Here is a 122,474-nt window from a genome sequence, read left to right as displayed (position 1 = left end):
AATGTTCCTGGATGACAGCAGACATTTCCAAATCCAATCCACCGACCAGAACTTAATCACATTGGTACAGATAGCTGCAAAGGAATCCAAGAAAAATAGTAAGAAGTTTTTGTTCTTCATGACCATGTGCCCAGCTAACGATCCTTCTACCATGGAAGGTGAGAATGGATAATGGACAACAAGCAGTGATCTCTGCCGCTGCAGGAGGTACCTCGATCATCCTGGACAGTAGCCGTTGTGGATATGGGGTTCATCCGTCCCCTTGAAAAACTTAACTCTGTCCAAGAGATGACTTAATTGGTTCACCCTTACTCCCTTCCCCAGGCACTGAAAATGAGGAAATGTTCAAAATGTCTCCATTACACACACCAAAATCCTTTAAAGCAAAAACATGTGTGGACATGTCCACACTGGGTCCCCAACGTGGGGCCCTTCTGGGAGTGGAATCCTAGGGGACCTACAGGTCACGGGCCCAGGTGGCCCGCCCTGTATTTAGCCTAGCAAAAGAAAGGAGCTGTGAGTATCCTGAGACACCGCAAACAAGTAGCCGTGGGTTTTCTGATTGCTGCAGCTTTTAGTAGAGACTTTTTTTTGCCCTTATGTGTCATGGCTCAGACAAACTTAGAAGTGGTCTTGGGGATCAAAGAGTTGGATTGCCTCATTTTACAGAGGACCAGAGCTTGGCCACTGCTCTCTAATCGTCCCTCTCCACGGATTCCTCCAAGCTGGGGGTCTGTATCCCTTTGCGTTGTTGTATCCCTTTGAGGTGTTGGGGTGGATGGAGAGTTTACGGGCCGATTCCCAGTTGGACCCCTAGCCCGCCTGCCAGCTATCAAGGGCTCACCCAGTCACCCCCATGGAGGTTGGAACTGGAGGCGGTCAGCGGGGTTTTGCATGGAGCAGCAGCCACAGCAGTCGCAAGGACAGATGAACGTGGCACAGGGAGCCAGGGCAGACGGGCGAGGTGTCAGATGGACTCGCTTTCCTCCAGGGGAAGGAAGGCTGTGTGAGAGGTGGAGAGGGGAATGACGCGCAAGCATCCCATCCCTGGGCAGTCGTGTGCGCCCACGGGCTCTCCTGGGTGTGGGCTCCATGTCGGGCTGCACAGCTGGCCCTGTGAGGGGTGCCAGGGTCCCTGCAGGACCTCAGGGTGCGGGGAGGGGGAGCCAGGATTGCAATGGCCACCTGCTCCTGGCTCCGCTCCAGATTCCGCTGGTCTCTCCGCCTCCTGTCTTCTTAGCAGGCCCTCCGCGGCCCCCTGACTCCCTCCTCCCTCCATATCCTCAGGCTCTTGCCCCTCCCATTCTGTCCCCCTCTCCCCACTCGCCCTCCATCCCCCCACCCCTCCCCGCGCTGAAGAATTCTGATTTCTAAAGAGCTTGTCACTGGGAGGGAGGTGACAAGCAGCCAGGACACAGGGCTCCCTTCCCTCCCTGGCCTGTGTCACCACTCTCGCCTTACACAGAGGTCCCTGTGGGGGCCGCAGTGTGGGGAACACAGCCACGGGCTCGAGTGCCACCCAGGGAAGCGGGAAAGGCGCCCTTCTCCAGCTCCCAGGGAAGGCTCCAGAGGCAGCCTTGGCCGCCACCAACGCGCCGCCATCTCGGCCTCTCTGATGACTTCCCGAAGAGAACATCGTTTTCTGGTCGCGCAGGGAGTGTGGTGAGCCAAGGAAACCCAACGTCCTTCATGCCCTGCCCCGGGCTCCAGGGCTGCGAGGACTGCCAAGCCGCCGGGTGCCACGTCCCGCGGGATTCCCACGCCCTTCTCGGGGCTGACCGCCCCTGTCCTCCTCCCCGCGTGGAGCGCCCTGGGCGCCCTCCACCAAGAGCGCTGACCTTCAGCCTCGCCACCCACAGACACGGGAGAGCGGGACGCCGGGGACCGAGGGAGAGGGCAGCGAGTGGGGCAGAGAGAGCCCCCAGGGAGGTGAGCTGTTGGGAACTCGCCCAGGCCGCAGCAGCACCTCTCCCGGGGCCTGCGAGGGGCCTCCATGCTGAACTGCGCGCTCAGAGGGTGTTGCTGGGACCGGGCGGGAGCAGGAGGAAGGAAAAAACAAACAGCTTCTACTTGCTGGTCCCGTGGCTACTCAAGCACCAGCTCTGTTGACTTTTCCGAGCTACTCTTTGGATCTGGGAGGCTACTCAGGATGCCAAGCGCCACTAGCTCTTAGCCTTTCCACAGCTATGCCAACGGCCCCGAGAACACAGTTGTTCCCGCCCTGTGGTCATTTATGTTCGCCCTCTCCTGCCAGAAGCTTCTCTGCCCTAGTTGGGCCGGGGGAGGGGGGCAGGTAGGGGAGAGCGCACCAGCGAATCTGGACCTTGGCCACCCCAAGAGAGGAAAGAGCCAGTCCAGGCTTGCCCTGGCTCAGGCCGCCTGCCCGACTGCCATACGAGGCCTAAGTAGGACTCTGACTACCAACATTCAGTGTCAATGAGTGAATTTGTTGAACACTTAATACGCTTTGACTTCGACCACTTTCCTTCCCTGAATCCATTTTCTCCATCTGCAAAATGAGATAAATCTCAATGTGGAGGGAAGCTGATGTGGCTCAGGCAATTGTCTCCCGTCTACCATATGGGGGTTCTTGGGTTCGGTTCCTGGGGCCTCCTGGTGAAGGTGAACTGGCCCATGCCGCGTGCTGATGCAACAAAAAAGAGACACAGAGGAAAGACAGTGAGAGACACAACAAACCAGGGAGCTGAGGTGGCCGGCTCAAGCCATTGAGAGCCAGAGAGGCAGTCCACATGGGAGGTCCCAGGATCAAGGGAAGACAAGCAGACACAAAAGAACGTGCAGCGAATGGACACAGAGAGCAGACAGCGAGCGCATGCAGCAAGGGAGGGGGGAGAATAAATAAAATAAATCTTTAAAAAAATAATAAAAGTCTCAATGTTGGTGTGGGAGAAGTGGGAGGTGGGGGTGGGATATGTGGGAACCTCTTGCATTTTTTAATGTAACATTTTTGTGATCTAAGTATCTGCAAAAAGATACAATAAAAAAATTAAATGCTCAAAAAAAAAGCAATTTTAAAAAAATCTCAATGTGAAGGTGAGAGGCCTGTGAACAGCAGAGCTGGTGAAGGAACGATATAGCCAGGGACCTTCCTCTTTCTACACAGCTACGGGCAGCACGAGGCCAGCTTGCAACCATCGTCCTGAGCCCTGGCCTACTCACTGAGGGCCAAACTAGCTGGGCCTTGAGCCATGGATTATACAAGCCTGCAAGTGGACTTTGGCCCAGGCCAAGGGGCTCCTGGAATATTGGGGTCTGTATGTGGTGTGTCGTGTGTTTGTGGGAGGGGTGTGCGGTATGTGTGTGTTGTGTGTGTGTGGTGTGGGGGGTTGTGTGAGTGGTGTGCATATGTTTGGTGCTGGGTTGACAATGGAGAAGCTGAAAATCCCCTCATTTCACTTTTTTTTAAAAAAGATTTATTTATTTATTTAATTCCCCCCCCCCCCATTGTCTGTTCTCTGTGTCTATTTGCTGCGTCTTGTTTCTTTGTCCGCTTCTGTTGTCGTCAGCGGCACGGGAAGTGTGGGCAGCGCCATTCCTGGGCAGGCTGCTCTTTCTTTAGCGCTGGGCGGCTCTCCTTACGGGTGCACTCCTTGCGCGTGGGGCTCCCCTACGTGGGGGACACCCCTGCATGGCAGGGCACTCCTTGCGCGCATCAGCACTGCGCATGGGCCAGCTCCACACGGGTCAAGGAGGCCTGGGGTTTGAACCGCGGACTTCTCATGTGGTAGACGGACGCCCTAACCACTGGGCCAAGTCCGTTGCCCTCATTTCACTTTCTTGAGGTTGCTATCAAGAGTCCTAAAACAGTGATGCTCAAAGTATGACTTGCAGACCGACTTACAACAGAACCATCTTGTTTAAAACACACCCCATGCCAAGGAACAGAGAATGTCTGCAATGGCAAGCAAGACAGTTCCATCCATCTGCCCCATGGGATCTAAGCCCCCTCCCACTTAGAAGCAGAGTGGACATCACCATCTCCAAATCCTCAAGACTGGGGAATGAGCAATGGATTAAAGTAGACTTATTATTATTCTATTACAGTCTTATCACTATTCTAGCAATGGAAAAAAATTTATCATAGATATAAAGGCAGTGGCCACCAGAGGTTCTGAGGGGAGGGAGAGGGAAGAATAGGTGTTACATTGGGGCATTTGGGGGACATTGGAATTGTCCTACATGACATCGTAGTGATGGATACAGGCCACCACGCATCTTGTCAAAACCTATAAAATTATGCAGGTCAGAGTGTAAACTATAATGTAAATTACAGTCCACAGTTAGTGGCAGTGCTTCAATATGTGTTCATCAATTGTAAGAAATGTACCGCACTAATGAAGGATGTTGTTAATGTGGGAAAGTGTGCAAGGGGGAAAGGGTGTGGCATATGGGAATCCCCTATATTTTTTATGTAACATTTATGTAATCTAAAGCTTCTTTAAAAAGAAAAAAAAAAAAAGGCTGATTTGGAACTTGTTTAAAATGCTGATTTGGGGCCACCCACCCTGATTCACTTAATCAAAAGCTCTAGGATTGGGGCCCCCAAATCTGCTTTTTTTAACAAGATCCTCAGATACTTAAGCACACTCAAATCTAGAGCCATTATTCTAGTCAAGTGGGCTACCAGAAACTGGCCCCCTGTGGGGGCACCATAGGCTGTCTTCCTTGACACTTCCCCATGCACGCTTTCAGCGTGGGACCCTTTTTTCTGCTTGGCAGCAAAAATCTCCCTAGGTCACAGTCATCTTTTGCATGTTCTTGAACTTTGAATGGTACACTGTGCCATTTTAAACACTCACGGTTTATACCACAAATGGTTTTTTTTTTAATATTTATTTTTTATTTATTTCTCTCCCCTTCCCTGCCACCTCCCCCCGACCCAGTTTTCTGCTCTCTGTGTCCGTTTGCTGTGTGTTCTTCTGTGACTGCTTCTATCCTTATCAGCAACACCAGGACTCTGTGTCTCTTTTTGTTGTGTCATCTTGCTACGTCAGCTCTCTGCAAGTGCGACACCACTCCTGAGCAGGCTGTGCTTTTTCGGGCTGGGTGGCTCTCCTTACAGGGCGCACTCCTTGAGTATCGGGCTTCCCTGTGTGGCATGGCACTCCTCGTGTGCATCAGCACTGCGCATGGGCCAGCTCCACACGGGTCAGGAGGCCCGGGGTTTGAACCTTGGACCTCCCATGTGGTAGGCAGATGCCCTATCCATTGGGCCAAGTCTACTTCCCTATACCACAAAATATTAACAGCCACTGCTGCTGGGCTTGTTTAGTTCTCAGGTCATTTTGTGAGTAGATTTGTGTTTTCCAATTATTTTTAAATATCCTTGAGACCAGACACACATTTCCTTTTTCTTTTTGTTTCCTTTTTGGTCCTAAACAAAATAAAATGGCGACCACTTATTAGAGAAGGCCCCAGAGACTCTAAGAGACTCTAAGGAGCCCAGTGGGAGTTACTGGAGCTGTTTATGTGGGTTGGGGGGTGGTCCTCTCTGCAATGATCTGTGTACCTGAGGTGCCTTTTCAGCACCCACACATAGCTGGGGCAACCCACCAGCCCGCACGCCGCCACGGCCTGGCCAGCCAGCCCTCCTCCCCTCTGTTAGGTGAATGTGAGGCTGGGAGCCAGGATCCTCCTGGCAGACCAGAGCAGATGTGGACACAGCCAAGGCAGCACGGCAGGTGGCCGACTTGGGCAGGGCTGCCCGTGCCAGCCTCTGCTTGGTGGAGAGCTAGGTTGGGTGGGCATGTGCCCATGACCCGGGTCACCTCACCCATCTCTGTGCCAAGCCCTTTCCTGGCCCCATCCTCACCACTTCCTCTTCTGTCCCGGCAGACTGAGTGCCCCCACTGCCCTGGGTGCTGGCAGCGCTTCTGCAGGGAGCAGGCCTTGAAGCTGCACCTCATCGCCATGCCCCAGGCAGCACATCTTCAATGCCCCTCTCCGCGCTCATAAGGCAAGCAGCGCCCCCCACGGGTGAGGAGGATTTCTGGGTCTTCTCAGGCCTCTTAGACCCCCCTCTCCCTCCCCACACAAACTGAGTCGAATTTTAATTGGAGCCTGTGAAGCATGAAGTCTTACAGGAACGATATACAGAGTCTTCTGGAAAATAGGGACTGACAACACTTGCTGCAGGAAGGAGGTTGAAAATAATCCAAGTGCTCTGGGAAATGTGTTCCCAGGGCCCCCAGGAGACGGCTTCACCGTCTCACTCCTCCTTGAGTCCTCTCCCAATGCTGAGCTCATTAAAAGAAAACAGAAAGGGCTGTGTTATTGGGCTCCCATCTGGCCTCGGTGGAACATTAAAAAATTAAGGAACTTTAACAATAACGAGGAAGCTGCAGCTGGCCTCCCCCGTCACCGGGCCTGAGTGGACGGGAAGTGGAGCGTACCGTCCAAGCAGGACTTCCCTCCCAGGGAAGGGTGAGTGATTACACCACATTCAGGATCCAACTTGACAAAAAGCATGCTTCCCAAATCAAGAAACGTTGTGCCCCTAAAAAGCATCTATCTAAAAGGTCACTGGCTTCCTGTGTCCTGCTGCTTCCACCCCCAACCCCTCCCTTTGCTGGTCCCTATTCCAGGTCAAAAAAAAAAAAACCCTACAATATGGCGTCTTTGGAAAGGGTTGACAGTCCAAGACACCACAGAAAGTCCCCTGTGGGAAAAAAGTGTGGAAATGTCTAAAAGCAAGAGATAAATACATTATATTGGTGAAAAAAAGACAAGAAATTTCATTTCTAATTCTTCCCACAAACCCAAGTCTTGGATTTACTAGTCCTTTTTCTGGAGTGGGGGAGAACCTGAACATAAATCTGTGAAGGAAAGACAGTGGACAGAGAAACAGCCCAGCAGGCAACAGTTGAGGAGAGTGGGGAGCACAGTGTGGTGATTCATGGTGGTCTTCCCTGTTTCGAGGAGCCGCTGACAAGAAGCCTACTTTCTAGGCCTGGGAGGGTAGCCCCTAAATCTCAGACTCCCACACATCCTCCTGTGGCAACGGCAAACTCTCCTCTGGCCCCATCGCCTTGTGTGCAACCGAGGAGCTGAGGAGAAAGGCCAAGGGATGTGGGAAGGTTTGGCTTGGAGGCAGGATTGAAACTGGAGCTGGGCCTCAGGACACTGCTCTTGGAAGTGCTGTGAGGAAGGGCCTGGAACTCTTCTTCCCCAAGAGGGATGTTGAGGAAGGGGCAATTGGAGGTAAATCTCTCCACCGAAGAATACACTTGCAGCCCTTGAGGCACTTGGCTCTCACATCACTGCCACTCTGCAGTCTCCTCTTCTGAAAGGGGTGCATGTGGAAGCCGTACTGTGTGGGCACCACAAACAGGCCATGGATGTCATCCACGCTTTGGCCACTGGTGCCCTTTCTGAAGAACTGGATGTCATCCTCCCAGGGAGCGCTCCAGGCTAGAAAGGTTGGGGAGGCCACACTGTGGGGGCTAGAAGTGGTGGTGAGAGAAGAGCCCATTCTCCCTGACGCATGGGAAGCAGACCCTGGGAAGAGGCCCACCTAATCTCAGCAAGGGCTTGAGGTGGGAAGAAGGCTGATGGGTGGCGCCTGGCTGGGTGGCCAGATATGGTGCCTTCTGGGTCACCCATTTTTGTTCTTGATCCTCACAACATTTTCTTTTTTAATTTATTATTTTTATTGTGATACTAGATATGAAATTTGTCACTTGAACCATTTTTAAATACGTAATTCAGTGGCATTAATTTCATTTACAACATGCTACCATCAACATCATCCATTATTAAACTATTTCATCACCCCAGACAGAAACCCTGCTTACCCATTAAGCAGTAACTCCCATTTCCCCTCCTTCCAGCCCCTGACAACCTCTAGTCTACTTTCTGTCTCTACAATTTGCGCATTCTAGATATTTCATACAAGTAGAGTCGCACAATATCTGTCCTTTTGTGTCTGGCTTATTTCACTTAGCATAGTATTTTCAAAGTTCATCCATGTTGTCATTCTTCTTTATGGATGAATGCTATTTTGTTTACCAGTTCATCTGTAGATGGACACTCGGTTTTTATTCACCTTTTGGCTATTGTGAACAATGCTGCTATGAACACTGGTGTACACGTATCTGAGTCCCTGCTTCCCATTCTCTGGGGTGGAATTGTCAGGTCATAGGGCAATTCTATTTTTAACTTCTGGGGGAAGCACACAACTTTTTGAGGGTGAATTTTTTTTTCATTTTAGAGATGAAGAAGGCAGGGCCTGGCAGATCATATTTTACCTAAATAGAAGAACTGAGACCCAAAGCCATGCATTGCTTTTCCATTCTTCAAAGTCCAGGAGGGAATGGATGCAGTGGCTCCTGCAACCGTGACCTCCAGTTCAGTGGATGCGGCGGGCACACGGCAGCAGGCCCACCCCCAGCCTCGGCTTGTCCGCTGCAGGGCAGGCTTTCCCCAGGCCTCAGACGCTCTCGGGTTGGCAACCCCCGTAGAAAGAACCCGAGTCTCGTTTCTTTCAGTTCTTCAAGAGGAAGAATAGAGAATAACAGAGAAGACTACTCACATGCCTGCTACCCAGGTTAGTCAGAGCTCTCATTCTGCTCAGAGCCTGTGTTTTAAAAAAAATTTATTTTTATTTTTTAAAAAAATTTTTAGGGAGTGATAGATTCTGGGATCATTTTATGTTAATAGACTATTTAGGCTATGGTGATCTTGAAATGACACGTCTTCATAGAGTGGAGTGATGGAAAGGGGAGGCAGACAGGGACTTTTCTAAGAACCTCTATAACACGGTTATTAATTTCATTATTTTCTTTTTTTAAAATCAATTTTATTGGTACATATTAACAAAGCCTACAATTCATCCAAAGTGTACAATCAATGGGAAAAAAATGGTTTTAATAAAAAAAAGTGCAGGAACCTCAAGACCACCACCACCCCCCAAAGCTGGGCCGTATCCCAGTGCCCCACTGAGGACACAGTCTTGCCCGGACATGTGGACAGACGGACTCGGTGCCGGAGTAAGATCTGGGAGGCTGTGCTTGTAACTAGCCTAGACCGCTTGGATTTTGTTCCATCTCGGGGCACACGGCACACGCAGGTCATTTCACAAGCAGGCTGCAGCTCACACCGGCAACTGCAGTCAGAGCACCTGTCGGCTTGGTGAGACTGTTTCCCAGGTGTCGCAGGACAATTCAACACCTGGCAGGGTAGCCCCCCACCCGGTCAGCCTCCACTCGCCTCAGCAGGCAGAGACAAGCCTCAGTCAGAGACAGAGACTCTGCAAGACTCGGGAGCTCAAAGATCTTCTCCCTTTCTTATTTTGTCTCTGTGCCACTGAACCTACGCCAGACATTCCACTGGAGTAATTCCAACTAGAATTCTCTCAAGATCTATTGCCCAAAACATACTTACTGTCTGACACAGCCATTTTTATACCTCTTAGAGCCCCTTTTTGCATCGCTAATTCCAAGCAAGCTAATTAATTGCTTTAGACACCACGATTAAATTGACATAGTGATTAATCTGATAATTCTTTTCATGAAATTACCTCTGAAATGCTAACTTTTCATCTTTCAAAACTCACTGTGTAAATTACTCTGAAGACTGCATTGTACCAGCGCTGGGCTCTGTAAATCTTAATGGCACTTTTTTGCCAAAAGCAATAAAAGCTGTCCTGAATTTATCAGGTCAATCAGGAAAGAGGCAGGCAGGCAGGAAATTGAAGGTGACTCACACTGCCAGTGGGTGTTTTGACTGACGTGGAATTGTTAGAACCTGTTGTTGCCTGGTTAGAAACTGGGGACTTGGCTCCAATGACAGAAACAGTACCCTGGGGGAAGGAGATGGGCTCACGGAGCTGGTTCTGGTCCCTTCACAAGCATTATTCTGTGTGTGTGTATGGAGGGGGGGGGCGGACAGGGAATAAAAGAGGTAAGGGGAGCAGGTGGGGGTAGAGTTAGGGAACAGAAGCACAGGAAGGGACTAGATGATGTGGAGACTGCCATCAGCATGGCATGGGCACCTCCTGCCTCCAGATTCTGTTCACACTGCTCTTGGGCTGGGCTGGGCAGTGGGACAAAATAAATGCACCTGCAGGTCACTAGATTGGCATGTTCATGGCAGGGAAGGTGGAGGGCAATCCTGAGGTTGCAAGCTGCCTGGATGCCTCCTGACGCCCTGGTCCTGTCCTTCTAAAGGCACGTGACATTGAGCATGCATGGTGACACATATCACGGTGTGACTCTTGGCTGACCCTGAACAGACCGGGAAGCTCCGCTTATTCCAGATTCCACGCTACTGCTCTCTGACCCACTCTTTATTCTTGGCAGTGGGCCCGGGGCCACGTTTCCTTTGTTCCCAGCCTGTTGCTCAAATGCCATGCTTGACTCTGCCGTGGAGATGACTCTCTAGCAGTGGTTGCCGCCCTGGCTGCACCTGGTGAGCATCTAAAGTAAAATGCCAGGGCCCCATTCCAGAACAATTAAATCTGACTCTCTGGAGGGGTGGCCCAGGCATCTGTAATGAGCAGCCAGAGTTGAGAATCAGAGATCTATAGCATCTATGGCAGCGGCTTCTCAAACTTTACTACTCACACAAATCATCTGGGGTTCTTGGTAAAATGTGGATTCAGATTCAGTCCTAACAAGCTGCCGGGTGAGGGGTTGAAGAGCTGGGCCCCTGCTGGCCTCTTCCTCCTCCTCCCCCGAGAGACTCAGTCTGCAGCCGCCTTGGAATTGGGCGAGCGTTGTAAAGCTGGGCTGGGGGAGGTCGAGGTTGGGGTTTGCAACTCCTGATCGGCACTGGTGTCCCTGCATCCTCGGACAGGCCCCTAGTTGCAGGTGTCAGGGTTACCTGTCTGAAAGGAGAGCCCGAGTTGTTCTAAAATGTGGTCTCTGCCCACTTCCCTCACCCCTGCATCTCCTTCCAAAGTGCTGGGCTGTCTCTTGGAGGCAGAGGTCGGCTAGCATATCCCATTTAGGCTCAGAGCCCACAAAGAGCTGCCTCTACTGCCAGCCTCCGAACCATCCCACAAAGCCTGGGGTACAGGCAGGGAGTATGCCTTGCCCAGCACCTGCTTTACCAGTGGGCAGGCTCCACTCCAGTCATGCTATAAACACAGTGTCGAGGGACTCTGAAAGCTTGCTGGAGCCATTAGGCCTGGGAGAAGCACCAGTGTCCATCTCCCTTCCTTTTCTCAGCTAGCTGTTTTTTTTACTAGTCATCCCTGCACATTCCAGTGCATGGCTTATCAGGATGACGTTCCACTGCCAGCCTCTGCAAAGGCCGTAGCACACCTCTCACTTGTTCTGAGAACAGGTGGAAGACAACTTACTGGAATCCCATTTTTTCCATCCATCCACCCATCTGCTCATCCATCCACCCATCAAGTATCTACTGAGCACGTACTATGTGCCATGCCCTGCTTTGGGCTCTGGAGTACAGACATAACAAGACAGAGAAGATACCTGCCCTCATGGCACTTCCACCTAATGAAAGAGTCAGACAATAAACAACATAAATACTATGTAAGATAGTGTTACCCTCTTTGGAAAGAGGAGAAGGAGTGCTGGGGTGGGGGAGTTGTGCAATTTTAAATAGCCCAGCTATGGAAGGCCTCATTGCCTCACTCTCCTCACCCTGGTCCTGGCTCTGCGTCACTGAGAAGATGACATTTGAATAAATTACTAAAGGAGGTCAGGAATTGAGCCCTGTGGATCCTGGTGGAGGGAACAGCCGGTGCAAAGGCCCTGAGGTGGGAGCATGTCTGGATGTTCAAAGGACAGCAAGGAGACCACTGTGGCTGGAAAAGAGTGAGCAAATGGACAGCGGTAAGAGTTAAGGTCAGAGAAGAACGGAAGCCTGGTAAGCCAATGAAAGTAAACTTGGCATTTCTTGGGGTTTTGCAAAGGAAGAGCGGGTCTGTTTGCCTCGTTCCTGTCCTCCCTGGCTTTCCCCACCCCACCCCACCGGTTCCCAGGCAGACCGCAAGCATCTGGGCCCGCACGGAGACTAGAAGGGTGTGAGCTGGGGTGCATCTAGGTTCCCCGGGCCCCTGCAGCCCCAGTGCAGACTATTCAGGCTGGGGAACACAGAGGTAGAGGGCACCTCAGTCCAGCCTCCCCGGGGCCTCCCTGCCCCTGCTTCTCTGGGCTGCCCAGGACAAGAGCCGTACAGATTCCCTCTGCTTTGTCAGAGCAGGATCAGGAAATTTACCCAGCTGCCATCTCTCTCTGTCCCAGGTTTTCTCCCACCCTGTAGGCCGACTGCTAAACAGTGAATAAAGGCCCCTCCCAGGGGTTGCCTGGCTGATTCCTGTGGTGGAACCGAGTTCCTGATAATCCAAGATGAAGTCTTGAAACCTGAAGAGGTTTCTGATCACCTCACGTTGCTTCTGAGAGGAGACCCCAGTCTGTGGCAGGGCTTTGGTCAGGGAGGACTTTGGTGGGTGACATAGTGAAAAATGGGCAGGAGGGGTGCGGTGTAGGGGGCGCCCTCCGGGACCCCCACACCCTCGATCCTGTGCAGGAAATATTCTGTTTTTCCATGACACACACAGAAACACACTTTTAGCGAAAGGATGACTTGTCAGCCGTCATGATCCCACGTCACGGTGCCAGCCTTCCAGGGGAGTAGGACGGAAGGAAGAACAGCCCACAAAGCTTCTGAGGGGAGATCCCAGGCAGAGCGACGTCCTCCCAGCTCGCCACTGTTTCCCTGCCCTGCAGGTGGGGACCAGGGGCCCTCTCTGTTTCAGATGAAACCTCCCTGTGGGGTCTGGTTCCAGGGCTCTGGGCCTAACCTCTCTGGCTGCTCCTTCGGCTGAGCTGCCCCACAGAGGAGTTTCTGGAAAGGGCCAGTCAGGGGCGGGGTGGGGGGCACTGAGCCCTGGCGGCTCTGTTGTCTGCACCCTGGGTATGAGGAGTGACGAGCGGTCAGGTGGAGAGTTGTCACCACAGCATGTGAAGTTGCACTGTGAGTGTGGCCCTGGCCCCGGGGTCCCTCCTTGTCCCCAGCCCTCCAGCTTATCTACCACTCCATGAGGGCACCCAACTCCTCTCCTCCCCTCACCACCCCCCCATCCAGGCCCACATTATGTCCCAGAATAACCCCCCCACCGTGCAGTGTGGAATAGGGTCCTTCCTCCCAGTTGCTTTTCTAGGGAGGTTTTTTTCACCCCTGAAGTCACACTCACACATCCATCGAGACAGCCACGTCGACTGCCCTTGGGGTTGCCATGGAAACAGAGCATTTAGTTCCTTCTCTCTCCTCACTGTTTACCTCTGTCAGGAACTGCGGCAAAAACCAGCCTGTCGCTGTCGGAGAGGGAGAGAAGGGGGAGGGAGGAAGGAAAGCCAGCCCGCTTTAAGCCAGATCAATCCGGTTCAGAGTGGCTCCCCCTCCACTCCTGTGAGCCCTTCAAGCCAGCCATTGTGGGCTGTACAGGGAGGCCCTGGGCAACTTCAGTGGAGGACTGAAGAGCCTGGCTAGCATCTCCCCCCTCCACATTCCACATCCGCCGCCCCCCCAGGCCCCGTCTCCCTCCCCGCCAGACAGTGTAGCCCTGGGTGGTTGCTGGGCTGCTGCTCAGTTGTACAGGGTGGTCACTACACAAGGGTGCCGTGTTAAGTGCAGGAGTGACAGGGACCAAAATCCAGCCCCTGCTCTGCTCACCAACCTGGTGCCCTGACGTACATTGTACCAGCTAAGAGGAAAGGCCGTTTTCCTTAGTCTGATTATCACGAGGACAATGGAGGGTAATGGTGCCCGGGTGCTGCCTAATCCTCTAACCTATGGGACACCCGAGCCTTGTGACGAAGCCTCTCCTCCCCCCATGCTTAGAAGCACCAGTCCCTTCCTCCTTCCTGTGCTGAGAAAGGGAGAGCCCTGGCAGGCAAGGGAGGGACCTGTGAGTTCTCACCCTCCTTAGCCCACCGGGACCTCCTTGGCAAGTCATGTCCCCTTCCCGGTTCCTTATCTTCATCTAAAAATAGGGGACACATGCCACCTACCTCACATCACCTAGGACGGCTGGAAAGGAGGCAGGAAGCAAGGAGGGGTGTGACCTGAAAGTTAAAACCCCTGTGCCTCTCAAGCCCTTGGGGATGTGGACATTGCTTCTCCCCTCACCCTTCCAGCTATGCTCAGCCTGACCTGGAGCTGTGCCTTTGCTCCCTGGGTCCTTGAGCTGCTCTAGTGCCATTTTGTTTTCTGCCCCTGGCCCGCGTGGAGCAGCCCAAGCTGCACTGGCTCAGCTGGGTTCTCCACTGAGCTGCTCCCCCCACCCCACCAGTGCCACTGGACCCCATCTCAGCTGCCGCAGGAGCTCTCCCACATGGGCACTGGCGCCTGAGCTCCTCACACCCCACCCATTCGCAAGTCCTGCCGGCTGTCAAAAAGGAAACAAGAATGGATTCTCCATTCTCCTGGCCCTGAGCACTGCCTGGGCCACTGTCATGTCCTGTCCTCAGAGCTTCCTGCTCCTCTAGAGCTCTCCATGCAGCAGGCAGATTGATCCTTTTGAGTTGCTCTCTACCTCAGAGCTTCTGGCTGCTCTTAGAATAGAAGCTATCATAGAGTCCCAGCTCTCCATGGTGTGTCCTGCCTAATTCTCCTTCCTTGCCTCCCTGGCCTGTTCCCCAGAGTCCCTCTTACTCCAGCCACACTAGATTCCGGTTTGTGTCCCTCCCTGAAATGCTCTGGTCACTGATGTAGCATTTTTTCCTCATGCACTTTTCAGCTCCTTATGCACATTCATTCAGTCCTCAGCAAAGCCTTCCCTAACTTTTCTGTCTAAAACAGCTCCTAGTGACTTTCACGTCAGCATCTTTTGTTCCCTCCTAGTTTCCCTTCTTGTTTAATGTGTATTCTCCATCATCTCCTCACGAGAATGGAAGCTCCCTGAAAGCAAGGGCCGTATTCCCTGTTTCATCTCCAATACCCGGTACAGTGTTCGGCGAGTAATAGATGCTCAATTAGCAACTGTCCCGTAGAAGAAAGGACCAACGGCCCTCCGGGGCTGCGCGCTAGCTTTCCCCAGGGGTCCCGGATGTGGGGTGGGCGGTGGGGTGCCGAGCCGAGCAGTCCCACCCGTTCTCTCCGCCCCACCCGTCCCCAGTTCTTCCGCAGGGCCAGGCGCAGTCCCGCGGCGCGCGCAGGGTCGCGGGCGGCGCGGGAACCGGGCTGCTGTTGCCACCTCCCGGCAGAGCTGCGCCGAGCTCCCGCTCCCCGCTAGGTGGAGGCAGAGAAGCCACCTGCCACGGCTTGTACGTGACACCGTAATGCAGCCTCGAGGACATTTTGCCGCAGCCCGAAAAGCACGATTCTTGTACCCCCAGCGACGTGGGCAGCGCGCAGCCTGACGCCGGGGCGGGGGCGCGAGGGGCAGGGGCGGCGTGAGCAGTAAGGGCCCCCGACCGAGGTGGCCCGGCCAGGCCGTGGGCTCGGCGAGCCTGGGGCGGCGTTTCGAGGCCAGCGCTGCTGGATTGGGGGGTGGGCGGGCGGTCGCTTGGGAAAGTGCTGCGTCCCAGCGGGCGCCCGCCGCGCACCCCACGCCGCACCCGCCGCGGTCGAGCCAGCCTTCTCCAGCAGGGCCCTCCGCTGTCCCGCGCAGGGGCTGCATCCCCGGAATCCCGCCCCCCAGCCCCCGGGAAGCCCCTCGGGAAGGGTCTTCTGGTGAACTACTGCCCCGCTGCCCGCAGCCAGGCCCGGGTGGGAGTGGGGTAGGCTCTCCGTGCCTCCCTTCGCAAACAGGGCCTTGGGGAAGAGGCGAGGAAGACAAAAAGTTCTTAGGCACGAAACCTCCCCGAATTGCAGGCATAGGCACCCTCGGTCTTTGCTTTCAGGGCTAAGCCCCCTCTTTGCCCGGCTGTTACCCTCAGCAAATCACTTCGCCTGGCTTCGTCTTGGGTTCCCGTCCTGTGAAATGGGGTCCTTTCTCTAGGCATAGGAGAAAAGGAACCGTGCCAGTGCTTGGCTGACACTGCAGGCAGGCAGGAGGCTGGGCTCTCAGGTTGTGGTGGGGTCCAGATAAGGTGACTACACAGACCTAGCTCCCAGGGTCCCACAAAGCAGGGCTGGATGGATCCAGGACTGAGGACCAGCCCCGTTTTGTGGGGTGCTCCACGTTCATCCTTTGTGTGGATCACATATTTGGAGTCTGGGTAGTACAGAGTGAACAAGAGGCAGGTGCTGACATCCTGAGCCAGGATCGTGGCTGTTTGGGTTCACACTACACCTTTCCCTTTGGTGTGAGGTTTAGCTAGTAAATAAAACCCCATTAGGAGCAGATCCCCGGACGGCTGGGCTTGTATTCTTTGTGGCTGGCACAGCAAATGAGTTTGCTTCCTTACAGTGGGGTGGGGGACATTTTGAAAAACATCCTTGGCAATCACAGTGAGAGCCTCCTCAGTTCCAATAGCCAGGGAGCTTTAGGTGGAAGGCTCGAGAGGATGAACTGACCAGGGTAAGGTGACAGAGAATACATGACAGTTGCTTTCCCGTCTCTTCACAGTTGCCACTTGCAGCACTGCTCTCAATCTCTTGACCTGGTGGCCAGAGCTCCCACCTATCTCTGTCCTCCTCTCTTCCTTCTCTTATAGCGGGCTTGCCCAGTGCTTTGCACCTCCCTTCCTTTTTGGGCCCCTGAGGCCCTCCTGTTGAGCTGAGTGCTGGAAAGGAGGCAGGATACATTTTCACATTTGAGAATCTGAGAAAAGTGCCTCATTTTTGCCCCTGAGACTGGCCAGACCCGGAGGCCTGAGCAGGATGGGTAGATCATTGGGTCTGCTTTGTTGTAGTCACTCAAAAACCCTACACCTCTTCTCACCTTGCTGTGGAGTATGTGAAAGAAAAAGCTTCTGCCCTAGAACAGTGTTTGTGCTTGATTTTATGAATGGCCATGAATGGTGAATAGTCTTTTGGTCAACAGGATGATAAAACCACACTTATACCTTGAGAGATTGTGTCTGTATTTTAAAAATTCCCTTCTTCCAACCTTTCTGCTTTTTCCTTCCACTAACCAGGATTGGCTTTTTTTTAAAGCACTCAATGATTGAGCTACACCGGATCCCCCCAGGATTGGCTTTTAAATCAGATTCCCAAAATACCAGGCAGATTGCATCTGAATCAATGAGGAACTTTAAAAAATACTAATCCTTCAGCCCTACTTTTTGAATTGCCCAGTTATTTATAATCTGATTTAATCAGAGGAGACCCAGATTCACAGTATTCTGAAGAAGGGCTACATTAGAGGAGCTGTGAAGGGTTTTGCTTTATAATGGGAAAAAAAAGAAAAAAAACATGAACACATTTAAAAAATAGCAGTCCCTGCTGCAGCCCAATCTTACTACTCTTAGCTCTTTGGACTGGTGTTTTTTTGTTTGCTTTTTTTGGATACCCACCTTGCCATCTCTAATTAATTTACTTATCTGCTTATTGCTTCAATTTGAAACATTCGATATGACCTTTCTGCCATGGAAGATAAGGATGTAGTTCACTTACATCAGCCCACCTCCCCTCCCCCACACTTAAGTTTCTTTACTCGTTACCTTTTGTAATTTTTAGTAACATACTTCCCTTTATTTCTTGTTCCAACAACTACAAAGAGCAATAATAGCAAACATCTACATAATGCTCATTATGGACAAGGCAACATTCTAAGCACTTTATTCCTTTAAGCCATACAATAATCTCAGGAGATGGGATACCATGATTAGCTCCATTTTAGGAAAAAGGAAACTGAAGCAGTCATACTATTATTTTAGTGGTTCTTCGAGAGAGAGGAGACAAGCTTGTGTGTCAGTCTGCCATCTTTACAATCATTCTAAAGGGCAGGAATGGAAAATGTTCATTCTGGCTTTTGCTCTTGTTTCCTGTTGGACCATTAGGTATGACAGTGCCTAGTAAAACAGGAGGGTGCTCTTAGCCAGTCCTGGCCAGTTAGTTCAGCTGTGGGATGGGAATTCCCAAATGCCTTAAGCCAGCTGAATTAGAATCAATTGAGGAGCTTGTTAAAATAATACACCTTCTTTATTAGTCTGCCAAAGGTGTGCTGATGCAAAGTACCATAAATCTATTGGCTTTTATAAAGGATATTTATTTGGGTAAAAGCTTACAGGTTACAGTGCCTTCAGCAGTCCAACTCAAGGTTGCTTTCTCACCAAAGTCAGTTGCTACATGTTGAAGCAAGACAGTTGCTGATCTCTCCCCTCTGGGCTTCCTCTCTCTCAGCTGTAGGCTGGCACAGAGCTTCTCTCTCAGGACTTCCTCTCTCTCGGCATAGGGCTCATTTCTTTCCCGGCTTTCTTTATCAGTTTCGGCTCTCTTCCCAAGGTCAGCTGTAAGCTATCAGGCAAATGGCTCAAATCTCCCCAGGACCTTGGCTGTTTGAGCCTTTTCCTTTCTGTCACATGGCAGGATCAGGATGACAAAGTTCTCTCCTCTTCTCATGTGTCTTGAGTGTCCATTTATATGGGCCCACAAAGGGGGCAGGGACTCAACCTGAGTTACAGAGCCCTAAATTGATTTTATCAAGTAAACTTAAACAGAGGCCCTTCACTGAATTTAACACAATCAAAGGGTAGCACACCCAGAGGAAGAGATTAGTTTACAAACATAATCTATCCTTTTGGGGATTCACAAAAATAATCTCAAACTGTCACACCTACTAAAACTGAATCTTTGGGATCTGGGCCAAGGAATATGTATTTTTAACATCCATGCATCAGGGTTTGGAAGCATTTGGGTCATAGGTGGGGCTGGCAACTGGCTTTGTTCTGTTCCATACTCCACTTACAGCACTCTTATTGTGAGCCTACACTACACAAGTGGGTGTCCATTACCATGGCACTTACTAAGGAACTATTTGGCCTTTGCAGTATATTTCCCATCAAGGTAGGATCAACCATCTAAGTGAAGCATTAAGTCCCATCCAAGCGTTGCCCATGTATGATGATCACCATTATGCTCCAGGCCTTTTGCCAAGTATCATAATCACAGAATGTTAGTTAGAGCTGGAAGGGACCTCAGAGGTTATCTAGCCAATCTCCTCATTTGACATATAAATAAACCAAGGCCCAAAGAAAATAGGATGTCTACAGAACTATTATGGACTGAGCCAAGAGCTAAGAGCAAAGCTGTGGTTTTCCAATTCTCCATGTCATCTTTTTCCAGACTTGCCAAGAGGTAGCTGCTAGCCATATGTGGCTATTTACAGTTAAATAAATGAAAATGAAGTCAATTTTTAAATTCAGCTCCTCAGTCACACTAGCCACATTTCAAGTGCTCACACGCACATGTGGCTAGTGGCTACAATGTTGGACAGTGCAGATAGAGAACATTTCCATCATCACAGAAAGTTCTATTGGTTACCACCTGTCTAGAACCTGAGCCTTTCATTAGAAGGTAGTATGGATACTGGATATTTTAATCAATGTCCTCTCCCCTCAAGCAATTACTGCAGAAGATACACTGCAAAAAAATGTGGTGGTACCATCCAATTATAATATTTAGTAACAGCATTTGACCAAATAGAATTTTATACATATAAGTGAAAAGAAAAACCACCCAAACCAACCAAGCCACTAAACCCCTCCCCCTTAGGCCAAGATGGGGCTAGAAAACTAATCTAAGAATTAAATCAGATGCAAACAAAAGTTAATATTTCATAGCTCTGGCTGGTCTGAAGTACAAGAAGTATAGGGTCCATTTCTTATTCCTGGTAGGTCTGAGGGGAGTACACTTTAGAAGAGGTAGGAGAAATAAACCAAAGAAAAGAAGACTGCTCTGCATAATAAATGTAAAGTATTAACTATAAAGTGGGCTAGAAAGCCTTACAAATTATGAAGGGGTAGAAAATGTTTATCGTATAGATGTCTATAAATAATATAGAATATTAGTTGTCCTTGGAAGGTGTACTTGTTTGATCCATTAATTAGCTAATAGAAACACAGAAAATAAGAGGCATATGGAAATTCACAGTAGAAGGGAGACCTTAAAAGTGACCAGATTTGGAATACCTATGCCTACTCTGGACTTAACAGAGGCAGGGAAACATACTACTGGGAGAAGGGATCCTTCAGAGGGTAAGGCATCACAAAACAGAAGTTTTGGAGAAGGAAGTATCCAGAAGACCAAGGGCAGAGCTAGGAATTGTGGTTTCATCCCCAAAGGACCTGTAAAGGGCTTAACTCCTCCTGGCACTTTTCCCTTGGATCATAAAGACAGTCATATGACTGTATGTAGAGGTTTACATTTTCCCTCTGAATTCTCTTTGGCTCCTCCGTCCCTTTAGAAAAGTCTTGATACATCCATACAATCTTACCTAGTGCTGGCTGGGAGATAGAGGGATGGGCAGTAAAGGGCAGGGTGACCAGCCCCACATTCACTCCTGTTAGTGTCCTTGAGGGTGGAGCATTGTCTACTGAGGATACTATTGTGTGTCCAGGAGTTCCAGATGGTGAGCAGATAGGAGATGACAGGGGATGGGGTATGGAGGGTGGATGATTACAGATATTACAGAGAAAAGTCGACCCTGGAGTGTGTGTGTGTGTGTGTGTGTGTAGGTGGGTAGGACTGATGCCTTGGTGATATAGGTGAGTTCACATACACAAAAATTACAGTCAGACAATCCAGGCGGCCTTGAACCAAATTGATTTGGAGAAGATTTATTGATCAGATTGTTTTAGAAAACCAACAGCAAAACACTGACAAGGTACATAAATACAGATTGAACATTTTAGGTGAAATCCACTATATTTCCTACTTGCTTGTAGGAAAACAGGTAAGATGGAAAAGCTGTCCTGATCATACGGCATGCACACCAGACTGCAAAAGGACTTCCACACTATTTAACAGGACTGTGGCAATAGCTTTGAAGTAAGGCAAGCATTGTGTGTGGCCTAAGCATACCCTGTTCTGAAGAGCAGAGCCTAGGCTCACCCCTCAGAGACTGCATGGGAGAGAGAGGTTTCCCTTTCTTGCCTAGGTTCTTCTAGTAAAATCTTCATTGGCAGGTGCCCTTACAAGGAGATGCCTGGCATGCTCTCCCTGCTCAAACTGTGTACAAGGAAGTGGTTTTAGAGAAAGTCAGTGTGTTTTCTAATGCCTCTTTTGTATTCTAAATGTACAAATAGTAAAACATTCAGTTACTACAGCTTGTTGAAGATGTTTTTTTCTCTGAAAACCGCATCTGACTCACCCTGTACACTGACTAAGCAGGGTTTTTTAAAAAAAGTTCAAAAAAAGTTCAAAAAAAATTTTTTTAATGCAAAATTATACTAAAAAGATGGTACCATTTTTGAAGCACAACTCAGAACTTCTTTTTGTAAAACCAGATTAGGGAAGAGGTTGTTTTCCACCGAATCTAACAACTTTTGATGGGCAGCGCCATGCTGGGCATGATCACAGTGGCGACACATATAGAGGTTACTGAGCCCTATTGGCCCTAACAAGGTTCCCAGTGTTCCCAGGCATTTGGGGAAACACCATAATGGTTTCCTGTTTCTGGAGCTTATGATCATACATCATAACCTTCAACTACCCTAGAACTCAATGCCAGAATAATGAAGAATAAGGAAAATGGCTTTCTGGGTTAAATCAGAGTGCTGACAGGTAGACAATTCAGTAACCTGTGCTACTTTCTAAACATCTGTAAGAAAGCCTGCATAAAAGCATATTGGTTTTATAGAATTAAGACCAACATAGTCTTAGAGGATAATTCAACCTTTCCTTTATGCCAAACTTTCCTATATGTGACTGGAAAAGGTATTTCCAAATGGAAAAAAAAAAGGCTTCTGTAAGATTAGAGGAAAAGCAAGTATTTGTTAAGAGCTAAAGAAATATGTTAAAATGGTAGGATTTCCCCTGCATCAAACATAACTTTTCTTCCTGTAGGTGCTAATCTTCCTGTAGGTGCTAAGAGTTCTTTGGTGGTTGTAGAAGAGTCAGCCTAGAACTCAGGGCAGGAAATTATGCTGAAGCAGAGGCGTGAAGATTAACATCTAAACTCAGGATGACCACTCATGGTTCCTATTTCAGCCTTTCAACAGTTGTCAGATTAACCAATTACAGTTAATCAGAACTGCTTATTCTTGCTGGTTTTCTAGCCCCTACATGATTCTTCCTTTTCTACTTCTAACTACTCATTAGTCCCACTCCACTGAAAAAGAGGGGTTTGTGGGAAAGGTTTAGGGAGGAGGAAGAATTGTAAATGAATCAACTGTTTGATAAGAAAGTTGAAATACTGATATCTATGGATTTCAATTTTCTGTGCTTTACTCTGGATAAGCAAAGGTCATTTGCTTAGAAATGTTAATATCTTTATTATATTTTAAATCTAGTTCTGTAATGGACATGAATAAGTTTAGAGAAGATTTTCGCATCATGTCATTAGGACCCTGAAAAAAATAAAACATTCTGCTAGTGGAGAGGGTTTCAATTTGGCCCCTGAACAATAGTTCCAATCGATTCCATATGAGTTTAGTTTTCCCAGAATCTGGAAAATACTAAGTGAAGAAAGCACCATTTTCTTCACTTAATAAAGTATTAACAGATAAATGAGTATATACATGGGAGAACTGACAGTATCAAACCTTAGGTATTCATTCTCCATTTAGGAAACTCTTTACAGGTGTCTTCCTTGTTCCGGGACAAAGAAATGTAGGAGGACATGCACACACGAAATAATACAAAGATGACTGGGGAAAAAATATCAACTGTAACAAAACCAAGGAATAATAAGTATCTAAGAACTAGAGTAAGAAAACAGGGACTTGAAAATCTAGCTTTACCAAGAGTTGGCTGAAGCCAGCTGATCACATCTAAAATTCTTGGCATGATTTAACTCTAAAGTAATGAACTGGCTTCCTGAAAACAGATACAAAAAGTAGTCTAGCTGCTTTATAGTCACACTCTATATATAATCTGTATATACCCATATGTGTTTCTATATATTGCACTTAAATTTACAGGACTGCAGTCAGATGACTGGGAGTACCTCAAAGAGGCAGAGAGAGGCAGCAGGTATAAATGCTCCTATATCAAGTAACAGTATCAGGAATTCAGAGTGCTTGATGCACACAGACACACACACACAAATGCCTGGTGACCTCTTACATAAATCCCATTTATGTACGTTAAGTCATCACACATACAGTCTCATTTGGCATCCAGAATATGTGCATATGTGTGGTTCTACAGCACTCACAGAGCTGGTCATACTACATCATTTTCACTAGTGTTATAATAAAAGAAGACACTTTCGACCAAGGATACATACTTTCATGGAAGTGTCACATACAAGGTCTTCAATATCAGGCCTCTGAAGTCTACCTCAAAAAGAAGTGCCCTCGGAAGGCTTAAAAAAAGGATGCTAGCAAATGTGAATTGAACCAGACCTCATCTGCTATCTGGTGTAGCAGAACTAGAGGCCTGCTTATATCCCAAAGACCAAAGAAGTATAAGCACAGAGGCTGAGCACTTAGTCTTTGGTCCCTGTAGAATTCCATGACAAAATTCCTTCCCCTACCCTACACAGCTTTACTTATTTAATTTGGGATATATTTCCACCAAATACGCAGAAACCAAGGTGGAATCATGCAGCAAAGCTCTGTTTTGAACTAATGGAGCTGCTCAGACTGTTGTGCTCTGGAGAAAGCTCCTCAGAGGAGCAAACCCAGCAGTGGGTGGTAAGAGGTTAAATGCCAAATGGACTGGCCATGGCAAAATGTGGGGGGGATGAGACCTCTACAGGAGTTGCACCTTTTCCTGCTTCTCCCCCACACCTCTCACACCCCTAAAAGGATCCCAACTCAACAGAGAGGGGTTATTACAAGCCTTTGCAGAATACTAGCTCCATTAAGTCAATCCCAAATGGATGGGAGTTCACAATAAGGCCTGGAAGTTAGTCCAAGTCTACAGGTCACAGTTTTCTCTTCCCTAGTCATGAACACAGGTTGGTAATTTATTAGCCATAACTGAAAGGTGATTTGAGATCCACACATAAGCTAAAGAGGTCCCTTCTGAGATAAAGGAAAAAGAAGAAAAAATTTAAAAGCTAGGTGAAAAAGAGGCACTTAAAGGAAAACTATGTCCTAAATCTCCCATCTGGGTCTCCTGTTGGGAGATACCCCGTGGAATGATCCGCACTGTGCCTACTTGTATGACTTAAGCACCTTTGTTAACACATGTGAACTTCTAAACGCTCATGTCTCGGTGACCTGCTCAACTACTCTAGCAGCCAAGTGAAAATTTAGGTCATTTTTCATTTTTTAATTAAAAAACAAACAAAAAAACTCAGAACTAAAAATTTCACACCAAAAAAGTGAATGATATTCAGTTTCATTCTTCCCTCATGCTAGTGTTTAAAATGATAAATGGTTCTTCAGGAAGGATGACTTGTGATTTCCCCCCCTAAGACCTGCTATCCAATTACTGCACAATTACTCACAGCACCATATACATTAAAGCAGACAGAAAAGGAGGCAACAAGCTAAGAGAAAATCAAGGGCCAACTGGCTTTCTAGAAATAAAATATGTTGCCTGAGAAAATGACAGGAGCATGGCCCAGATATTAGAAAAAACAAGTTCTGGAAAGAAAATGGCCATCATCTTGCATCTGACAGTCAAAGCTCACAGCCCAGAGCAGAAGTCAAGTTAACATGTCCTGAAAGGGTGCAAGCCCTCTCTGCTTTGCTTTTCTGTGGCCTACCACAAGCTGGTGTGTGTCCCATGGCATTTACACCACATATTTAGGTCTATGTGTTCCCACGAAGAAGTCAGAGATACTTGAAACTATTAATAAGCCTAGCAGGACTTCAAAATGGCTCAGAATGAAGAACTTAGACAACCATAGTTTTTTGGTTTGAAATGTTCTTGGTGCCATACTCTCTAAGAGTCACAACAAACAGCACAACCACAGCACATATGTAAATCTTTAGACAAGCAAACTCTGACCATTGCTGGCACCGGAAGGATAAGAAAAGAAATCACTAACTAAGAGCTGCTGAGATGCTTAACTTTCCTCCCAAACAGAAACAGGTTTGGGTATCAGTGCAGCAAGATGTCAACTACTGCTGCCATTAGACCCAGCTACTCAGTTAGGTACATTTTCGAACAGTTTCAGACAGTAAGGTTTAAGTATAACCTACCCTACAAGATTCTCATTTTTCTTGTTCTAGCCCCAAACTTATAACTGCTGTTGTTGTTAATGGATTTTTTTTTTCTGTTTCTTTTAGTTTTGTTTTTGCTGATAATGATGCTTTAATGTGTAGAGCATTCATTGACTAACATGGTCATATGTTCAGAGTTCCTTTTTAAAAATTTCTGTATCTTATCTTGATTTATATCTTTAAGGTCCTTTCAGACTTACCCTCAACTCAATCAAGGAAGAGGGAGTGTGTATGTATGTGTGTGTGTACTGGGGTTGGGGAGAAAAGGGGAGAGAAAAGCAAAGAAGGAAGCACAAGGGAAAGTCAGATTTCCATAAACTTAAAAACCAATTTACAGAAAGGCATCTGATGTATTTTCTGAATAAGGCCTTGATCAGGGTAACCAATCCTCTTTGTAGCACATTCTACACTGCCCATAAATAAAGGAGTCTCTTTAAATTAACATTTCCAGTATGAATGAACAGTCCATAAATCCTCATTTCAAGCGCTCGATGAGTCCCTGTGTGAGTCCAAGGTGCAGTAGCTGTGTTCGGGAGAGGTTTGCTAGGTTAGGGAAGGCCGCAAGCAGCTTCTCCCATGCCAGTTCCAGCAGGCTAGGTACCACCAGCCAGATCTTAAACAATGACCCAGTCCGTTTGTTTTCGTGGATGTTCACCACTCCTCCATGAATGTACATGCAACCAGCCTATGAACAAATAGCAGTCAGAAGAGGACAAATTCAAATAGGAGAGAAACAGATACTAAGGATGAAGATTCAGCAAAACAAACAAACAAAAACCACAGAAGGCTCAACCAAGATCAGATGAAACAAATAGAATTTCCCACTGATCTCCAAACAGTGCAGAGATCAAGAAGTGTTTAAATAATGAATAAGTTACTAAGGGAAAAATTAAAGATTTTTAAACTTCAACAAATATTAAACTAAGACTATCTTAGGTATCCACTGTGTTAAGTACTGGGAATTACAAAGATCAAAATAAAGGTCTTTACCTTTGAGAAACTAATGGGACCTTCGGTAACATGGCATCATAGGGGCAAAACTATCTGCCCTCCCAGAAAACCTGTTGGTACTGCTGACAGACCTTGAATGCCACATGTAGCATTTCTTTTACATTTTGACTGCTCTTTAAACTTGTGTATGATTCCCACCCTCTCCCCCTGCCCTTTTCTCAGAGGATTGCCTAGCTTTAGAAGGAAGTTTTAAAACATATTATCAAAAAAACAACAACACATTATCACCAAGGTTTGCCAAATCAGGACCTTTTTTTCTTATAATAACGCTTTAGCGCTTCTTATCATCTACAACTACATAAGGAAAATATGAAAATAAAAACTTACTGGTGTAACAGCTGCACAGTGAAAATAAACTGGCTCAGGCATGGTAGCTGGGAGCTTTACCCACTGAAAAGTCTGCAGATTTAACTTCCAGATATCTCCCAGGATCACTTCTCCATTATATCCCCCACAAATAAATACATCTATCAAAAAAAGAGAAAGCCCAGATCACACAAAGGAAAAGAGCCAAAGCTACAGCATGTTTTATAGTAGAACACATGGCTAACTGACACGAGGCCCATGAAGTTAGTCTGCCCCATACCAAAGAGAATTTCAATTGTGTGGTCTCCTCAGTTTGGACACTTTGTAAGGGTCTTTACTGGGACTATGGATGCAAGCTATAAGGGGGCTTTATATCAGGGTCCACAAATTCAAAGAGCTACAGATGCCAGGCATAGAAAGTTAATGAGCAAGGAGATCCAGGAAAGACAAACAAATAGGGGTGCACATGCTCTAATGGGGTGTTAGCTATACAGCTCCAGCTGACTGATACCTTCCAGTACTTTAGGTCTGCAGTTGCCAACTCTCCCAATATTTCAAGAGAAGTTACGAATTAGGATTTTTTTTGGAAAGTAAAACATTTTTAAGTGTTAGCCACTAATTTTAAAAAAATTAATGCAAATATGGGCTAAACAAAACACATCTGCAGGTCACCAGGAAAACAACTCTTGCAAACACCTCTTTAAATAAATATCTTCTATGTAGACATTTAACTGAGGAGTGACATTCACTGCAATATTTACTTTGAGGGCATAGAGACGTTCTTCCAAGTGTTCTACAATTCGGAGAGGACAGTTTGAAGTCCCATTTGGTCTGTATAGTTATGTCAGGAACAAAAACTTCCCAAAATGAAAATATTTTTTTTCCGTAAGGTCAGTTATTTATAAGTAATTAGACAACTTGTAACAAAGACTATGTGAACCTTCAAGCTTTAATGATCAGAACTAAGGCTGACTTCCTTTAGTTGGGTGACTGGCCTCAAAGAATCAAATTAGTAAAGTCTTTTTTTTTTTCTGGGACTGGAGGTTGAACCCAGGACCTCATATGTGGGGAGCCAGTGTCTCAACTACAGAGCCACATCAGCTCCCCTAAGTTGTTTTTTTCATTTGTTTGCATGTTGTTTTGTTTTTGTTTTTAGGAAGCACTGGGAACTGAACCCAGGATCTCCCATGTGAGAAGGAGTCACTGAACTGCCTGAGCCACAATTGTTCCTGAAAGTAGTAAAGTCTTAGTTCAGGTGTAAATCAAATTTAAGCCAATATTTAGTTAAATTATAAAATATACTGAAACTTTTTTGGCTAGGTTTCAAGACAAACTTTAAAGTACAATATCCATTCTCAGAGAGGTAAAGCTGAACAATACCCCTACCTATAAATCTTATCCAAAAAGCAGATGTAAAATAAAAAGAACCTCTGTGCTAGACATAGTTGCATAATCCTAGTTAAGTCTGAGCTAAGCTATTGAAAGTATACAGGCTATCAGACTCATTTAGACATACCTTCCTCCCAAGAAAATTTAAGGAGGTATATTAAACTATGAAATAAGATGTAAATTAAAAGACAGGAAGGTTATCCAAAGAGAAGTCATTTATCACACTTAGATAAAGTAGCTGCTTTCTGAAGACATACAATGCCTCTGTTGTTATATGGCCAAAGAATGAGCTAAGAGTTCTATTTGAATCAGACAGAGAACAGAATAAACTTTATAAAATGACATTCTGAAGGAGTCATTACAATTTAATACAGTGTCCACTGAGGTCTCTACTGTATAAGCAGTCAAGATTAGCAGTATTACCATAGTATTACCATAACTACAGCCATCTAATGAGGTGGGGAGCTGAAAGAACAGGTGAAATAATAACAAAGCTTCTTTATCCCTGATTTTTGAGTCCTCTGATAACTGATGGAACTCAAATACCACACTGGTTTATATTATGAAAAATTGGCAAGAAAGGCATAACTTTATGGATTCCCTTTAAGTTTAAACTACAAGAAAAAGGCTGTGCACCTATTCTGAGGAGCTGTCTTTATAGAATAAGACATCCCTGCAGATACCTAAAGTAATTATAGAAATGGAATTGGAATGTTATTTAGAATCCTTACCATTTTTTATTTGAACACAGCTATGACATCTTCGGGCTGCAGGGAAACCTGCCAAACACATAAACACAGAAATTCCATTAGTCACAGGAAGACTGGGAATAATATTGACATAACATAGCAAAAGATATATTATAAGTAATTCACTTAAAACAATCCCTTTGTTTCATTAAGCAAACACTGACTAGTCCTTCCAATTCTTCCTTATTTCACAATGAAAGATCTCAGCCACCAGATTATAAGGGTACAATGTTGGGAAACGGACTTTGGCCCAGTGGTTAGGGCCTCCGTCTACCACATGGGAGGTCCGCGGTTCAAGCCCCGGGCCTCCTTGACCCGTGTGGAGCTGGCCCATGCACAGTGCTGATGCGCGCAAGGAGTGCCCCCCTACACAGGGGTGTCCCCCGCGTAGGGGAGCCCCACGCGCAAGGAGTGCACCCATAAGGAGAGCTGCCCAGCGCGAAGGAGGGAGCAGCCTGCTGAGGAATGGCGCCGCCCACACTTCCCGTGCTGCTGACGACAACAGAAGCGGACAAAGAAACAAGACGCAGCAAAAAGACACAGAAAACAGACAACCCGGGGAAAGGAGGGGAATTAAATAAATAAAATAAATCTTTAAAAAAAAAAAAAAAAAAGGGTACAATGTTAAGGTGCCAGGGAGACAAGGTGGCATGGAAGGGGTCAGGGTTTACTAGTGCCTTTAGCCACAAGAAGATAGGGTGATCTTGATTTAAACTCCTATTTCTTATCTAACCCATATTTCCTCACCTCTGCTATAGAATTTTCTAATTGCCACCAAAGGTCTCTTTGCTCAATTGCTAAGGAAGAATAAAAACTGAGCTAAGGAATACATGTAATTTCTATTATCAGTTCAACAGATAATTTAGCTGATACTTCACTCAATAAAATTACTTTTTCCATTCCAAAACAAGTAAAAGTATAAAGTACATTTGTTAAAGATAAGTGAATCATTACTTTAAATTTACCTATTTTTTCATGGGGTTTTGTTGCGATTTCCTCCCATGCATTTGTTTCAAGGTTGTATGCATGGATCTTAGAGAGAAAAAAAAAGGAACATAAATACACATACATAAATAACTTTAGTTTTAGCTAGCCTGAAGGATGAATTTTTAACACCAGCCTTACAAATATAGATTCCTGGTTGAAAGGCCTTCTTTCCTTTGGTATTCATCTGATCTTTCCTAATTTTAATATAAGGCAAAACATTAAATGAGGCAAGTGAAAATTAAGCAATTTATGAATTTCTATTTTTTAAAATCCAGGAAAAAAATGGAGAAAAAAGGTTGGAGTGAGCAAATAAAACATGCAGGTGATTCTTATTTCCTTCTGTGTGCTGTTTTACCACTTCCACATTTTCTACAATGAAGATGTATCATTTTTATAAGACAAAAAACAATTTTTAAAAAAATTACACAATGGGGAAAACAGTATGATTGTTTCTTAGTGAGGCGTATGGTAAGGAATCATAGGAATGCAGTATTGACAAAACCTACAGCCTTAAACATGCCTGTTTTTTTCAGATACACAGCATGGACAATGAGAAGCATGTGACATTCCTAGAATACTGGTTCCAATTCTAATTAATTGGCTCCAAATCTCATGTATGCTACTATACCTTCCTTTTAGTTACTTTCCTCCCTCATCCAGCATAAGGAGATAATTTTCATAAAACATTTTCAGTGTGATAAATGCAACTGTCAACTGGAAAGCATAAAGGGACACTGAGTTTGAACTTATAAAGAGCATCTAACACAAAATAGGTGTTGATGAAGAACAGGGAAAATTAAAATCCCTAGTTAACAGAATTATCTTGCTTGGTATGACATGTCTCTACTCTCCTGACTGCCCCCCCCCCCTTTTTTTTTTACCTTGTTTAAGGAATAAGCTGTCCAGGAAGTACCACCTCCCAAGATGTAAATCCTTTGCCCATCATGAGCAATTTCATGTCTGTATCTGAAAATGTATAATGAAATACATTTATAATTAAGTAAAAAGTGATCTACCTAAGATTGATCCATAAGATTTTTATTGCATCATTATTTATAATAATAATATAATGGAAATAACCTAAGTGTTTACTAAAAGAAAAATGGCTAAATAAATTAAATACCTAAAATGGATTAGTATGCAACAAATACGAATGTGGCATAGAGAATGGTTAATACACTAAGAACTTCTTTTTGTGTCAATTAGGAGGGAAAAAAGTTTCGAAAAATTTATAGACACACAAATATGCAGAGAAAATTACTACAAGGATATAATCCATAATGTTAACCTTATCTCTGATTTTAGATTGGTTTTTCATTTTCTTCATTTTGCTTATTTATATTTTCTAGATTTTCTGTAGTCTTTTTGTGATGTTTGTATAAGGGGAAAAAATATTACAGAGTTTTTAAAAATTAAAGTAATCTCCCTACATTTAATTAGAGACCTTAGACTATGGGTTTTCAAATTAAGATACTTATTTAGCAGATACAAAGATATCTGATAAGTTATGCTACATAAAACTGAATATAACGTGTAACACCTACCAGAACTTTTATCCAGGCAGTCTAGCTAGAAGCTGAAACAATTTATAATATGTCCATAAAATGATTCAAAGAAGGCAACCATGTGAAATGCTTTGAAAACTTAATCTATCTCCTTCTTTCCCTGAAGGCCCTGGTGCTGATAAAATAAATTACATCAAAATTATTCCAATAACAGGCCATTTCCTAAATCTTCTCATGCTAATTCTGTGATAATCAGCCAACTAATACACTACAACAAAGCTAAACTCTTCATTAACACTTATATGCCACTTTGTTAAAAGCAACAAAGAAATAGTAAATTAGCCTAAACAGAGTGAATTTCAAAATTGTTGTCTTTGCCTTTGAACTGAAAAAAGTTCTTCAAGCTTTTCAGTGAGTTTAATTCTAAAAGGAGGCAACTGCTATTAAGAAAGAAACATGCAAGATCTAGGACTGCAGCTAGAAAGCATTTAGAGATAATCACGTGGTATTTGAAAGTTTACCAAGCACTTAAAATGACCTTTTCATTCACTCATCCACCCAATCAACATTCATTGAGCCCCACTTTGGGCATGATACTGTATCCTGTACTGGGGATACAAATGTGAGTAAATGAAACCTAACATGTGAGTGACAAAGGCCAAAAAAGTAACTGGAAAGTAACTGTTTTGCCTGTATGTAAAGGAAATATGATTACAATTGCTCCCATTGGTTTCTTCTTCAAAGTATTAGTATCTTCCTAATGAAAAAGTCGGAACTGTAAGAGGAACTACAGGAAAAGCTACAGTTCAGAAGAAAATACCATTCCCTCTCCAGAAGATCCTTCTTTACTACTGAACTGGGATCTAACAGCTAATTAACTATTTTAACCAAAGGGTTTTCTTCAAACCATATTATTAATATTCTGAAAGAAGTCAAATCTTAGCAAGAAAGAATATATATGCTTTAATCCTAGAACCTCACCTCTCTTCTGGCAGATCACAGGATAGGTTGTTTGGTTTCAGTTGTGTCCACTCTCTGGTATTGAGATCTAATTTGTGCAGATCTGTGCTGTAAATATAGCCAGTTGTCCCTCCAAAGACATAAAGGGAGCCATTGATGATAGCCATGGCCTGTATAATGAAGAAAGGTGAACAAGACTGGCTTGTTAATACTTGGTTAAAGAATGTTAAACTTTCTAATAGTTCAAAATCAGGTTTTATAAAATTCTTTTGTACTTCTAAAATAACAGACCCTGAAGATTTTAGAGATCATGGAGATTATTTGCTTAACTGGAATGCAAATTCTACCTACAGACAGGCAAGTGGGTTAGATGATCTCAGAGGTCCTAGCCAACCAAAAATTTATAGATCATAGACACGAACATTTCCACTGAAAGCTGCTTTTCTTTCTAAGCAGTCTGAAGAAAAACACTTTTCAGAAAGCAGATATGAAAATAAGCTTCTAGAATCCTTAAGTAGGAAGGTTTAGAAGTGGTAGTCCTAACAACCTGATGTTTGACATTTTCCACCAGACTCTTGTACAGTGTAAGTTCAGCTATTGTTATGGATACTTCTTAAGAGTTAAATACTTCCTGTGATGGGAATCCAGAGCTATATAGTATGTGTCCCTTCAAAGATAAAGTTCAGAAGCTGTTTATCAGTACTAATACCAGGTAATTCAAAAAACAGCAGACGCTTGGTCCTTCAAGCTTAGCTCATTACTCTGAAAAGTATTTCTGACATATAGTTCCTTATCTTTTTCTATATAACTTTCCACATACAAGGTTTGAAACTTTGGAACCTAAATTAATCCTGACTATGTTTTAGCTCAGATCTGAGTAAAAGTCTCTTAACCAAGTGCAGGATTATTCACTCTATTAGTTAAGTCAGAAAGCACTCGAAGAATCACATCACTCTAAAGATGACAGGACCTAGACCATACGATAGCCCAATCTCTCATGGGGAAGGACTCCACATTCAAAGAAACTTCCATACCGGTCTAAACTGGACTGGAAACAAAAGGTGAGGGAAACAAAAGGAAGGGGAAGATAAGCAACCAAATTTACAAGTTATAATTTCACAGCAGAACTGAAAAATAAAATACTAATCACGCTGAATTCCTTCTCTATTAGCAAATTTTAGTAGCAATATAAATATTCTGACATTGTCCCTGGAACTAAAAAAGTATGAACAAATATATCCACTATGACTGGCCACGGATTGGTACCTGTCCATATATACGACTGGGTTTCTTCCCCCGACAGCTGAGTAAAGCCCATCTCTTATACTTCACATTACACACATGGACATCATTGCCGTTGCTCTCACCAAATGGGATGCCCGTACCTCCAAACACTAACAGGTTGTTTCCATGTAGCACAACTGGGGAAGGAGAAGCACAAATTCCATTTACATACTGGGTACATGCAATGCGTGCCAATATAAACCTGGAAAAACTAAAAAAAGTATGCTTCAAAGCTCTTAGAAGATAGCTCAAACCAGTGTTATGTAACTACTACAAAATTCTACAGAAAAAGTTCTAATTCACACTACATGAATTCTATATCATTATAAAGTATGTACCATTTATTCAATACATATTTGTAGAATTCATTAAATACTGTGTATAACAATACTGAATTGTATGTACATCAGTATACTACTGCTACTAAAGACAGAATCTACTACAAAATAGAGGGAAATGAAATATCATCTTTGCCTCAGGAAAGACCCAGTGAAGCCCAGGGTGAGGGACAGAAGGATGGTTCTTTTTCTTTTGCCAGTGGGTGACCTCTACACTTTGAATTATGGTTTCTGTCATTCTGTCATCTTAATCCTCTACCAGGTAAAAAGAAACACTGATATCCTACTAGTAACCGGTGTTCTCTCCCTCTGAATCCCTTTTGTTCCTGACACAACACACACATACACACACATACTTTCTCTAGTCACAAATAGTCTCAAAATAGTGCTATTCTTTCAATGGCTTTTTTTTCTTTAACCAATTCAACTGAAACGTTGTAGTAATCAACACCGTGGGCACTGGAGGCAGTGAGACCTAGGTTTAAAGTCCAGTGTGGCAGCAGAATTAATCTCCACAACAACCCTATATGGTAGGAACTACTATTATCTTCCCCATTGTTATGGATGATGAAACAGAGCTAGAGTGTGTGTGATGGTTTGAAGCTGGATGGACCCCAGAAAATCATGTTCTTAAAGCTAATCCAGGGAAGTGGATGTGGCTCAAGCGACTGGGCTCCCATCTACCACATAGGAGGTCCAGGGTTCAATTCTCCGGGCCTCCTGGTGAAGGCAAGCTGGCCTGCGCAGTAAACTGGCCTGAGTAAAGAGCTGGCCCATGCAGGAGTGCTGGCCCACGTGGAGTGCTGACCTGTGTGGCATGCTGGCCCACACAGGAGTGCTGGCCCACGCAGGAGTGCTGGCCCACGTGGAGTGCTGGCGCAGCTAGATGATGTAACAAAAAGATACACAGAGAAGAGACAATAAGAGACACAGCAGACCAGGGAGTTGAGGCGGTACAAGAGATTAAGCGTCTCTCTCCCACTCTGGAAGGTCCCAGGATTGATTCCCAGTGCCGCCTAAAGAGAAGACAAGCAGACACAGAAGAACACACAGCGAATGGACACAAAGAACAGACAGCAAGTGCAAAAACAACAGAGGGCGGAGAGAGAAATAAATAAATCTTTAAAAAAAAAAGCTAATCCATTCCTGTGGGTATAAACCTACTATAGATAATTAGATTGCTTCAGCAGGCACAACCCAAAGTGGATCTTAATCTTTTTACTGGAGTCCTTTATAAAAGTGGTGAATACAGAGAGAGAGAAAAAGAGAGAAAGGGGGAGAGGGAGAAAGGGCAGGAGGGAGGGGGAGAAAGAGAGAGAGAACCACTGAAGCCAGAAGCTGAAAGCAATGAAACCAGGAAGGGAAGGGAGAGACCAGCTGATGCTGCCATGTGCCTTGCCATGTGGCAGAGTCCAGGATCTTTGGCAGCTGGTCTTCAGGGAGAAAGCATCGTCTGATGATGCCTTGATTTGGACATTTTCACGGCCTCAGAACTGTAAGATTTTAAGTTATTAAGTCTCCATTGTAAAAGTCAACACATTTTTGGTATACTGCATTTCAGCAACCTACCAAACTAAAACAAGAGTAGTTTAAATAATTTGTTGAAGGTTTCCTAAAAAGAGCCATCACCCTTAGGGCCTCTCTAAAGTGTCCTCTTTTATACAATGACACCAGGTTCCACCTGGATCATAGAGATGTTGTGAGGATTAAATGGATAATGTGTGTGAAGTACTCCGCACAATAGTTATCATTGTTATAAAAAACCTCATTTGCTGATCTCCAACTACATTTGGCCTACCATATATATGATGCTTTATACTCAATCCTCTGAGATACTATTTTTTCTAAAGATTTATTTTATTTAATTTCTTTCTCTCCCCTTACCCCCTACCCGTTGTCTGCTCTCTTGTGTCCATTCGCTGTGTGTTCTTCTGCATCCGCTTGCATTCTCAGTGGCACCGGGAATCTGTGTTTCTTTTTGTTGAGTCATCTTGCTGCGTCAGCTATCCGTGTGTGCAGTGCCATTCCTGGGCAGGCTGCACTTTTTTCGTGTGGGGTGGCTCTCCCTGCAGGGCGCACTCCTTGTGCGTGGGGCTCCCCCACACTGGGAACACCCCTGCATGGCATGGCACTCTTGCGTGCAGCAGCACTGCGCATGGGCCAGCTCACCACAATGGCCAGGAGACCCTGGGCATCGAACCTTGGACCTCCTATACGGTAGGCGGATGCTCTATCAGTGGAGCCACATCTGCTTCCCCCTGAGATACTATTAACCCCATTTTACAAGTAAGGAAATCGGGCCTAAAAATCATCTGGCAAGTAAGTGGTATATAGCTGGGTTCAACCTTAGGGTTATCCACCTCCCAACGATTATAAATCTCCATGCTATATTATAACCATAGTAAAAGCCAATCCACTGACAACTTTTAACCTCATTTCATCATTATAAATAATTAGGATGGAACACGTAACACTGAATCTAGTCTCCTAAATAGTTCATAAAGTCAAAGGTTCAGAACTGCTTGCACTCACGTGACATAGATGCCAGTTCTCGGGGCATGTAGCCATCTGTACCCATCTGGTGCCATACTCCTGTGGCAAAATGATACCTCCAAAGCTCCCTGAAGAGCGGATAGTCTTCATTATCTGGCCCTCCTGATTCATCATAATCTGGGTTATAACCTCCAAACACATACAGATTGGTATTATCTGCCACACACCGATGTCCACTTCGTGCTGGTGGAGGTCTGTGGCCTAGGAGAGAAGAGGAAAGTTTTCCACAAGTGGTTCAGCAGATTAAAAGCCCAAATGAAATTAGGTAACAACCTATATTAGCTTTAAAAAGGAATCAGGGAGGATTTATAACATGATTGTAGTTTTTATTTGCTTAGGTCATTTTATACATAACATTCACACACACGCTGCTTAAGATTCTAAGTAGTCTTCATTCCTAGTTCATATGACTATTTTCAGAATTTGATAACTATAAAAAGATTTTTCCCAGGTGAAGCAAAATAGTATTATAAACTCTTCCAAGATGACTGACAACTTGGAATTTTTAAGAAAAGTAGAAGGGGTTTAATAATCCAAAAGGACAAGTTTTCTTATTTCCTGAGAAGAGAAAAAATAAAAATAAAAACAAGCCAACTAAATTAGACTGTGGATATTAGAGAAATACATCACAAATGTGAATGAGTCATGTATAAATAAAAATACACATACATAAAACTTATGATTTTTCCCACAATATATAATTATATACTTAAAAAGAAATGGAGAGTTATAGCAAAATGTAGAATTTAAATACCATTACAGAGATTATAGCAGTTAAGAAAGAACAGCCTTACACTGACGTAAAAGAATACTGTTCATCCTTTTAAGAATTTTACTAAGGAAAGCTATTTCTACAATTTATATTTGAAAATTTTCTCAAGTTTAAATTATATCAACTAGTTCACTAAAAATTATGTCAGATTATTTTAGAGGAAAAAAAAACCCCAATACTTTATATTATTTGTACTCTCCTTAAAATTTTTAAAATACCAGTCTACACAAACCCTTACATAGCTATAGAAGCAAAGATGCTTAAATATATAATGGATGGAGTAAGAAGTTACTATAGTTGTGTTACCCTAAAGATACCTACTTTCAAATGCTAGTAATAGAGACTAGTATAATGTTAGTTAATATTTAGGCCAATGCTGGAAACCTCATAAACACCTGTTACACAAATCAATATTACTATCCTAACATAGGCTTTTATTTTTTTAAATCAAAATCCCACTTTCTTGTGTGTGCTTTAAGGAAGAAATTCTGCCACTCATCTTGAGCAGTGAGGAAAAAAAAAAAAAAAGAGGTAACAGTCAATCACTGAGTCACTCATGTCTAACCTGTCAATCCTGTTTGAGACTTTAATGGTTCCTTACTGCCCAAGTATGAAGTTCTCTGCCCAGCATTTCATCTTTCACAATATCTTGACCTAGTTTATTTCTCACACTCACTCCTGCCTGCTTAATTAAGCTCTTTGCATGAAAAGCTCAGGATATTTCCCTTCTACCTTAGTCTATCTACCCTTCAATTTCCAGTTATGGAAACACCTCTATACAGGTCATACAGCTCTTTCTCTCTGATAAAACCCTAGAGCCTTCTTGTTCAGATCATTATCACTAAAATATATGTACAATGAAAGTGCAATACCATACCTATGTAAACACATGAATAAACATAGAAGTAGGCAAATTATAGTAAGTGAGCAAATTTACTGTGCTGTGATTTACCTTAACTCAATTTCTCTACTCTTTCTAGGAATCTTAAAACACAGAGGGAAACGGACTTTGGCCCAGTGGTTAGGGCGTCCGTCTACCATATGGGAGGTCCGCGGTTCAAACCCCGGACCTCCTTGACCCGTGTGGAGCTGGCCCATGCGCAGTGCTGATGCGCGCAAGGAGTGCCATGCCACGCAAGGGTGTCCCCCGCGTGGGGGAGCCCCACGCGCAAGGAGTGTGCCCGTGAGGAAAGCCGCCCAGCGAGAAAAGAAAGAGCAGCCTGCCCAGGAATGGCGCCGCCCACACTTCCCGTGCCGCTGACGACAACAGAAGCAGACAAAGAAACAAGATGCAGCAAATAGACACCAAGAACAGACAACCAGGAGAGGGGGGGAAATTAAATAAATAAATCTTTAAAAAAAAAAAAATGTTAAAAAAAAAAAAAACACAGAAAGTCTGGTGTGGAAGAAAGAGCAAGGGCTCCTATAAATATCTAGGTTTGAATCCAGGTTCTTCCTGCTATCTTGATAAAGTCACTGACCATTTCTGAGCCTCAGTTTTCTCATCTGTATATGGGGAAAGTATTACCATACCTCATAGATTACCCTTGTTATTATGTAAAATATGCTTATTGTTTTATATGTTTGATTTATTGATTATAACATATTAATTATATATGTATATTGGTTTATATATTTCTATCTTTCCAGGAATCTGTGAGCTGTTTGAGGGTAGAGGAATGTATTCGTATTTATCTTTCTATCAGCAAGGTTGTGACTGACACATAGAAGGCACTCAACAAAGCTAGAAATCAATGAGTTTGGCATTTAATTTTTCTCTACTCATTTTATTTTTTTTTAAGATTTTTATTTATTCCCTCCCCCAACCCTCATTGTTTGTGCTCACTGTCTGCTCTCTGCTCTCTGTGTCCAATTCTTGTACGCTCTCTGTGTCTGCTCGTCTTCTCTTTGGGAGGCACCAGGAACTAAACCTGGGACCTCCCATGTGGGAGAGAGGCACCCAATCACTTGAGCCACCTCTGCTCCGTTTTGTTGTAGCTCTCATCGTGTTTCCTCTTTGTGCCATATTGTTGTGTCAGCTCATCATGCCAGCTTACTGTCTTGCTCATCTTCACTAGGAGGCACCAAGAACCGAAATCAGGACCTCCTGTGTGATAGACAAGTGCCCAAAAGCTTGAGCCACATCTGCTTTCCTCTCTACTCATTTTATCAGTTTATTTTTCTTCTCCAAATGGATAAGCTCCTCAAGGGCAAAGATCATACATAAGAACTATCTAGTATCTCCCACAACATGTACTAGAGTTAGAGATATGTAATGGATCCTAAAAGTTTTGCTGATTTTGACTTCCGGTCAAAATAAATAGTGATAAGGATGATCAAATCAGTATACAACTTTAAGTGGACTCTGATATTATCATGTTTATGAGATATATGATTTAGGGGTTGATTAGGCAATGACCTTTTCCCCAAGACACAAGTGTTTTTTCCTAAGAATCAGCGAAATTTTAAAGAAAAACAAAACTAAGTGTTGTTATGGTCAAGAGATAGGAACTCTAAGGACCTCTATAGTGTCATTTGCTTTTTTACCTGGAGCCAATGGATAATTTTAAAAATATATTTGAGCAAATATGAAAACAAATACAGCATATTCTAGGATTTTCTCAAAATGGCTGTACTGCAAAGTAGGCATACTGTTAGAAATTTATTGCCTACTATTTTTGTGAACAAATATAACTCACATAGATTATATGCTGAGTCATCAGTGAAAAGCTGGTTTTATATTTATTCGCTCATTCATTAAGTCATAAAATATTATTGGACACTTGCTATGTACCCATCACTGTGCTAGGTGCTGGGAATACAATGACTAGTCAAGTGCTACTTCTGTTCTCTGAAGCGTACAGTCGAGCCCTGCACTGTCCAATATGGTAGCCTCTAGCACACATGGCTACTGAACAGTTCAAATGTGACTGTTCCCAAATGAGACATGCTTTAAATATGCAATACCTTATGGACTTCAAAGACTTAATATGACAAAAGGAATGTAGAATTTAATCACTTTTAAAATTGATTCTTTGTGGAAGTGTTTTTTATATAATGGGTTAAATATAAACATTATTAAAATTAATATGTTCTTTATGTTTTTAAAATGTGGCTATTAGAAAATTTAAAATTTTGTGGCTCACATAATATTTTGCTAATCTAGCCCAATTGCTGACTTTTGTTAATTTCATGATCTATGCAAAATAAACTGCTAGGTAAAGATCAGTGTTCAGTAAATATTAAACATCCTGTCAAGGAATCTTACAGCTGGGAGTAAAGAAGTTCCTCTCTTTCTAGGTGCTATCTACAGATTTCTTTGTATATGCATTAACATCGAAATATTTATATCCAGAGAGAGGATTATATGAGAAAGTCATCTTATTTTGAATAATTCATGGGTATTTCTCAGGGTTAATATCATGGAGACCAAGAATTAATTTTCATTATTTAGAATAGAGCATAGATACATCACCCTTGACAGAAATGAAATTGGGTTTTAGAGTCTAAAGTACCTCTATTGAATCCCACCCCCAAATTTTCCATGTACAAATTCCACTTTCTGAAAAAGTACTTGCTACTAATAAAATCAAACACAGAATTGGACTGCCAGGTTTAGGAACTCCCATTAGTAAATGTAAAAGTCAAAAATTAAAACTGAACCTGTATGCAAAGGTGAACTTTTAATATCTAGCAGGGAACTCCAGCTACAAATTGTGTGCCAGTGTGATGTCTGAACAATCTTTTCTCTTCCATGTGCTCACCATGTCACAAACACTTGCTCTTTGCCCCATGGAGTAACCAGGGACTTGCAGTCATCAAGGAGGTGGGTTTTAGTTCTAGCCCAAAGGCAGTAACCAGGTCTCTGAGAAAAGGTGACAAGTGATTAGGTTATTGCCAGTTTTTTTTCATATTACAAACAGTATTATAACTATGATTTCTCTCTATATATACACAAGCATATATCTACATATTTCTGGAAATAGAATTTAGGGATCAAAAGAATATGCATTTTAAAATTTTATTGATACAATACTGTTAAGAGCCGTATTGCTCTACAAAAAGACTGGACTAATTTATATTTCCAGCAATTGTGTATGGAAGAACCCATCTCTTTATATCCTTTTCAATCTTTTTAATTTGTGCCAATCTGATGCATACAAATTGGTGTCAGGTTTATTTGCATTTCCCTGATGTTACTAGTTAACATGTTTATTGGCCCACTTATATTTCTGCTTTTGGGAACTGCCTCATCATATCCTTTGCCCATCTGTCCTGTTTGTCTTCTCAAATATTTGTAAAGTAAAGAAATTCTTTACTTATATTTCTTTCTTCTTTCCTGCTACTTTTAATTTTGTTTATGGTATATTTTATAGATAGAAGTTGGGTGTGACCGAATCTTTCAATCTTTTCTTTTATGACTCCTTTGCTTTGTATCTAATTTAGGATAGTCTATTCTACTGCATCATTTAAAAAATATTCTCACTTTCTAGTAATATTACAGTTTTCATTTTTATATTAAGAATTTGAATACCTCCAGAAATTCTTGTGTACTATTTGGGTTGGGCTCTAATTTTCCCCCAAAATGGATGTTCCCTCATCATTTATAGAAAAGCCATCCCTGCTATACTACCATCTTTATAATATACTACATAGAGAAGTTCTATTACAGAATTAGGAAGTTTCAATATTCAAGTTTAATCACCGTGGACACAAACCTATTCTTTTTAAGAGTGTACACAATCAATACAAAGCAACATCACAGAATCTTCAATGTAAAGGCTTGTGAATAAAGTAGCATATAACATCTACTGTTTAACAAGCCTATTATTTAAAAGATGTAACGAAATTCAGATGTACTATAGAACATTTTCTGCTGAGTCCAGGTTTTTAAAAAGTAAAAATCTTTATTGCTACAAGTATTTAGTTATAAATATCAAATAACCTAAAGGACGAATTTAGTTTAAGCGGTCGCCTTTTTCCAAATATATAGCCAACTATTACCTCTACTTAAGGAAACAGGTCACCTGTTGTATACCTGGAATCCTGATCAAAAAAGTCAAGGAACATTGATCCAACTGATTCCCACCCCCAACCAGCAGACAGAACTATTTTCCTGGTCCTTGAGTACAACTTGGTGAAGCAGAAGCCATCCATTCACTCCCACATGCAATGTTACTTCTTGGTTATGTATGTAAATGTCTCCTACTGCAGGGACTCCATACAATGTCTAATATATAAATATATGCAATAATTAATTTGGTTTCTTTAAGGAAAGCAATCTTAGGGTCGAGAGTAGCAGCAATAAAAGAAACTTGCTTTGACCAACCCAAGTGTTACCATGAGTTTGTTCCAAGTGCTGGGCAAAACAAACGAAATAATCTTCAAACACTACATAGTGGTGTATCCTTACTATACATATTTATGAGTTTCTGGGCTCCATTCAGTTCAACTATTTATCTATTCTTATACCATTACCACACTTGTAACTAATAGCTTTAAAGAGTCTCGATATCTAGCAGGACAACTTCCCCTTCATGTAATTCTTTCTCAAAAACTTCTTAACTGGGAAATGGATGTGGCTCAAGCGATTGGTCCCTGGTGCCTCCTGGAGAAGATGAGCAAGGCACAGAGCTGGCGCAGCGAGCTGATGCAACAAGGTGACACAACAAGGAGATACAAAGAGGAAAAACAATGACAGAGATAACAAAGCAGGGAGCAGAGGTGGCTCAAGCGATTAAGTGCCACTCTCCCATATGGGAGGTCCCAGGTTCAGTTTCCAGTGCCTCCTAAAGAAAAGACGAGCAGCCACAGACAGCACACAATGAGCACAAACAACAGGGGTGGAGGGGTAGGTAATAAATAAATAAATCTTAAAAAAAAATAACTTAACTATTCTTCTCCATTTATTCTTAGAATGAATTTTACAATCAGTTTTGTTAATCTATACAAAGTCTCTTAGGCAGACAAGGTTTTATCCAAGTGATCAAAATTAACATCACCAGTAAGGAATAAACAAACATCATGGGCTTACTGGTATGATAAAATGAGAACAACACATTACTTCAGTGGTATTCCTACCCAAAATAATGATTGTAATAATGAGGGAAAACATGAGACAAACTCAAACTAAGGGACATTCTACAATATAACTAGTCTGTACACTTCTATTAGGTTGGTACAAAAGTAACTGTGGTTTTGCACTGTTGAAATTTGTCGTTTGATACTGGCATCCATTCTTAAATAAATGTGGTTATGTTATACATCATTTTAATGTGCATTTCTTGCTTTATGTTTTTTTGCTAATGATTACCTGTTTATTTTATATTTATTTTAGACTATGGAAATGATGTTAGACAAAAAGCAAATCTGAGTGATTTTCTTATTCGAGTTCAAAATGGGTCGTAAAGCAGCGGAGACAACTTGCAACATCAGCATCGCATTTGGCCCAGGAACTGCTAATGAATATACAGTGCAGCAGTGGTTCAAGAAGTTTTGCAAAGATGAGAGCCTTGAAGATGAGGAGCGTAGTGGCCAGCCATTGGAAATTGACAACGACCAACTGAGAACAATCACTGAAGTTGATCCTCTTAAATTACACAAGAAGGTGAACAAGAACTGACTGTTGACCATTCTACAGTCTTCTGGCATTTGAAGCAAATTGGAAAGGTGAAAAAACTCAATAAGTGGGTGTCTCAGGAACTAACCAAAAATTTAAAAAACAGTCATTTTGAAATGTCGTCTTCTCTTATTCTAAGCAAACAACAAGGATAGGTGCTGTGTGACCCAAAGTGTATTATATATGACAACTGGCAACAACCAGCTCAGGGTTGGGACTGAGAAGCTCCAAACCACTTCCCAAAGCCAAACTTGCACCCAAAAAAGATAACTGTCACTGTTTGATGGTCTGCTGCAGGTCTGATCCACTACAGCTTTCTGAATCCCGGCAAAACCATTATACCTGAGAAGTATACCTCATCAGCAAATCGATCAGATGCACCAAAAACTGCAACACCTGCAGCCAATATTGGTTAACAGAAAGGGACCAATTCTTCTCCACGACAACCAACGTTTCAAAAGTTGAACAAATTAGGCTACGAAGTTTTGCCTCATCTGTCATATTCACCTGACCTCTCACCAATTGACTACTACTTCTTTAAGCATCTCGACAACTTTTTGCAGGGACAACACTTCCGCAACCAGCAGGATGTAGAAAACGCTTTCTAAGCGTTAGTTGAATCCCAAAGCATGGATTTTTATGCTACAGAAATACACAAACTTATTTCTCATTGGCAAAAATGTGTTGATTATAATGGTTCCTATTTTTTTTAAGTTTTTTTTAATTTCTCTCCCCTTCTCCACACCCCGCCCCTCAGTTGTCTGCTCTCTGTGTCCATTCACTGTGTGTTCTGTGTCCGCTTATATTCTTGTCAGCAGCACCAGCAATCTGTGTCTCTTTTTGTTGCGTCATCTTGCTGCATCAGCTCTCCGCGTGTGTGGTGCCACCCTGAGCAGGCTGCACTTTTTTTCGCGTTGGGCGGCTCTCCTTATGGGATGCAATCTTTGCGCGTGGGGTTCCCCTCTGCAGGGTACACCCCTGCATGGCACGGCACTCTTTGTGCGCATCAGCACTGCACGTAGGCCAGCTCACCACACGGGTCAGGAGGCCCTGGGTTTGAACCCTGGACTTCCCATGTGGTAGGCGGATGCTCTATCCATTGAGCCAAATCCGCTTCCCAATGGTTCCTATTTTGATTAATAAAGATGTGTCTGAGCCTAGTTATAATGATTTAAAATTCACAGTCTGAAATCACATTTCCTTTTGCAACAACCTAATGAATATCAATGTTAAAAAGACTAAGGCTGAGAAATTGTTCAAGATTGAGGTAGGCTAAAGATACACGACAACTAAATGAAATACATGATCCAGGATTTTCTTTTGCTTTATAAAGAACATTACTGGGAAGTGGATGTGGCTCAACTATCTGGGTATCTGGGCACCTGCCTACTACATGCAAGTTCCCAGGTTTGGGTCCTGGTGCCTCCTAAAAAAAAAAAAAGATGAACCTCTTATGGTTTTTTAATGTAACATTCTTTGTGATCTACTAACTTTAAAAAAAGTGTTTAAAAAAAATGGGCAGATGCCACCCTCTGCAGCAACGAGCTAGACACTGCCCTCGGCCACAACAAACAGATGCCACAAGCCAGCAGGCACCGCAGCCCGCAGAGAGTGGAAGTGGCTCAGGCCATCAGGCACTCGCCTGTCATGTGGGAGGTCCCAGGTTAGGTTCCTGAAACCTCCTGGAGAAGGCAAGCAAACAATGAACAGACACAAGAGAGAACCATCTGGAAGAAGGAGGGAATAAAGAAAATAAATAAAGGACATTATTGGGATAACTGGCAAATTTGAAGTAAGTTCTGTAAACTAGATGCTAGTGTTAATTTTATCCCTTACTTGGGATAATAGTGTTAGCTTCCTGATTTTGATACTTGTTCTGCAGTTATAAGAGAATGTCCTTGTTTTTCAGGAACAGACCCTGAAATATTTAGGAGCAAATAGGAATTAATACTGCAACTTACTCTCGAATGTTTCAAAAAGGAAACCATTATGTATTTGTATACATGTATTATGTAGAGAGTGGAGAAAGGGAAGAAAAGAGAATGAAGAAATGGATAAAACAAATGTGATAAAATTTTAACTTTTGGGGGAATCTGGGAGAAGACCATAAAATAAATATTTACCATTCCTGCAACTTTTCTGTAACTCTGAAATTATGTCAAAGTGAAAGTTAATTTTTTCAAAAAGTACCTCAGAGATTTTATTTAGGATTACTTGGGAAAATTCAATTTTACAACATTGAGCCTATCAATAAAGGAACATAATCTTGAGCCATTTGTTCTGGTCTTCTTTGGTATCTTTCTATAGTTACATTGTTTTCTTCTTGTTTTTAATAAAATAAGTCTAAGTATTTTATAATTTTCAATGTAATTATGAATAGATATCTCATTTTATTTTCTAATTAGTTGTTCTTATATAGGAAAAAAGATTAATCTTCTAAGTTAAATTTTATCCAGCTATCTTATTGAACTCTAGTATTAGTTATCTTTAGCTCATTATCTTGAATTTTATAGGTAAACAATCATGTTACCTGCTATTTATGACAACTTTCAGCTGTTTCTTTTCAACTTATGTACCTCTTTTTTTTTTCCTGGTCTTCTATTGTATTGGGTGAAACCTCCATAACAAGGCTAAATAGTGGAGGTGATAGTGGCAATCTGTCTTGTTTTTTACTTTAATGAAGATACTGCTAATATTTCACCATTAAATATGATGTTTGCTAATCAGTTTCTAATAGATATTCTATCAAAAAAATAAAATTTCCTTTATTTCTGAATATCAAAGAATTTTTTTCTTTATCAGGAATAAAGTAAATTTTATAAATTGAATTTTTAAAAAATAAAATTTTCATTGAAATAAAAAGTATATACATCATAAGGGGTGAACTAAAGAACTTTAACAAAGTGAACATACTGAGTATCAAATTTTATTAAAGTTTCTTTTTTATCTATTAGGAAAATCACGTTTTCCTTTAACCCAATTAAAGTACTAAACTAAATACATTCTACAGATAAACTCTATTTGTCTTGATTTCTTTCCTTTTTATTTAGATTTACTCCTGCCATCTTAAATATTTTAAGTTTATTATTCTTCCTTATTGTTCTTTTTTTTTCCCCTCCACTTTTCTGATTTTGCAAAAATAAGTTTTCTTCTCTTTTTTTTCCTAGGAAGATTTATATCCTCTTATCCTAATATTTTAACAAACATACTTTTATTTTTCTAACAATATATGGAAGAAATCAAATCTTTAAAGAAACTTGACAAGTAATAGTGATTACCTCTGGAAAGGGGAATAAGGTGAGGAGTGAAGATGTGAAGGAGCATCTTTGCTTTTTTCATTTAACCCTTTTATTGTGAAATATAACACACATATAGCAATGTACATAGATATAAATGTACAGTTTGACAAATTATTAAAAGGGAACACCATCCAGGTCAAGAAATAAGGTCAAGAAACAGAAAACTGCCAGCAGTCAGAAACTCCCTTAACTGCTCCTTCTCAGCACAACTCCCTACAAGCCATTTCCTTCCCTTTGGAGACAACCTAGTTCCTGATTTTGAGGATAATGATAAAACTTGCTTTCTTTTTATAGCTTTATCATATCTAGGTATAATCCCTAAACAAAATATTGTTTATTTTGGTGTGTATTTGAATAGAATGTTAGTGTGTATTCTCTCTAAGCTTTTACTCACAATTATGGTTGTGAGATCCATCCATGTTTTAAGTGATAGAGGTGATCTATTCATTTTCATTGCCAAAAAGTATTTGTATCTATGACCATATACAATTTATTTATAGTTTATGTTGTGTAAATGGACATTTGGGTAGTTTCAAATGTGTGGCTCTTAATGCTACTATAAACATTTCTGTATATGTTTTCAAGTACACAGGGGTCCACATTTCTGTTAGCTATAGATGTCTAAAAATAGAATTTTTGAAGTCCTAAGGTATAGAAATCTTTAACTTTACCAGATAAGGCCAAACTGTTTTTCAAAATGGTTGTGCCAATTTATACAATTGGTTGTGCCAATTTATACAACACCAGCAGCATGTGAGATTTCCTATGCTCCACATTCTTAGCACTGTCAGTCTTTTTAATTTAGAAATTTCTATGGATTTGTAGACCTATCACACTGTGCTTTATAGTAGGCATTTGTCTCATTACTAATGAGGTTGGACACCTTTTCATATGTTTATTGGCCATCTGGATTTGTCCTTCAGGGAAGTGCCTGCTCAATACATTCTTCTATTGAGGTGTATGTCGTTTTCTTACTGCTTTGTACAAATTCTTTATATATGTTTAAGATAATAAGCACTTTTCACCCTATGTATTTCCATTTTATTTGAATTTTTCTTTTAATAAATAAATATTATGCCTGGAAATTTTAAAACAAAAAGGAATCAATACACAGATTTGGCACCCTACCCTGCAAAATGATAAGATCTTCAGAAATTTTTTCCTTTCATATTTTTATTAGAAAAGTTGGGGATTTAAGAAAATGCATGCATAAAATACAGGGTTCCCATATTCTACCCTATGATTAACACCTTGCATTAGTGTGGTATATTTACTACAATTGATGAAAAACTATTTGTATAGTTGTACACGTACTATAGTTCATGATTTATTTACTCCAAGGGTTCATTCTTTGTGTTGTACAGTCCTATGGATATATTTAAATTTTTTTACTCTAGTAACATATACACAACCTAAAATTTCACCTTTTAGCCACCTTCAAATACATATTTCAGTGCTATTAATTACATTCACAATGTTGTGCTACCAACACCACTATCCATTACCAAAACGTCATCATTCCAAACAGCAATTCTGTACAATTTAAGCATAAAATCCCCCATTTCCTAACGCCACTTTTGCCCCGAGTAACCTATATTCTAATTTCTGACTCTATGAATTTGCTTTTTCTAATTATTATGAAATCATACAATTTTTGTCCTTTTATGCCTGGCTTATTTCACTCAACATGATGTCTTCAAGGTTCAACCATATTGTCACATGTATCAAGACTACTCCCTTTTATGGCTAAAACTATTCTATTGTATGTATATAGCACATTTTGTTTATCCATTCATCAGCTGATAGACACACGGGTTGCTTCCACCTTCTGGCAATTGTGACTACTACTATGACCATCGGTGTGCAACCATCTGTTTCAGTTCTGCTTTCAATTCTTTCAAGTATATACCTACAATCACAATAAATCTGCTTTAGTCCATGATTACACTCTCCCCTTATTTTTGTTCATTCCTCAATCTTGAGGGATCTGGGACAACATCCACTCTGACTACTTCAGGCTGAGAAGGGACAAAGACATCATGGCTTTTGCCCATTTTTAAATTGGGTTGTGTGTATTTTGTTGTGGAGCTATAGGGCTTCTTTATATATTCTGGATAAAAACCCTTATCAGATATGTGGTTTCCAAATATTTTCTTCCATTGTAATTTCACTTTCATGATGAAGTACTTTGATGTGCAAAAGTTTTAATTTTGGTGAAGTCTATCTATTTTTTCCTTTTGTTGCTTGTTTTTGGGTGTAAAGTCTAAGAAACCATTGCCTAACACAAGGTCCTAAAGATGCTTCCTTGTGTTTCCTTCTAGGAGTTTTTTGTTTTTGGTTCTTCTTTTTTGGTCTTTAATCCATTTTTAGTTGATTTTTGTATATATGGTATAAGGTAAGGATCCACCTTCATTCTTTTGCAAATGGAGACCCAATTGAATGGACTATTATTTCCCAACTGAACAGACTTAGCACCCTCATCAAAAATCAGTTGTCTATAAATGTGAAGGTTGATTTCTGAACACTTCTTTTGATTCCATTAGTCCACATGTCTGTCCTTATGCCGGTACCATGCTGTTTGATTACTGCGGCTTTGTAACAAGTTCAAGATGGGAAGTATGAGTCCTCCAACTATGTTCCTTTTCAAGATGGTTTTGGCTAGTCAAGGATCCTACCTCTTTCCTATAAATTTAACGACTGCCATTTCTGAAAAGAAGGCATTTGGAATTTTTACTCAAATTGCATTGAATCTATAAATTGCTTTGGGTAGAATAGACATTTTAATATTTAGTCTTCCAACCCATGAACATAGAATATCCTTCTGTCTATTTAAGTCTTCTTTGATTTCTTTGACTAAAGTTTTGTACTTTTCTGTGTACAAGTCCTTTACATCCTTTGTTAGATTTATCCCTTGATATTATTTTAGTTGCTATTGTAAATGAAATTTTTGTTTCTTGATATTTTTCTTCAGATTGTTCATTACTAGGGTATAGACACTATTGATTTTGGGGTATTGATCTTTTTTTTTTTTTTAAGATTTATTTTTAATTTATTTCTCTCCCCTTACCCGCCGCCCCAGTTGTCTGCTCTCTGTGTCCATTTGCTGTGTGTTCTTCTGTGACTGCTTCTATCCTCATCAGCGGCACTGGGAATCTGTGTATCTTTTTGTTGCGTCATCTTGTTGTGTCAGCTCTCCCCGTGTGCAGCACCATTCTTGGACAGGCTGCACTTTCTTTTGTGCTGGGCAGCTCTCCTTATGGGGCACACTCCTTGCGCATGGGGCTCCCCTATGCATGGGACACCCCTGCATGGCACGACACTCCTTGCGCGCATCAGCACTGCGCATGGGCCAGCTCCACACAGGTCAAGGAGGCCCAGGGTTTGAACTACCATGTGGTAGGCCAAGTCCATTGGGCCAAGTCCGTTTCCCTGGGTTATTGATCTTGTACCCACCACTTTGCTTAATTTGGTTATTAGCTCTAAGAGCTTTGTTGTAGACTTTTCAGGATTTTCTATATATAGGATCATGCCACCTGCAAATAAGCAAAGTTTTCCTTCTTCCTTTCCAAAATGGATGCCTTTTATTTCTTTTTCTTGCCTAACTGCTCTGGCAAGAATTTGTAGTATAATGATGATAGTACAGTGGTGATAGTGGGCATCCCTGTCTTGTTCCTAATCTTACGAAGAAAACTTTCAGTCTTTCACCATTTTTAGTATTATGTTAGTTGTGGGTTCATCATATATGTGTCCTTTATCATGCTGAGATTTAATACTTTTTTTTTAAAGATTTATTTATTTATTTCTCTCCCCTCCCCCCCACCCCCGTTGTCTGTTTTCTGTCTCTATTTGTTGCATCTTCTTTGTCTGCTTCTGTTGTCATCAGCAGCACAGGAATCTGTGTTTCTTTTCCTTGCGTCATCTTGCTGTGTCAGCTCTCTGTGTGTGCGGCACCATTCCTGGGCAGGCTGCACTTTCTTTCACGCTGGGCGGCTCTCCTTACGGGGCGCACTCCTTGCACGTGGGGCTTCCCTATGCGGGGGACACCCCTGCGTGGCACAGCACTCCTTGCGCGCATCAGCACTGCACACGGGCCAGCTCCACATGGGTCAAGGAGGCCCGGGGTTTGAACTGCGGACCTCCCATTAACACATTTTTAACCATCTGAAATTTTAGTTCTAGAATTTATATTTTATGTATATATAAAATATATTGACTATGAAGCTTAATGTAATTGCTAAGAAAAGATTATATTAAGCTTCATAGTCACTTTATTTTGACACAAGTAAATTTCACTGGTCTCTTTGCATGCCACTATTTCTTATATTCTATATCATCCTCTTTCTTGGAATTGTTTTTCATTTTGCTGGGAGTATTTCTTCAAGTAATTTTCAAAAAAAGTATATGTGGGTAGTAAACTTTCAGAGTTCTTATTTATTTCACCCCCATTGTTTTAGTTTCCAATGGGTTGGCTTAAACAACAGGAATTTATTGGCTTATGGGGGGGCTAGGAGAAGTCCAAATCACGACATAATCAAAGCAATGATTTCTTATTAAAGACTGGCATTCCAGGACTGGCTGCCAGTGACCCTTGGTCCTTGGTTTCTCTATCATATAACAATGTACATGGTGGCCTCTCCTGGCATCTCCCTCCTCTTCTCAGTTCCTTTGATCTTCAGCTCCTTGTTTCCTGTGGCTTTTCTTTTTATCTTGAAGAAGTAGTCCACACTTTAACTGAAGTAATGTCATCAAAAGGTCCTTCTTACAATTGATTCAACTCACAAGAAAGGATTAAGTATAAGAATATGGTTTTTTTTTCTGGGTTACATAGGTCCAAGTCCAAACCACCACACCCACTTCAAATTAGTGAGGCTAGATATGGAATTCTGCATTCAAAATAATTTTCCTCAGAACACTGAAGGCACTGATCTTCTAGAATACCATGCTTCAGATTGAGAAATCCAGTGCCAATCTGATTCTTGTTTTCGAGTTTTTCTAAGTAATCTGTTTTCTATTCTTGGAATCATAAGTTTGATAATATTTAGGCTGGTACTTTTTGTTTGTATTTTCATTAATCCTGCTTGGTATTCGGTGGGCCCTTTACACTTGAAAACTCAGTCTTTCTTCAGTGTATGAAAATATTCTTTATTTCTTTATTTTCTCCCCTCCATTGTCTGATCTCTCCTTCTGTAACTCATATTAAAAGGATACTGGATCCCTTAGATCCATCCACATGGTATGAATTTTTCTCACACTTTCTTTTGGCCTTCTTGCTTTATGATCTGGAAATGTTTTCTACTTTATTTTCATGAAAGTAATTGGTCTTCAGCTTATCTATTACTTAGTACTTCTGAGTTTTTATTTCAGCAATCAATTCTTCAAAATAGAACTAATTAATTCTTTAATTATTCTTTTTCTCCATGACAGTTGGTTTTGTTTGGGGTTTTTTGTTTTTTGTTTTTTTGGGGGGTACCAGGGGCTGGGGATTGAACCCAGGACTTCATATGTGGGAAGCCAGTGCTCAACCACTGAGCCACATCAGTTTTCCTGAGTTGGTTTTTTTATTTGTTTTGCTTGTTGTTTTTGTTTTTTTCAGGAGGTACTAGGAACCAAACCCGGTACCTCCCATGTAGAAGATGTGCACTCAACCACATGAGCCATATCCACTCCTGGTAGGTGGTTTTTGATTTATGGATCCAACTTATAAATGGGATCCATAAACTCTTGACTCTGAAGATGACTCTTGTAATTACAACTTCCTAAAGTTCCATTCAGTTTCCTATAGTACCTCTGTTTCCTAGTCAGGCAGCTAGTTTATCCATCTTAATCATCTCCTTTCAAGTCTAGTTTCCCTCAAATGTATGTAGAATCTTTATTACTTGTTCATATTAATAAATGAAGGACTAAATTATTTAGTAATCATAAGTGATCTGGGTTTCCTCAACAGCTGTATTAAGTTGTTGCCATAACCTCCAGGTAGGATATTTGTCTAACAATGGGATTCTGCAGGTAAATAGCTCACTGATAGACAGGCTTCCCTTTAAAAGTGGGGAAAAAGAAAACAGTTTTGCCTGACTATCGTCAAAATAAGGAAGACTGTATTCTGGTAGTATAGTCATTTAATATTGATCAATCTTTCAGGTAGCTCCCTTTCTTTTCCTCTTCCCATTTCACCTTCCTCACCTAATCTATTGTGGAGGTCCATTACCTAAGGCTCTGCTTTACTCTCTCTCTCTCTCCAATTTAGTCCACGCTGGCAGTGCCTGCCCAACCCTCCCTAAAAGCAAATATCTTGCTTTGCTTAAAAAGCTGTTTTCATGGCTTTATCCTGGGAACTAATGCCATTGCCAGAGTTTTTTATACAAAGGGAGGGAGGAAAGGAGTAGGAGAAATAAATGTTTTGGAGATAGCCATTTAATTATGTGCCCTGATGCTCCACCTTCCCCCACCTTGCTCCCTCTTCTTTTTTTTTTCTCCCTGCTCCCTCTTCTACCAGCTCACTCTAAGCTCAGAGTTTCAGGGAAGGGGTATTAGAACATTCTTGGCTTCCATTATGCAGCAGGAACACCTATTTTGGGTTGAATTTTACACTCTTTTGGCTTCTCAATCAGTCTAATTCTGTTTTCTATTACATTGAAATTTCTCAGAATTTCTGCTATTATAACATTAATGATAATAGCAGGTAATGTTAATTCAACATTTGTTAAATACAGCAGACTCCTCTAAGTGCTTTGCATATATTATTTCTATTGAGCCTCATAACAACCCTAGGATGTAAATGCTATTACCATAACCCTAATTTTGCAGGTGAGGAAATAAAGCAAAAAAAAAAGGATATGCAATTTGCCTCAAGACATACAGTTGGTGGGGGAGTGGATGTGGCTCGAGCAGTTGACTGCCTGCCTCCCACTTGGGAGGTCCCAGGTTCGGTTCTGGTGCATCCTAAAGAAAAAAACAAAAAACAACGAGCAGACAATGAGCAAAAACAAATGAGCAAGGAGCAGAGGTGGCTCAAGCAGTTGAGTGCCCGCCTCCCACATGGAAGGTCCTGAGTTCAGTTCCTGGTGCCTCCTAAAGAAAACAAAACAGACAACAAGCAAACAACAAGCAGACAATGAGCAAACAACAAGCAAACAGACAAGGGAGCCAACTCAGGGGAGCCAACTCAGGGAACCAATGTGGCTTAGTGGTTGAGGGTCAGCCTCCAGAATACAAGGTCCTGGGTTCAATCCCCGGTGCTGGTACCTCAGAAAAAAATAAAATAAAAATTTTAAAAAGATATACAGTTGGTAAATGGCAGAGTCTGGATTTGGGCCCAGGTAATCTGACTGCAAAGCTAATCTTTTCTGGTTTTCTATACAATTATGATTTATTCTTTTTCTTGTCTGTTTGGTCTTTTTCAATGGTATTTGAGAAGTAGGGAAAGGTAAATGGATGAGTTCAGCCTATCATTTTGTACTGGAAGCCCAGTATTCTTTTCATTACACCGCACTTTTAATCAGTAGGATAAACTTAAAAGTTATTAAAAAGATACAGGACGTAGTGAAGAACTCTTGTGACAGAAAATGAACTCTACGAAACTGTCTTCAATCAGAATCAACAGAGGTATGGTATAGGATACTCCAAATAAGATACTTGAAATAGCTGTTTTAAAAGTATCACTTTAAAAAAAAAGCAAAAAACCTAATAATTAAATAATAACATTTCATGTTCTCAGTAATTCATGAGTATACTGTCACTATCACTAAAGTTGAGAACTTATTAAAAATTTCAGTCCCACCCTATTAATTTAATTCAACCCAACTCTTATGATATACATATTACATGCACTATGCTACAACCTAGAGATCAAGAAATTAAAGGCAGTGTCCCTGCCCTTACAGAGCTTACAGTCTAATGGGAAGCACACACAAGTAAACAAATGAGTATAATTCAGTGCAAAAAGTGCTCTGATAAAGGTAGATACACCAAAGGTGCCATCAGAACAAAAAGGAGACAGACCTACTAGAGAGGTTTCCCTGGAAATCACTCTCAGAGTATTGGTTTGGAGAAATTTAACTGAATTTATCTTCCCCCTAAAACCTGTCCCTTTATCTCCCTATTTATTCTGCTGAAGAGCACTATGGTTCACAGGGAAAGCTGGAAGTCACATTTCACTAGACACTCCTCCTCTTCAATTAGTCATCAAGTCACATCTAATTCCACTTCCTTATATTTCAAATTAATTCCTTACTTATCATTTCTACTACAACCTCCATCATTTCTCACCTTGAAAACTGTAATAACCTCCTAACTGATCTTTCAACTAATTCTTTTCACTAGCTTATGAAACAAATCCGATCCTGAAAACTGCCCTTCAGTGTCTCCCCACTTGATCTGGCCCCCTCCAACGTCTTTCCTCCATACTCTTTTCCCGCAGTACTACACTTCCTACAGTTCTCTAAAAACACCATGCTCCGTTTTGCCTAAATGCTTTACTCAAGCTGTGTGGTCCCACGGTCTGAGGTGTACCAACTCTCCTTTGCAAACACTCATTCTTTAAACACTTCCATTCTGAAAAGTCATCCTGATGCCCACTCCCCCATTAGCAAGCTAAGTTAGGTACCTCTTCTCCCATACTACCTCATCAGGGCACTTATCACAAAGAATTACACTCAAATTATTATGGAATTGTCTGTTTATCTGAATCTATTATCTAGATTACCAAGACTAGCACAGTGCCTGGTACCTAGGAGGCAACCAAGAAATACTGAAAGAATGAAAGAATGGACAAATGAACAAAGATAGTTAAGCCTATGAAGTTGATGAGATAACCAAAGGAGATGATAAAGAGAAACACAGAACTGTAAGCAATACCCACCTTTAGTGGGTAGGAAGAAAAGAAGTCAGTGAAGGAAACAGAATGAATAATCAAAGAGGTAGGAAGAAAACATCTAGGACTGTATAGTAAAGCAACCCAAAAGAAGAGAAAATTCAAAGGTGTAAGTGGTCAACAGCATCAAACACTACAAATAATCAAAGAAAGTGAGCATTAAGAAAAGGCCGCTGATTAAGAGGTCACTAGTGATCTTGATATCACTAGTGCTGAGTTTACTTCCACCTCAGAACAAACTCTTCTCAGCACTGTCAGAGACCACATCTCTCAGCCATTGTTTACGGCAATTTAGGGATTACAAATAAGCAATGGTATCAAACTTACCTGTGCTAATATTGCTCTTCCTTGATTAACAAATTGAAAAACACAATAATCAAAAGAATGTAAAATCCCACCATCCTGATATTAGCAAGTTATTTCACTATTTCCTTTGTTTTTCGTTTATATTTTTGCATAACTGACATTATATTCGATCTATATCCTAATTAGACAATTTCTTAATTATGCTTATGTTTATTCAGTCCAAGTTAGCTTTCTCACTGTTAATCAATAAATGAGCATTCCAATATATTAACAGGGGAAAAAGTATTACAGAGCAAGATGTGCCTGACTGGTCATGTGCACACAGTGGGTTTTCTGTGATATAATACTAAAATTAGCTATTAATTTGTGTCAATATTATTTATGCTAAAAGGTAACATACAACACGAAGTATTTAATCTTGTCTTGAACCATTTAGGCTTGATTTTATTCTTTTCATGTTGTGGAGCTTGGCTGCTAAAAATAGGTTAGCCACTAGGTACAGAAACACCTATAGCAGCTGTAGGATTTTTTCCTAGTTTGTTGTTATTGTTTTTAAACTCTTCAGCCAAAATTAGATACACTGGCTTATAAAGAATTTAATAAAGTCTAAATTATAACATTAAATGTGCTTGTTTGACAATGTATTATTATCTTGAAAATTAGTGTGAACTAGAGTTTTCAATCCTCTTCTGAGATTTTCTTTCACTTTAGAGCAGGGGATTCTTAACAAGGGGTCTGTGAGCTTGAATTGAAATTCAAAAAAACATTATTCTTGTGGGGACGTGCTGGTGCAGGTGTGATATATGTATTAAATAATACACAGTATAGTGTGGACTTAGTAAGAGGTCCGTGGTTTTCAACTAACCGGCCAAAGGACCCGTGGAACAAAAAAGGTTAAGAACCCCTGATATAGAGTATGTCTTAGTGGGGGAAAAAAAAAAAGTAGAAGGATACAACATTTCTAAAAGTAAGAATTGCTAGGTTAAATGGTGTGAACATTTTTAAGGCTTTTGATACATATTGCTAAATTGGATCCAGAAAGGTTATATGTATAAAATTTACACTTGCATCAAATATATGAACTTCATTTCCCATATCCTTGCCAACACTGGATATTCATATTTTTAATCTTTGCCAAGCTTATTGATGCAAATGGTATCTTATTATTTTAATGGGCATGTTTATAACAATAATAAAAATAAATATTTGTTCATATTTATTGACCATTCAGGTTTCCTCTTTATGACTTGACTATTCAAGTCCTTTTACCTATTTTCCTAGTAGGCATTTGCCTTTTTTTTTTAAGATTTATTTATTTATTTTTATTTACTTCTCCCCCCCTCGTGTTTGCACTAGCTGTCTGCTTGTCTTCTTTTTTTAGGATGCACTGGGAACCAAACCCAGGACCTCCCTATGTCAGAGGGAGGCACCTAATTGCTGAGCCACCTCCACTCCCCTGGCATTTGTTTTTAAACTATTGATTTATAAAAGCTCTGTATATATTCATGATATTAATAATTTGTTACAAATATTTACTCTTTTAATTTACTTTTTAATTTTATTTATAGTATTTTAAATTTTAAAGTCATATAAATTAATCTTTTATTTCTTCCTTAGAATCATATTTAGAAAATTCTTTTCCACACTCACATTGTATAAATTTTTCATTCATAACTTTTTCTTATATGGTTACAGTAGAATAATCATATCAGTGATATGATTTATTTCTACCCTATTATACCGATTAAGGGATTCTAACTCCCCCAAATTTATCATTACAATTCTGACAGTAATCAACATGAAACATAGGTTTAAAATTAAATTCTAAAGTTTTCTCACTCCAATTTTATGTTTAGACAATAAAAATTTTTTAAAAAACAGAGTTTGAGTTTAGAAAATTCATTAAAAGTTCTCTTTAACCCATATGAAGCACAGATCTCTTGCTAGTTATCACCCACCTCTCAAAAACCTGTTAGGGATCCTTATGATGGGACAGGACTGAATGAAGCGCCTCCTAACTGGGTCCCATCGTATTTTCTTCTTACCTGTTACCACAATTATCAGCAATAAGTCAGACACATACAACACATGGCAAATAATACATAGTTACTGTAGTTATAAAGACAGAAAAACAGGAAACAAAACAATACTTGAATACAGAAAGAAGTGATGTAAAATATCATTTAATCCTGTTTTGGAAGTTACAACAAAATTAAATTAATACATAAGCAGTGAAGGTTTTCAAATTTTATCCCTAGAAGAATACAAACAATCCTGTGCACCATTTTTCTGAATTCTGGCTCAAAAGTATGTGCACTCAGTAATCACCAATGCCATCTTGTGGCAAAAATTCACCAGAAGCTCAAAGAACAGATTAAAAACTATACCTTTTAAAGATAGTAACAGTCAATAAAAGGAAGTCTAACCAAAACTAGCTGGGCATAACATAAGTTCATGTTCTGTTCAAAAGGTTTAGTATCATTCTTTTATTACATAAATAAGAAGATAAAGTAATGGGCACCATTCTTTAAATGTGAAATAAACTTACTGTTCCATAAGAAAAATTTTATGCCAGCAACCAAATAAACAAATATTTAATATCTTGGCACTCCCATGAAAGAGAGAAAGGAAGAAAGAAAGGGAGGGAGGGAGAGAGAGAGGAGGAAGAAAGAAAGGGAGGAAGAAGGAAGAAAGGAAGGGAAGGAGGGAGGAAGGGAGGCAGGGAGGAAGTCCACCTGCCTTCTCAGGAAGCAAATTAGCTCTCCATTAACCCCAATTCAGACTTGTTTATTTCTGATAAAAGAAAAGTGTAATACCTTATGGAACTAACTTTTAAATTGGACAATTTTCTCTCACGCAAAGTTTTGAAAGCTCTTATTAGCAATAACAATTAACATCTGTATAGTCTGAAGTTTACAAAGAGCTTCTACACATATTACCTTTTTTGATTTCATAAACAATCCTTTATTCATTCAACAATCATTAAGTATCTGCTATGCCTGGAGCCCTAGGATACGTCATAGGGTTACATATCTATCCTCAACAAGCTCATGGTCTAGACCAGAAAGCAGACGTGTAAACAAATAATTATGTTATAATAAATTAAATGCTATAATAAGGGCAATAAAAATACTTTGAGGAAGATATTATCATCTCAATTTTACAAATGAAGAAGCTAAAGGAAATTAAAGTGATTTAATGCCAAAGACAGGATTCAAGCCCAGGTCTTCTGACTCTAAAACCTGCCTCTTGCCCTCACACCACAGTTACCCTGTCTCAATTCCCTAGAAAGAGAATAGTTTTTATTTTGGGGGAATTGCAAATATATTCAGATGTTTATCAGCAAGGTCCAGTTTGCTTGAGATAGTACTTGTACATAAAGATATACAAACTCTATGTGATGAAATGACATTACCTGCATATGTGTACTAACTTTATGGAGGAGACATATTCTCGGGCAAGAGGAAAAGTTATTAATTTTGCAAAAGGGTTTGCCTTTTAACCTGTAAGTCTTTTAAATTGGTAGTTCCCAAATGTTGATCTACAGACCACTGCTAAGACTAAAGTGAAGATTCACCAATCCAACATAAAATGAGAAAAATATGGACAGGACAGTAAGTTTTTTCAAAAAGCTATAATGTTCCACTTAAATGCCTGCCCTTTTTTCAGAAATTAGAACACTCTTGTTGGTAAAATATTCTTTATTTTATGAAATAACGGTAAAAGGAAATAGTAGTTGGTTTTGATTTTTAATATCCTTTCTTAGAAAAACAGAAAATTTGCAAGCCTATGTGTACCCCCAACATATATATATATTTTAATATTACATGCTTATGACATTCAAAAGTGTGGGTGACCACTGCTTTAAATCAATACAATATTTGTTGATGACTCATGAGTCCAACATTATAATACACACTGTAAAAGGATACATAAGATGTGTAAGAAAGTTCCCCTGCCCTCAAGAAGCTTTTATTCTAATTAGGGAGACAAGACAGACACATAAAACAATTAGATAGCAATACAACACAGAATATAACAAGTGATTAGCTTAAAACTTGACATTTTTATGTATCAAAAGTGTTAAAATGTACATACCCTTTGACCCAGCTATTCCACTTCTAGGAATTTATTCCTAAAGAAACAATCATAGATGCATGCAAAAATGTATGGACAAAGATATTCACTGTGGTATTATTTATAACAGCAAAAAATTAGAAACATTTTAAATGTCCAGTGATAGGGAGACAGTTAAGTATGCTAAATAATTAACATATTTAAATGTTCATATTCTCAATAACCACTAAAAATTATAAGAATATTTACTTACATGAGAAAACACTCACAAGATATTGCAAATGAAAAACACAAGAAGGACATATACAGCAAATTTTAATTGTGGTTATCTTTAAGTGGTTATTATAAATCTTTTTTTTTTGTTTTTTTCCCCTTCGGGCTGGTCTTATTTCCCAAGTTTTCTTATTAAGTAGGCATTTTTTTGGACTGGAAGTAAAACAGTATCATATTACCTCAATTTTTAAAAAAATCTATGATAAGAAATGCTGGAAAGAAACATACCAAAATATTAACAGCGGTTATAACTAGGTTTGGGGTTATCACCCCTTCTACATTGTCCAAAAACCCCCTAATGAGATATATTATTTTATAATGGAGATATAGAAAACTACATTAAAATAACCTTGAGGGAATAACACTGAAAATTATTGAACCAAAATTGTAATCAAAACTCTTCTTACTATGTTTTCTCAAACCTTCTGTCAAACATCTTTGGCCTGTTCCTCTCTCAGTAACCAATAAAACTCTGTTACGGGCATAGGCTAATGTTAACTATATGGAAGTTATCTGGGTAAGGTATGTGCTAACTTCACAACCCATGTTTTCTTCCTTCATCCAACTAGCAAAGAAGAGAAGCAAGAATCAGAGTAGTGTAACACCAACAGCAAAAAGAATCCTTTCTAAATTTTAAAGAAATATATGCCTTTCCATATTTCATATAAATATATACCTGGTCTAAACTTTTGTTCACTGAAATTTTAATTTTTACATATTCAAATTGCCATTCTTCATTTGTAATTCCTTCTACTCTTCAAAACAAAAAAAGAACCAAAAAATAAAACAAAAACAAGAAAAACTCTTTCTTCAAAGATCTTATCAATATTTTATTTTCTGCTAGGTTTACAATTTTCTCTCTTATTAAGTTTATTTCACTATAAACATATCACAGTATTGACTGAATTGAGATGGAAAATGAGGCACACTATGAGCCCCCACAACCCCCAAAATAACACAAAAGCCATTTAAAAAATCCATAATCAAAGGAAAACAAGACAAGCGCTTAGTGGGCTAGAACTAAGAGGAATGATGGAAACATGAAAAACTGATAGAATTAGATTACAGAAGGAAATAATAATCCTATATTCCCAGAGTAAATGGCTGTAGTAAGGAGTAGTAGCAGCTCTGGGTACACTAAGCTAAGAGGTAGAAGGCAGCAGGAAACAATTTACAGCATGACAGGCTGTGGTAGCATAAAAGTTACACAGCTGGCCAACCCCTCCTACCCATTCACCTCTTTGGTGAGGCATTATAGAATACAATACGGGGGTTTTCTTCCAGGTAGGGACAGTTGCATCAAACAATAAAAGTATCGCTCCCTCAGCACGGAACCCTTGGATGTGTAAATATTCACACCTAAGAAAAAGAGGGGACACTCACACTAAATAAGACTGGAAACTGGTAAACTCCATCCTATTGCACATTCTTTCCCTCCCCATAATCAGTGAAGACCTACTGCAATAAATAGAAGTAACATTCACAGAAAGGCTAACAAGGACTCAACAATTTTGAATGAGCATGAAGCCAAACATGAAAAAAGGGCATTAGGTGATGAACAGAAAAACTCACACTCAAAAGTTAATAAAGAGAATAGGAGTTTAAAATAAGTACAATTAATATCCTGAGACATGCAAAATAGTGTCACATTTATAAAAACCTATTAGATAAGCTAAGGACTGATCAAAACATGTAAAAAGTTAAAAAGCAAATTAGCTAACTGAAAGATGAAGCCAAGAAGTTCACCAGAATTCAGCACAAAAGAACAATGAGGTAGAAAATAGTTAAAAAGTTAAGAATCAAAAGAAAATTGAGCAATCTCTATCAAAATTCTAAATGTCTTTTTTTGTTTTGTTTTCCAGAAATGGACAAGTTGATCCTAACTCGATATGGAATTGGAAGGGGCTCCAAGTATCAAAACAATCTTGAAAAGACAAGTTGGAGGACACATGCTTCCTTGTTTCAAACTTACTACAACTCTAAGACAGGATAGTACTAGCAAAAGGATAGACATACAGATCAATGGAAAAGAATTATGAGTCCAGAAATAAACCCATATACCTATGGTCAATTGATTTCCTCAAAGTTCCAGAAAACAGTTAAAGAACACAATAACAGAGCAAGCACTAAATCAAAAATAAAGCTACTTGGGAAGGGGATTTGGCCCGAAGGATAGGGTGTCCACCTACCACATGGGAGGTCCAAGGTTCAAACCCAGGGCCTCCTGACCCGTGTGATGAGTTGGCCTACACGCAGTGCTGATGTGTGCAAGGAGCAAGGAGTGCACCCTATAAGGAGAGCTGCCCAGCACAAAAAAAAAGTGCAGCCTGCCCAGGAATGGCACCACACACACGGAGTTGACGCAGCAAGATGATGCAACAAAAAGAGACACAGATTCTGGGTGTCACGGACAAGAATACAAGCAGACACAGAAGAATACACAGTGAATGGACGCAGAGAGCAGACAATTGGGGGTGGGGGCGGGGAAAGGGAGAGAAATAAATTTTTAAAATAATAAAATAAATTTAAAAAAAAAAAGAATAAAGCTACTTAAAAGTAGTAGAATCTCGTGAGTCCCTGGCTGGGCCCTTCCCTATCCCTCACTAGCTCAGGACAGAGATAGCCTCCATCCAATCCCAGTGTGGATCCCTAGTCCCAGTTCTGGAGAGAGCAGAGTAACCCTCATGCACATACTAGGGGCATGTATGTCTGTCCCAATCTCTCTGGTGGTGTACTGATGGACTTGCCGTCCCAGAACCTGTCTTGCATGTAGAAGGCAGCTACTACCTAAAGATCCTACAGAACACTGTAGGAAAGCAGTCAAGTGGCTGCCTGGGGCAAGGGAATTCTGGCTGTAGGACATACAGTTCAGTGCCCTGGACCATTTCCTAGGGAAGAGGGGACATTTGAGGGAATTCCCAGGACAACATGTGCAGCCCAAGACAAGACATATATGCAGAAAGGATGAGGCAGTCCCTGCACTTTGGCCTAAGTATTCTTTGAACTCACTGCATGGATAAGCCCTGAAGGAGAGGGCTCATTCACACAGGTCAATCTGCAAAGACTGGAAAAGATATTTTCTCTCCCCACCCCGCCTTTTTTTTTCTGGTATCTCCTGGAATTCATAATTCTAGTTGGATGCAAGCTCAAGGACCATACCCCTCAAATTCTAAATTCCAATAAAAACAATTAGAGTATCAAAATGCCCAGATTTCAACAAAAGATTACAAAACATATGTAGCAGTTTGATATAGTTATGAATTCCAAAAATAGATATAGGATTATGTTTGTAAACTGGCTGTACCTAGGCATGATTAAATTATGATTAGGACTTTGACTGGGCCACATCAGTAGGTTGTTGAGTCCCTCCTCCTTGGTGGGTGGGGACTCACAGATAAAAGACATGGCAAAGGACAGAGTTGGAGATTATGATGTTGGAGTTTTGATGTTGGAGATTTGATGCTGGAGTCTTAAAACTGAGTCCCAGAAAGTAAGCATATAGAGGAACTCGGTCATGAGGAAAGAGAGAAGGCCCTGGGAAGAGAAACAAGGTGTTTGCCTAATTAAGTAAACAGCTCACCTTGTGGAGAGAGGCAAAGCCTAGAAAGCCTCATAGTCTACAACTGACCTTGTGGAGAAAACACAGCAGCTGAGCCTGGAGAGAAATGGAGCCCCAGGAAGAGAGGAACCCAAGAAGCCTGAACTTTGGCAGATGTCAGTAGCCATCTTGATGCAACACATGGCAATAGACATTGGTAAGGGAAGTATAAGCTTTATGGCCTGGTAACTATAAGGTTCTACCCCAAATAAACACCCTTTATAAAAACCATCAGATTTCTGGTATTTTACATCAGTACCCATTTGGCGAATACAACATACCAAAAAACAAAAACAAAAACTAAACAGGAAGTGATGGTCCAGGCAAAGGAGAAGATTTAAGCATTAGAAACCATCACTGAGGATCAGACCTGAGACATTCCAAAGATTTTAACAAAAATGGTTCTAAATATGCTTGAAGAACTAAAGGAAAACATGGAAAAAGAACTGAAAGAAATCAGAGGAAAAGATATCTCAATACAAAGAGAATATCAATAGAGAGATGGAAATTATGAGAAGACACTAAACAGAGCTGAAGAAAACAGTACCAGAAATTTAAAATTCCCTTGAAGGGTTCAAAAGCAGACTGGGGCTGGCAGAACAAAGAATCAGTGAACTTTAAAGTAGAACTATTGAAACCATCCAGTCCAAGGAACAAAAGGAGGAAAGAACGAAGAAAAGCAAACAGAACCTAAGGAAACTGTGGGACACCATCATGAGTACCACATATATTGTGGGAGTCCCAGCAGAAGAAAAAAGAGAAAGGGGCAGAGAGAATTTTCTAATAATAGCAGAAAACTTCCCAAATTTAATTGAAAGATATAAATATACACATTCAAGACACTTAACAAACTCCAAACAGGACAAACCCCAATAGATCCACACCTTGGTATATTATAACCAAATTATCAAATACTGAAGAGAATTTGTTAAATTTAAGCCCTACAGTAACCACAAAGAAAATACTGGAATATACACAAGAACATGCAAGCTCAGAGAGGCAGAAATTAGAATACAAGTTGCCAGAGGTTACACAAAATGGGTGTAAGGTTTCTGTTTGGGGAAATGGGGAAGTTTTAGTAATAGAAGGTGGTGAGGGTAGCACAATACAGTGAATGTAATAAATCCCACTGAATGGTATGCTTGGGAGTGGTTGAGATGGGAAAATGTATTTTGCATATTTGACTTCACAATAAAATAAAGGGGTGGGAGTGGGAAATGAAGGCATTACATGATCCTGGATGTGATCTAACAGAAGAGAAGGCTCAAAGGGACATTATTGGGACATATGAAAAAACTGGAATATAGACAGTGGCTTTTTATCAGTGTTGGATTTCTTGAACTTGATAACTACACTTAAGGTGATACATGAGTGAATACCCTTGTTCTTGGGAAATGTACATGGCAATGTTAAGTGTTCGAGGAGCAGGATATATACAGCCTATATGTAAGTGTAAAGAGAATGGATAAATGAAAGGGCAGATGGATTTATAGACTAACTGAATGATGTAGCAAATGTAGCAAAATGTTGGAACTGGTAGATATGGATATCTGAGGGGATGGGCGGGATGTTGGGATTCTCTGTATGGCGTATTATTTTTATAACTGTCTTATAAGTTTGAGAGTATTTCAAAAGTTGAAAAAAAAAATCAAGTGCTGATACATATTCTAGCATGGATGAATCTTGAAAACATCATGCTAAGTGAAAGAAGTCATTTAACAAAGGCCACATATTGTATGATTACATTTATATGAAATGTCCAGAATAAGCAAATCCATAAACACAGAAAGTAGATTAGTGGCCACCAGTGGCTAAGAGAATGGGGGAATTGAGGGCAGGTGTTGGCAATATTTTGGAATTAGATAGTGGTGATGATTGTCAACCTTATGAATATACTTAAAACCTTAGGTATATACTAAAGTGTGCAATTCACAGGCAAATTGTGCTCTTTTAAATGGTGAATTTTATGTCAATTTTGTGAACTTTTGGGTTATGTAGTTATATCTTAATCAAAAAAGAGAAAGAATAGATGCAAAAGCTCCAAATGCATCCAACAGGCATCCTAGAAGAAAATCAATCCAATAAAAGAAGAACCTTTTCCAGAACTAAAGTTTCAGTCCTAAGATTGAAAGTGGATGAATGAAAAAAATACGCACATCAAGTGATATGGTGAAATTTCAGAACATCAAAGATAAAGAAAAATCCTAAAATCTTCCAGAGATTGGAAAAAAAGCAATTACAAAGAAAATATAATGTCTATATCAATCATCTCAGTAGCAAGTAAGGATATAAGACGACAATGGAAAATATATTCAAAATTCTGTGGGAAAATACTTTTAAATCTAGAATTCTATACCTACTCATGGTCTCATTCAAGTACAAGAGTAAAATAAAGACATTTTTGATGTTCAAGGATACATTTACTCAAGACACATCTGGAATTTTAAAAATTAATTTAAAAAAATAACAAGTGAGCCATAAGAAAGAGTAAGCAGAGAAACTAGTAAAACCTTTAAATCTAAATAAGCACTGATTGGAAAAAGAGAAACCACAAAAAAACCTTACTAATATTCAAAATTAAATCTCAGATAATATCAAAAGGAAAAACTGTAAAAGCAAAATGGGGGTTAGGAGGAAGGAAAGTAGAAGAATGTTAAAGTCCTTGTCTTGTTCAGAAGGATACAGAGGGAGAAGCAGACATGGCTCAAGTGATAGAGCATCCACCTACCATATGGAGGGTCCAGGGTTCTATACCTAGAGCCTCTTGACCCATGTGATGAGCTGACCCACGTGCAGTGCTGCCGTGTGCAAGGATTGCAGGGCCATACAGGGGCTCCCTATGCAGGGGAGCCCCCCATGCAAGGAGTGCACCCTGCAAGGAGAGCTGCCCCATGCAAAAAAAGCACAGCCTGCCCAGGAATGGCACCATACACACAGAGAGCTGATGCAGCAAGATGACACAACAAAAAAGAGATGCAGTTTCCCAGTGCTGCTTGATAATACAAGCAGATGCAGAAGAACAAACAGCAAATGTACACAGAGAGCGGACAATGGGGAGGAAGGGGAGAGAAATAAACAAAACAATAAAAAAGGATATAGATAGTGATTAATATAGATATCAATAGAAATATGCAAACTAAGGAATTTTGTAAAAATTTTAAGAATATTAGAAGGCCTCACTAGTGAATTCCTTCAAACATTTAAAGAAGAGTTAGTACCTATACTACACAAATTCTTTCATAGAATGGAGTCATTTTATGAGTCGAGTAAAACCCACATACGAAAACTTGATAAGAATGTTAAGAATAATTATAGGTCAGCATCCAAATTGAAAATGAGAAGTAATATTCACAGATGACATGATCTATATATAGGGAAAACCCCAAAGAATCTACGAGAAAGCTACTAGAGCAAGTAAACAAATTGAACCAAGTTGTAGGTTTTAAGACCAAAACACAAAATTAGCTGTGTTCCTATATACCAGCAATGAATAATCTGAAAAACAGATTTAGGAAACAATCCCATTTACAATAGTATCTAAAAGAATAAAATATCTAGAATATATTTAACCAAGAATTGAAATGCTTATACTCTGAAGACTATAAAACATTGCTGAGGGAAGTGGACTTGGCTCAATGGACAGAGCATCCACCTACCACATGGGAGGTCCGGGTTCAAACCCAGAACCTCCCTGACCCATGTTGAGCTGGCCCACACGCAGTGCTGATGCGCGCAAGGAGTTCCATGCGATGCAGGGGTGTCCCAGGTATAGGGGAGCCCCATGAGCAAGAAGTGCGCCCCATAAGGAGAGCCGCCCAGTGCGAAAGAAAGCCCAGACTGCCCAGGAGTGGCAACGCACACACAGAGAGCTGATGTAGCAAGATGACCCAACAAAGAGAGACACAGATTCCAGGGCTGCTGACAAGAATAGAAGTGGACATTGAAGAATACACAGCGAATGGACACAGAGAGTAGACAACTGGGAGAGGGGGTGGGAAAGGGAGAGAAATTTTTTTTAAATCTTAAAAAAAAAAATTGCTGAAAGAAATTAAAGAAGACCTAAATAAATGGACAGGTATCTCGTGTTTTAAATCGAAGACTTAACATTATTAATCTATTAATACAACCCAAAGCAATCTACAGATTAATGTAATCCCTATTAAAATTCCAACTGCTTTTTTTTTCCTTCAGAAATGGACCTAAAATTCGTATGGAATTTAAAGGGGATCTAAATAGCCAAAGCAATTTTGAAAAGGAAGATTAAAGTTGTAGGACTCACACTTCCTCATTTTAAAATTAACTACAAAACTATAGCAACCAAAATAGTATGGTACTGGTATAAGGATAGATATATAGACTGACGGAAAAGAGTACAGAGATAAACTCAATTCAATAAGGAAAGGAGTTTCTTCAACACATGGTACTTGGACAACTGGATTTCCACATGCAGAAGAATGAAGTTGAACCCTTACCTCATATCATATATACAAATTAACTCAAAATGGGTCAATGATATGAATATAAAAGCTAAAAACATAAAACTCTTAGAAGAAAACATAAGGGTAAATCTCCATGACCTGGACTTGACAATGGATTCTTAGCCTTGATACCAAAAGTATGAGCAAAAAAGAAAAAATAGGTAAACTGGACTTTATCAATATTAAAAACATTTTTGCATCAAATGATATTACCAAGAAAGTGAAAACAACCTATAGAATGGGAGAAAAAATTCACAAATCATATATCTGATTATATATAATATCCATAAAGAACTCCTGCAACTCAATAACAAAAAGACAAACAACCCAATTTAAATACGGGCAAAGGCACTACGGAAAATTAATATTTCATTGTCATTGGGTGTTTTCTCGGTGGGTGGAGACTCGCACAATAACCAACAAAACACTAAACTCCCATCCTGGGAGTCCTGCTGCTTTCTCAAATAGAGTGGCAAAAAAGAAAACACAGATGTCAAACCTTTGATTTTTTTTTTTTTAAGATTTATTTATTTCTCTCCCTTCCCCTGCCCACCCCGGTTGTCTGTTCTCTGTGTCTATTTGCTGCGTTGTCTTTTTCCTTTTGTTGTTGTCAGCAGCACGGGAATCTGTGTCTCTTTTTGTTACGTCATCTTGTTGTGTCAGCTCTCCATGTGTGCGGCACCATTCCTGGGCAGGCTGTACTTTCTTTCGCGCTGGGCAGCTCTCCTTACAGGGCGCATTCCTTGCCCGTGGGGTCCCCTACGCGGGGGACACCCCTGTATGGCACAGCACTCCTTGCGCACATCAGCACTGCACATGGGCCAGCTCCACACGGGTCAAGGAGGCCCTGAGTTTGGACCGCAGACTTCCCATGTGGTAGACGGACGCCCTAACCATTGGGCCAACTCCACCACCAAACTTTGATATTAATACTTATACTTATGAACCTTATTCTTGAAAAAATGAAACTTAGCCTAATAATAACTAATGCCTAAGAGTTACCTTATGAAAACCTTCTTGTTACTCAAATGTGGCCTCTGTCTAAGCCAAGCTCAGCAAGTAAACTCACTACCTCTCCCTACCCGCACCCAGACATGGGCCATGACTCCCAGGGACATGGCACTGTGGGATTACTACCAAGTGCTAACCAGCAATGCATTTGGAAAAAGACCTTGACCAAAAGTGGGAAACATTAAACAGAAAATAGCTTTTAATGGCTAGAGATTTCAAAATGAGAAGGGAGGTTATTTCAGAGATTACACTTGTGCACAACTCAGGCAGACCTCATTAACTGCCCCAGTAAACAAAGCCTCAAACAGGGATGCTCCTGAGCACTCTGGAAATGCCTGGACACTATAGGCAAGGCACACAGCCTCATGAAATCAGCACCCTGTCAGTGGGCCTTATCCTGAAATTTATAATAATCTGTTTTCCCAATATAATAGAGTTAGACTAATTTATAATTTCCCTATTCATGATTCTTCTACCCCTTTTATTTGAACCTATAATTAGCACTATACCTGTTAAATATATGTCCCAGAGACTTAAATCTTTGGTCTATTCCTATGCCGGTTAAACCCTGAATCTCAGCAGAGTTGCAGCCAATACCTACTCTCCAGTTCATCAGGCTCACCCAGGACAACTATCAAAATGATTATGATGGACAACTCTCATCCCCCAAAACAAAGAGTACCTATAACTGTGAGCAAAACAACTTGCTTCCATCTGCCCCCAAAAAATCTAAGTCCCCTCCCATCTGAAGCAGAGCGAGCACTATCATCCCAAAAGTCTCAAAATTGAGGAATGAACAAACAATTGGGGAGTGGAACCATGGACCGAAGTGGACTTATTATTGTTATAGTAATGGAAGAAGCTGTTAACACTGATATAAAGATAATGCTTACCAGAGGTTCTGAGGGAAGGGGAGGGAAGAATAGGTGGAACATAAGGCATTTTTAGGGTACTGGAATTGTTCTGCATAATATTACAATGACAGATACAGGCTGATATACATTTTGTCAAAACCTATTAAACTGTATGGTGCAAAGTGTAAACCATAATGTAAATGATAGACTGTGTGGTTAGTAGCAATCTTCAATATCTGTTCATCAGTTGTCATAAATGTATCACATTAATGTAAGATGTTATTAACAGGGGAAAATGTGGGAAGGGTCAGGGTGAGTTAAATGGGACTCCTCTATACTTTTGGTGTAACTTTTCTGTAATCTAAAACTTCTCTAAAAATAAAGTTTATTATATTAAAAAATGACTGAAATGGAAAATTTATGTTATTTACTTTATCATAATAAATTTTTTTAATTTACTTTTTTATTTTTATGAATCAGGGGCAAAAATCCTAAACAGAAAGTTAGCAAGCCAAATGGAGCTTACATAGGCAGAATACATCATGACCAAGTGAAATTTATTCTAATAATGTAAGGCTGGCTTAACATTCAAAAACCAAATGGTCTGATTTACCACATTATTATTAGATTAAGGATAAAAATTACTTAATCATCTGGCTGTCCATGTGTTAGATGGGCCCTGAATCTCAACAGAGTTGCAACACCTACACTTCAGTTCACTGGTCTCACCCAGGACAACTAACAAGGCGGTGATGATGGACACTACCATACCAAGGAACTGAAAGAGTCTACAACTGCAAACAAGAGAGTCCCATCCACCAGCTCTATGGAATCGAAGTCTCCCCTCAACTTGAGGTGGAGTGGACATCACCATCCCAGAATCCTCAGGACTGGGGAATGAACTATGGACTAAAGTAGACTTACTGGTTTTCTACTATAGACTCATTATGATTCTAGCAATGGAAGAACTTATATCACTGGTGTGGAGGCAGTGGCCAATGGAGGTTCTGAGGGCAGCAAGAGGGAAAACAGGTGTAATACAGGGACATTTTCGGGACTTGAGAATTGTCCTGAATGACTTGCAATGACAGATATATGCAATTATATATCCTGTCATAACTTACAAAATTGTGCAGGAGAAAGTGTAAGCTACAATTTAAAGTATAATCCATGCTTAATGGCAATGCTCCAAAATGTATTCATCAACTGCAATGAATGTACCACACTAATAAGGGATGTTGTTAATATGGGGAAGTGTGGGATATGGGGGGAATGGGGCATATGGGAATCCCTTATATTTTTTATGTAACATTTATGTAATCTAAGTATCTTTAAAAAAGTAAAAATTAAAAAAAAAAAAAAAGAGAGAAGTGGATGTGGCTCAAGCGATTGGGTTTCTGCCTACCACATGGGAGGTCCCAGGTTTAGTTCCCACTGCCTCCTGGAGAAGGTGAGCTGGTGCGATGGGCAGGTGTGGGGAGCTGATGCAACAAGATGACACAATGAAGAGACACAGAGGAAAGATAATGAGAGACATGACAAACCAGGGAGCTGAGGTGGCTCAAGTGGTTAAGTGCTTCTCTGTCACATGGTGGGGTCCCAGGTTCGGTTTCTGGTGCCTCCTAAAGAGAAAATGAGCAGACACAGAGAGCACACAGAAAATGGACACAGAGAGCAGAGAGCGACCTCAAACAACAAGGGGGGGGGGGATAAATTTAAAAAATAAATCTTTAAAAAAAAACAAACAAAAAATCATCTTAATAAATGCAGGAAAAACATGATAAAATTCTAACATTTATTAAAGTTAAATATTGATCAGTATTAATGTTAATTGAAATATTAAATCTGAATCCAATAAACATTCTGAGAACATTACTGATTTAAAATGTTATTATCATATTCTTATGTTTATGAATTGCTGCCAAGACTTTGAAATAAAACTCCCAACCTTTTGGATCAATTTAATAGTACAGATCTCTTGATAGGAAAAGTTAACTATAAATAAAACAAACTATATTAGATGGTCTCTAAGACTCTTCCACGTTCTAAACGCTCTACAGGGAAGTGGATGTGGCTCAACTGATAAGAGGGTCTGCCTACCATATGGGAGGTTTCAGGGTTCAATACCAAGGGCCTTCTGACCTGTGTGTGAGCTGGCCCATGCGGAAAGATGCCACATGCAAGGAATGCCATGCCCCACGTACAAGGAGAGAGTCCTGCAAGGAGAGCCGCCCCGCATGAAAATAGCACAGCCTGCCCAGGAGTGGTACCTCACACATGGAGAGCTGACGCAGCAAGATAAGGCAACAAAAGAGAGATGCAGTTTCCCGGTGCCACCGAGGGTACAAGCAGATGCAGAAGAATACACAGTGACTGGACACAGAGAGCAGGCAACTGGGGTGCAGCGAAAGGGGAGAGAAATAAATAAATCTTTAAAAAATAAATAAATACCTAAAAGCTCTACAATTCTCAATGGAATTAGAAATGCTCCAAGAACATTAAAACTGCCTAATCCAATGGTTCCTGAGAAGCTGGACTGGTTTACTTGTTCCAAGTTGGCTAAAAAAAATTTTTTTTAATAGAAACATAAACAGCTTACTGGCCCTCCCCAGTAGGTTTTGCATACCACTTTGGGGGGAATAAGGATTCATTGAGACTAACAAAAATTACTGGTTCTCTTCCTAGAAAAATCACAATTATTCACAATTTTACATATGACATAATCTCCTGACGATCATCAACAGACCCATTGATTGATGGGTTGTGGGTTTAAAAATACAAAGAATGAGACTCAGAATGTTATTGCTTTCAAAAGGGCAGTTAAATGGAAGGGGAAGAAGATTCATTTCATATTGTACCAGAGGCAAAACTAGAAGGAACTCACAAAAGTTGCAACTGAGTTTAAAGCAACCCTTTGTAATAATTAGAACTGTCAAACAAACAAGACAACTCTCCATACAAAATAATGGGTAGCCCATTACTCTAAGGACACTGCTCTAGGAAGTCAAAATTAATAGAACTCTTTAAAACAGACGTTTAAAAAAAAATTAGAGCTGTTGTAGAAGGGACTCCTGCTTTGGGTACAAGACATGACAAGATGACATCTAAGATTTTTTTCTTCAAAGTCAGCATTTTATGATTCTAAGGAGTTTTAGGACAGGTGGGAAAATGAAAAAGGGAAAAGATAAATGTTTGTTTTAAAACGTTTTTTTAACAGCTTACAAATTATTTGCATTCTGTGTTTGTAAGAGTAAATTAAATTTTTTTAAAAACCTGCCTGCATTTGTACCTTATGTATATCTGTGTCAATGTGCCAATCTAGAAATATAAACTAATAGTCAGAGGATCTGATTTTTTAAATTCAGTGTAACCTCCTTCCTTATTATCCCCAGCAAAATTTCATTTTATGAAATAAAATCACTATAAAATACAATCTACAACCTAGGAAATAATCCAATCAGTTTCTTTACTTACTACTAAATAGTTACATCCTAATTAGACCAAAATAAAAATTTACAGTAATACTCAAGACTCTGAATGTTATTTGGTCTTTTCTTATTTCTGGATTTCTTGGACTCAAACTTGAATATCCAGAGCATTACCCTTCTCCCCAAAATTAGCCTTGAGAGAGAGGAAGACTATGTATTGCGTGACTGTAGATGTAAGAGATTAAATATGAAAGATTTTTAAATCAACATGTTTAAACAATGCCTGATGAAACAAAATTTTGCAAACTTCCTCCTTTTAAGGGACATCAAAAATGGATAGCTCTTTAGAGTCACTGAGTCCTTCCCATTTCTGAAAGTGAAACTGAGAAACTAAGCAGAAGGAAACATGCAACTTCTAGTAAATGATTGTATCCAGAAATGGAATGTATTATTTTTGCTACTCATTCTGTTTCTTGATTAAAACTAGAAAAGTGATCAGTTTTGAAAGTGAAGACATACTGTTCTTTATGAAATTATTTTCTCTTCTCTCAGGTTACCATTTTCTGTTGGCAAATGCATCACCTTCCAAGAAAATACCTAGACTTGACTGAAAGCAATAAAAGCTTACACTGGACTAAATCTAGCAGCAACAAAGCATCTACTAAATAACAAATTTTAGAAGTCTAATATCTAAAAATAAGCTATTTTGAATAATTAATAAGAATCAAACAAGAATATGTGAAATGCAAAATTAAAATATCAGATACGAGTGCTGTCAAAGTAGACAGGATTTCTAGTAAGACATTTGCCAGAAATATTATATTCAGAAATAACGGCTATTCTGTAGTCAGAAATTAAAATTTCAAAAGACAACATTTCAGAAGAACATTTACACTGAAGTATTTTTTCCTATAAATGCACAGGCAAGGTTCAGACTTAAAATTCTCATTGAGCATAAAAATATTTCATGTAGCTTTAAGAAATTATTTTTCTTCCTGAATGGTGTTCAATGTTTTGTTTTGTACATGTGCTTGTGGGTTTGTAGCTAAATAAGCTTTACTTCTTTCTAAAGTACCAAGTTTAGAGTGCAGAGTGCAAATTAGAAACTTCAAATTCCTGCATCAGGTTTGTGTATACGTGTATGTGTTAAAGAATTTGTTTAATGAGACACCAAAATGTTTGTGGTGTTTGATCAATTACACATCTGATTCAAATTAATGGAATTGACAATTTGTTGATGAAACCATATGATAGGAGCCACTGTCTGAAAAAGGGAAATAAAGAAAAAAAATCACCATTCAACTCCAAAGATTATTATTATTTTTTAAAAGATTTATTTATTTATTTATTTTTCTCCCCTCCCCACCCCACTCCTCCAGCCCTGGTTGTCTGTTCTCTACGTCTATTTGCTGCGTCTTCTTCTTTGTCCACTTCTGTTGTTGTCAGCGGCATGGGAATCTGTGTTTCTTTTTGTGTTGCATCATCTTGTTGTGTCAGCTCTCTGTGTGGGTGGCGACATTCTTAGGCAGGCTGCACTTTCTTTCGCACTGGGTGGCTCTCCTTACAGGGCACACTCCTTGCACGTGGGGCTCCCCTACACGGGGGACACTCCTGTGTGGCACAGCTCTCCTTGCGTGCATCAGCACTGCACATGGGCCAGCTCCACATGGGTCAAGGAGGCCCGGGGTTTGAACCGCGGACCTCACAAGTGGTAGGCGGTCGCCCTAACCACGGGGCCAAGTCCGCTTCCCTCCAAAGACTATTTATCTCATTTTCTTGCTAGTCATACTTCTAATTTCACTACATAGTCTTACAAAAACAGCTCAATGATCTCATTTTAGATAAAGCTTGGAACAAATTTGCCGAGGTATAGCAAGTATGACAGGGAAGAGCATGAGACAGGGCTGGATTTTAAATTCACCAGGAAGCCAGTAAAGAATTCTTATTTGGGAAGCAATATAATCATAGTTGTGCTTCAGGAAGATTCACTTTGTGTGGGTGAATAGGATGGATTAGTAAAGGAAGACTAGATATAGCAAAAAACATTATTAGGATAGTCCAGTTTAATGCAGTGAAGTCTTGAATTATGGTCGTAAGAAAGAACTGGGAAGGACGTAGCACAGAAGAAGAGCGCAGTATAGTGGTTCAAGAGCACAGCCTTTGGAACCATACTGCCTATGTCCAAGTCCTGGCTCTGTCCCTTGCTAGCTGTATGACCTTGGACAAGGTCCTCATAAATAAATAGGAATATTAACCATACCTACCCCTCACTGAGTTTTTATGAGCAAATCTTTATACAAATGTCTAAGCTAATAATATTATAAGGATAAAACATAAAAAGGACTTTAAGACTAGCTGGATGAAAAGTTCCATAAAATAAAGGGGTAGATATAACTGAGCTTTTAAGTTCTTGAACTTAAAGAAAACTTTAACTTGAAGAAAACTTTAAAAATGGATATTAAGGGGCAAGTTGGAAATATTTATCACTATTCACTGCAACGATCTTTTTAAATAGTAAAAGATCAGAAATCTATATATCCACCAATAGGGTGACTAGAAAATTCTAGTACATCCATACAATGCAATATCTTCAACCAAAAAGAAGAATGAGGTAGGTCTAAGTGTGCTAATATAGAACAATCCCTGAAACTTATTTTTAGGTAAAACAAAGTAGACAAGTACAGAAAGAATACAGTGTGTTGTTCTCTAATTTTTTTAAAAATAAAAATAATATATACTTATATGCATATGTGTGCAAATTCTATTTCTGGAAAGATACAGGAGAAACTCCAAGATGATACCTCTGGGGAGAGAGATTGGAGAACTAGGGATCTAGGGTGGAGGGGAGATTTTCCCCCTTTGCAGTGTTTTTCAGTTTAAAAAAATTAATGGAACAAAAAACTTTGTGGGGAGGTCTGGATGAGTTCAATAATATGAAATCATAACATAGTTAAGTGACTGTAATTTGTGTTCCACTAGCTTGTCCAGGATACACTGACAAGGTGACCTCTCTCTCCTTCTCATTAAATGACACCTCATCTACCCAGTGCTCAAGACAAAAACTTTGGAGTTATCTTGAGTCCTTTCTTTCCTTCATACCTCAAAGCAAATCCTGTTAATGTTATTTTCAAAGTGGATCGTATATTCAACCACTTCTCACCATCTCTATACATTAGTTCTAAACCACCATCACCTTTTTAGGAGACTACTGCAGTGGTCTTCTAAATGACCTCCATCCTTCACTTTTACCACCCTACACAATCCATTCCCCATCTAGCAGAGGGAACTTTAAAAACTAAATCATATCACTTCCTTCCCTTGCTTAAAACTGTCTACTAGCTTCCCTTCACCTTTAGAGTAAAGAAAGATCACTTATCCAGCTTTAGACATGCTGAACTTGAATTGAGGGGTATAAGGCAGCTAAGTAGAGTTATGGAGAATACCGGTGTATGCCCCTCAGAAAAATGGTTAGGGCAGAAGTTACAAAGTGGCATGACTTATTGCCATATGGATGGAAACTAAAACCATGGGTTTGGAAGAGAAGAACTAAAATAAGTTGAAAAGAGAAGGGAGATGGAATGGGGACGGGGATAAGACCAAGACTTAAGAACTCCAATACATAAAGGCCTGGGAGAAGAAGAGCTGGCAAAAATTATGTGGATGACAGACCAGACACATAAAAAGAAAACCAAACCTGCTATCAAGGAACCCAAGGGAAAAGTTTGTTTCAAAATGAAGAGAGATCAAGTAAGATGGAAATAGAGAAACATTCATTTTATTTGACAAGACATAAATCATTTACCACTTTAGGAAGAGCTGTTTCAAAGTGATAGGAAGGTATGATAATGAAAACAACAACTCTAGTCAATGCTTTCATATCTTAACTATAAAAGAAAAGAAAGCAATCAGAACAGAAAAAAAAACTGAGCAAGTTTAAATGTTATAGGAATCTAAGGCGAGCTCAGGGAGGACAGAAACCTCCCATGGAGCAGAAGGGTAAAAGCTCGCTTGATCTTGATTTTCAGTATGAATACAGACCGTGAAAGCAGGGCCTCTTGAAAAAAAAAGTTTTTTAAAAAACAAAAAAATAAATGCTTTAGGAAGGATTCAATGGAGAGAAAGAGCTTGAAGGCATAGGACAGAGAAAGAATAATGTAAATTTTCTGAAAAGGAAAGAGGGGATAGAGTCAAGGCGCAGGTAAAAGAATGCTACAATTACTATTGATAATATTCAATATAAAAGTTTACTGAAAAAAAGTATTTGGAAAAGACTTGCAAAATTTTTATGTAAAAAATTAGAAGTATTTAGACTCTATAATGTAAAAATAACCTTAGATCAATTCTCTTGCATAAATAACTATGAGCATTGACAATTACTAACTCATTTAGTAAAAACATTTTCTTAAATGTGGAAAATAATGATGAATAAGAAACTTTTTTTGCCTTTATTTTTGCCCATAGTGAGTAAGATGAAAGTTTATAAACAGTTAATTGCAATTTAGTAATGATTATGATAATTACTGTGATCCTTTAAACATACAAAGGAAAATGGTGGCACAAGAAGAGACAGAATAGCATGGGCTTTGAAGTCTAATAAACTGGATCTGAATCCTAACTCTGACATTTATTACCTATCTAACCTTTTGGCAAGTTATATAACTTCTCTCTAAGCCTCAGTTTTCTCATCACAAAAGGGTATGAGGGAAGTGGATGTGGCTCAAGCAATTGAACTCCTGCCTACCACATGGGAGGTCCCTGGTTCAGTTCCTGGTGACTCCTAAAGAAGACAGCGAGCTGGTGCAATGAACAAGCATGGCAAGCTGATGCAACAACAAGAGGCACAAGAATAAAACATAATGAGACACAACAAAGCAGGGAGCAGAGGTTCCTGGTGCCTCCTAAAGAAGACAGCAAGCTGGTACGACAAGCTGGCATGATGGGCAGGCATGGCAAGCTGACGTAACAAGAGACACAGGGAGGAAAAACCTAATGAGAGACATAACAAAGCAGGGAGTGGAGGTGGCTCAAGTGATTAGGCACCTCCTTCCCACAAGTTTGGCTCATGGTGCCTCCTAAAGAAACAAGGAAGATGAACAGACACATCAAGTGCAAAACAACGAGGGGGTGGGGAGAAATAAAATAAATCTTAAATAAAAAGGAGGGGGCATGAAATATTATCTACCTGACAAGGTTATAAAGATTAAATAAGTTAATGCTATACCTTGAACAGGACTAGGCACAGAGTAACTACTCAATAAGTGTAAGCTAGCTACACTGAGAGAATAGAAACACAGCTTAAAGAATACTTGGGTAGGTCTTAGAAGACATTCAGGAAATTGGCACTCAAGGAAGAAGAAACAGCATGTACATAATCATGAAACATCACAGTATTTGCAGAAAATTGCAAGGTTTTTTTTTTTAATCCCTCCCTCCCAATGTATCTTTTTCCAAGAAGAATTTAAGGAAATAACTGCAAATATTTCAGTATAGCTGAAATATAAAATGAAAGATATAAACTTAGGTTGGAGAAATAGAGAAGGACAAATATAAGACTTAGGATAGGGAAGCGGATGTGGCTCAAGTGATAGGCTTCTGCCTACCATATGGAAGGACCTGGGTTCAATCCCTGGGGCCTACTGGTGAAAAAGGAAAAATGAAAATATGCCTGTGCAGCGAGCCAGTGCATGCATTGGCGAGCCAGTGCCTGTGTGGCAAGCCGAGTGCCTGTCTGGTGAGCCAGTGCCCACGCAAGTGAGTCATGCAAGATAATTATGCAACAAAAGAGAGACGAAGGGGAGAGTCAAGGTGAAGCACAGTAGAAACCAAGAACTGAGGTGGCACAGCTGACAGGGAACCTCTCTCCATGTTAGAGGTCCCCAGGATCGAATTCTGGTGAATCCTAGGGGAGAAAAAGTAAAAAAGAAGACAAAAAGAAAAGATACAGAAGATCACACAATAAATGGACACAGAGAGTAAAAACAGCAGGGCGGGGGTAGGGGGGAGGAATAAATAAATAAATCTTTAAAAAAAAGACTTAGGATAGGGAGGAAAAACTGACAAGGTTTTGGGACCGATCATATAAGAGGTGAACAAAAGGAAGGAATCTAATGTGACTTACAGGTTTTTGGCATGAATCACTAAATTGATGATGTAGGAATTAAATTAGTCAGGAAAAGGAGCACAGAAAGAAGGAAGGATGGATGATTTTGGACACATTTTCCAAAGATGTTTTCTGGAACGTTGAATTTAAGGTACTTACCAGTTAAATAGGTGGAAATGTCTAGTGGCCATTGAGGAATAGGCTAAAAAGAGAGGTCTAGATTGGAGAAAGATTTGGGAAGTGTCAGAATATTAACAATATCACCAAGGGAAAATATAAGAGTAAGAAGGGAAAATAATATGAAAAAGGATATACTCTTGGATGCTAATATTAAAGGGACAGATAAAGGAAAACTAATGAGACTTTTAAGAGATAAAAGGTAACCAGGGCTAAGAAAAGGGACTTTGTCTTATTATTTATCCCCAAGGTATAAGAAGGCATAAGAGGCAGTCAAAATCAAATTCTAGAGACGCTGGGTAGGATGAAGATAAGAATACCCACTGGACTTAGCAATTAGGAGTTTATTACCTTCTATCAAGAGCCTTTGAGTAGAATGATGAAGGCAGAAGTGAGACTGCAATGTATTCAAGAAAGAAAAAAGAAGGAATTAAACCACAGATACTAATTCCTTCTGAAGCCTGGCTATGAAGGAAAGAAGTAAAATAGGACATCTACTAGAAAAGAGAAACCTATCACTTGAGTGATAAATTGAAGAACAGATCTCCCTTGATAAATAATAGAAAACAAGAACAAGAACTGAGAACAAAACACTTAAATACAGAATCCCAAGTTCCTACTGGTGATACACAATCATTTATACAGTAGTAAATACAGTATAATTCACAGATGAAAAACTGAAAGTAAAACATCAAAATATTGATATAGTTGTCTTTAAGTAGAATTACAATGATTTTTACCTTGTTTCAATTTTTCCAAATTTTAAGAATGAGCTTGTATTTCTTGTACAGTAGTGGTGGTAGAGGAGGAGGGACAATAAACTTTACCAAAATGTATGCTGCTTCAAGGACAGAAAAGACATAAAGAGATAAACATATAAGCAGGCAAAGCTCAAGAAAGAAATGCAAGGGGAAAATAAGACCAACAAAGAAATGAAATCGTCATTGGAAGCAGTACAAAGGCATACACAGATATTGCTGGAAACATAGAAAGAAAAATGGATGCCAAGATTGGGAAAGGAAAACAAGATATAAACTGAAATTTTAAGAAAAACCTTAAAGGATTACTTATGGAAGATATAGAAGGAGACAGAAGGGATCCAAAATCTAAATATTTGGTGTCCCTGAAGAAATCTGAAACACTGGAAGAAATCTGGAATATTTAAAAACATAATTCAGAAAACCTTTCCAAGAATATTGTCAAACGAACATATTGAAAGTGCATACCCTGTCCCAAGAAAAACTGATCAGCACAGAAACTTATCCTGGTAAAGTGACTGAACCTCAGTTATAAAGAAAAAATCCTTCAGGCATTCAGGCAAATAGATCAAGTAACCTAAAAGGAAGTTTAAAAAAAAAAAAATCAGGCAAAGGCCAGTTTTTTCCAAAGCAGCATTCAATGCTAAAAGAAAACTGAGCACTGCCTATAAACTCTTCAAGAGAAAGAAAGTGTGAGCATGCAAGAATTCAGGCATATAGTCCCCATGAGCTCTTCCTGCAGAAATCAACCAAAAGATAAATGAAGACTTTAGTAAAATAATGGCAATGAGTTCTACATCCATTTAACTGTGTAACTAAGATAAAAACAAATAGAAGATCATCAATATTTGCTAAAATTAGAGGTTACAAAATATGATAACCGGGAAGTGGATGTGGGTCAAGCAACTGGGCTCCCATCTATGACATGGGAGTCCCTGGTTCGGTTCCCAGTGCTTCCTAAAGCGAGCTGGGGTGACAGGCAGGCACTGCAAGCTGATGTAACAAGATGATGCAACAAGAGACATGAGGAAAACTTAATGAGAGACACAACAAAGTACTGAGCGGAGGTGGTTCAAGCAATTAAGTTCCTCCCTCCCACACTGGAGGTCCCAGGTTCAGTTCCCAGATCCTCCTAAGAAAACAAGGAAGACAAACACAGGAAGTGCAAACAACAAGTGGATGGGAAGATATAAAGTAAATCTTAAAAAATATATATATATGATGATAAATAGGATATATAATAGTATCAAAGTATTCCACAAGATATTGATTAACAGAGGAAAAAAAATCATAATTTTACAGTGGAAAACCCAGCAGACACTGTCTTAACCAGATGACCAAAGTTAACATTCTAATAATGAGACACGAATATTATGTGCCTTCTTATATGATGCACTGAGAAGGAAACAATATCATTTCTGTGGTATTTCTACCAAAAATTGATCGCTGAAATTTAATCATGAGAAAACATCAGACAAACCTGAATTGAGGAACTCTTTAAAATGTCAAGGTCATAAAACACAAAGGCAGAAGACTGGTCCAGATTAAAGGAAATTAAGGAGACATGACAATTAAATACAATGTGTGATCCTAGATTGATGTCTGATCCAGAAAAAAGAATTAGTGGGAACTGACAAATTCAAATAAGGTCTGTAGATGAGTTGGCAGTGTAGCATCAAAGTTAATTTTCCTGTTCAGATTGTTGTACTCTGGTATGTAAAATGTTAACATATGGGCAAGCCCAGTGAAGAGTGAGTACACAAGAATTGTTTACACATTATTTCTAATTTTTTGAAGTCTGAAATTATGTCAAAATTAAAAGTTTAGAGAAATTAAAATTTTTAAATTAACATAATCAAGTGTATATGTTAGGGAAGCAGATGTGGCTCAAACAGTTGGGTGCCCACCTACCACATGGGAGGTCCCAGTTTCAGTTCCTGGTGCCTCCTAAAGAAGACAAGTAAGACAGCAGGCTGACACAAGAGGACATAACAAGAGGATGCAACAAGATGATGCAATGAGATGATACAACAATAAGACACAATAATGAGAGACACAACAAGCAGGGAGTGGATGTGGCTCAAGTGATTGGGTGCCTCTGTCCCACAGAGGAGGTACCAGGTTTGGTTCCTGGTGCCTCCTAAAAAGAAGATGAACAGACACAACATACAACAAACAGATAGAGAGAACAGACAGCAAGCGCACACAGTGAGGGGAGGGGGGATAAATAAATAAACCTTTAAGAAAGTGTATATGATGGCAATGGAGGGATACTGGTATGGGATACCAATGACAGGTGATATATGGCTGACAGGGAGCTGTACAGAACATATGTCCAGGGTGCATGGTAATGTTTGGATATACTCATAGTGGCAACAATTAAAAACCACAGTAGGGGGGGTACTGGGTTCCTGGCCAGTGGTGCTCTGTCGTGGTCCCTAGGGGAGCAGCGACAGTCTCCCAGGTACAGTGGTGGGGACCGGGAGGGAGTGAGGGTTCAACAGTGAGCCCCTGATGCTAATGACTATGCTTCTGAGCTGATAAACCTAAAATAAGAACAAGGCCTAGAGCAACATTGTGCCTGGGAATTTCCTCCTGTCAGCCTTCATGTTACTCAAATGTGGCCAGTCTCGAAGCCAAACTCAGCATGTAAATGCAATGCCTTCCCCCCAGCGTGGGACATGACACCCGGGGATGAGCCTCCCTGGCAACGAGGGACCACTATCAACTACCAACTGATGATGCAACTGGAAAATGACCTTATACGGAAGGTTCAATGTGGATCAGCAGAATATCCATGTCTACATAAAATACCATGACTTTAAAATGCTGTTTGACCTAAAGTAAGGGGGAAATGGAAAGGAGAAATGAGTTTATATGGCTACAAGTTTCTAAAAAAGAGTCTGGAGGCTGGCAGAAGGTTTGCCCTCATGCACAACTGAGCAGAGTCAGAGAGACAGATAAAGCAGATACAACCCCCAGATATTGGTTCCTTTGAGGGCTAAAGAGACCCATGGGAGTTATGGTCATGGCCAATGAGGTTAACTACCAGGGCAGATGGCCCCTGTTTGGAAATGGTGTTTATGTGTGATGAATCTGGACTCAGATGGGATCTCCCGTCATAAGACTTTCATGCTAATGTGCTGGAGGTGCAGTTAATGTTGGGGTTTAAGATATATTTAGGGGATTTGAATCTCTGGACTGACAATGTGATAGCCAGGTCCTGAGCCTCAACAGACTCCAGCACCTACAATCTGATCTATTGGACTTACCACACTCAGCTAAGATGGAGTTGAAGAAGGACAACCACCACACCATGGAGCCTAGAGTGATTACAACTGAAAATGGGAGGATTGCATCCAGCATCCATGTGGAATCTGAGCCTCCTCTTGACATAGAGGTGCAATGGACACAACCAATCCAATGTCCACATAGAAGAGGTGGCATTGGATTGGGAAAAGTGGACATGGTGGACGATGGGTATGGGGAAAAGCAGGAAGAGATGAGAGGTGGAGGCATCTTTGGGACATGGAGCTGCCCTGGATGGTGCTTCAGAGGTAATCACTGGACATTGTAAATCCTCACAGGGCCCACTGGATGGAATGGAGGAGAGTATGGGCCATGATGTGAACCATTGTCTATGAGGTGCAGAGGTGCCCAAAGATGTACTTACCAAATCCAATGGATGTGTCATGATGATGGGAACGAGTGTTCTTGGGGGGGGGAGAGGGGGGGGTGGGGGGGGTGGGGTTGAATGGGACCTCACATATATATTTTTAATGTAATATTATTACAAAGTCAATAAAAAAAAAAGGAATGAAAAAAAAAAAAGATATGACTATCAAAAAAAAAAAAAAAAAAGAAAGTGTATATGTTTTAAATTCACTCAATACAGAAAGATTAATTAAAATTGGGAGGGGAGGGAAGCGGATGTGGCTTAAGTGATAGGGCTTCCACCTACCATACAGGAGGACCCCAGTTCAATACCTGGGGCCTCCTGGTGAAAAAGGAGAAAGCGCATCTGTGCGGTGAGCCAGTGCCCATGCAGCAAGTCAAGTGCCTGCGCAGTGAGACAATGCCACACAAGTGAGTCAGCAAGATGATGACTCATCAAAAGAAAGACAAAGGGGAGAGTCAAGGTGAAGCACAGCAGAGACTGGGAATAGAGGTGGCACAATTGACAGGGAACCTCTCTCCACATCAGGGGTGCCCAGGATCAAATCCCAGTAAATTCTAGAGGAGAAAAAATAAGAGAAATAGAAAAAACAAATGGACACAGACAGCAAAAACAGCAGGGCAGGAGGAGGAGAAGGGGGAAAAATAAATCTTTTTTAAAAATTGGAAGGGGAAAGGGCAAAAGAAAAGATAGTGAAGGAGGCTGATTTGATTTCTTTATCTTTTGTAGGTTTTGTAGCTTTATCTTTTGTAGTTAAAAGATATTATGGGGAAGCAGATTTGGCTCAACTGATAAGAGCAGCCACCTACCACATGGGAGTCCAGGGTTCAAATCTAGGGCCTCCCGACCCGTGTGGTGGGCTGGCCCATTTGCAGTGCTAATGTGTGCAAGGAGTGCTGGGCCATACAGGGGTGTCCTCTACACAGGGGAGACCCACGTGCAAGGAGTAAGCCCTATAAGGAGAGCCACCCTGCACAAAAAAAGCACAGCCTGCCCAGGAGTGGCGCCGCACACATGGAGAGCTGACACAGCAAGATGACACAACAAAAAGAGACACAGATTCCTGGTGCCGCTCACAAAAATACAAGCAGACACAGAACACACAGCGAATGAACACAGAGAGCAGAAAAGGGTGGGGGTGGGGAGGGGAGAGAAATAAATAAAAATCTTTAAAAAAAAGATTATGTAATGTAACTCAATAAATAACAAACATTAAAAAGTATAAAAATAAAATCAAAATAATTAACTAAATTGTATAGAAGAGAGAAAAAATAGAAATATTTCATTGTTGTTTACAGACATTGTCAGGGAGCTAACAGATATTGTCTGAAAGAGGGTTAAGTATAATAAATGAAGTTATAGTTATAAAGGTAACCACTAGAACAAAAACAGAAACTTTCCAAGTTATGAGAAGAAACACAAAAGCAAAGAAAACTAGGATTATAAGGTATCTAACAGAGAGCATGATGACAAGATTGAGAATCATAGCCTAAACTCATCTATTAAAGAAAAAATTGTCACAGAGGATCACAATGCAAAATTCAACTATACACCTATATAAGAGGCCACCTAATACAAGTGATTCACAAAGATGATAACAAAGGGAAGAGCAAAGACATTTATTTGGTGCAAATGCAAAGAAAAACAAATTCAAGTTTGCAATTTTAATATTAGATGAAGTTTAATTCAGGGCAAAAAGCATCAAATATGAAAAAAATAATGATAAAAGTTATACTATGCAATAAGGATTTAGTGATTATGAATATCTATATACCAAGAGCATGGCATCCATATTTATGAGCCAAAACCAAATTAAGAATTACTAGAAAAAATAGAAACACATTAGAAGACTAATTCACCTCTATCAATACATTAAGTGTTCAAAAAGACTAAAAATAAGAATGTAGCAGACTTAAAATACATAATTAATAGAATGGATCTAATCAATAAACATAAAACTCTAATCTGAAAAACAAAACTATCTTCATTCAAATATGCATGCAACAGCCACAAAAATTTACCATATATAGAAAGCACAAGGGAAAACTTCAATTAATCCCCAAAAGTAAAAAAAAAAACAGAAATTTGATCACAATGCAATAAAAGTATAAATAACAAAAGTGAAAACAAAACACAACCATTTTAAAATTTTAAAATTTTCTTATGGGAAATGGACTTTGGCCCAGTGGTTAGGGCGTCCGTCTACCACATGGGAGGTCCGCGGTTCAAGCCCCGGGCCTCCTTGACCCGTGTGGAGCTGGCCCAAGCGCAGTGCTGATGCGCGCAAGAAGTGCCCTGCTACACAGGAGTGCCCTGCTACACAGGGGTGTCCCCCGCGTAGGGGAGCCCCACACGCAAGGAGTGCACCCATAAGGAGAGCCGCCCAGCGCGAAGGAGGGAGCAGCCTGCCAAGGAATGGCGCCGCCCACACTTCCCGAGCCGCTGACGACAACAGAAGCGGACAAAGAAACAAGACGCAGCAAAAAGACACAGAAAACAGACAACTGGGGTAGGGGAGGGGAATTAAATAAATAAAAATAAATCTTTAAAAAAATAAAAATATATTAAAAAAATAAAATAAAATTTTCTTATATTACTCCTGTGTTTTAAAAAAATAAAAACTGGAATTGCAAAATGTTCATGAAATAATTACATGAGAATACTACATCCTCGAAGACATAATTAAAACAGTGCTCAAAAGAAATCTTATCATTTAAAACACTTGGAAAGAATGAAAAAAATTTAAGCATCCAATGCAAAAAGATAGAAAAACAAGCACAGAATAAACCTAAGAAAAGCTAAGAGAAGCCTTTAAAATAATGAAAAAATTAATAAGAAAAAAATAGAACTAATTTAAAAAATCAAGAGCTGGACCTCAAAAGACTTATTCAAAAGGGTGAAAAGACAGCCAACTCAATGGGAGAAAATACTTGGAAATCACAAATCCAATAAGGGTTTAATACTCATGATATATAGAGATACTACAACTCAGCAATAAGAAGACAAATGACCCAATTAAAAAATGGGCAAAATACTTGAATAGATATTTGTTCAAAGAAGAAATACATATGGCAAAAAAACACATGAAAAAATGTTCAACATCCATAGCAATTAGGGAAATGTAAATAAAAACTACAATGAGATATAATTTCACACCTATTAGAATAGCCACAATTAAAAAGTCAGAAATCTCCAAGTGTTGGAGAGGTTGAGGAAAGATAGGAACACTTATTCACTATTGGTGGGAATGTAAAATGGTATAGCCACTGTGAAGGACTGTTTGGCAGTTCCTAAAGAAGTTGAATATAGACTTGCCACATGACCCAGCAATACCACTACTGGGCAGACACCCAGAAAAACTGAGAGCAGTGACATGAACGACACCTACACACTGATGCTCATAGCAGCATTGTTCACAATCGCCAAAAGATGGAAACAACCTAGGTGCCCATCAATTGATGAATGGATAAACAAACTGTGGTGCATACGCATGATAGAATTATTATGGAGCTGTAAGAAGAAATGAAGTCGTGAAGCATATGACAACATGGATGAACCTGGAGGACATCATGTTCAGTAAAGCCAGCCAGACACAAAAGGAAAATATTGTATGATTGCACAATTATGAACTAAATATATTTTGTAATCTCATGGAGTTAAAAACTAGAAGATGAGTCACCAGAAAATAGAATGAGGGTAAAGAATGGAAAGCTGAAGGTTAACTTGTGCAGAACTGGTAAAAAGGATGTGTGGTAATCTTTGGAAATGAATGGAAAAGGTGAAGCACATCAGTGTAACTAGCAGTGCTATTATATGGGTATGATAGTGGTTGAAAAGGAAAGTCTAAAGTCATGTGTATTACTAAAAGGAAAGCTAAAAAATGTAACATGGGACTGTATAGCATAGTAAAACTTCATGTGAAATAAGAATATGGGTAATATTGCATATATAAAACTACTTTCTTTGAAACTGAACAAATGTGTGTTGATGTTACAAGATATTAATATCAGACAAAAAAACCATTATGCTGTGAAAGAAACCAAAGTACTACATATTGTACATATATTTATATTCATATAAAATGTAAATATAAATCAATTTATAAAGATGAAATTACATTAGTGGTTATGTAGGGTTGGGGAAGGATAGCGGATTGAGAGGTGGACTGCTAAGAGGTATGGAGTTTTTCTTTTTGGAGTAATAAAATTGTTATAAAATTTTTTGTGGTGATGAATGCACAACACTATACTAAAAGCCACTGACTGTACACTTCAGATAGATCATATGATACGTGAATATATCTCAATAAAACTATTAAAAAAATAAATAAATGTGCAAGAATAGACAGAAATAGCAGCTATGTATGGCAGGGGAAGCATAGAGACGAGAGGTAAAGAATTTTCTTGTTTGTTTTTTGTTTATTATTATTATTAAAATAATGAAAATGCTCTAATAATGATTAAAGTGATAAATGCACAACTATATGATTATACCAAATACCACTGATTGTACACTTTGGATGAACTGTATGCTTTATTAATATGTATCAATAAAAATGATTTGTTTAAAAAAAACTATAAAATTGTGCAGTGCAAAGTGTAAACCATAATGTAAACTACAGACCATGATTAGTAGCAATGCTTTAATATGTGTTCATCAATTGTAACATATGTACACACTAATGAAAGATGTTGTCAATGGGGGAAAGTGTGGGAGGGGGAGGAGATGGAGTATATAGGAATCATATATTTATTTATCTAGCCATCTATTTTTTAGAAAGTCCTGGGGATTGAATCCAGACCCTCACACATGGGAAGCAGGCACTCAACCACTGAACAACATCTGCTCCCCTCCCCTATGTACTCTGATGTAACATTTAATGTAATCTAAAGCTTCTTTAAAAATAAAGAAAAATATTTTTTTCAAAAATCTTCAGGATAGGCAATAAATTCTTAGACTTAGCATCAAAAGCACAAGCAAAAGAAAAAAAATAAATTGGACTTCCTCAAAATTCAAAATTTGTGCACCCAAAGGACATTATCAAGAAAGTAAAAAGACAATCTATACAAAGGGAGAAAGTATATGGAAGCCATTTATCTGACAAAGGTTTAATATCCAGTATAAAGAAATCTTGTAACTCAACAACAAAAAGACAAACAATCCTCAATCCTATTTTTTTTTTTAATGGGCAAAGGACTTGAATAGACCTTTCTCCAAAGAAAACAAATGGCCAATAAGGTACATGAAAAGATGCTCAACATCATTAGCCTTTAGGGAAATGCTAATCAAAACAATGAGATACTACCTCACAGCCACTAGAATGACTTAGTACAGTAGCTGACAAGGATATGGAAAAACAGGAACCCTCATACATCATTGGTGGGAATGTAAAATGGTGCAGCCACTATAACAGTCTGGCAATTCCTCTAAAAGTTACAGTCAGAATTACCATATGACTTAGCATTCCTACTTCCAGGTATATACCAAAAGAAGTGAAAGAGGGACTTGAACAGATATTTGTTTTCCAATGTTCACAGCAGCACTGTTCACAAAAGCAGAAAGGTGGAAGTAACCCATAGGTAAAAAGGAATACAGTTCTGATATATGCTACGACATGGATTTACCTTGAAGACGTCATGTTGGGTGAAAGCCAGAAGCAAAGGGATAGATACTATATGATTTAGCTTATATGAAATAACAAGAATATGCAAATTAATACAAAGTGGAGTACAGGTTACCAGCAGTGTGGGGATGGGGGCGGGGAAGGGGGAATTGAACTATAATGGGTGCAGGATTTCTGTTTGAAGTGATGGAAAAGTTTTGGTAATGGATGGATGGTGGTGATGGCAGCACAACATAGTGAATGTAATTAATCCCACTAAATTGTATGGTTGGCAGTGGTTAGATGGGAAATTTTAGGTCACATATATGTTACCACAATTAAAAAGAGAAACAGATTAAAGAGACAATGGCAATTAAAGGTAATACATGATCCTGAACTGGATCTAATAATGGAGGAGAAAATCCCCAAAAGAACATTATTGGGACAACTGAAAACTGTATGCTTTGTATCAATGTTAAATTTCTTGACCTTGATAACTGTACTTAATGTGGTTACATAAGTGAATAATCTCGTTCTTAGGAAATAAATATACATGGCAGTATTTCATATTAAAGAAGCATGATGTATGCAATCTACTCTCAAATGTTTTGCAGAAATAGACATAAAAAGACAGAAGAAAGGAAGGAAGGGAGAGCAAATGTGGCAAAATATTAAAAATTGGTTAAATCTGGTTACCTGGCTAGGGGGTGTATGGGATTTCTTGGTATTGTTTCCATTATTATTTTTGCAACTTTCCTGTAAGCTTGACATTATTTCAAAATAAAAAGTTGAAAAAATGTTCCTGAGGGATGCAAAGGTTTGAGCAGTAAGGAATGAACATATACTTTGTTCTTGAACAAAAGACATGAACCTCAAAAGTATCGATTATCTCTAAATTAATCTACAAATCTAATGCAGTACCAATAAAAATACCAACAGGATGGTAGAGGGAGGACTTGATAAGCTAATTATAAGTTTTACAAAAAATAAACAAGGAAGAAAATCCAGGAAAACTCTTGTAAAGTAATATAAGAGAGGACTATAAATCAGAGAATGGGGTCACTAGATGTGAAGAGGTGCCTGGTCGTTGAAAGATAATAAAAGTCCAATAATAGCCCTGAATTATATGTAGGAATTAAGTACATTTATAGATAACATTTCAAATCAGTAGGGAAAAGTTGGATTTCTTAATAAATAATATTGAGATAACCTGATAGCCACCTGGGTGAAAAGTAAAGTAGGATTACCACTTTATTCAGTTTATATTTTGTAAGAATAAATGCACTTCACTTAAATATAAAATTATAAAACCAGAAGAGTCCTGTATGGTATGCATGATTGTTTTAACTCATAACATCTCAAATAAAAAGATAACTAAATAGTAGGAAAAAATACAACTAAAAATTAGAAAGTATTATTGATATAGGGTAGGCCTTTCTTTTGACACAAACATAGATTCCATAAAATATTAATTAATTTAACTACAGTAAAACTTTTAATTTCTGCTGAAAGAAAAAAACCATAAACAAGGTCAAAAAACAAATGATTAATTGTGAAAAATTTCTGCAACATATATCAAAGACTAAGAACTAATATCCTTAAAACACACAGAATTCCTATAAAAAACATGAAACATCCCCATAGAAAAATGAACAAAAAACATAAGCAGACACCATAAAAAGAAAACAAATATAATTCTTATACATATTGAAAGGATGCTTAACCCCTTACATAACAAGAAAAATATATCTATCAAATTGGCAATTTAGAAGTTTGATAATCCACTCTGTTACATGGATATGGAAAGTCAGCATTCTAACACCAACAGTAGAATATAAACTGTTAAAATCTCTATAGAGGGCAATTTGACAATATCTATAAAAAAAAATTTTAGACAATTTATTGAAGTATATCATTAATACATGAACATACATAATAGTAAAAGCTGTGAACTTACAAAACAAACATGCATAACATCATACAGGCTCCCATACATCACCCCACCACAAACACCTTGCATTGTGAAACATTTGTAACAAATTATGAAAGAGCTTCCTCAAAGTATTATTTACTAACTATAGTCTCTATCTTACATTTGGTATATTTTTCCCCCAACCTACCCTATTATTTTTTATTGTTGTTCGTAAACCATACAATTTATCTAAAGTGTACTATCAATGGCATTTGGTATAATCACTTGAGTTGTGCATTCATCACGTCAATCAATATTAGAGCATTTTCATTACTAAAAAACAAAAAACACTACCATATCCATGTATTAGGGCTACTAATTACAAATCCTATGGCATACTTTCACCATTTCCATTCATTTCCAAACATCTACAAACAACTTTTAACCAATTCTGCACAGATTATCTATCAACATTTAAATAGTTGGACTCAGCAACTGTATATATCCATATATCCAATTGTCCATATCCTTGGACTCAGCAATTGTACTTCTAGGAATTTTTCCTAAAGACAGACTTGCCCAAGTGTAGAATTATATATGTACAGGAATATTCATTGCAACATTATTTGTATTAGCAATAAAACAGTAAAGATTTTATATGTCCATCCAAACAAAGGAATGCAACCATTCTCCTACCTACCCACCTACTCATACACATTTCTGGAAAGGAAAGAAACTTATTATTGGTTGCTTCCAGGGAAGGAAGCCAACTAGTGTGGGGTGGGATTTAAAGGTAAAAGGAAAACTTATCTTTTACCATATGATTATTTGTACCATATCAATTTTCTACCATGTGCGTATATTGCTTATTTTAAAATTTTAAGTTAGCATTTCAATATTTTAACCTAGTTTTAACAATTGTTATATTTTTCTTCCTACTTTGTCAGTTTTCCAGTTCCTATATTAGCAACAATGTTTAACTGTTTCCCCAGCTAATAAATGGCACTGATCAAACTCATACAGTTAAATACAACAGTAACTTGGGTTCCCTTATACCCTTTATCCTCTTGTGCCTGGGGTCTACTTCTAGATACCTATTTTATAGAAAGCGCTGCTTCCTGTTCTCTGCTGGGTTCATAGAGATTATGAGTTCATAGAAATCCAGGACCAAGAAGCTAGACATTTCTTGACTTATGGGGCAAATACATAATCACTACTGTATTTTAGGAAACAGCAGAAAGGCAAGAAACCACTTAAACAAGGTTTCACAAAATATCATTTGTTCTGTCACCATGGATGCAGGGTCCTGCCCTCTACTTTACATGTTTAAGAACTTGATTTCATCCATTTGTCCAGAGTCGATGGACCTATAAGAGACTGGACCACGCTTGATTTCATCTATTTGTCCAGAGTTGATGGACCTATAAGAGACTGGACCACACTAATCAAATCAAAATCAGTAGAGACCAAGTGCTTATACATAATGCCAGTGTGTTAAATTAGGAAGAAATACACTCACTCTTGCCAAGAATATCAAAGCATGTGCATAAAGGAACATACACAAATGATAAGTACGCCCTAGGAGAACCACATGATGCAATGAATGTATATAGGAAGAGACCAAGTCAGAAAGGTCAGAAAAGCTTCCCTGGGAAACGGACTTTGGCCCAGTGGTTAGGGCGTCCGTCTACCACATGGGAGGTCCGCGGTTCAAACCCTGGGCCTCCTTGACCCGCGTGGAGCTGGCCCATGAGCAGTGCTGATGCGCGCAAGGAGTGCCGTGCCACACAGGGGTGTCCCCCGCGTGGGGGAGCCCCACGCGCAAGGAGTGCACCCATAAGGAGAGCCGCCCAGCGCGAAGGAGGGAGCAGCCTGCCCAGGAATGGCGCCACCCACACTTCCTGTACCGCTGACGACAACAGAATCGGACAAAGAAACAAGACGCAGCAAAAAGACACAGAAAACAGACAACCCGGGGAGGGGAGGGAAATTAAATAAATAAAAAATAAATCTTTAAAAAAAAAAAAAAAAAAAAAGAAAAGCTTCCCTGAAAATAACAATGTGATTGACTGAGATCCAATGGAAAAGAAGTTAAAATAAAAGAATATAATGAAGGAGAGTGGATGTAGCTCAAGTGGTTGAGCACCTACTTTCCATGTATGAGGTCCCAGGTTGAATCCCCAGTACCTCCTAAAAATAAATACATAATATAATATAATATAGTATAGTATAGTATAGTATAGTATAGTATAGTATAGTATAGTATAGTATAATATAATGAGAAGAGGGTTACTGATTAACAGAATAGCATGTGCAAAGGTCCTGTGGTAAGAGGGAGCATCTTATGTCCAAGGAAGTGGAAGAACAAAGAGCAACAGAACATGATATAAGATTAGATAGAAAAAGAGAAGTCAAACTACACCGTGTTAAGGATTTTTGCCTTCTTTTAAAAGCAATGAAAAGTTAATAAAGTGTAAAAAGGGATGAGAACACATTTATTTGTGCTTTAAAAAGCTCAGTGTAGGGAAATGGATGTGGCTCAAGCAGTTGGACACCCACCTAACACACAGGAGGTCCCAGGTTTGGTTCCCAGTGCCTCCTAAAGAAGATGAGCAAGACAGTGAGCTGACGCGACAGGCTGGCACATCAAGATAACAAAGCGAGATGACACAGCAAGGAGACACAACAAGGAAAGACAAGGCACACAACAAGCATGGAGTGGAGATGGTTCAAGTGATTGGATCCCTCCCTCCCACATGGGAGGTCCCTGGTTCGGTTCCCAGTGTTTTCTTAAAAAAAAAGGTGAGAAGACACAGAAAGCGCACAATGAATAGACACAGCAAGCACAAACGAGGTGGGGGGAGATAAAATAAATAAAACCAAAATCTTAAAAAATAAGCTCAGTGTGTTGTATGAATTGAAGGACAAGAGTAGAAGCAGGAAAACTGCTTGGGGGGAGTGAATGTGGCTCAAGTGGTTGAGCACCTGCTTCACATACGGGAGGTCCCAGGTTTGGTTCCCCATGCTTCTTAAGGAAAACAGAAACAAACAACAAGCAAAAACAAACGTAAAACCCAACTCAGGGTAGCTGATGTGGCTCAGTTTTGAGTGCCATATTCGAGGTCCCGGGTTCAATCCCCATTCCCCCGTACCTTAAAAACAAAACAAACAAAAAAAAATGCTTAGAAAGCTAGTGTAGGAGACCTAAGTGACAGATGATGGCAGAAGTAAGATAAATAGGAGTTGGGGGGCAAGGAAAAAGAAAATGTTAGGGAAAATGCCCAAATTTCTAATTTGCATAACTAAATGGACAAAGATGCTATTACTGAAAGAAAACACTCCAGGAAGACCGGGTTGACTTATTTTGTTTGTTTTGTTTGTTTGGGAGCTGTAATGGAGGGTAAAGGTACAAAAAGAAAGGTTTCTGGGTGCTCAGTATTTAGAATTCTTGGGACAAAAGGATGAAAAATGGAAAATGGGATTAGAATTCAGAGAGAGAAGATCAGTTCCAGTACACTTTTTAAAAAATGGCTTTATCTTCAAGGTCAGCCATAAAAGAGCCCTAGAAATTCTTATTCTTCCCCACCATCTAAAATCTTTTAAATCTCTCAAAACAAAACCTTTCTATCAAAGGGGGGGCTTAAAATGCAATACTTGAGAGAATAAAGAATTGGTGTGAAAGAATTTCAAAGTATATATTGATGATTCTGACATTGAATAAATGCCTACTTAGGGAAGGAGAAATGAAGTGTCAGTAGGAAAAAAACAGAAGAGGCTGATGACTCCACTTCACACATTTTCACAGCATGTACACAATTATCTTCACCTCTGGACAAATGGTTGTTCAAGGCCTTGTGTGCTAAGGGATTGCACAAATAGCCCCATACCTAAGATCTTTATTAGAAATCCTGGCTTCCGCTGCCATCAGGTGGTAATAGTGAAGAAGTACAGCAAAAAGGTTCTTGGAGCCTGGGAATGCCTATTTGAAACATTAATCTAAAATCATTGACCTAAAGACTGTAGTAGTATAGAGCAAACTGGTCATAGTCCTTGCTAAAGAGATTTATTTCCTAAACCATCAATAACTAAAAACCTAAGTTTTTGTTAATTTCTAATAAGAAAAGAGATTTCTCCTTTTTCTTTTTCATATTGAAGATCACATATTTACCAATTCCATGATGCCCAGGCTTATACTATCATCTCTGTCCCAATTCCTGGTACACATTATACACCTGACAATTTACAACTGCTTCAACTTTAATTTTAATGGTGCATATAAATGGATTAATGTACATTTCTAGTACACATCGATAACCTCATCATAAACAAGCAACTGTCTCATTGAATGTGCAAAAATTCCCTTTAGCTTCAAATTAATCAAATAATTTTTGGCTACTTAGAAGTACAAGGCACAGCAGTAAACACCATTCAAAAAATCCATCAGGTTGTCAAAGCTCATCAACTAAACAACATATCACTGAGATAAGCAACATTATTCACAAAAAAACATGATGAGTGATTAATGCATCACTCCTGGTAGTTCTCCTCACGGTAAAAATAAGCTTATTCAATATAACGTTGAACATTCTGTGCATTTTTCCCTATCTTTCTTCTATTATACTCAATATTCACTTCCAACAGTACCTTTATAAAACTTCCTACACACATATCGACTTGATTTCTGGTTTTTTGTTATTTTTATAAGGCATTTGAACTCAAGGATTGGGAGTTTTAGGCCAAAATATGAAATAACTGCATCGCATGTATTTTTCCAATTCTCAATTCATTATTTTTATATCACAGACAAAATATAATTTCGTCACTAAGTATATTTTTGATTTTCGTCTTCTCCCCTTAAAATCCAGACACCATTCTGTTTCTAGACATTCCAAAATAATAATTGAATTAATTTTCCCTAATCTTCTAGGTTCTGTTCCCACCTCCAACATTCACCACTCCCCCAACCTCAACCCATCCCCTCCCCAAACACACGCACCCCTTCAGGCGCTTCAGAATGCCCAACTCTCTCACACACTCGGGGTGGTTGCTCCAGCTTCACTCTTTGGAATGCTCTTCCCTCTTCCCTTCCGTATTTAACACGCTTTTTGAAATAATTTCCCACATCTAGGCGCCCATGTCTCTTTTTTTTTTTTTTTTTTACATGAGTAAACTGCGGAAGGGGAGGAGACTGGGAGCCGAGTAAGGGAAACATTTGGGAATGTCAATGAGACAGTGGCCTCTCCTTTGAAAAAAAAACAAAACTCTCAGCACAGAGCTTTTAACAGAGCAAAAATACTTGTTCTTGGTTGTGTTCCTGTTCCCTCCTTGACCTCAAAGACACCTTCCCTTTTCTTAAACCCCCAGTCCCTGTTCTGCGCGGGGCCTGCCTTTACTCCTCCCAAGAATTAGTAAGCTAGGGAGAAAAGAAAAGGTAGCAACCACCTTCCCGCCGCGCCCGCAAGCTGTCAGGACCGTGTCCCACGACTCACCTGGCAGGTGCGGCCGCCCGGAGAGCTGCACGAAGCGGTTGAGCTGGCCGGTACCCCGACCCCCGCTGCCCCCACTGCCCCCGCCGGCCCCGCTACCTCCGCCGCCGCCACCAGCGGCACCTCCTCCCCTCCGGCGGTTCCTGTCCCAGCCCTGGGCGGCCGACATGACCCGCTAACAATTGCCGCAGGCCAACACCGGCAGCTCCTGGCCCGGCAGCACCAACCGAGCCTCCTTCCTGGGCTCCTTTAGAGACCCAGGAGACAGGGGAAAGGGGGGGAGCGGCCGGTCCTCACCAGTAACCAATGGCTGGCCGCCTTGGTGACAGGCAACCAATAGCTAGTTTTCTTCTTAGTAGGTGGAGGGAGGCGGAGAGAGACGTGGTAACCATAGCTATGGCTAAAAAAAAAGTGGGGAGAGAGAAAGGCAGAAGCAGCCACTCATCACTCGCATTCACCGCACTAAGCAAGCCCGCGTCGCGGCGACTCCTGCGGGTTCAGGCTGGCCAATCGAAGGTCGAGTGAGACAGGCCACTCCTGCAGAAAGACCCCGACAACGGCAAGTATTCCAGTGGAGTTTAGGGATCAGGAACTCTTTTCCATAAACATTGAAACCAGAAATAGGTTATGCACACAGTATACCTATTTGGAGGCAACACAATGATCCGCCAGCTTTGCAGACTGATTCCTTTCCCTGATTGTTGACACACACAAAAGGCTCTGTAGGAGGGGGAAAATCCCCCAGAGGGCGGAGTCAAAGCTTGATTGTAAAAATAAGGTGTTCCTGGAGTTTATTTGTGTTGTCTTTCAGTCGGACTGGCTGAACTCCTACCCTAACTCAATATGTCACATCCAAAGCAAACGAACAATTTTAAATCTCGTTAACAAACGGGAAAAAAATGTTCAATCGCACCTGTAATCCTAGAAAGGCAAAGTAAAACCCCAGTAAAAAAACATTTCTGTCTTATTACATTAGTAAGGATTTTAAAAATAACACCCAGCCCTGAGTGCCAAGAAAAAAATACTCTCATAGATGACTGATGACTATGAAAATGTTTTTATTCCATCAAGTTCCTTTTTGCGTGTAGAAAACATAAATCAGCTTGTAATATATACAATTAAGTGGAAATGTAAAATTAAAGACAAGAACAGATACGGAATATCAAGATCGATGAAAAATGAAGATGTGAAGATCAAAAATTCCTGTTGTCCCAAAATTAAACAGAAAATCTGCTTTGAACTTACTACTCAGCACAGTGCAAAGTGGGAAAATACAGCCTGTTCACTAAGGTTTATGGATCATAAGTAAAAACATATAAATTCTTCAAAGGAAACAAAACTTCTCACAGTTACTAGATTCGATGCTTTTTTCTCTCTATTTTTCTTTGTTGTGTGACGCTTCATATTGGAGATCTTTCCGTGATATGGAGAAGAGAGAAAACTTCCTGGAGCTGAGGATACATGTTCCTTTGGTCCTGGCATGCAAATTTCAGATCACCTACGGCCCTACCTCCTTGTTTTCTTACTTCCAGATCCTGTAGGTAGGGCTGTTTTACCAGTTAAGAGTATAAAACACTGCTTAAAAATATTTGAGACCTGAAAAAAAAAGAATCAATGGCTCTAAAATATGAAAATAAAAATTAATAAATGCTAACTTTTCTTAAGAAAGTGTACCATTGAGTAATCAAGTAGGAGGCAAGGTATATTTTATTTTTATTTATTTTAGGTACCTGGCTGGGAACTGAACACAGGACCTTATATGTGGGAAGCTGGCACTCAACCACTGAGATACACTGGCTCCCCTAAGTTGGTTTTTTCATTTATTATTTGTTTTTTTGTTGTTGTTTTTAGACACACTGGGAACTGAATCCAGGAACTCCTATGTGGAAAGCAGGCACTCAATCGCTTGAGCCACATCCACTCCTGGAAGTCTTCTTTATATAGGAGTATTCCAAATAATAAATAAAGGAGAAATGATAAAATATCACCATTTTGCAACCCCTAATGAATTAAGATATCTGTGCATTGAGCATCAGCCATTGTTAGCATCATAAAATGAGAGGTGAAAAAAGCATGACTATGGAGTAGTCTTGGAGGAAAAGCAAAACAAAGCAAAACAAAAAACCAAACCTGAATCTGATCAAACATCTATGTCCAGGGAGCAGATGTGGCTCAAGGGGTTGAGCACCCACCTTCCACATGGGAGGTCCTGGATTCTTTTTCTGGTTCCTCCTGAAGAAACAAAAACAAACAACAAGAAAACTCAGAAACATGGGAAACGGACTTTGGCCCAGTGGTTAGGGCGTCCGTCTACCATATGGGAGGTCCACGGTTCAAACCCCGGGCCTCCTTGACCCGTGTGGAGCTGGCCCATGCGCAGTGCTGATGCGCACAAGGAGTGCCCTGCCACACAGGGGTGTCCCCCGCGTAGGGGAGCCCCACGCGCAAGGAGTGCACCCATAAGGTGAGCCGCCCAGCGCGAAGGAGGGAGCAGCCTGCCGAGGAATGGCACCGCCCACACTTCCCGTGCAGCTGACGACAACAGAAGCGGACAAAGAAACAAGACGCAGCAAAAAGACACAGAAAACAGACAACCGGGGGAGGGGGGGAATTAAATAAATAAATAAATAAATCTTTAAAAAAAAAAAGAAAAAGAAAACTCAGAAACAACCAACAAGATGGCATCAGAGTAAGGAACTCTTAGAGTCAGCTCGTGCTACAGAGCAGCTAGTAATCACCCAGAGCTCTCTGGAGCTAACTGAAGCACCTCTTTGGGGGCTCCAGGAGGCCAGAAGAGCATCATGCCACATCCTTGAAAGAATGGAAGGAGGAGACTGCCTATCTGCAGAGATTAGTAAGTAGAGCGCTCCATGACACAAGGCCCATGCCCTTTCTCCACTGGAGGCACAAGCCGCCTTGGGATCTATTTGGTGGCTGGAACTGGAAACTCCACTTCCCAAAACCACGGGAGGAAGAGATGGTTGGGCACCAACTTCAGCTATTGATTAGTAAATTCAGCGGGCTAAAGTATAATGCTAAGAACTGCTAAAATTTGAACCTGTCCAAGTCAGAAGGAGGCCAGTATCTGCCATTTTAATTCCACCCCTGGCATGAGGGCAAGCGGGAAGGACTGAAAATCACAGTGCTGATAGGGGCTAGCTTCTTTCCATCTAGATCATACTGCAACTCTAGACTAAGCCCCAGCCCCACCCCTGGCAGGGAGGAAGCTGGGGGACCTGCGCCAGCCTCTCTGGGAAAATACAGGCCACCCCACAGGAGCTGGTGATCATCCTACTCTGGCACAGCAAGCTGCCTCAGGAGCTATTCTATGGTTGGAGTTGGAAGCTCCATTTCCCAAAAGTGGGAGAAAGAGATGGTTAGCCACCAACTTCAGCTACTGTTTGGTAAATTCAGCTGGCTAAAGTATAGCCCTAAGAACAGCTGAACTTTGTACCTGTCCAAGTCAGAAAGAGGCTGGTAGCCACCATTTGGACTCTGCTACTGTTATGAAGGGAAGCCAGGCTGACTGAAAATCACAGTGATGGTAGAGATGGGTTTCTTTCACCCAGATCAGCCTGCAGCCCTAGCCTAGTCTTCAGCCCTACCTCTAGCAGGGAGGAAGCTGGTAGGCCCTGCACCAGCCTCTCCAGGTAACCACAGGTACATTCAGGTAGCACAGATTGAATAGTTGGAAGTCTACTGGGCCTACTGCAGTCATTTTGGACCTGCACAGCATAGATTGCTGCCCACACCTGCAACTCCACCACTGCCCCAGGCAGGGGAGAAAGGAGCATGAAGCTTCATCAGACTCTCTGGGCAACTACAGTCTAGGCCTGCATGATTTTGATTATTACACATGACTGTGGCTCTGTCCCTAACCCTGGCAAAGCAGAAAGTTGGGAGAAGTTTCACTGGTCTCTGGGGCAACAGCTTATAGCACTAACTACATCTGTAGCGTTTGATATGGTGATGAGTTCCAAAAGTAGATATTGGATTATGTTTGTAATCTGGTCTGTACCTGGGCATGATTGAGTTATGACTGGGGCTTTGATTGAGCCACATCATTAGGGTGGGGGACTCACAGATAAAAAGCATGGCAAAGGACAGAATTGAGGGTTTTTCTTATTGGAGTTTGATGCTGAAGCCTTAAGCAGGAACCCCAGGAAGTAAGCACACAGAGGAAAGAGAAGCAAGTACCAGGAAGGGAAGAAGCCAGGAAGCCTGAACGCTCACAGCCGTCGGCAGCCATCTCATTCCAACACTTGAAAATAGACTTTGGCGAGGGAAGTAACTTATGCTTTATGGCCTGGTATCTCCTAGATAAGCTCCTACCCCAAATAAATACCCGTTATAAAACCAACCAATTTCTGGTGTTTTGCATCAGCACCCCTTTGGCTGACTAATACAACATCCTTGGCTCCAACTACACAACGTGCAAGAAAGCCCTAAACTAAAGAGAGAAGCTGTACCCAGAATGAATACATCTAGTAAACCAGACATCAAGACACCAAGAAAAAATTATAGTCCATGCCAAGAAACAGGAAGATAGGGCCCAGTTAAAGGAACAAGATAAGCCTTCAGATGATATAAAGGAGTTGAGCTAACTAATCGTGGGTGTTAAAATAAATCTCCTTAATAAATTCAATGCGATGGCTAAAGAGATCAAGGATATTAAGAAGACATTGGATGAGTATAAAGAAGAATTTGAAAGCATACATAGAAAAATAGCAGATCTTACATGAATGAAAAGTACAATAAATGAAGTTAAAAATACATTGGAATCATATAATAGCAGACTTGAGGAGGCAGAAGAAAGGATTGGTGAGCTTGAAGAAATGGCCTCCAAAAGTGAACATACACAAGAAATGATGAAGAAAAGAATGGAAAAAATTGAACAAGTTCTCAGGGAACTAAATGACAGCAAGAGACATGTAAACATATGTCTCATGGGTGTCCCAGAAGGAGAAGAGAAGGGGAAAGGGGTAGAAGAAATAATGGTAGAAAATTTCCCAACCCTATTGAAGAACATAGATATCCATGTCCAAGAAGCTCAACATACTCCCATCTGAATAAATCTGAACCAATTCTGAGACACATACTAACCAGAATGTCAAATGCCAAAGACAGAATTCTGAGAGCAGCAAGAGAAAAGCAATGCTTAACATATAAGGGATACTCAATAAGATTAAGTACTGATTTCTCATCAGAAACCATGGAGGCAAGAAGACAGTAGTATGATATTTAAGATACTGCAAGAGAAAAACTTCCAACCAAGAATCTTATATCCAGCAAGATTATCTTTCAAAAATGAGGGTAAGTTTAGCATAGTCACAGATAAACAGAAACTGAGATTTGTAACCAAGAGACCATCTTTACAGGAAATAATAAAGGGTATGCTACAGTCTGAAAAGAAAAGACAGGAGAAAGAGGCTTGGAAGAGAGTCTAGGAATGAATATTATATCAGTAAAAGTAACTAATTGTCTCAAAAGAGTGGTGAAAATAAAATATGGTAGATGTATTAGTCAGCCAAAGGGGTGCTGATGCAAAATACCAGAAATCAGTTGGTTTTTATAAAGGGTGATGTTTTCACAGTTACCAGGTCATAAAGCATGAATTACTTCCCTCACCAAAGTTTGTTGCCACGTGTTGGAGTAAGATGTCTGCTGATATCTGCCAGGGTTCAGGCTTCCTGGGTTCCTCTCTTTCTGGGTTCCTCTCTTCCTGGGATTCATTTCCCTCCAGGCTCAGCTCCTCTGCTTTCTCCACAAGGTCAACTGTAGACTATCAGGCAACTGGCTCTGTCTCTTTGCCTGGGCTTCTGCTGTGTCTAAGGAGCCATCCCTATTCCTCTATGCTCTTCTCCTGTGTGCTCACTTTCCCAGCTCCAGCTCAAAACTCTAGCATCAAAACTCAAACTAAATAAAAATAAAAATAAATACCTCTAACTAACTACTCTGCTCTTCCATATAGTTTTATCTGTGAGCCTCCACCCACCAAGGGGATGGGGACTCAATGTCCTACTGCTGTTGCCCAATCAAAGCCTTAATCATTATTTAATCAAGTAAAACTGAAACCTCTGAAACCAATATACTCTAATATGCCCTGAGGGACAGACCAGTTTACAAATGTAAAACAATATTTCTTTTTGGAATTCATCAATAGTATCAAACTGCTACAACAGATAAAACCCAAAGTCAAAATGGGTGAAATAAGAAACTGCCTTTACAGTAATAACATTGAATGTTAATGGATTAAACTCCCCAATCAAAAGACATAGACTGGCGGCGGACTTGGCCCAGTGGTTAGGGCATCCGTCTACCACATGGGAGGTCCGCAGTTCAAACCCCGGGCCTCCTTGACCTGTGTACAACTGGCCCATGTGCAGTGCTGATGCGTGCAAGGAGTGCCGTGCCACGAAGGGGTGTCCCCCACATAGGGGAGCCCCACGCGCAAGGAGTGAGTCCCGTAAGGAGAGCCGCCCAGCGCGAAAGAAAGTGCAGCCTGCCCAAGAATGGCGCCACACACACGGAGAGCTGACACAACAAGATGACACAACAAAAAGAAACACAGATTCCAGTGCTGCTCACAACAACAGAAGCAGACAAAGAAGATGCAACAAATAGACACAGAGAGCAGACAACCAGGGTGGGGGGCGGGAATAAATAAATAAATAAACAAATAAATCTTTAAAATAAAATAAAATAAAAGTCAGAATAGCTATACTTATATCAGATGAAATAGACTTTAAAAGACACTAGTAATGCCCAATCTGTGGAGGAAGTCAGGGGAAAATTCCATTTACAATAGTGATTATAAGAATCAAATATTTAGGAATAAACTTAACCAATGATGTAAAGCACTTGTGTTCAGGAAACTACAACTCATTGTTAAAAGAAATAAAAATTTAAAAAGACTTAAATAATTGAAAGAACATCCCATGCCCACAGATTGGAAGACTAAATATCATTAAGATGTCAATTCTACCCAAATTGATATACAGATTCAATGCAATCCTAATAAAAATTCCACCAGCATTTTTTAAGTAAATAGAAAATACAATTATCAACTTTATTTGGAAGGGTAAAGGATCTTGAATAGTCAAAAATATCTTAAAATGTTAAAGCAAACTTGGAGGACTCTCACTTCCGAACTTTAAATAATATTACCTAGCTACAGAGGTAAAAACAGCATGGTCCTGGCATAAAGACAGACACATAGATCAATGGAACTGAATTGATGGTTCTGAAACAGAACCTCACATCTATGGTCAAGTGATTTTTGATTAGCCTGTCAAGCCCACCCCACTTCAGCAGAACAGTTCATTCAACAAATGGTGCTGGGAGAACTGGATATCCATAGCCGAAAGAAGGAAAGAGGACTGCTATCTCACACCTTATACAAAAACTAACTCAAAATCAATCAAAAACCTAAATATAAAATCAAGAACCATAAAGATTCTAGAAGAAAATGTAGGAAAACATCTTCAAGACATGGTGGTAGGTGGTGGATTCTTAAAGGAGATAAGATGAAGACTGAGGTGGGCTATTGATGTTTAATGTATGTAGAAGTTTTCATTAACTTTACTGTAAAAGTGTGAATATGTATAGAGTTGATAGTAGCATATTATAGTGAGTAACAACTGGTTTATAAATGGGAATGTGGCTGAAAAGGGTAGTCTAGGGATGTAAATACCAATTGAAAGAAAGAGAATAATCTAGAGACTGAATAACACAATAAACTTAGAGGTGGATGAGAATTGTGGTTGATGGTACAGATGCAAGAGTGTCCTTTGTGGGAAGCAGACTTGGCTCAGTGGTTAGGGCATCTGTCTACCACATGGGAGGTCCGTGGTTCAAACCCGGCGCCTCCTTGACCCGTGTGGAGCTGGCCCACGTGCAGTGCTGATGCACGCAAGGAGTGCTCTACCACACAGGGGTGTCCCCGCATAGGGGAGCCCCACATGTAAGGAGTGTGCCCCATAAGGAGAGCCGCCCAGCGTGAAAGAAAGTGCGGCCTGCCCAGGAATGGTGCCACCCACATGGAGAGCTGACACAGCAAGATGACGCAACAAAAAAGAAACACAGATTCCCGTACCGCTGACAACAACCAAAGCGGACAAAGAAAAACACGCAGCAAAATAGACACAGAGAACAGACAATTAGGTGAGCAGGGGAATTAGGGGAGCAGGGGAAGGGGAGAGAAATAAATAAATCTTTAAAAAAAAAAGAGTGTCCTTTGTGAGCTATGGCAGTTGTACATCACTATTGCAAGGTGGTGGGAATGTGGAGAAGCATGGGAAAAATACCACTGTAGTGACCTATAGACCAAGGTTAACAGTAATAATGTAATATTCATGTATCTATGCCAAAGATGTACTGTGTTGGTAATAGAGGAGTATGGAAAAAGTGTGCCAAATGTACACTATGGACCTGGTAATAGTTTGATGATATTATCTCATAATCTGTAATAAATGTTCCACCACAGTGGGTTATGTATGAGAGGCCTGTATGATGTTTTGTATGTTTGTTTTGTAAGTTCACAACTATTACAATACACTTATTGTTTATGTATATTTATGTATGAATGATATACTTCAATAAATTAAAAAAATAAAAAATAAAAAATACTTTGGGAAGCCGATGTGGCTCAGTGTTTGAGTGCCAGCTTCCCACATATGAGGTCCCAGGTTCAACACCCCACCCCCAGTACAACAAATGAATAAATAAATAAATGAACAAACACAAGAAGTGAAAAACAACAAGGGGATGGGGATAAATAAATAAATAATAAATCTTAGAAAAAAAGATATATCAAGGAAGCTGATATGGCTCAAGCAGATGAGCGCCTGCTTCCCACATATGAGGTCCCAGGTTTGGTTCCCAGTGCCTCTTAAAAACAAAAGCAAACAACAAGCAAACAAGAAAACAAAAAAAACTCAGGGGAACCAATGTGCCTTGGTGGTTGAGTGCCAGCCTCCCACATATGAAGTCTGAGGTTCAATCCCCAGTCCTGATACCTCAAAAAATAAATTAATTAATTAAATCAAATTAAAAAACAATATTAATCAATTGTAGTAGTGGAGCTTATATGGCTCCCGATTCACACAATGTCACATTTGTTTATGACATTCAGAATTATTGTTAATTTTTAGGTGTAATAATATTACGTGGTTATGTAAACAAAAGAGTCCTTCTCTTTTAGATACATACTGAAATGCATATGAATAAAATTATATTAATCTTATATTTACTTCAAAATTATATGAAACCCAGCAATTCCATGCCTAGGTATATGCCTAAGATAAATGAAAACATACGTCTATGCAAAAACTTGTACATGAATGTTCATAGCAACATTATTCATAAAAGCCAAAAAGTGGAACCAAATGTCCATCTGCAGCAGTTTGAAATTACTTTATGAATCCCAAAAAAGAAATATTATGTTTGTACATCAATATATTCCTCTGGGTGCGGTACCTTTTGATTGCATTAAATTTTAAACTGAGGGCCTTTGATTAAATTATTTGATAAGATTGCTGTAGGGCTTTTTTTTTTTAGTTTTATTTTATTTATTTATTTCTCCCCGCCCCCTGGTTGTTTGCATTTGCTGCATCAATTTGTTACGTGCTGGTCTTTTTTTTAGGAAGCAACAAGAACTGAACTTGGGACCTCCTATGTGGGAGAGAGACACCCAATCACTTGAGCCACCTTTGCAGCCTGCTATTGTGTTATGTTTTCCTCCCTGTGTCTCTTGTTGCATCATCTTGTGTTAACTCACCGCACCAGCCCGTCATGTCAGCTCCCTGTCTTGCTCGTCTTTAGAAGGCATCGGGAACTGAACTCAGACCTCCCATGTGGTAGATGGGAGCTCAATCATTTGAGCCACATCTGCTTCCTGCTGTAGAGCTTGTGGTTGGACTTTGTCAGTGTGGCATGACTCAGTTTGAGTCCCCATCCAATCCACCTGCTGGGTCTGATATAAACAAACACATTCCTTGTGATCTATTAACTTTAATAATAAATAGATAAATAAATAAATAAATAAATAAATATTACAGAAACACAGAGATTCAGTCAGACAGACCTAAGAAAAGAGAGCTCTGCCATTTTTTATCCTTTCTTGTGACAGAAAGGAGAGTTTCAAACAGCTAAGGCCCTGAGGAGAGAAGAGCCATTTGCCTGATAGCCAACACTGAATGTGGGAAGAGAGTGGAAAAGCTGAGACTGAAAGAGGAGGCCCAGAAAAAAAACAAGCTGCATACCAGGAAAGAGAGGAGTACAAGATTGCTTAAGCACAAAGTCCCAAGGGCCTGGGCCTTCAGAGCAGCTCCAGAGAAAAGGGTGAGCACAAAGGGGAAGGCAGAAACCTGGGCAGAGATCAGCAGCCATCTTGCTTCACCACGTGGCAACACACCAGGATTAACAGTAGCTGACTTTGGTAAGAAAACATCTCTGATGGTGCCTCAGTTTGGCCTTTTCATGGCATTGGAACATGCAGCAAATGGACACAGAGAGCAGACAGCAAATGCAAGCAGTGGGGGGGGGGTGTAAATAAATAAAATAAAATCTTAAAAAAATATATTTAAAAAATTCTTACCTCAAAGATGAACAACTCTGGGAGAATAAGGGCAAATATGCTTGATATGGACGTATACCACACTGAAATCTACCAACAATAATTTTTGCTTTGTGTAGATCCATTTGTCTGTCTTATTTCTTTTTCCCAGTGAAAAGTGTATTTTGATGAAGGTTTTTCATTTTATAAATATACTATGATTAAAAATTGAACTATCATGGATTTTGTTTCTCCTTAAAAACTGTAATTAAAATGTACATATATAGAACAATGCTTACCTTTAAAAACACTGAGTGCTCAGTTTTGAAAGATAAGGCAAAAAAGGATATGAGAAAGCTAAAGAATCTATATTTTTAAAGCTAGTACATTTTGCTATACATCAGAAAATTGGATGAAAACTTGATTGTGTTTATCAAAGCTGAGCATTAAAATCTTTGAGAGATAAAAACAGCAATAACAACAACAAAACACAGAAATTGTTACCAGAAGAGTGAGGTTGTGCTGCTGCAATTACGAAAATGCTGGAACAGTTTTATAAACGGGTAAGGGGTATTATTTTTTTGGAGGAATTATGAGATGCTTGATAGAAAAGGCCTCAATTGCTTTGAAGAGGCTGTTGGTAGGAATATGGACCCTAAAGTTATCTCCAGTGAGGCCTTAGAAGAAAAGGATGAAACTATTATTGGAAACTGGAGGAAAGGCAATCCTTGTTTTGATATTGCAGAGAACTTGGCACTATTGACTCCTGATATTAGATGGAAGGCAGAATTTGAAAATGAGCTTAGACATTTATCTGAGGAGATTTCCAAAGTAAATGTGGAGAATATGGCCTGGCTTCTCCTTGCAACTTATAGCAAAATGTGAGAGGAAGGAGATATGCTGACGACTATACTGCTGAGCACAAAGAAACCAAAGAAGGATGATTTGGGAAATTCCAATCTTCTGAAAATCAAACCCCTAGAGGAGAGTGCCCTATTTGAGGAATTAAATAAACTTGGCACTTGTATATCAGAATTGAAAGTGTAGTTATGCAGGAAGGACTTGTAGAAAGTCTTACTGCCTGATTGCTTGGACCCCTGTTTCCTGCAAGCTAAACCAACAAGCTTTTTGTAAGATCTGTATGAATGAAACCACTATCAGCCTGGACTAAAAGGGACAGGGAGGGAAGAGATTAAGGGGAAAACAGCTTTAAGAGGAAAACAATGGAAGCTGAGGTCTGGAATTAAGGCATCTCCTTGGGCCAGGAGAGGGACCCCACCCAAGTGTATGGAAAGAGTAAGTTTGCCCCAGCACTTGAAGATGGTGAGTGTTTCAGTCTGTTGTTCAAGGAGAGTTTGGCCATCCCAGGCTAGGGAAATGGTGAAATGCATTCCCCATAGGTTGGGAGAGTTCAGTCATCACCTCTCTTCTGAGGGATTTGGTTCTAGACCCCATAGATTAGGGAGAATCCAGCTGCTACCCCAATGCTCTGAGGGGTTTCGGCTTGTGTGCCAGAGATTAGGCAACATTTTGCTGCCACTAAGGAGATTGGGACTGTACCCTAGATATTGGGGAAAGTGTGGCCACCACCCCAATGTTCTTGGAGGGTGAGGTCAGAGCTCATTTGCCACCCAAACACTTGATAAGGATGGAACCGAGGAAATTGTCATTGGGCAAACCTGTGGAAAGGGTGGGCCTCCATGAGGCCCCAAAGAGAAGAAGAAACCATCATATTAAGGATGACTCTCAGACTTTAAAATCTAATGGAGTATAGGGAAGTGGCTGTGGTTCAATCAGTTGGGCTCCCATCTACCATATGGGAGACCCTGTGCTTGTGTCCTGGGGTCTCCTTGTGAAGGCAGGCTCATCCACACACTGTTGAGTGCCGCCAGCCCGCAAGAACTGCGGAGCGCTGCCTGGCCCACAGACACCACAGACAGCCAACTCAGCAAGGTGATGTAACAAAAGAGGGAGACAAGCAAAAACACAGAAAAGCATGCAGTGAATGGACACAGAGAGCAGACAGCAAGCAAGCCACAAGGGGGGAGGAGAAATAAAATATATAAATACAGACACAGAAGAATGCACAGCAAATGGACACAGAGAGCAGACAGGGTGCAAAAAGCCACAAAGCGGGGGGAATAGAAAAAATCGCATGGAGCATACCCTGCAAGTTTTCAGAACCCTTGGGGACCTATGATGCATGTTTCCTTCCCAAATTCTCCTTGTGCTAAAGCAAATGTTGATCCTATATATATATTGGAAGCAAATAACATGTTTCCTAAATTTCACAGGTCTACAGTCAGAGGGGAACTTTGCCCCAAGACAAATTGAATTCCTATAACTGATTTTTTTGTGATTTTGTACTTAGCATTACTATTGAAATGACTTAAGGATTTTGGAATATTATGATGCAATGAATCTATTTTTCATATGGAAAGATGTGGTTTTTTTGGATTCAGAGGATGGAGTGTGGCAGTTTGAAATTATTTTATGAAAATCGAAAAGAGAAATATTATGTTTATAAACTAATCTATTCCTCTGGGTTTGGTACCCTTTGATTGCATTAAATTCAGCTGAGGGACTTTTTTTTTTTTTTAAGATTTATTTATTTATTTAATTCCCCCCCCCCCCCCCCCCCGGTTGTCTGTTCTCTGTGTCTGTTTTGCTGCGTCTTGTTTCTTTGTCCGCTTCTGTTGTCGTCAGTGGCACGGGAAGTGTGGGCGGCGCCATTCCTGGGCAGGCTGCACTTTCTTCACGCTGGGCAGCTCTCCTCACGGGGCGCACTCCCTGCGCGTGGGGCTCCCCTACGCGGTGGACACTCCTGCGTGGCAGGGCACTCCTTGCACGCATCAGCACTGCGCATGGGCCAGCTCCACACGGGTCAAGGAGGCCCGGGGTTTGAACCGCGGACCTCCCATGTGGTAGACGGACGCCCTAACCACTGGACCAAGTCCGCTTCCCAAACTGAGGGACTTTTGATTAGATTACTTGATAAGATTGCTTTTAGGGCTTTTGGTTGGACTATGTCAGTGAGACATGACTCAGGTTAAGTCTTCGCCCCTTTGCTGGGTCTAATAAACAGAAACACAGAGAAAGATTCAAACTAAAATACCATCCATTGAGGAATGGATAAACAAAATATGGTATATTCACATAATGGACTATTCAGCAATGAAAAGAAATGAAGTACTGACCATGCTGAAAAATGGATGGCCCTCAAAAACATTATGCTAATGAAAGAACCCAGAAACTAAAAGTCACATATTATATGATTCCATTTATACAAAATGTCCAGAACAGCAAGTCCAGGGAGCCAGAAAGTAGATTAGTGATTGCCAGGGACTGGGGGAAGGGAGAAATATCAATAGTAAGTGATGGCTACTTGGTACAAGGTTTCCTTTCTGGAGTGATGAAAATGTTCTGAAATTAGGTAGTGGTGATGGTTGTATATCTTTGTGAATTTACTAAAAACCATTGAAGTATACACTTTAAAAGGGTGAATTTTATGGTATCTGGTTATATCTCAAGAAAAAGTGTATTTAATAAGTGGAGAAGAAGAAAGAGAAGGGGAGATAGATGAAACAACATTAACCCTAAGTTGATCTTTGATGGAGCTTGGTCAGTGAGTAGATGGAGGCTTGCTATACTGTTCTGCCTACCTTTGTATATATTAGAAATTTTTTCATAATGAAAAGGAGAAAAAGAGTCTACAAAAATAAGATTATATTAACCAGTCAACTGCAAACCATCTCCTATAGTTATATATATATAAACATAAACAAATTTAAATTCCAGAAACAAAATGAATAATTTATTCTTAACAGAACTTAGTTGTTAAATTATTTTAAACGCCATTTAAAAAAGAGTTACAAGGAAGCAGATTTGGCTCAATGGATAGAGCATCTGCCTACCATATGGGAGGTCCAGGGTTCAAACCCAAGTCCTCCTGACCCGTGTGGTGAGCTGGCCCACTCGAAGTGCTGATGCGCACAAGGAGTGCCATGCCACGCAGGGGTGTCCCCCGCATAGGGGAGCCCATGCACAAGGAGTGCGACCCATAAAGAGAGCCACCCTGTGTGAAGAAAGCGCAGCCTGTCCTGGTATGGCACTGCACACACAGAAAGCTGACACAGCAAGATGATGAAACAAAAAGAGACACAGATTCTCAGTGCCACTGACAAGAATCCAAGCAGACATAGAAGAACACACAGCAAGTGAACACAGAGCAGACAACAGGGTGGGGGGAGAGAAATAAATAAAAAATAAAAAATAAATCTAAAAATAAAAAGAAAAGTTATAACTAAATAAATACTTTTTTTTTTTTACTGCAGAATGTTGCTATACTTTGATGGATAGTGACATGATTTGGAGAGGGGCCTTCAAAATAAGAGCAGGAAAGACAATTTGTGTCTCCTAATATGATGCAATATGAAACACATGATATCACCTATGAAGTAATCTTGCCAAAAATATTAACCTAAGTCTAACCAAGACATAAGCTCTAACATGAGTTTACAGGAATGCTCAGGGGATAAAGAGACATGTTAACACAATAAAACAATCAGACAAATCCAGAAAGTAAGACAGTCTCCAAAATATCTGACCTGATCTTGTCAATAACTCAATGTCATGGAGAACAAAACTAAATAAAACAAAAACAAAATGGGGGGAAAAAATGGGAGGAGGGATAACCCCTAATATAAATAATAGATCTAAGCAATGATAATCCATGGCTGCAGGCATAATAAAAAGAAATAGGGAAGCTGCTGTGGCTCAAGCAATTGAGCTCCTGTTTATAATACGGAGGACCTGAGTTTAAACTCTGGGACGTCCTGGTAAAAAAAGGTGTCCCAGACTGCAAGGTGCAGAGAGGTGCAGACCCCTGCATGGCAAAGCAATGCACCAAAAAAAAGACAATGACACAACCAGATAGGAAAAAAAAAAAAGAAATAACTAGACATGCATTTGCTGACAGAGGAACACGCAATTATTTATGAAGTATTCTAAACAAACAAACAAAAAAAGAATCTAAATAAGATCAAACCTTTTGTTCTAAGTGCTAGTTTACAAGAAATAAAAGAGACAGAGAATATGTTAAATGATATCTTAGAGATAAAATCTGCAAAATACATAAGGTGGAAATCTCTAGGACAAACAACCTGTTTTCTTCAGCATCATGTAACAAGGAAAAGAAAAGCAGAACTTACAGAGTAATAGTTTTAAGAAACATAACTAGAGAAGCAGATGTGACTCAAGCAGCTGGGTACCCACCTACCACATGGGAGGTCCCAGGTTGGGTTCCCACATGCCTCCTAAAGAAGATGAGCAAGACAGTGAGCTGATGCAATGGTCTGGTGTGGCGAGCTGACAGCCAAGAGACACAGCGAGGAAACACAAGAGACGCAACAAGCAGGGAGCGGAGGTGGCTCAAGTCATTGGGGACCTCCCTCCCACATGGGAGGTCCTGGGTTATGTTCCCAGCGCCTACTGAAAAACAGAAGATGAATAGAGAGCAGACAGCAAGGGCAAGACAACAAGGGATGGGGGTGGGGTGAGAAATAAATAAAATAGATCTTTAAAAAAAGAATTGTTTAAAAAAAGAAACACAGGGAAACGGACTTTGGCCCAGTGGTTAGGGCGTCCGTCTACCATATGGGAGGTCCGTGGTTCAAACCCCGGGCCTCCTTGACCCGTGTGGAGCTGGCCATGCGCAGTGCTGATGCGCGCAAGGAGTGCCGTGCCACGCAAAGGTGTCCCCCGGGTAGGGGAGCCCCACGCACAAGGGGTGCGCCCGTGAGGAGAGCCGCCCAGCGTGAAAAGAAAGAGCAGCCTGCCCAAGAATGGCGCCGCCCACACTTCCCGTGCCGCTGACGACAACAGAAGCGGATAAAGAAACAAGACACAGCAAACAGACACCAAGAACAGACAACCAGGGGATGGGGGGGAATTAAATAAATAAATAAATCTTTAAAAAAAAAGAAACACAACTAAATGCATTGCTTGGCCTTATTTGCCTCTTGATTTGAACAAGCCAATTTTTTTTTTAATGGGGAAATTTAATTGGATATTGGATTATATTCAAGAACCATTGTTAAACAGAAAAAAAGGAAAAAAATAACCATTGTTAACTCTTGTTAGACATTGTGGATATATATTTTCAATGTTCTTGTCTTTTAGAGAGGCATACTAAAATATTTATAGATAAGCATTATGATATCTAGGATTTGCTTCAAAATAATTCAGGGGTTAGAGAAGGGGTTGCATGGGAGAATGAGTGAGAATGTAGATTAAACTAGGGGGGCCATGAGTTGAAAATTAAGGTAGCTGGGTGATGGATACTCAAAATATAGTACTATTCTCTTTTATTTTGTGTATATTTAAACTTTTCCCTAATAAAATTTTTTTTAAAGTAATTATTAATGGAACAATTGGAGAAGCAGATATGGCTCAATGGATAGAGCTTCCGCCTACCATATAGGAGGTCCAGGGTTTGATACCCAGGGCCTCCTGGCCCATGTGGAGTGCTGCTGTGTGCAAGGAGTGTTGCACGCATAGGGGTGCCCCCGTGCAAGGAGTTACCGCCATGCAAGTAGTGCAGCCCTGCGCAGGAGAGCAGAACACACAGGAGTGGTGCCACCCACATGGAGAGCTGATGTAGCAAGATGACACAATACGAGACCCAGCGAACTAGTGAGCTGAGGTGGAGCAAGAGAATGATCACCTTTCTTCCACTCCAGAAGGTTGCAGGGTGGGTTCCTGGAGGTGCCTAATGAGAATACAAGCAGACACAGAAGAACACACAGCGAATGGACACAAAGAGCAGACAATGGGGGGAGAGGGGGAAATAAGAAAAAAAAATAAAGGAACAATTACAGGTTAAAGGGACCATACAACCAATTATACGCGGTTCTCTTGAACAAGTCAACCTTAAAAGACAATTTGGCAACAACTCGGGACATTTGAATTTGGAAAGATTATTGGATAATATTAAGGAAGTAATATTACTTTTGTTAATATAATGGTGTATTAGTTAGTGAGAAAATGTTTTTATTTTTTAAAAACATATAATGAGGTGTTTAAGGATGGAATATCAATGCTTATATTTTAATTTACATTATTTTAGTCAAAAAGAAAAAAGTGAGGAAACTAATTGTTCATGTTATGATGTGTATATGAATGTGTACACCATACTTATCCAAAGGTTTGAAATTTTTTATAATTAAAAGTTTTAAAAATGTATTGTTTTGTTTTTGTCTAATTTTTGAAAAGAGGTATGTATGAGTAAAGGAGCCAAGAAGAGCCTGACAACACCTTGCCTGTAGATATTGGAGGAGACGCCCTGCTCTGGAGGACTGTCAAGGACTATAACCTCTTTCAGTTCCCACCCCTGATTCTCAGTCTGGCATTTCATTAAGGTGGGTAACTAAGGCGTTTAGCAAAGCTTTAGGACTCTTAGAAGCCTGATACTTCGTGAGACCTAAGAAATGGGACCTGGAAATTTTGAAGGCAATTCCTTGCCCCCATTCATTAAGAAAAACAAAATGAAAGTAATTTCCCAGCTTCCATGTTTCTTTGTGCAGCTCTAGAAGCAAAAGCCTAAATTTGCTTTTGGGGTTTGAGAAAAAGACCCTGGGCTTTTGCTATACAAAGATAAAACCAAGATTTCATTCTGGAGTGGGAAAGGAATTAAACAATTTTGCTTGAGATGACATTGGAAAGGCAAGCCACATCAAGGAGCTTAGATTGAACCCTAATGGAGGAGGAGCCATTGAAGCACTTAAGCAGAGAGGTGACATGATCAGATGTATGTTTTCAAAGATCACTCCAGAGACAGTGAATTGGGTTGAGGATTTATTCTGTAGGATGTCCACTGCCATGGGGGAACATGCCTACAGGCAACAGCCTCAGGAAAAAGATCTGTTCTCAGATATTTTCTACCCCACTAAAAGTCTATCATATCATACTGCATGTGTTTGAGAGCAGTAGGACTGAAGATTGGAATTCCCGTTTATACCATGATTTTAATGCAATATTGTTCAGGAACTAAGCCTCATGGTTTTACAAGCATGAATTATAAAGATAAAGCCTTCTTTTGGTGCTTTATACCTGAAAGACCAAAACAATTAAACTTTAACTTAAAAGTTAAATAAGTTTAGTTTTTTTAATTTAACATCCACTTACTGAATTCCATCAACAATCTGAAGGAAATCTCTGGGCTAAAACTAGGTAATTTTTTTTTTTTAATTACATTATGAAAAATATGAGGTCCCATTCAACCCCACCACCCCCGCCCCCCACTCCCCCCACAGCAACACTCTCTCCCATCATCATGACACATCCATTGCACCTGGTAAGTTCATCTCTGAGCATCACTGCACCCCATAGTCAATGGTCCACATCATAGCCCAGACTCTCTCACGTTCCATCCAGTGGGCCCTGGGGGGATCTAAAATGTCCCGTAATTGTCCGTGAAGCACTATCCAGGACAACTCCATGTCCCAAAAACGCCTCCACATCTCATCTCTTCCTCCCGTTCCCCACACCCAGCAGCCACCATGGCTACCGTTCCCACACCCATTCCACATTTTCTCTGTGGACATTGGATTGGTTGTGTCCATTGCACATCTATGTCAAGTGAGGGCTTAGATTCCACATGGGTACTGGATGCACTCCTCCCGCTTCCAAACTAGGCAATTTTTTTTGACATTTGCAATAATTGAACTTGAAGTCCAGATATTATTTCCTATTCCCATTTCTAGCATTTAATGTGGTCTGAAATAACACTAATTTATCTACAAACGTACAAGACAGTTTTTTGAAGATACCAAGTAACATCTCATTAAATTCACATTACGGGAAGCGGATGTGGCTCAACAGATAGAGCATTCACCTACCATATAGGAGGTCCAAGGGTTCGATACCAAGGGCCTCCTGGATGTGTGGTGAGCTGGCCCATGCGCAGTGCTGCTGCGTGCAAGGAGTGCCAGCCCATGCAGGGATGCCCCCGCATAAGGGTGCCCCCTGTGCAAGGAGTGGCCCCTGTGCAAGGAGAGCCACCCCGTGTGAAACTGCAGCCCTCCCAGGGGTGGTGCTACACACACACAGAGCTGACGCAAGATGATGCAAAAAAGAGACACAGATCCCCAGTGCTGCCTGATGAGAATACAAGCGGACACAGAAGAACACACAGTGAATGGACACAGAGAGCAGACAACGGGGGGAGGATAGAAATAAATAAATCTTTTTTTAAAATTTGACATTAAAGGAACACTCTCTGGAAGTTTTTTGCTAAGTATTGAGTCCAATTATCCTGAACTAGTAAACAAGTTTTAAAATTATTAATACCATTTCATAATTTTGGTATGCCATACTTATGTAAACAGGCATTCTCTGCAGGCATTAATCTTATTGAAACTAAATTACAGAAGCAGATTAAATAGAGAATCTGAACTAAGGGTACATTTTTCTACTTTTCTCCAACATTATTATTATTTCAACAAAGTGACATTAGTCATAAGAGTAAATTAGGGAAACGGACTTGGCCCAGTGGTTAGGGCATCTGTCTACCACTCCTTGACCCATGTGGAGCTGGCCCATGCGCAGTGCTGATGCACGCAAGGAGTGCCGTGCCACACAGGGGTGTCCCCTGCGTAGGGGAGCCCCACGCGCAAGGAGTGCACCCCGTAAGGAGAGCCACCCAGGGCAAAAAGAAAGTTCAGCCTTCCCAGGAATGGTGCCGCCCACACGGAGAGCTCACACAACAAGATGACGCAACAAAAAGAGACACAGATTCCCGTGCCGCTGACAACGACAGAAGCGGACAAAGAAACAAGATGCAGCAAATAGACACAGAGAACAGACAACCGGGTGGGGAGGAGGGGGAGAGAAATAAATAAATAAATAAAATCTTCAAAAAAAGAGTAAATTAGATAGAGCATCCACCTACCATATGGGAGGGTCCAGGGTTTGATACCCAGGGCCTTCTCACCCATGTGGTAAACTGACCCATGTGCAGAGCTGCTACGCACAATGAGTGCCGTGCCATGTAGGGGCACCCCTGTGTCAGGGTGCCCCACGCACAAGGAGTGCATCCCACAAGGAGAGATGCCCCGCTTGAAAAAAGCAGCCTGCCCAGGAGTGGCACAGCCCACTTGGAGAGCTTACACAGCAAGATGACGCAACAACAACAACAAAAAAGATGCAGTTTCCCAGTGCCACTGAGGGTGCAAGTGGACACAGAAGAACACAAAGCGAGTGGACCCAGAGAGCAGACAACAGGGGCAGGGGTGAGGGGGGGAGAAATAAATAAAATAAATCTTAAAAAAAAGAGTAAATTAGTGTCATGAATGCAAATTTTTTGAGTTTATGGTCAATTTGTAAATTTATTCTGATTTTATATTTATGTAAGTACTATATGCAATAGGAGTTTAGAAATAATTTATGCATTAAAGTAGCATTTTGATTTTAAAAGTATCAGCATTGCAGAGAGAAGCATTTGTTTTCCTTTTAAACAAGATGAACAAAATAAAAAGGTGAAATGAACAGTACTCAGTTTTAAGACAAACTATTCTACCAAATTCTCCTTCTTCCTTAAAGCACATTAAATTAGGTGTGTTACATGAAGTCAGTAAAACTGTAATTAATACATTACCTCTAGAGTTGTGAGAAATAGAGGCAATCTATGAAGTATAATATAAATGTGAGATATTTACTACACAAAGTAAATTTATTTCAATTTGTTTATTTTTTTACACCCCCCCCACTACTTGCTGTCTGTTCTCTGTGTCCATTCGCTGTGCGTTCTTCTGCATCTGCTTGTCTTCTCTTTTTTTTTTTAATTCTTTCTATTTCTTCTTTTTTTTTTTTTTTTTAAGATTTATTTTTATTTATTTAATTCCCCTCCCCTCTCCCGGTTGTCTGTTTTCTGTGTCTTTTTGTTGCGTCTTGTTTCTTTGTCCGCTTCTGTTGTCGTCAGCAGCACGGGAAGTGTGGGCGGCGCCATTCCTGGGCAGGCTGCACTTTTTCTTTCGCGCTGGGCGGCTCTCCTTACGGGTGCACTCCTTGCGCGTGGGGCTCCCCTATGCGGGGGACACCCCTGTGTGGCAGGGCACTCCTTGCGCGCATCAGCACTGCGCATGGGCCAGCTCCACACGGGTCAAGGAGGCCCGGGGTTTGAACCGCGGACCTCCCATGTGGTAGACGGATGCCCTAACCACTGGGCCAAAGTCTGTTTCCCTGTCTTCTCTTTAGGAGGCACTGGGAACCCATCCCAGGACCTCTGATGTGGGACAGAGGCACTCAATCGCTTAGCCACCTCGGCTCCCAGGTCTGCTGCGTCTAGTCTCTCCTCCGCATCTCCCTTTGTTGGGTCATCTCACTGCACCAGCTCTCTGCAGCGCGTGCCAGCTTGCCTTCACCAGGAGGCCCTGGGAATCGAACCTAAGGCCTTCCAAATTGTAGACAGCAGCCCAATCACTTGAGCCACATCCGTTTCCCATCCCATTGACTTCAATCTCTCCTAAGGGCATTGTTCACAAGGTACTGTTCTGCTTTCTCAGTGCGAATCTCACTGCTTAAATCAGGGGTTCTTAACCTCTTTCAGCCTGGTGGATCCTATGGACACTTTTTCAGGGTAATGTTTTTAGCACATAAAATAAAATGTATAGGATTACAAAGGTAACTAATTATACTGAAATATAGCTATCAAAATATTTTAAAAATCAAATTTGTGATATAGTAATTCATGTGCCTCTTTATTATCACATTAAATAACAAGGTCAGGTAGAAGGTATAATAACTACCATAGTTTAAAATAAGGATGAACATAAACAATATTTTAAGGTTTTTGTAGTAACTGTAATGGGATATGAAAATTTCTGGATATTCGTACTCCATTACACTGTGATTTGTTGCCTAACTGGTAAATGATAGAAATGCTAAATTTCAGTTAGAAGATTGTGGGGGAAAAAATGGTACTTTTTTTTTTCCTATCCAAGTTCACTGACTCCTTCCTTCCCCAGCTTATATAGAATCAGTACTAAATCTGAAAAAGAGAAAAGATGAAAAAAGTTAATTGCCATTGTGTTGGAGAGTGGAAATATTAATCTACTTTTCATATTGTTTCTATTTTCAGAATGTTCTTGAATGTGGTGATGCTTTTAGAATGAAAATAAGTTTTAATAAAGAATGATAATGAAGTCATTGATTTTTAAGAATTGGCATAATTTTTTAATAATAATTTCCTGGAAGCAGACTTGGCCTAGTGGTTAGGGCGTCCATCTACCACATGGGAGGTCCGTGGTTCAAACCCCGGGCCTCCTTGACCCGTGTGGAGCTGGCCCATGTGCAGTGCTGATGCACACAAGGAGTGCCCTGCCATGCAGGGGTGTCCCCCGTGTAGGGGAGCCCCACGCGCAAGGAGTGTGCCCCATAAGGAGAGCCACCCAGCACGAAAGAAAGTGCAGCCTGCCCAGGAATGGCGCCGCACACACGGAGAGCTGACACACAAGATGACGCAACTAAGAGACACAGATTCCCGTGCCACTGACAACAACAGAAGCGGACAAAAAAGAACACGTGGCAAATGGACACAGAGAACAGACAACTGAGGGGGAGGAAGGAGAGAGAAATAAATTTAAAAAATAATAATTTCCTTTTAATTTGGCTTTGGATAATTTCAACAGCATAAAGGCAGAGACCTGGGTTAGTAAAAAGTGTCAATGTCCTGGTTTTATACATCCTTGAAACTGCAGTTTAATCTGAGGAAAAGCATAGTCTGTTTAATTCTTTTTTTAGTACAAGAAGAGTAAAATCAAAGTCCATAGGCCTAAGACATTGGCCTATTTAAAAATGAATAAGGGAAGCAGATATGGCTCAGGTGACTGGGCTCCTGTCTACCACATAGGAGGTCACTAATTCGGATCCTAGTATCTCCTAGAGTAGACAGTAAGCTGGCACAATAGGCAGGCATGGCAAGCTGACACAAGAGACACAAGAAGAAAAAACATAATGAAATCCCCAACAAAGCAGGGAGCAGAAGTTCCCAGTGCCTCCTAAAGAAGACAGCGAGCTGATGTGACAGGCAGGTGTGGTGAATAACAAGATGATGCAACTAAAGATGCAGGGAGGAAAAAATATAATGAGAAACACAACAAAGCAGGGAGCAGAGGTGGCTCAAGTGATTAGGCACCTCCCTCCCACATCAGAGGTCCAGGGTTTGTCTCCCAGTGCCTTCTAAAGAAACAAGGAAGACAGACAGACACAGCAAGTGAAAAACAAGGGGGTGGGGAAAAACAAAGAAATAAAATAAATCTCATAAAAAATGAAATAAAAAGTGAATAAAAAATGGAAAGTTCATATAGCAATGAAATTTAAAATACTAGTCAGCATAATACTAAGATGCAACCCAAAGTGATTTACCAATTCAGTACAATCCCTATCAAACTTCCAACGGTATTTTTTGCAGAAATGGCAAAGCCATTTCTTAAATTGACATGGAATTGCAAGAGGCCCTGAATAGACAAAACAACTTGGAAGACTCACATTTCCAAATTTCAAATTTACTAACAAAGCTAAAGTAATTAAAAGTGTGCTATTAGAATGAGGCTAGACATCGAGACCAACGGGTAAGAAGAGAGTCCAAAAATAAACCCACTCATCTATAATCAATAGACAAGAGTGCAAAGTCCATTCAATGGGAAAGGAATAGTTTCTCCAACAAATGGTGTTGGGGAAACTAGATATCCAGATGCAAAAGAATGAAGTTGGACTCCTACCTTGTACCATATACAATTATTAACTCAAAATGGGTCAATGGCCTATATATAAATGCCAAAATCATCAAACTCTTAGAAGAAAACAAAGAGTAAATCTTTATGACCTTTGATTTACCAATGGATTCTACAGTCTCATCCAAAAGTATGAGCAACAAAAGAAAAAAGATAAATTGAACTTCATCAAAATTATAAACTTTTGTGCATTAAAGGACATTATCAAGAAAGTTTGGAAAAAAGAATGTGAAAAAAAAGAAAGCGAAGAGAGATCTTCAGAATGAGAGAAAGTAGTTGCAAGGCATAGTACGGATAAAGGATTAATACCCATAATATATAAAGAACTCCTACAACTCAAAAACAATCCAATTAAAAAATGGGTAAAGGATTTGAATAAATATTATTCCAAAGAAGATATACAAAAGGCCAGCTCAGCATTATTAGTCACTACAGAAATGCAAATCAAAACCACAACATACCACTTAACACCCACTAGGATGACTTTTTTTTTAAGTGGAATATAAGTGTTGGTAGGGATGTGGAGAAACTGGAACCCTTGTGCGTGATGGAAATGTAAAATGAGTGTTACTGTGGGGGGAGTGGTGGGGTGGGG

At 40.4% G+C, this 122,474-nt stretch overlaps 1 protein-coding gene across 2 annotated transcripts; it reads right to left on the bottom strand.

Annotated features, from left to right (window-relative positions):
- Positions 1-20,638: 20,638 nt before the first annotated feature.
- On the bottom strand, positions 20,639-97,797 carry KLHDC10 (kelch domain containing 10). 2 transcript variants are annotated; one of them, XM_004463245.4, is made up of 10 exons: positions 97,538-97,797; positions 58,063-58,149; positions 36,219-36,440; positions 33,331-33,485; positions 32,086-32,234; positions 30,481-30,565; positions 29,578-29,644; positions 28,595-28,642; positions 26,496-26,635; positions 20,639-25,842 (listed from the first exon to the last, which is right to left on the bottom strand). In XM_004463245.4, exons 1-10 carry the CDS (start codon positions 97,701-97,703, stop codon positions 25,633-25,635), a joined length of 1,329 nt encoding a protein of 442 aa, XP_004463302.1. In that variant the 5' UTR covers positions 97,704-97,797; the 3' UTR covers positions 20,639-25,632. The 2 variants fall into 2 exon arrangements, with proteins under 2 accessions (XP_004463302.1, XP_004463303.1); XM_004463246.4 differs by lacking the exon at positions 58,063-58,149.
- Positions 97,798-122,474: the final 24,677 nt, after the last annotated feature.

Source organism: Dasypus novemcinctus, chromosome 5 (assembly GCF_030445035.2).
Source record: "Dasypus novemcinctus isolate mDasNov1 chromosome 5, mDasNov1.1.hap2, whole genome shotgun sequence".
In the NCBI taxonomy this organism is placed as follows: Eukaryota; Metazoa; Chordata; class Mammalia; order Cingulata; family Dasypodidae; genus Dasypus; species Dasypus novemcinctus.
The sequence above is the reverse complement of the archived record's forward strand: the minus strand, read 5'-3'. Positions and strand labels throughout refer to the sequence as shown.

Bases quoted from the DNA above. Each gene is read 5' to 3' on its own strand.
- KLHDC10 (XM_004463245.4), bottom strand. From the start codon at position 97,703: ATGTCGGCCGCCCAGGGCTGGGACAGGAACCGCCGGAGGGGAGGAGGT. The intron at 33,486-36,218 runs GTGAGTGCAAGC...CTCCTTCCCCAG, and splicing joins AGAACTGGCATCTATGTCAC to TTGTGCTACATGGAAACAAC. The intron at 25,843-26,495 runs GTAAGTTTTTAT...ATTTGTTCATAG, and splicing joins ACTGTGCAGCTGTTACACCA to GCTGGTTGCATGTACATTCA.